At 39.0% G+C, this 106,154-nt stretch overlaps 11 protein-coding genes and 1 long non-coding RNA gene across 28 annotated transcripts; 4 read left to right on the forward strand and 8 right to left on the reverse strand.

Moving 5' to 3' along the window:
- Positions 1 to 5,421: 5,421 nt before the first annotated feature.
- LOC6651095 (RING finger protein unkempt) lies at positions 5,422 to 10,461 on the reverse strand. Of its 2 annotated transcripts, XM_015176778.3 has the most exons (8): positions 10,246 to 10,461; positions 9,956 to 10,165; positions 8,325 to 8,744; positions 8,057 to 8,259; positions 7,641 to 7,753; positions 7,233 to 7,341; positions 6,950 to 7,072; positions 5,422 to 6,856 (listed from the first exon to the last, which is right to left on the reverse strand). In XM_015176778.3, the coding sequence occupies exons 1-8, from the start codon at positions 10,305 to 10,307 to the stop codon at positions 6,060 to 6,062; spliced, it is 2,037 nt and encodes a 678-aa protein (XP_015032264.1). In that variant the 5' UTR covers positions 10,308 to 10,461; the 3' UTR covers positions 5,422 to 6,059. The 2 variants fall into 2 exon arrangements, with proteins under 2 accessions (XP_015032264.1, XP_002074020.1); XM_002073984.4 differs by lacking the exons at positions 7,233 to 7,341; positions 7,641 to 7,753 and having other exon boundaries at positions 10,246 to 10,460.
- Positions 10,462 to 10,698: 237 nt separating this feature from the next.
- Positions 10,699 to 11,783, reverse strand: LOC6651096 (leukocyte receptor cluster member 1 homolog). Its single transcript, XM_002073985.3, has 3 exons — positions 11,754 to 11,783; positions 11,601 to 11,700; positions 10,699 to 11,545 (listed from the first exon to the last, which is right to left on the reverse strand). The coding sequence occupies exons 1-3, from the start codon at positions 11,774 to 11,776 to the stop codon at positions 10,769 to 10,771; spliced, it is 900 nt and encodes a 299-aa protein (XP_002074021.1). The 5' UTR covers positions 11,777 to 11,783; the 3' UTR covers positions 10,699 to 10,768.
- Positions 11,784 to 12,297: 514 nt separating this feature from the next.
- LOC6651097 (baculoviral IAP repeat-containing protein 6) lies at positions 12,298 to 30,741 on the forward strand. 8 transcript variants are annotated; one of them, XM_023180659.2, is made up of 32 exons: positions 12,298 to 12,641; positions 13,399 to 13,709; positions 13,769 to 14,825; positions 14,891 to 16,493; positions 16,570 to 16,790; positions 16,854 to 17,075; positions 17,147 to 17,476; positions 17,588 to 18,002; positions 18,060 to 18,487; positions 18,549 to 18,781; positions 18,847 to 18,964; positions 19,025 to 19,912; positions 19,967 to 20,483; positions 20,546 to 20,817; positions 20,878 to 21,551; positions 21,626 to 21,743; positions 21,902 to 21,994; positions 22,178 to 22,965; positions 23,032 to 23,296; positions 23,359 to 23,579; positions 23,635 to 23,752; positions 23,813 to 24,043; positions 24,103 to 24,287; positions 24,349 to 24,884; positions 24,947 to 25,401; positions 25,460 to 26,842; positions 26,987 to 27,259; positions 27,318 to 27,947; positions 28,012 to 28,828; positions 28,889 to 29,360; positions 29,418 to 29,846; positions 29,916 to 30,741. In XM_023180659.2, exons 1-32 carry the CDS (start codon positions 12,407 to 12,409, stop codon positions 30,393 to 30,395), a joined length of 15,018 nt encoding a protein of 5,005 aa, XP_023036427.1. In that variant the 5' UTR covers positions 12,298 to 12,406; the 3' UTR covers positions 30,396 to 30,741. The 8 variants fall into 8 exon arrangements, with proteins under 8 accessions (XP_023036427.1, XP_023036424.1, XP_023036426.1 ...); XM_023180656.2 differs by having other exon boundaries at positions 19,025 to 20,483; XM_023180658.2 differs by having other exon boundaries at positions 19,025 to 20,483; positions 27,023 to 27,259.
- Positions 30,742 to 31,496: 755 nt separating this feature from the next.
- Positions 31,497 to 34,866, forward strand: LOC6651098 (solute carrier family 23 member 1). Its single transcript, XM_015176779.3, has 4 exons — positions 31,497 to 31,683; positions 32,917 to 33,563; positions 33,629 to 34,515; positions 34,573 to 34,866. The coding sequence occupies exons 1-4, from the start codon at positions 31,642 to 31,644 to the stop codon at positions 34,752 to 34,754; spliced, it is 1,758 nt and encodes a 585-aa protein (XP_015032265.2). The 5' UTR covers positions 31,497 to 31,641; the 3' UTR covers positions 34,755 to 34,866.
- Positions 34,867 to 35,299: 433 nt separating this feature from the next.
- Positions 35,300 to 63,189, reverse strand: LOC6651099 (serine/threonine-protein kinase par-1). Of its 6 annotated transcripts, XM_047012292.1 has the most exons (16): positions 63,028 to 63,189; positions 51,988 to 52,255; positions 51,728 to 51,927; positions 51,435 to 51,652; positions 50,763 to 51,372; positions 48,949 to 50,187; positions 47,320 to 48,054; positions 45,909 to 46,278; positions 45,567 to 45,830; positions 45,360 to 45,485; positions 45,123 to 45,249; positions 44,913 to 45,055; positions 44,673 to 44,729; positions 44,216 to 44,337; positions 36,118 to 40,240; positions 35,300 to 36,053 (listed from the first exon to the last, which is right to left on the reverse strand). In XM_047012292.1, exons 2-16 carry the CDS (start codon positions 52,215 to 52,217, stop codon positions 35,999 to 36,001), a joined length of 8,619 nt encoding a protein of 2,872 aa, XP_046868248.1. In that variant the 5' UTR covers positions 52,218 to 52,255; positions 63,028 to 63,189; the 3' UTR covers positions 35,300 to 35,998. The 6 variants fall into 6 exon arrangements, with proteins under 6 accessions (XP_046868248.1, XP_002074024.2, XP_023036091.1 ...); XM_023180323.2 differs by lacking the exons at positions 35,300 to 36,053; positions 36,118 to 40,240; positions 63,028 to 63,189 and adding exons at positions 40,711 to 41,522; positions 52,391 to 52,514; XM_002073988.4 differs by lacking the exons at positions 44,673 to 44,729; positions 47,320 to 48,054; positions 63,028 to 63,189 and adding an exon at positions 52,391 to 52,517.
- LOC6651100 (microtubule-associated protein RP/EB family member 1-like) lies at positions 58,158 to 59,655 on the reverse strand. 2 transcript variants are annotated; one of them, XM_047012303.1, is made up of 2 exons: positions 59,595 to 59,655; positions 58,158 to 59,497 (listed from the first exon to the last, which is right to left on the reverse strand). In XM_047012303.1, exon 2 carries the CDS (start codon positions 59,495 to 59,497, stop codon positions 58,667 to 58,669), a length of 831 nt encoding a protein of 276 aa, XP_046868259.1. In that variant the 5' UTR covers positions 59,595 to 59,655; the 3' UTR covers positions 58,158 to 58,666. The 2 variants fall into 2 exon arrangements, with proteins under 2 accessions (XP_046868259.1, XP_046868258.1); XM_047012302.1 differs by having other exon boundaries at positions 59,554 to 59,635.
- Positions 63,190 to 82,646: 19,457 nt separating the features above from the next.
- LOC6650024 (ruvB-like helicase 1) lies at positions 82,647 to 84,627 on the reverse strand. 2 transcript variants are annotated; one of them, XM_047012305.1, is made up of 4 exons: positions 84,499 to 84,627; positions 83,484 to 84,336; positions 83,220 to 83,418; positions 82,647 to 83,152 (listed from the first exon to the last, which is right to left on the reverse strand). In XM_047012305.1, exons 2-4 carry the CDS (start codon positions 84,298 to 84,300, stop codon positions 82,798 to 82,800), a joined length of 1,371 nt encoding a protein of 456 aa, XP_046868261.1. In that variant the 5' UTR covers positions 84,301 to 84,336; positions 84,499 to 84,627; the 3' UTR covers positions 82,647 to 82,797. The 2 variants fall into 2 exon arrangements, with proteins under 2 accessions (XP_046868261.1, XP_002074026.1); XM_002073990.4 differs by lacking the exon at positions 84,499 to 84,627 and adding an exon at positions 84,397 to 84,490.
- Positions 84,628 to 84,930: 303 nt separating this feature from the next.
- On the forward strand, positions 84,931 to 89,704 carry LOC6650025 (probable histone-lysine N-methyltransferase Mes-4). Its single transcript, XM_002073991.4, has 4 exons — positions 84,931 to 85,273; positions 85,362 to 89,032; positions 89,104 to 89,229; positions 89,296 to 89,704. Exons 1-4 carry the CDS (start codon positions 85,033 to 85,035, stop codon positions 89,518 to 89,520), a joined length of 4,263 nt encoding a protein of 1,420 aa, XP_002074027.3. The 5' UTR covers positions 84,931 to 85,032; the 3' UTR covers positions 89,521 to 89,704.
- Positions 89,705 to 89,712: 8 nt separating this feature from the next.
- Positions 89,713 to 97,076, reverse strand: LOC6650026 (glycerol-3-phosphate acyltransferase 1, mitochondrial). 2 transcript variants are annotated; one of them, XM_002073992.4, is made up of 8 exons: positions 96,197 to 97,076; positions 93,223 to 93,310; positions 92,587 to 92,751; positions 91,540 to 92,525; positions 91,169 to 91,473; positions 90,751 to 91,103; positions 90,371 to 90,683; positions 89,713 to 90,304 (listed from the first exon to the last, which is right to left on the reverse strand). In XM_002073992.4, the coding sequence occupies exons 1-8, from the start codon at positions 96,307 to 96,309 to the stop codon at positions 90,114 to 90,116; spliced, it is 2,514 nt and encodes an 837-aa protein (XP_002074028.1). In that variant the 5' UTR covers positions 96,310 to 97,076; the 3' UTR covers positions 89,713 to 90,113. The 2 variants fall into 2 exon arrangements, with proteins under 2 accessions (XP_002074028.1, XP_023035833.1); XM_023180065.2 differs by lacking the exons at positions 93,223 to 93,310; positions 96,197 to 97,076 and adding an exon at positions 92,820 to 92,974.
- A 341-nt stretch (positions 97,077 to 97,417) lies between these two features.
- On the reverse strand, positions 97,418 to 99,191 carry LOC6650027 (60S ribosomal protein L4). The gene is made up of 4 exons (XM_002073993.4): positions 99,097 to 99,191; positions 98,702 to 98,882; positions 98,251 to 98,621; positions 97,418 to 98,170 (listed from the first exon to the last, which is right to left on the reverse strand). The coding sequence occupies exons 1-4, from the start codon at positions 99,097 to 99,099 to the stop codon at positions 97,520 to 97,522; spliced, it is 1,206 nt and encodes a 401-aa protein (XP_002074029.2). The 5' UTR covers positions 99,100 to 99,191; the 3' UTR covers positions 97,418 to 97,519.
- Positions 99,192 to 100,070: 879 nt separating this feature from the next.
- On the reverse strand, positions 100,071 to 105,881 carry LOC6650028 (UNC93-like protein MFSD11). The gene is made up of 4 exons (XM_002073994.4): positions 105,466 to 105,881; positions 101,268 to 101,437; positions 100,746 to 101,203; positions 100,071 to 100,669 (listed from the first exon to the last, which is right to left on the reverse strand). Exons 1-4 carry the CDS (start codon positions 105,550 to 105,552, stop codon positions 100,071 to 100,073), a joined length of 1,314 nt encoding a protein of 437 aa, XP_002074030.1. The 5' UTR covers positions 105,553 to 105,881.
- Positions 101,121 to 101,573, forward strand: LOC124460757. Its single transcript, XR_006954762.1, has 2 exons — positions 101,121 to 101,188; positions 101,274 to 101,573. It is a non-coding gene; the product is annotated as an uncharacterized LOC124460757 (long non-coding RNA).
- Positions 105,882 to 106,154: the final 273 nt, after the last annotated feature.

Consider the following 106,154-nt stretch of genomic DNA (forward strand, 5'->3'; position numbering starts at 1 on the left):
CTCTTGTACATGTCCACTTGGCAAAATGTCTAAAAATAGTTGGGGCCAACATGAAAAATGGCAACACTTTTGGCGCTCATAAAAACTATTTATATGCTTTCGGACAGTATATGTACCTAACTCTTTACCATCCACACTAACAACTAACCACACACACACACACAGTTCCCAACGACACTAATATGCTCGGTCGTTTCCATTGCAGTGTGCCTGGGCAGGCGCAAGCGCGTGAGATCTCCACGCAAGATCGCAAGGCAGGCAAGCAGCAGGCAGACAATCAGACAGGGAGTCAGTAGAAGCAGCCACAGTCACAGCCCGGACCCAGGGTCCAGTTTGAAGCCGGGACCACACAAATACAGGCACGCGTTCGCTGACAGAATAAAAATTGTTGCGCTTGTGTTTAACGCGCGAACCCAGCGATATGGCAGCAGCAGCAACGGCAACAGCAACAGCAGCTCTGGCCATGTACCTTGTTTTAAAACTGGCTCCCTGGACCTTCTTACCCTCTCTCTCTGCCCGTCGCCCATCTCCCATTCTCAGAGTCTGCCTTGTCGGCTTGCTTAGGCTATCACTGAACGATTATCGTGCATTTTAAAATTCTTACGAGTTTCTGCCTTTTATATGGCCCTTTTTTCTCTTCTGTTGCTGGTGCTTCTTGTGCTGCTTGTGTTGCTGTTTCTGTTGCTCTTTGTGTCTTCCACAGACAGAGAGTGAGAGAGTGCGAGAGGGACCAAGATTGAAATCACGCATGGGAACCAAGAGCAAGCGCCTTGGCTTTTGTGTCTGCAAAAATTACACAAAAAAAAAAAAAAAAAAATCACACACAAGTAAAATAAAACAAAAATTGATGCATATTCAGGGCCGTATCGATAAAAATGTGGGGGTGGCCCATTTTTAAAGGTCATGGAGTGGTTGTTGTTATTACAATTGAATAGGAACTAATCACGAAGATGGACAATGAAAACTCTCGTTATTTCCAAAATAAAGCAAGATCTGAAATTTCAGTTTTATGTCAATAGGGGAATTGTAGGGAAAATCTTAGTTAGCATGTGATCAAAGGATTTGCTATCCATTATATTACTTTATATAGTTTCAGATCTCGCCTTCAGAATGGGTAAGAAAACATTACAATTATTTCAAACACATTTTGTTAGTTTTTTTTTTTTTTTATTAATATTTTTTTCATTCAAATAGTAATTTTTGTATTTATCAATTTGTTAATCGGATAGTTTTCAATTTGTTTGGTTTTTAAATAACATTTATGATTATTGCCAAATATGCAAGTACCTATGTATTGTTAGAACATATATTTTGAGGCAGATTTTTGCATCTTTGTTTCGCTTCTTCATCTTCTTACATTTTTTTGTGGTCGCTTTAAACAATTTGTTCCATTTGTCAATAATTTTCTTGATTTTGTTTGTCATAACTAGAATTCTACACAATTTTTTTTTTTGTTTTTTTTTTGATAATTTGATAACGCTAGTCATAAGTAAATATGTTTTTATATATATATAAAGATGTATATATATATGTATTTGTTGTATATGCATAACTAATTAAATAATTGATTTTCAATATTTCATAGTTAGGTTTTGTATTTGTTTCTTCATTTTATTCATGTTGTAGGTATTTTGTAGTTATTCTATTGTTCTTGTTGTGATTTGTTTGCTAACTTTTCATAACACAAGCCCATAAACACATATATTCTAAACAGTTGTAGTTTTTTTCTTTAACTTTTTATATACCTCCTATGTACTTTCCAATTTAGTTAATAACAACATATATCTCGAATTGTTAATTGATTATACGAAACACACACACACACACACACACACTGGCAGAGGCGGCTTCTGTTCTTTTATTGTTCAATGCGAATGTCAGGAAATTAAATATCGCACAACACTCGAAATTCTTTTATGTGCCCCAATGATAAGCGCATTAAGTGGCCCCTTTTCCAATGAAATGAAATGCTAAAGGAGGGATTTATGGCAGTTAACAGCAATTGCATATCAGCAAAAGGAACGCTTATTTATCAATGAAATTATTATTATGGTAAATAAAACCTGTAGTAATGCATTCTGGCAAAAAAAAAAATGAAAACTTGCAAAATTGTTAACAATTTTCTTAGTATATAGAAATCTCTTGTGATCTATTGAAGTAATATTTTATATAGAATGTTTTAACTGTTAAACAAAATTATCAAAAACAAATTTGTACATCTTGAGTGTGTGTGTGTGAGTAAGTTGAATTATGTTGTTAATTATGCATCAGTTTTTCTTTGATAAATATTCCAGTATACATATATCTTAATTTAACTTCATATCTAGGAATAGAGTTAACTCCTTTGTTTTTGTTTTGTTTCAGCGTATTGTTTGTTTAATTGCTAATAAATTTGTTTAAGTTATCTTGTTGTATTTCTCTGATTCCAAAGTTGGGCTAGATTTGCTTTATTGTGTGTGATTTGCATAAAAAATTGCATTTTGTATACGTAGTTAAATATATATTGCTAAACTATTTATGTATAGTTAGTTTTGTAGAGACAGTACTTATCAGTTGCAAATTGCTCTCTGTGTGTTCCATTTTCATTTCGGTGTTCAACGATTTCTTAATGTTTGTTAATTGGTTGGTTTTAGGTATTTTGTTTAGTTAGTGTTTAGATGGTTCCCGTTTGCATATTGAGTAAAAAACCTTTTCAGTTACAGTTTTTGCATTGTATAAATAATTTGTTAATGTGTTATTTAGCTATGAAAGAATTACTAGTAGCAAACATTGTTGTATTGTTCATATTATACTAGATCTAGAGAATTGCATTTGTTGTTTGTTTGTTTGTTCTCAATATTCATTTTGATAGAGTCCTATAATCTAACTACGAACATCATTTATATTTTAGACATTTATTTGTGGCATATAATTTTTATAATTAATTGTTTCATTTTATTAATTACTTAGTTTCAATTACTAACTGATCTATTTGTGTGTATTGTTTCACTTTTCATTCTTTGATTTGCCTTCTTTCTCATTTTTTTTTTGTCGTTTCTAAATGGAGCTGGAGCATTGTCATGATATATTTAGTTGCTTGCTTTTTTTTTTGTACACAAGGATAAATTGGTAACACATACATGTGCATTTAAACATATATATGTATATATTTGTTTCTTTCCATTTTCATTTATTGCTGGTTGCTGCTGTCGAGAGCTTTGCATAAACAATTTGTTTTTGTATTTAATTTTTTTTTCTTGGTTTTTTTTACATATTTCTGGATCACATATTCAAGTAGTTTCAAAATCACATAAAATCACTCTTACAGTAGCGTATACAAAATACATACATTTGTTTTCTTTTTTTCTTTTTTGTTTTTATTTTATTTTCGTGTATGGTTTCTATATATCTATATATATATTTCTCGTTTTGTTTATTTGATTTCTTGTCTAGATGGCATAATATGGTTTGATGATTTGAAGTTTGTTTTTGTTTTATTTGTTGACATGTCTAGAGAATTGCTTTTAGATTTAGGTGGTTAGCTCTATAGAGTTGATATAGGAGTTGTGTTTATATGTATGTATATTTATATATATATGTATGTATATAGATTAGCAAAAGTTTTCACTGGGCCCGATGGTGAGAGAGTCGAGTCGTCAGTAGGAGGTTTTTGAGGGGGGCGGAAGGTAAAGGGTAAAGGTAATTTTAGCACTCAACAGCTCCATTATAAAAACCATTTTCATTAACATTTCTGCATTTTCCCTTCTTTTTCTTCTTCTTGTTGTATCATAAACTCTATTAAAGCATTAAATATAAATATATATTTATATATATATATATATATATTTAATTTAACACACATTTATTTATTGTTAATAATTATTAATTTGTTGTTTTTAATATTGGTTTTGGCTACACACACATTTAAAAGCCTTTGCGCTGCTTCACTAAATAGCATTAAAATATAGTTATATATATTTTGTTATTTATTTGTTGTATATCTTCATAGTTGCTGTTGTTGTTGTTGTTCCATAAATGCCTATGCTGCTGCTACATTGCTAGAATTCATTCTCAAAACATTTCCAATACATAACTAATAATACATTTTACTTAGCTCTTTTCTTCGTAAAAAAAAAAAAAACAATTTCTTATAGACGGTTTTCTTGTTGTCGATCATTTCATTAAGTTGTTGTTAACAATAAATATCTATTTTTGTTTTTTTTTTTTTTTGTTGAATTCGCTGTCTTGAGTTACATTTATTGTTTATTCTCTCTTTACATACATATTTCAAATTTCCTTCTAAAACTCCAATTTTAATCCTTAAACATTAAATTTTGTTTGACGACTTTGACATTAATTTTCCTTTGTTATTTTGGAAGAATACAGCTTATTAAGAAAAGAGAATCAGCAGAGCAAAATAAGTACTTAAAGCACTAGCAAAATCACAAAAATAACCTAGTAGAGTATATATATAAAATATAGTTCCATACAGTATACAAAAAAATTTAATCCGAAACAAATTTAATTTTCGAATGCATTCATCATTACATCATTGTGTTAATTTGAAATTTTGGGTACGTGACACGTTAAACAAAATAATATGAATTAATTCGTTGTGCCCAAAAACCAACAAAATCAACTAAAGAATTACCAAAATTAAAATGGTTTATTTCTTTCTCTAAATTTACGAATTATAATTACAAAAATAAAATGGTTTATTTCTTTCTTTAAATTTACGAATTATTTTCGAAAAAAAGTTGGAATGGCCATGTTTTAATATCCTTGCACAAAAGTATTGATCCGTAAATAAAATAAAATTGCAATTTTTCAGATTAGAAAGCAAGACAGGATGAAATATTTTAGACGTAAGATTCATAAACTCTATATATGTAATCAAAGAGTTTACTTATGCAAGGCATCAAAAAACAGATAATTACTTGAGGGCTGCAAATAAAATACACATATTTAATTCACACAAAAGGATTAAAAAAAAATAAGTACAGCTTGTTATTAATTCAATCAACTGTCTTGTCTACACGTATGTAACTATGTATATAATGGTATCATCATCAGTATTTTGTGGCTTGTTTTATATAGTTTTCTTTGTTGTTGTTGCTTTGTCCACAGTTATTATATTTATATATAAAATACAGTTTTGAAAATCGGTTTATATAAAATCACTGGTGGTTTTGTTGTTGCGGTTTCTTAACTCTTTTGTTGTTGGTATTTGTTGTTAAATAGTTTTTGTGTTTTTTTTTTTTTATCAATTTGTTGTTTTCTATAAATTTGTTAATAGTCAATTACTAAAAGTTGCTAGAAAAATTATTTTATCATTTACATATAGATATATATAATTTTAATCATATATAAATCGGTTTCATTTCTTTCGTTTCTTTTTTTTTTTTTTTGTTTTTTGTTTTTCTTCTTTTCTATTGTAGTTTTCATGTTTTAAGTTTCTTAAATAATACTAGTAAAAAGTACAATATGACTGAAAATGTGGCATATGTTTCAATACAATAATATAGAGTGGTTAATACGATAAACAAAAATATAATAATTTTTCCAATTAAATGAAAAGTTTAAATATTTATATTGCAATTTGCTCATTCTTTAAATTAAAAACAAAAAAATTACAAACATACTAAACAAAAAATAAAGTACAAAAATAAAAATTAATTAAATTCTTTAAACATTTGAAATACAGTTTTGAAGACGAAACTCAAATAAACACACGTTTTCAATGATTCCTGTAGTTGATTTTAGGTTTCTTGATAAGAAAAACTAAAAATAAATTGCCAAAGAGCTAACTAGATAGAAAAAATTTAAATAATAGTTTTTGTGCCTAGTAATTGCTAATATCCATAATGATTAATTTGCATAAGATAGTTAAAATATAGATTATATGTTTTCATACATATACATATGCGTATGTATATGTGAGTCTAAATAATATAAGCTTGTGTTTGTTTTTTTGTATTCATTTTTTGCTTACTTTAAATTAATCTGTACTTTGTGTTGTGTTGTTCGCACATTGTCATTTTGTACGTCCGTTCTCCACCCTTCTGTCGATCAAACATATCCTAGGTGTGGGTAGTTATTACCGGTACTTGACAGTAGGGGCATTCGGTAACAGAGCCGGCGCATGTATTACAGATGGACAAGTGATTGCAGGGCTCCAATGTGACAGTTCGGTTATTCTCCTCGCAGTTCATGCATTTCTTGGCATTTTCCAAATATAATACTTTATCAACTTCCTCTAAATCGGTGCGCAGCTTTGACTGCAATTGCTTTAGTTTTTGTATAGACATGTCACGCAGTTCATCGGACAAATGGAGCTGAATTTGGGCTAGATCATAGCGCTCTTTCCATTCAATTGCTTCCTGTTTAGCTTTGTCACGGTGTAATTCGGTAATTTTTAATTTACAAACTAATTCCTCAAAGCGTCCAGATAGTTTTTGAATCTGGGCATTTTTGGTGAGCAGCTCGTTGGTCATGCGGCCCAAATCGCTATTATTCTGGGATTGCAACGATTGCAAACTGAATGCATTCTTAGCCGTATTCAGAGTATTCTCAAAGAGACTATTGCCTACTGAACTGCTATTAATATCATCTCGTATTGTATTCAATTCCGATATCCTAACCGATGGACTAATTGAGAGACCATCACCAAATCCTGGCGAAATTATGCGCGATGGAAAGAATAGATTACTATCTGCTGTATTTTGTGTGGCCGCCGAAAGTGAATTGCTGAGTTTATTGGATCCACCGCCGCCGCCATAGTTGAACGCATCCACATTGAATAGACTGGCATGATTTGTTGGACTATAGTTGAGCGAACTACTAGGAATGTTGACGGCAAAACCACCTGAGTTGAAATCTATGATATGTATTGGAAAAAGATATTCAAAATTAGTTATCAATTCTTGTAATTGAGTTAGAGAGTTGGAGATATTGGCGGCGGCTTACTTACCGTTAATTGAGTTACTTAGTGTCTGATTAGGAATGTTAATTGGCGCCGAGGAACGTGTTAATAAGCTAGTGTTGGCCAAGCTCGCGGATAGCGAGTTCTCGCGCGGATCCTCCAATGAGCAAGCTGCCGGGCAAAGAGAAATCGATTAATCAAGATTTTCAGCTCTGACCCAGGAGTAAGATGAGGCGAGGCGAGGCGTTTGCTTGTCCACAACCATATATGTATGTATATATATATATATATTTGTATAAATAAATTGTACATATTTCTTGTATATACTCACAACGACTATCCAGGGGTCGTGAGAAATTTAAAAACTTGCTGGAATTTGATGTATTTTCCAAAGCATCTACCAACATTTTATTGGTACTATTACCATCAATGTTTAACAACTACGTAAAAAAGAGAACGAAAACGAAAAAAAAGAAAGAAACGAGGAGTCAAAATGTGAGAGAGCACCAGGCGGCCAAACGTTCTTTTTTTTTAAGAATTCTTAATGTGGATGAGAGAACATTAGCTGGATGATGATTGTTAGCTTGATTAGCGCGGATGTTGGATGATTTTGGAAATAAGAGGACGAGACGTGGCGAGACTCACACACACTTAATATGGCACACACACACACATACACACGAACGATGGACATATGGGATTGTTTCGTTTTTAGTTGTTTTCTTTGGATAATACGTACTTTTTCGCCCATATGTAGTACATCCTTGGCTTTAAGATCAGGCAAAGCATTCGAAATAAGTTCACACAAGGAGAGTTCGTGATCCCGCATCTTCTCATCGGCCATTATACAAGCTTTTTTTTGTTTTTAAAGCAAATGGTTTCGGTTTTGTTATTTGAATTTGATAAAATTTTGCGATAATAGTTGATTGATGAGGCACAATAAGTGAAAAGTGATTAAAAGACAAACATAAAGGTTAAATAAAAGAAATCTTGAGATAACCCTACTCTAACTGAATCTTAAGATCTATTAAATACTTAATTTGGTTGTGGAAAACATCGCTCAAAGCTCAATAACAAAAAAAAAAGAAAATGCGAAGAAAAATGCAATCTAGCTGCTTTTATATAAGACTAGGTAACCCCTTTGGCGCAACTTACGTTCCACATGAGCAAAGGCGCAAAAAACGCTGCGTGGGCAATAGCCAGCCTGTTGTACATCATTGCATTTGGTGGATTTGTAGATTTCCGGATGGAATTGCTGTTCAGTGCGTGTATGACAATATTGGCAATGGTCTCCAGCCTCACAGTTGCCCGGTTCGCCCCATTCCTCGCCATGCTTCACATTGGGGCATGGTGTTGATCTGCAGTTTAAGAAACACACAGTTAATAACAATTATCTTTACATTTATCAGAACTAGTTACTTACCTGTATTTAAACTTTCTGGGCGAGCGGCGTTTATCCTTGCTGTTATGATACTGAGGACAAGCATAGCCCTGACGACACAGACGTGGCGGCCTCTTGCAAGGCTCCGTTTTATAGTTGGCTAGAACATAATTAGTATCCTGCCACTTAGGGTCCTCGTTCATGAGATTGCGCTCCTTGTCCAAGGCGTTAAGAGCATTGCTGTTATCCAATGTGATTTCGGCATTCTGCAAGGTCTCCAACTCCTTAATGTCATAGACGGGCGGACGTTGATCTTGTATGCCATGGGCGAAAGCGCAATGCAAACCGTTCTTCACACAATATCCACGACTGTCCGTGTCATGGACACACATGCATGTCTTGTAGTAGCGCAAATGATAGCGACGTTCTGTATCTCCAGCAGTGCGATGAAGGAAAGGGCATCTATGGAGAGTCGAGCGAATGAGGTGAATGGGAGTTTTGTGAAAAGGCGGGCAATATGTTTAGGAGAACATGGTGACGCATTTAGGCAGCCAGAGAAATCTAAAAATAGCGACGGAGCAGCTCCACTTAAACACTTAATCAGTGTTGTCGTTCTAAGGAAAAACCCAGCCAAATCAGCAATAAACTCAAGCTAATTACTTTACATTTTCTTCTTTGAGACAGTAATTTCAGTAAGATTCATAAAAAGAACAAGCTTGGAAACCATTTAGTTTAGTTTAGCAATCTCGTTACTAGTCTGAATTGGATATTCACTTGATTTTATCGTATTAGCCTTTTTCTGCGAATTTTAGCTTTTTTTTTTTGCAAAAGACATGCAGCACTTGTTTCCAAAGTAAAAAAGGGAGAGAAAGAATATGAGAGGGAGCAAACTTTCGTGTACACACATACATATGTATGTATGTGTATGCCTTATGAACAGGCCCCAACTATGGGTCATAAAGTGATCTTTATGTTGCCATTATACTTAATTTTTTTGTGCAGAAAATATAATTGCGTTTTATTCATTGTTTTGAGTTTTTTCCCTTCTATTTTTTGCCGCCTTTTTGTTTGATTCATTTGATTGTGAGAGAGCTTTATGTTTTGGAGAAAAAGCTCGCACCAATTATAACTGTACATTTGAAGCTGCCGGGGGAAAATCAAAATAAAGCGAAGAAAACACGCAAAAGCAAAACGCAATAAAAACAATGACGCACACACTTGTAGCAGCAGCAGCACCGAGTTGTGTGTGTGTGTGCGTGTAGATAGGAGCAACAACCACCACCAAGCCCAAGGCAGCAGCCGCCTCAGCGGATGCTGATTAGAATCTCCGTGCTCAATTGAGCTACAAGCACTTTCACTTTCACTTTGAAGGCGGTGTCGAGGTCATCTACGCCCACCCAAACACACACACACACAAACACAATTGAATTTCACTTTTAGCCAGACGACGCCATCCGCCCGCTCAACGCCCGCACCCAAGTTTTTGTTTGTAAACACACGAAGCCAAGAGATACACACACATTGCAAAGAAAACGAAGAGCAAAGAGGAAATGAAAAAAAAAATACTACGTCGTGGCGTTGTCTCCAGCCTTTTTTTCTTTTGCTGCCACAGCCTGGACAATGCCATTTAGGCGAGAAAGAAAGTGTCAAAGGATACGGACAGTAATACTTACTCATCGCCTTCGGGGCAAATGCCAGTGGTTTCATCATATTTGGTGCAATAATTATCCGCACTATAGTTGAAGGTGCCATCACGTTTTCGTACGGGCCGCCTACGACGCTGATTTTGAAAGTGCCAATTGAAGCAGACGAAGGGTCGGTGCTGGTTGCATTTGTGCTGCAGAAATGATTGGCACTGTTCCACGCGGAACTCCTTTAAATAGCTGGTTGTGCGAAAGATTGCAAATATTTATTTAGCACACATTCTACACAAATTGCACATAAGTTTAATTGCTTTATTTACGTATAATGATTGGGCTTCTCCTGCTGCGAAGACAACAGCAGCTTGCTGGTATCGCTGTTCATCCTTTTGGGTTATATTGCCGTTTGTGTTTTTTCCCACTCGAATTGATTATTTTATCTACTAAAAAGCCAATATAACAAATTAATTAAAAACAATTCTTTTTTGCGTTTTATTCGCCCGCTTCGCTTTGTCCCGAAAAAACAAAAACAACTTCTAGCGTTTTACTCACGCGGTTTAAAACGCGTGAGTAAACCGCTCGAACATGTGAGTAAAACGCGCGAACATGTTCGAGTTCGCGAGCGTTTTAAAACGCGATAGCTTTGCTCCGATAATTTCGATTACGATAGGTTTGCTCCGATAATTTCGACTACGATAAGTTTGCACTTTCTAGAGATTTTACCGCGAAAAAAATAGAAAAGATAATAAAAACAAAAACTCAAAAACCAATTTAAGTCAACCCTTCTTAACGTTATAAAGTCTGAAACTTTATAGTATCCTCTTCGAATATATATATTTTAAATGTTTAAACCATATTTTGTTTTGCGATTTCGGGATTGAATTGACTGTTGTATTTTTGGACAATCCTTGGCGTTACTGCTGGTGTACTAGCGGCAGTAGCTGATGATCCCGACACCGAGACAGAAGGAGCAAATAAAGCCTCCGCACGTAAACGCTCAGCAGCCTCACGTCGCAAACGTTCCTTACGAAGTCTTTCAAGCTTTTCCCGTTTGTGTTGCTTAGCAGTGTCCCTTAAATCTTTTCCACGTGATGATTTCTCTTTTCTGTGTTTCTTGCTTTTCTTTTTATCTTTTTTGGGTTTTTTTGATTTGGAAGGTTTAGCATCAGGCACTGGTGAAGGTGTACGCGCCTTAACTTTCTTTGCGGGAGGCGCAGTTTTCTTTTCCGGCGGTATCAGTGCATTTATTAATGTGAGGGGATCCAAGGATAGTTTTTGTTTAATCTGCCTCTCTGTATGCTTTGCATCGCCTTCATCGTCAGGACGTCGACGTTTGGGTGCTACCTCATACCAACTACGTACTTTCAGAGCTTCATTAGTGTCTTGGCCCAAGTAGGTGAGATAACCGATTTGTTTCTCATATTTTTCCTGTTCCTCCTTTTGCTCCTTTTCCAGGTCCTTATTTGTAGTCTTTATGTGTGTCTTATAGTCGGCAAAGAGATCCACTCCAAGAGCATCTCGATTTGAGCTGCTTATGGATTGGGCTGAAGTAGTGGCTGCATCAGTTTTTCGTTCCGGCAATCCTGACTGCCTTCGAAGGAAGTTTATACGTGCTTCACTTTCCTTTAAAAAAAAGGTTCGATTTAAACACAATTCAACTTTTTCACTTTTCACCTACGGCTAGATCCAATTTGTCCTGGCGTTTTCGCTCTTCTTCCGCTGCAGCTGCTTCATCGCGCCGCACACGTGCAATATTATCTTTGGTACGCACATGCCACCTTAAAGTAGAGCCCAATTAAATATAATTCGTTTCTCGGGCGGCAAAACTTACCTTTTTTTCGGTAAAATATTCATTTATAAGAAATTAATTGCAAACAAAAACATTTCACACCTTCACGTTATTCAACACTGAAATCTTCGTTTATTTTGATATTTTTTTTTGGTATTTTTTTGATGTTTTGGCGACTTTTAATCCGCTCAAAACTGAGTTTTATCGTTTTTAGCTGCTTTACATTTTAAAAGAATCAAAGGTAGATTGCTTCTAATGTCACCAATTGAACTACATATATCTCTGAGAAATCGAGTTACAAATTTGTGCCTTAATCAGTTGGCCGTTTTATTATTTCATTCACGTGTATATCTGAGATTTGTGTAATATTTATATAAATTCAATAGTTCTAGTTGCTTTGCAGTGGTAATACAAACATATTTCTATAACTGAATTTATTAAATTTCGAGACAAGATTTTCACAAATGGTCCTAGTCCTAGCAATATAAAAATTAGCGAAACTGTTAGAACTAGTTCTAGTACTTTCTACATGTTAGGGGAACATGTTCTCATTGTTCATTCCTTCACAACACTAATCATCTAAATTGTGAGACGAAAAAAAGCAGCAGAGAAAAAATATTAAAAAAAAAATACAAACAACCTGATTCTGAGGGTGCTCTTGGCGTGCCCACCATTATAGCATCAAGATCACAATCATGGCCACAGAGCAGCGTAGTCTGAAACAGGACGGTTATTTGGATGTGGGCACTAACTGCGATAGTGGAAGTGGCAGCGAGGCCGAGGCCCGTCCTTCCTTCGAGATGCGCAACATTGTCTACCATTCACAATTGAATGTGCTGCTCTTGTTTGGAATGGATAATGTCTTAAAAATTATGGATGTCAATTCTGGAGTAATACTGCAGACGCATCAATTGGGCTCAAATGGGAATGGTGAGCAATGCATGAGAAAAAAAAATAACTACACATACACACACTCGCAGCGCTGCAAATGTCAATATGTACAGTGGAGACTGGCTTCAGAAAATTGTGCAGAGACCATTAGACTAAATTAGATGAAATCGTAAATTATTTTCTTACACACCCAACAGATAGTGGTTATTTTATTCCAATTATTTTTATTTAATTTTCAATGCATTTGTCGTTGTCGTATGTGAAACTTCACTGTACTTGGAGTGCAATTGATTTGCACTTGTATGCGTCTCCCTAAATGTACATGCAAGCAAGCACATACATACATAAAAAGAAAATCCTTAAATTTTATATGAAAATTTTATTGTTTTCCCAGAATTTAGTTTCCCCTGTAAAGCTCTATTATTTTGCAAATGATTAATGCTCATAGATTGACTCGTTTTGTCTCTGTAGCTTGCCCTATCGCAACTTTTTTATTATTGTTATTGTTGTTGTTGTTGTTGGTACTCATGATTAGCCGCCACAAAAACATTAGCAGCAACAGTCAATTTTTTGGTGTAGCTCTATTACGCAGTTGCTGGTGTGGTCAACTGCTGTTAAGCGAGGGTTAGGAGGTAAAATTTTTCTTGCCTATTTGTAATTTCTATTCTCTTGCCACTGCGCATGATGCACTCTACAAGGTTCGGGAGGGCGGTCTGGTGGTCAGGCAGGCGTTTTAGAGGAGAGACTTCCTGTATATCACGATAAATCTAATATTTTGCATTTCATATATTTACAGTGGACCTTACAGTGCATGGACGGTATATGCCGCTGCAGGATAAAATTCTCTTCTGGGATGGCCACAATCTCGGAATGCGCGGTGATTATAATGGCGTCTTGCTATTGGATACCATACTGCAGGCACCAATTGGGCAAAACGATGATTACATTAAATTGGAAATCATTTTATCAGAAGCGATCATTTTTCAAAATTGTATAAACGAATTGGAGAGCGAAGGTCTCGAATGTCCCTGCGATATCAGCAACGAGCTGACACAGAAAATTAATCAGGCACAGCTAAATGCTAAGAAAGGCATCAAAGCCCAGCGTGTAAGACGAAATAACATTTAAAAAAACTTTCCAATTGTAAAATGATATCTATTTTTCAGTGGAACACCATTTGCTTGGAAGTGCCCTATTCAAGTCTTAAACTTGTGGCCAATAATGTAGTTATTCTGCTGAAACGTTTGGAGCGTCACATTCCAGTGCTGGCCATTGCTTCGGCAATTAATGAGCGACTTACGGACATGCTAATGGGCTCTAGAGTCCCAGAATTCGGTTGGAACTTTAGTAACTTCCAGCGAGTGTTAATGCATTCAGAGGCCGTGCGGCGTCAGACTTTTGAGAATTGGCCACATATGGACTACAAATGGGCCCTGCCTGATCAAATGGCCCAGGCTGGTTTCTATCATCAGCCCTCGTCAACCGGGGAAGACAGAGCCATGTGCTTCACCTGCAATGTATGCCTGGTTTGTTGGGAAAAGACTGATGAACCATGGAGTGAGCACGAACGCCATTCTCCACTCTGTCCGTTTGTGAAGGGTGAATATACACAGAATGTGCCACTATCCATCACCTATGCTACCAATCCCGCGCTTACTTCTCCTGGCCAAGGCTTTGACATAATTTCGAATAGTGATTATGCTAATGTACTCTGCACTTGCAGTTCTCAGACTGGCGAATTGAGCGTTTGGAGCATTGAGCGACATTTGAAACTTATGTGCAGCTTTCATGTGCCCACTCTGCTTAAGGATTGTTTCGAGGAAAGCTTCGATTGGGCACGCGTTACAGCCATTTGCGTGCTTCCTAATGAACGAGCTCGTACTAAAGTTAACTACGTCTACTCCTCGGCCAATTATGGAGGCGGAAACGGAGGTGGTGGAGCCGGGGGCTCTGTTAATGGCAGCAATCAGAGCAGCGGCAAGTTTTCTCAACAGCATATAACCTCCACATCAACTCTGCGTGCTGGTGTCGTCGGTTCAAAGATTGTATTGGGCGTGAGTGTACGTCAGAGCAGCGGCGAGTTGGCTCTACGCATGGTAGTGCTCAGTATAATCGATGTCGATAGACATAGCGAGACATCAGCCAGTTTAAGCAACGACAGCGGCAGTGTTTCCAGCAGCACCGAAAGCCAATTAAAGAAGACATCCTCCCAAATCGGCACCAGTAAGTGTTAGAATCTATCAGATGATTTGAATTACTCTTAACTACCAAATACTTGTGTGTTGTAGGTTCTAGTGATAGCAATGTGGTTGTGACCCAAGTGAATCTCGAATCAAAAGATGATGACAACAAGGCGATGACACCATATGAGAAATTCGCCGATGGCTTTGATAGCAATGGCTTTGTCTCTGCTCTAATGACCTATAATAAGAATAGCGGCATGGGACAGAATAATGGAGATAATGCCTCTGTTCTCTATGATTTTGATCTCTCCACTTTGTCACAGATTCTTGACCATAATCTAGAAGATCCAGCCAATGGCCTAATGGTATCCTCGAATACGGTTAATGTTAGCCAAAGTTTAATGGGCATAAGCAATGAGATGGATAAATTAATTATTGATGATTCCCAGCCGAACAACAACAATAATAATAATAATAATATTGATTCCAACTCTTTGGGCGGCAGCTCCTTGTCCAATCACAATAACAATAACAATGCTATGAACAATGGCGTCAATAGCGGGAACGATAAACCCAGCGAGGAGATCGAATGTGTTGTTGAAAGCTGGACCAGTGTGAAACGCATGAATCCACTAGATGGTGCCAATGGAACGCCCAAAGATGGTCAGGAGATTGTAGAAATTGCTGAAATTCTACCAACTAGTCCGAAATGCAATCAATTGCTTGTTAAATTGTTACGCACAAAGGCGCGTGACACGGAGGGCAGTAAAATCATAATGGCCACAGTGGCCAAAGAGGATGAAGACGCTGAAGATGAGCAGCAGCAGCAGGACAATGATCAATGCTCCATGGATATAGATGAAAGCAACGCCGAATGCAATGTGGCAGCCGCTCAGTTGCTTCTCTTTGACTATGATGATGCACAGATTTCCAATGATTACACATTAGCCATGACTTTCAGTCGCGCCAAATGCCCTAAACAGCTTTGCATTCTACCCCATTATGTAACCGGGAGCTCCACGTCAAGTATAACTTCGGAGCAAAAGGAAATGGGAGCTCTTTGTGTGGTGTGTGCTGATGGCAGTGTTGAGATCTATTCTCTCTCCGACTTCCAGTCAACCACAGTTATCGAGGAAGAGGGCGAGCACTTTGAAACCGTGGTATATTGCCGTAATCTAGACCGACTGTGCTGTTGCTCTCGACAAGGCGCCATGCTCTTTTACTCATTGAGTGAGGGGGACAATGATTCCGGCGATGAACTGCTCGAAATGGAGGATGACTGCAGTGCCACATTAACCCAAGGCATAACAGATATGAGTGTCACCGATGGTGGCCGCGCAGGAAGCGGTAGAATTGAACAAGCTGGTAAATCAGTAAACTCCGCTGAAGCCATTTCGATAGATGTGGGTTCCGACGTGGCTTCGACTTCTGGTCAAAGTGCAAATGTACAAACATCTCCTTCGATTATATCTTTGCTGGCCAATGTCACAAATTTATTGGCCTACAAAACCACCGATTTGTCTCTCGATGATTTGCGTGTATTCTATGCCCTAACCCAGTTCGATGACAAGCTAACTGTTTATTCGGCTGAAGTTCCCAGTTGTTGGAACGACCTGGGGCAAGTGCAGAAGCAACGTAAACAATCACAAAATATGCGTAACGGTGATGAGCGAGAGTTCACACGCACCTGGAGGCTGCATAATGATGCGTAAGTGCCTCTATATATATATATATGTGATTCTATTTCGATTATTTTGTGATTAATTTGTTTTGTATTTTGTTAGAACCACCTGGGACGAACATATCATCGAGCTTAATCTGGCTCAACCTGTCTCACTGGGTCATATTGATTTAAAATTCACTGTGTATAAACAGTGCCCAAATCCCGCGGCCATACAAGTAACACTTCTGAAGCAGAACACAAATGGCTTTGGTTATCGCATGAAAGGACCTCATGCCAGCTACAAGCCCAATGTTACTGATGATAATATTGATCTCTCTTATTGTATGTATAATTAATAACTATTTATGACTTTGACTGCTTTACAATTTCCATTTACTGTTTCAGTTGCCAATGAAAATCCTGTGCTTAGCGAGGAATATTTACTAGCCCACAATGCAGAAGTTCTTGCCGGGCCTATCGAACTGTCGTCGTGTATTGATTTGTGTGATCAGGGCGGGACTGCCACTCTTACATCGCCCAAACTCTTTAAAACACGAACACGTAATTTCTTGCTCCACATCAAGACCGTGTCGGATCCTTCAAAGGATGGGCAAAATAAAACCAGGGGTATGTATGACACAGCAGTAGTGTGTGTATTCCCCGTTCTTTCCATACCTGCCCTCATCCCAAATTTTTAGCAGCTTCGTCCTTTACAACGCAAGGCAAGTGTCTACATCAAGTAGAACGTTTTATAAATCGCGATCAATATGCCGAAGGGAATCAAATGGCTAATGCCATGAAAGTTTTAAAGACATCCATATTGAAAATATGTCCCTATGATTTATATCAAATGCTAAAATCAAGAAACAATTCATCCAAATTTTCCCTACCAACATCACCATCATCTTCATCATCGGTAGAGCCACAGCCAGCGCCATCATCATCATCATCTTCGGCGTCACCACCGCTGACGCCAACTACTGCAGCTTCTCGTCCGTCTGCAGTTCGTAGTGTTGGGCCTGTGGCAGGTAGGAAAGATACAAAAAACACATTGTGCCACCTCTCCTTGTAGTTTTTCCTAATATCCCAAAATTATGAAATTGTTAAACATTATTTTTGTTTCTCTGCCGCTATTGCAGGTTGTGATTGGTTGCATGAGATATCGATAAGCGTCCGGGCTGTCAAGTCACATAGTCGAATCAGCAATGGACGCATCCAGCGTATAGCTATGTTGGACAGCAATGTTCTCCTTGAGCAGCTTTTCCGTATTGTCAGCGACTCGGCCTCCACGCCATTGACAAAAAATATGGCTCTCGATGTGCTCATTTGGATTTGTTTCATTCGATTAAATCGATTCCGTTCACCAAAATCGGAGCGGCTTAAGGAACAGATTAATAAACAGACGGCCGCTAATATTCCTGATTTGCTAGCCCAGCAGTTTGAATGCATTTCCCTATCCGAGAAACATATTGAACAGCTCTTGCGTAATTGCATCATCTACAGTGAACGCAGCACGGCCCACAAGTGTGTCAAGTTGCTGATAATATTGACAGAGTGAGTACCATCTGTAAAACATTTAAAACATCCACTTATTTTCATTCGTTTGCTTAGGGGAGTGGCCAATCTTCCAGTTGAACTGCAAAAACATGCCACTCTGGATACCAGCATGAAGACAGCTATAGCAAACACTTTCCACGAGCTACCGCGAGCACAGTGCGGCAGTGTAGTGCGCTGGTACACCATGCTTACCTGTGCTACCTCGACGGCCGAGTCACACAATAGTATTTCCGAGTATGCCATAGGTTTACTCAAGGACATAGCCAATGAAATTGATAAGCGATGGGACCCTTATTGTGCCCTGCTCAGCACACGATTTGGTCTCTATGGCTTCCCATTCGAACCGGAGATCTTCGATTTCGATTTTCCCAATGCAAATCGACAAGGCTCAAGCACTCCAGTGGCTCTGACAAATGTAATACGAAGCAGTGCGACCATTTTGCCAGTTACTGGCTTGGATATTAAACGGCTTAGTTCAATAGGTACATAGGACATGTCTAGAAATGGAATTAGTCTTTAATTTTGTTTGATCTTTGTCTTCAGATGGCGTCGATTTCCGCACCTTTCCATATTTGATTCGCGGAAAGAGTATTAGCAATCAATTACGTGGTCTACTCGAAGTAGTGCAACTCCATTTTAATTGTGTCCAGACATCCGAAGCTACACGTATTGACAACATTGATAGCGTGGGTGGTACGAATTCAGGGGCAAATGTGGTCATCGTTGAAGATGTGATGATGATGCCCAAACTGGCGGCAGCCAGTAAGAAAGAATTGGTAAGGCAAATTGACTGACAACATGTAACCACTTGTAATTAATGGGAATCGCTTATTTAATTTAGCTCAATGATTTGGTTGACGACGTGGAGTCTTTGGTTGCGGAGATGACGGAGAACGATATGAAAATGGCATTTGACACACTAGGAATGGTCAATGGATTCAAGGACAAGGCTTGTAAGAGTGAGTATAATATCGTTTTTCTTTGAGTTTACGCTAATTTGTTTTTTTGTGATATTCAAGCTGAAGCTTTGCTTGCTGACCTGGAAAATGACATCAAACAGGAGGTGAAAAACGATAAGCCATCGATGAACATCTCCAAACTATTGCCACAGCTGACAATGTGGAATAGTTTTATGCAAAAGAAATTGGATATCTATGATGAATTTGAGAAACCAATGGATTCGTGGGATATATCGATGGCGTCACCGCTTAGTCTTAATGAAATGGTGGAGCCGGCAACTCAAGATGACCAACAGCCGGTTGCAGATCAAGGTCAGCAGTCGGCCCAGCCATCCCAGCCAGCCCAAAAACAAGTCAACGCTGCGGTGGGAGTGGCAGGTGGAGAGAGTTTGGTAGATGATGCCACAGAAAGCGAGAAGATAATGCAAAACTTAAGTGCCAATCCGTGTCAACCTATCACATGGCATAAGTTGCTCACGCCGCCACCTAAGCAAATGATTGTTATTGATCGTATGCATTCCGGTGCGCGTCGTTTCGTCGTTTTGGATTTTGGTCATCATATTCTTCTTACCGACCTAGTCATTCCCGCATGCGATGAGCTCACCTCGCTGAGTATTGATATATGGTGCTTTGATGAGGAGACAGATGGCACACGGCTTGTTCAGGTCAGCGACATACAGACAAAGACGCTGGTCTTGAGTGATATGCAACCACCGCCAATTTGTCGTTATTTGAAACTAACTATTATTGGACGCATTGGTATGTCGTCGACGAAATGCAAAGTGCCATTGGGACGGTTCTTTGGTCATCCCGTTGTACTTGAACATGATGGCTATGGAGATCGGTTAATGAGGTTTATAAAACAACCAACATCGTCCCTGCAGATGCAGCTCAAATCACTCAATGCACTCTATGAGGATGTTCATTGTCGCTACAGATTGGCCAGCTGTAAGTTAATGGAATTACTTACACCCATGCGTAATAGTGAACTATCAAATGTAGCGCATTTGCAAGCTTTTATTAATAAGCAACGTGACGAAGAAATTACCGGCTTGGACAACAATAATAAAGTTGTGTCTCTGTACGAGGAATGCATGCTCCTGCAGTATCAGATCAACGTCGTTAGAAATGTGGTGATGCGTTTAGAGCGCGCCTTGTCTCCCAAATATATATCGACTATGCCACCACCGAACTCCGGCCCGCTTACAGTTGAAACTCTGCGAGCCGCATCAAGGGATAAGTTACGTGTGCTGAGTCTTAGCCTGGTCGAGGTTCTTTTGCATTTCTCGATTGAGTATGGCATAAAGAATATTCTGCCAGTTCATCAACGCTTCAATGTGATCACTGCCAAAGCATTATTCAATTCCTTGGTGGTCTATGGCGATGCCCAATTGCAACTAGCCACCTGCTCGCTGCTGGTTCGCATGTGTTGCTTCCAACCCTGGTGGGGCGATTTTCTGGCTGACACTTTTTGCAGTCTGTTTTCTGCTCAGAATTGTAAAGCCTTTCCACAAGATCGGTAAGAATGCTGCTTTCATGTGTAGATTTATCTTTTACTTAATGGAATTTTTTTATTTTTAGCATCTTCTTCCTGCTCACCTATTTGGGTCGTCGAAGTATTGCCATGGGCGCCTGTCGCTCCATTGTCATTGATGCTGTACTGAAGACTCTTGTCAAGCTTTTAGCTCCAATTTCTCCGTACTACAAATTTCAGACAGAGCAGCCCAGCACATCGGCAAGTGCAGCTGAACGGAATGCGGCAATGGGCACAACTTCAGATCTGCAATTAATTACCTGGTTGCTGCTGTTCCTTTCAGTCTGTCTGGATGACAATACTGAACGCAAAGATAAATGTAAGTAGTCTCACCATTTTTCATTGCATTTTGATTGACTATGAAATTCCTTTTTTTCAGCCGCCGCACGCTGGGACTTTATGAGCTGTGAGAGTGACTTTACAAAGACGCGTCCAAATAATGCGACAAATAGCAAACAGTTGCGTTGTTTTAAGAAACGTATGATTCAAACCAACAAATACTCATCCCAGCCGTACACTGATTGGGGCAAAAAAATCTATATGATTCAAAACGAACATCCTGGCATATTCATGGAGTTGTCGACGAAAACTAAAGCTGGCGCCGCGGCGATTAGCAAGAGCACATCCACGGGTGGCAAAATTAATATGGTCAGCTATACAGGCGGAGGAGGATCTCTTGGGCAGTCATGCAGCACCGCAGGCAAATCGACAACCACTTCGTCATCATCGCCCAAACATCCAGAATTTGGCGGCGGTGGCGACGCAGATAGCAATAGTAATTTTGACAAGGGCCTAAAGACATTGCGGATGGCCAATATCAAGGTTGTAATACGTGGCCTCTTTGCTTTGCTTTTGGAAATGGACTTTGATTGCAATATGGATCAGTTCTTGCTAACCTGCAAAGTTATTGCCCGCCTTGTGGCCGCCTGCAGACCCTCGGTTCGCCTATGCAAAATTGTGACGAGCGCACAACTAGAACAACTTATACGTTTGGCTGTATGGAACGATCAGCAACAGCCTTGGTCTGTTCACGCTATCACATGTCTGCTCCAGGTAAGGATGTGTGCGAAAGGATGTTGATGTTGATTATAATTAATATTTCTCTCTCTCATTCTGTTTTTGAAAAGGATCTCTTGGACGCAGACAAGCAATATAGAGACAGCGATGTCACGCCCACCAACGATGGGCCTCGGACTATGGAGGCTGCAGTGCAGGAGACGCGTGAACTTTTTGGCGACTATTCATGTGAGTATTTTAAGAGTATGTGTATGTGTGTGTGAGTTGTGAGCAGGGCTCAGTTCAAAATTATAAGGATATTTAATTGGGATGTATTTTACTGTTTACGGACTCCTCGCTATGGTTTGAATTGAATTGCGAGTGTAACATATTTCTCATCTTTTTAGCCTCTTCCTCCAACTCTTCTTCCTCCTCATCTGCTTCCGTGGCACAGCAGTCTGTGCTCTGTATGCCGACAGCAAGTGAATTTTATCAGGAGGGTAAACGGAGACATAAATATTTTCAATGCACCCGATAAAGCGCCGTCTCTGGCATGGACGACACTAATATACACATTTTGTCGTCCCTGCTGGAGGGGTGTTACCCATTTCCTTAAATTACTTTCTTTTTTTATTGTCAACAGTAACTAATATATACATTTATTTTCCTTTGGAACTTTGCAGCTGTTAAATACAATTGTCTGCCATCGTTGATTGAATGTGATGACGCCGAATTCGATGAGATGCTCAATGACATTGACATGATTGAACGAACAAAACCTGTGACCAAAAAGGAGAGCAATGCTCTGTGCAAGAATACCTTCAATTTCTTTTGTAAATCAATCTCTGTGGCACTTGACACACGCCTGGATACTGGTCTTGAATTGCATGTTGAGACACAGTTGCGTAGACTTACCAATCGGACATCACTCGATCTCTATTCCTCGTTGCCGCAAGTTTTGACCAACGAGTTTGTTTCCTCACCACCGGAGGCAACAGCCTGGCCAGAGTATTTAACTCAATTGTGGTCAGGTTCGGAGTATACGGGCCGCAATACCTACGTTATGTTTAAGAACGTCTTTGATTCTATATTGGCCGATTTGCATTATGAGGATACTTGGGTGCATTTGGAACAGGTGCTACAAATGTGGCTAACATTGAATTGTGAGCTGGCAGAGAAGCCGTACACTTCGGGCATTACCCAAACCGATATACCAAAAATTCCATTTGGGGCCAATGCTGTCCAGGGCCTCTTGTTGGCCTTGGCCTGGCATAATGACATCAAGTTACGCACATGGTCGTTGGGCTTCCAATGCCTATTCCTAGCCTGCAATTCATTGCCAATTGGAGATGAAGTTGCAGATTGTACACGCATTAACGAGGTTATTGTAAACGATGAAAACTTTGAAAAGATGTTACTGCGCTTCTTCTCCGGCTACGGCATGAGCTCCTCCATTATTACCAACCGATGTGTAAGTTTGATGGCTCTTAACATTTGTTAGACCTATTTGTTAATTGTTATTTTATTTCCATTTTAGGCTGGTGCCACCATTTGTAAGCATCTGCATGAACTGCTGCTTTGGTTGCATAGCAAAAGCGAGAGCAGTGGCGGTCTTATTCCTTGCAAGCGTCGGTTAAAGGATATCCTGCTACATGTGGTGTTGCAGCTGGTACAACCAGGCGGCGCCATTAGTAATCAACAAGGACCGATTGATGCTCAAAACCAGCTAGTTCGCGATCTTCTTTGGATGCCAAATGATAAAGGAGATCTTAATATAGCACTTAAGATAACAGAGAGTGTTTGTAAGTTTGTTTATATTTTCAAGGCATTCCGGGTTCTTCACAAACTTTTTAATCATTTTCAGCTTTCCTGGTGTACAACAACATATCAAATGGCGAGAAATTGCAATGCCGTGGCAATGAAAACAACAATACGGGCAATAACTTTAGCAATTTGTTTGCCAATGTCCTGGGTTCTGAGAATCCTAACAAAGCCAATGCAACCATTTGTGACAATTCGTTGATTATAAATCTGCTGAACTTATGCTCGCACATGGTGCTGCCTGAGATGCCTCGGCAGCCAAGTGTAAGTACATTGAGAATGTAATGGAAATATTCGATAAGCTAATGTGTTTTTGCAGGAGGTAACGATACCCGAAGAGGAGGAGCTTTCCAATCAAAGTCAAACGGACGAAACGAAAGCCGAACAGCTCAATACCGAGGGTCATCGTAGTAAAGTGCCCTGCATTGCTGATTGGGGTAAACTTAAATTCCTTTACTAAAATTAGGTATACTAAAATATTTACTTTCTTTGTTTAGTGCTGCGACAATTTCCTACAATGAAGAGACTGTTTGGAGCTCTTTCACAGTGTTCGACTAATTCATTTAAGTTGATGACATCCAGCGGTTTCTTTTCTGTCATACCGAATATGTTACTAGACAATCCACAGACAATAGTGGATGCGGTTTTCAATTTGATGCGTACGCTAAGCGATAGGGCATCAAATCCGCGTCTAGTTGTTGCTCCAATTTGCCAATATCTTGAAGAGAGTAAGTTTAGTTAAGAGACTCGTGAAATATCATCTAATGGTTTTATTTTCTGCTCATAGCTACTATACAACGCAAGTCTACACTGCCACGACTGCAGTTATCGGAGCCATTCCTCTGGTATATCTCTAATGTCTTGGAAGTAGCGCCAGCTGTACAGATTTTCACTCAACTCGGTGGCATACAGATCATTTGTCATAATCTGGTGCGGCTCAATAAGACGATTATTAATATGCAACCGGGCTTGGTAAGAAACTATAGATAATTAAATGAGGTCATTTTGAATTCACTTTCGTTTCATTCGACAGATTTCACTGATCATGCAGCATATGACAAGAAATACGCGTCTTAAGCTCAATAGTCATGTGGCCAGCAACAATACATGCAAGAAGACCACAACCGGCACAGGCACATCCACTTCGACGGCAGCTCAACCGCCCCGTAGCGGAGCACAATATGATGGATTGATAAATTTTGCCCCATTTTCGCACATTGTATCAGAGAATGATGCAGCTCAAAGCGCAGAAGTTCTGATCTCCAATCCTAATGCGACTCATAGGCGTCCGCGGTCTCCGGCCTGGAGTTATATGTTCTATCCCAATGAGTCTCATGTGGATTTGACCATAACTCTGCCAACGGCGATATTGTTAAAGGAAGTTCAACTTATGCCACACACATCCAGTCTGGCCTCATGTCCTTCGGCTGTGGCTCTGGAATTGTCTAGAGACTATGGACTGGGTTCCATACCTGTAGGGCCACCGATGGCCACCACAGGATTGACATGTATTCGACTGAAACTGGCCAAAGCGGAAGTTGCCACCAGCATTGTGCTTAGGCTTTACAAGTGAGTCCCTCCAAAGAGAAATGTGTAAATTCGAAAAACTCCTCTGTTACATTTTTTTCCAGACCCAAGGACTGTGGCAATGTTGGGCTTGTACAGATAGCCGTACTTGGCCAGACAATTTTCAACAATCGTACTCAGAACGCCCGTTCGTGTGTCGATGGATTGGGTGCGTGTTCCACAACATTGTCAAGTGCATCGTTGGCAGCCATCGATGCCGATTCAATGCTTGAAGACGATTCGTTTGCCAAGACAAGCATTGGTTGGGTGCGCATACTGTCTCGATGTTTCCATGTGGCTGCATTGCAGCCAGATAGTAAATTGGCTGATTTGATTGCCTCATCCCCGGCTGCATATCCGGGCTTTTTGGAAGCCTGCTGTTCGCTACTCAATATTATGCCCATGATTCCAAGTTTGGCACAGCAACATCTGGAGACTATTTTACTCAAGCTAGGAGCCTACAATCACGAGCTGAGTTTGCAACTGTTACGGACTCTTCTGTGGCACACAACGCCGCAAGGTGAGTGAGATATTTGTCTTAAGAAGTATTGATGTTTATGAATTTATTTTTGTTGTAGTATTTAAACTGTCCAGCGATGCCGTTTGCGATTTGATCCACGAAGTAGTTACCAGCTCTACGGAGCATTTGTTGGACAAATTGCGTGTGCTTTTGGACTGGATAATGCAGCTACATGATAACTATAGTCAACAGGCAAGAAGTAATAATCCGCAGAGCGGATTCGTCAAAGTCATTGCAGCGATTCTTTGGCGTGTTCAACGTCAGCAGCAGTTGCCAGAGCTCCCGCTACTGATTTCCTCAAATCTTTTTGAAACCTGCTACGAATGGATAACTACTTTGGAGCACGATGAACCACTTAAAGCCAGTTTTGATTCATTGATTTGCGCCCTGTGCTATATTAAGCCGGAACTGTTTAATCAACTGCTAGTTAAGGTGGGAGTTAAATTGGAACCGCCGGCACGCCGCCAGACTGATGACAGCAAAGTGCAGAGTGGCAGTGCGTGGTTCCGCCGCGAAGGCAGTGAGAATCTTACCATTTTGTTGGAACGCCCAGCTTTGCTAAAGACGGTAGCCTTGGCCTGTCAGTCTCCAGTGGCTATTTACCAAATGCTCGATTCGGGTTTGCCGAAGTTACTTGCCCATGCCATTTATGAATATTGCACACATTTGCTGCCTAGCACAGAACCTGTAGCAACAGCCTCCTCGGAAGCTTCTGCCCCAGCATCACCCCCGTCTTCAGCTTCAACTAGCAGCAGTCAAGCGGCGGCAGCACCAGAGGAACCTAGCCCAGAAGATCCTTCTTCATCGATGACAGACTTTGACAAGGCTGAGGCGAATATCGCTCATAGTGCTCCATTGCTGACTTGTGCAAATGTGCCCAAAGTATTGGACTTTTTCTCCGAGTGCTGTGCTGAGGGACCGATGCGGGATTGGCTGGGCACCATGCAGGGTTCCGTGTTCTGGAAACCTCTGCTTCAGCTGCTCTGTAACACACATTCAACCCCGTTGAGCAAGACCATGCCCATGCAGCAATCCTTTATCCGTTTGGAACGTTCCACCATCAACTTTTTCACACGCGTCAGTGCCTGCCATCCAGCCAACCAGGAAGTCCTCACATCATTGCTTATAGGAGCCATAATATGTAAACCTGTACGCTCTCTATCCGGCCATCGGCCTACAATTTCGGGATTTACACGCCAATTGGTGCTACAATTACTGTTGGAGAACGAACATATCACCGTTGCCGTACGCAGCCAACAGCCCCTGCAGCGCAGGGATACCCTATCAGCCATAATGGGTGGCTCCAATGGCGGAGCAAGTACCTCCTTGCCAGTGGCCTCTGTGAATAATCATCCAGCAAAGCGGAGTAGTGCCCATCACATACTCTTCAATGTTACCACAAGCACAACATGCCAGGAGATCATGCAAAATTGTGTTAGCGGTAAGTTTAATCCTTATATTCCTCAGTCGCCGCCTGGGTAGGAAGTTTTTTTTGTTCTTTGACTTCATTTGATTATGATTTTGTTGTTTTTTCAAAATGTGTTCTTCTTTTTGGTTGTCCGGCCGCTCCCGTTTGCCTCATTAGTATATAGTAACTTAGTGTACCAACCTACACCTACAGATCAACGTGCTGGCGATGCTTCGGCAGCAAATTCCAGCAAATCCGGTGAAGCCGGCAAGCTGGAGAGCAAGAATAGCTTCATCAATTTAAATAATATAGAATCTGGCAGTATGGAATTCCTAACTGTCGGTGCAGCAGTGGCGGCCAAGGATAAGCGTATCAAGGATGCCAAAAATCAAGCTGCATCTATGAATAAGGATAAGGAAACCCAAACCTCCAGTGCAGCTATGAGCGGCAGTAAGTAGTTCTATGCTTAGAGAAATACCAGTCTATTAAATAAACCGTTATTTTATAGGCTATAAAGGTGCGTTCAATATGCAGGACTATGTGCTTCAATCGGCCAATGCAGTCAATGGTAATCAACTAATAATAGCCGAGTATCCGGATATTGTGCTGTCATTGGATGCCACCATCTCTCAGGTGTTGGCCACGTTGTTGGACGCGGGCCACTCACTGTCAGCACCGTGTCTTACACTTGATCTGATACCGGAAACACCAGAATCATCCGATGAAGTATCCGAGTCGAGAAAGGTGAAGGCATCATGCGTTGAGCCTTTGCCGTCGCCATTGCAACGCTTTTCCAGTAGCGGTGGACTCTCATTGTTGGCCCATTATTTACCCACCGTTTACCCTGAACATTCTGGCCGCAAGGCCACTTCTCTGATAAGTGAAAAGGAAAAGAGCCCGCCTTTATCCGATTGGGTTAAGCTGGAGCCAAATGAGGAGATTTATGAAGATCTAGAGGATACCATTTGTGAGCCAACTGCCAAACAGGCAACAGTCAGTTCAGTTCCACAGCATTCCTTGGCTGCATTCGGACTATTCTTGCGTCTTCCGGCCTATTCAGATGTACTGCTAAGAGATAAACTGCGAGCTCAATGCCTGTTACGATTAGTCCTTGGCGTTACAGGTGATGGAGACGGCAGTAAGTGTTAAATGCAACACCCAATTAAAAACTATATACTAATTTTTTTAATTTTCTCAATTAGACGACATCTATAGCTTATCATTGGCCCCATCTTTGCCTACTTTGCCATTTGAAGTCTTCCGACAACTATTGGACTGTGTGCCCTTATCTACTGATGACGGAATGTTATTGCGCCGCGTTGTCATTGAGGTTGGAGCCATGCATTTGGTTCTCAATTGTCTGGGCATATTCTCCCATCAATCGCACACCAGTCGCATTGGAGCGCCAATCGTTGAACCTTCGACTAGTAGTAGTGGTGGTAGCACTAATGGCACCGGTGCAGGTGCAGCCAAAGCAAACGGAGCAGAAGAAGCGACGCCCACTGGTGGTGTCACATCCGATGATAAGAGCCATATGTATTGGGCTAAGGGTACAGGCTTTGGCACTGGGTCTACGACACAATCGTGGAATGTGGAGCAGGCTCTGCTGCGACAGAAGAGTGAGGAAGAACATGTCACCGTGTTGCTGTTGGTGTTGGCTAGCTACATCAATCCGGGAGATTGCATACCCAGCGATATGAGTGGCGAAGTTAATCTCGCCTACCATGATGTGCGCGATGTAACGGGCGAATTGCCGTCCATATTCCAAACTTTGCTGCAGCAATCTTGTCTTATACCTGCTTTGAGTTCATATCTGCGTAATGATTCCGTGCTGGACATAACCCGACACATTCCACTATATCGTGCCATATTAAAGCTGCTGCGCGCTTTGTCATTGTCCAAGAGTTTAGTTTCGTTGCTTCAGCCGGTGCCGAGCGCCTGTGGTGAAGGTGCTCCACCCATAGCCGAGCTGCTAAAGAACATGAAGACCTGCGTGGACACCTATGCGAAACGACTTAAGTAAGTAAAAAGACGAACTTATTCCGAATATTGGTGTTCAAAAATGTCATCTTGTTTCAGAGTCAACAAAAAGTCCAACATAAAGGGTCAAAACCAACAACTTACCTTCAACATAGACGACGGCGATGATGAGGGCCTGGCTCTACTCATACCAGACATACAGGATACAACCATGTTGGTGCAAAAGACCATCGATGCAGATGCCCTAATCAATATGTTCAATAGCAACGAGGAGGGCATTGCCCAATTGGAACGGCCGTTGAGTAAATCTATTGAGCAGCGTTATTTGGAACTGATGAAAAAGCGGCAATTCGATACATATGATATGATTGTAGAGGCCGATAACAATAGCTTTAGATTTGTAGTCTCGTATCATTTTGAAAAAATGGTGCGACTTGCTGGCGATCGCTATCATCCGTCGCGGGTTAAGCGTTTGGCCCAGGAGACGGTTACCCTGTCGACCAGCCTGCCATTAAGCTTTAGTAGTTCAGTATTTGTGCGCTGTGATACGGATAGACTGGACATTATGAAGGTAATTCGCTAGAGTTATTCTTTTTTTTTATAGTTATACATTTTTTTTTTACTTTAGGTGCTTATCACTGGACCGGCTGATACGCCATATGCCAATGGATGCTTTGAGTTCGATGTCTTCTTTCCACCAGATTACCCCAACTTGCCAATGCTAATCAATCTGGAGACCACGGGCCGGCACTCGGTTCGTTTCAATCCTAACCTCTACAACGATGGCAAAGTATGTCTGTCTGTGCTTAACACTTGGCATGGCCGACCCGAGGAGAAGTGGAACGCGCAGACGTCTAGCTTCCTGCAGGTTCTTGTCTCCATACAGTCGCTCATTCTAGTGCCAGAACCTTACTTTAATGAACCGGGTTTCGAGCGTAGTCGTGGAACACCCAGTGGAACGAACTCTTCGCGAGAGTATAATAGCAATATCTACCAGGCATGTGTGCGTTGGGCTATGCTAGAGCAGATTCGCAATCCAAGTCCCTGCTTTAGAGATGTAAGTAACCTTTGGGATCTAATAAACAACCACTGGCCAATTCATTAATTAATCTTAACCTTTTTGCAGGTTATACATAAGCATTTTTGGCTGAAGCGTGAAGAGATTTGCAATCAAATCGAAGGCTGGATAAAGGAGTTGAGTAAACCGCAGTACACAGAACGTGCCAGTCGCACCATATCGTTCAACTCTATGGTTCTCCGTCGGCACTATCGGCATTTGCGTGAGGAACTGGCTAAATTGAAGCCACCGCGAGGCCTCGAAGACTTGGATGCACCTTTCAATCCAGTGGCTACGTTGCCGCCCATGGATGTCTCAACCACAGCGGCGACATCGACAACAATAAATGCCCAAGTTGGGACCGATGATGCTCTGGTGCCCGAGCTAAATTTATTAAATGACAATGATGATACACCACCGGATGGTTTTTTCAAGAATTTTGAGAAGGAGGAAGGAATGTTGGTTGGCGAAGAGGAAGTAGTCGAAATTCTCAGTGATACAGAGAATGAGAGCAGTGTTTGGCATGAAAAGGAGGAGGATATGTCATAAATTTAATTGTCTAATGTGAGATTTTACCCGCCTCCTCCTCCGTATATAGATTATTATTTGACGCGTTCAAATTTTGTAAACGGTCTTTGTAAAATTTTTAATTATTTTTCGGTATTGTAAGAGACTGTAACAGAAAAACTTGGTGTGCTTTACTTAATGAAACAAAATAATAATGTCAAAACATTTTTGATGTATAATGAAATCCCAACTATTCGCATACATTTTCGCACTGAATCATTACATAATTACTAAATACATAATATGTCCTCTCACACACACACACAGACACATGCAACTAAATCTATGTATGAAATATATCTATATATATATAGGTATATATATTGAACTTTTTATAACTGCTTGTATATGAATGGATCTTACAAGTTTATACAAAAAAGAGTTAAAAGAAGCAACAGCCCAACCATTTGTTTATAGCATATAGGAATGGACACGTGACTTTTATTCGAATTCGTATCACAACTATAAGATGAAAAACAAAAACAAAAAAAAAAAAACCACCAAAACTAAATTAATGTGTATTTAAATAAACAATGTATGAGTGTAGTGATTTAGTTAAATATTTACAGCAAACTGTGAAAAGTTAATTTTTCGATGGAAATAAAAAAGAAAAATCAACATTGTTTTCCCCCAAAATTCAGGGGCGCCGGTGCGGGTGTATGTATGTATGTGTGGCTGTCGTCTTCAAGAGATATTATGCTATGCTTTATCATAGTACGATATCTTTATAATGGCTATTTTGAAACTTTTATAGGGTCGCAATTTGATAACTATATTTAACTGTTTGTTATCTTCTAATTGTAGTCAAATGTAGAAGAAGAGAATATGCTTAGAATTTAGAGATGGAAAGTGAATGATGTGTGCTTAAAGCATTATTTATACTCTCTAACTTGATTGATCTCTCATTGCTCTTCTTTCTCAAACTCAAGTAGCTGCATATTTCTATTACTCTTTCAATTAAATCTGTCTATTGATTGCTCTTCAGTGAGGCAGCATTGCTCTCGCTTTTTACCCCCATCTAACTGTATTCGATTGAGAGAATTTCGACAGCTATGTGATAAATCTTTCTATAGCCCCAAAGCCATTGAGTCGACAGCCGTTGGGGCAAGTGGTTGCCCACTGAGTTCTTAAGGGATTTGTTTTCTTTTTGTTTTTCGTTTTATTTTTTTTCCCCGTCGTTAGTTAAGTTTTATGGCGTGCATTAAGTGGTTATAAAGCCGATCTGATCATGGAATTAAATAATGTAACCATTGAGGACTGTGATGGCTCCGTAAGTGAATGTGAATTGGCTAAGAATAAGTAAAGCATTTCGCTTAGTATACAGGTAACCCTCGTATAGCGCGGTTAAAAAATGCGGAAAATTTCCTTTAACACGGTGGTCCAATACAAATTTACAACACATTTATAAAATTGGTCGAAAATGTGATAAAATTGAAAAGCTACTGAAATGGAACTTTAAGAAAAAGCTTTTTATTACCTAATTAAATTGACAATTGTTCGGATCAGACTACTATATGATTTAGTGCTATTCGAAAGATCGGAACCCAATCCTGAATTTGTATGAAGTCTCCTACAATGGCAACCCATTGTCCGCGTTGTATGAGTGTTACCTGTATATATATATATATAAAAAGTATTTTGTTTATGTCGTTTATATAAGGGTCATATCCCAGTGGAATTTCTTTAATTGGTTTCTTTTTATTTTTTTTTTTTTGATATAGATAGCCATCATTTGTTTTATCTTGTACAACATTTTACTTTGTTGCCTTGTTTGCAATGATATTTACAGTTTAATAATTGTATACTAATTAACTTTAACAATATAGGACTAAACATTGCTAATTGTTACAATAGCCCATTGCAATTTGTCACATCTTTGTGCTAGTCAAGTCAATTGGGAATGCTTGCACTTAACTACATAGTGATTTATTAACTAAACCAACAGTTTAGCTATGAATTAATTTATACCTTAACGATGTATGGACCAATACTCACGCTCAATTAATCATGGATGCTGCCAACAAGTGCCAACAAGTTGTCAATGGAATTCCAATTACATTAATATTCAATTCAAAAAACACAAAAAAAAAATATATAAAAAGCTCCGCCCCATGGGAATAATTTAAACTACAAAGTTATGCAAATTAATGCTAGAAATAGATTGTAATTCTCTCACAAACCAATAAAATTAAGTTTATCGGGAGTTGTTGACAATTTGTATACTCTTAAAAAACCAATGACTCAATGAGAGTTCATAATATCTACTCCAAGGTCTTATTTAATGTTTTAAATTTGTTTAAACAAAATGTGCGATTGCACAAACCACGAAATAGAGTATACCTGCATATATAGGTATATATAGTTTTATCTGGAATCAAAATTTCCATTACAAATAGAGTTAATTATAATTTCTGTATTATTTAATTGCCTTGTTGCATTTGCTCATCAATATACAGAATATTTTAAATATTCATTTTTTTCATGTTTTTGTTTTTGTTTTTAGCCGAACGTAGCCAAGTTAGGCATCAGGGAGTCTCCAGTGGGCGATGTACCCACGATTATGTCTCCTCCATTAAAACCCGAGAAACAGAAGCCGCAATTGTTGTATGCCATCAATGATAATCCGCCTTGGTATCTGAGTATTTTGTTGGCCTTTCAACACTATTTAACAATGATTGGAGCAATTGTGTCTATTCCGTTCATCTTGACGCCCGCCCTATGCATGTCGGATGAAGATGCCAATCGTGGCATAATCATATCAACAATGATATTTGTCACTGGCATAGTGACCTATTTTCAAGCCACATGGGGTGTCCGTTTGCCCATTGTGCAGGGTGGAACTATTTCGTTTTTGGTGCCCACATTGGCCATTCTCGCCTTGCCACAGTGGAAATGTCCAGCCCAGTCGATAATTGATGAAATGAGTCCCGAGGAGAGAGAGGAATTGTGGCAAGTCCGTATGCGAGAGTTGTCTGGAGCTATTGCCGTGTCGGCCATGGTGCAGGTTATAATGGGTTACACTGGACTAGTGGGCAAGATACTGAAATATGTAACACCCTTGACTATAGTGCCAACGGTCTCACTAGTGGGATTAACTCTTTTCGAGCATGCAGCGGGAACTGCCTCCAAACACTGGGGCATTGCTGTGGGGTGAGTAGAGGAGGAGTTCGTCACATTTGTAAGTTATAAAAACGACATTGATTTTCTCTTTGTAGGACAACTGCCATGCTGACGCTTTTCTCGCAAATCATGTCCAATGTGTCTGTTCCCATATTCGCGTATCGCAAAGGACACGGCCTAGAGGTGCGGCAATTTCAGTTGTTTCGCCTATTTCCTGTTCTGTTGACCATCATGATTATGTGGGGTTTGTGCGGCATATTGACAGCCACCGATGTCTTTCCACCCTCGCATCCATCGCGAACGGATGTACGCCTCAATGTGTTGACAAGCGCCAAATGGTTCTATGTGCCGTATCCGGGACAGTTCGGTTGGCCTTCGGTCACTTTGTCGGGCGTTCTGGGCATGCTGGCCGGTGTATTGGCCTGTACAGTGGAATCTCTTAGCTATTATCCGACTGTTTCGCAAATGGCAGGCGCCCATTCGCCACCACTTCATGCCATCAACCGAGGCATCGGCACCGAGGGATTGGGCACTGTGCTGGCTGGTCTCTGGGGAGCTGGCAATGGCACAAATACATTTGGCGAGAATGTGGGTGCCATAGGTGTCACCAAGATTGGCTCGCGACGCGTCATCCAATGGGCTGCATTGATAATGGTCCTGCAAGGGGTAATTGGTAAATTTGGAGCCATTTTCATACTCATTCCCGATTCGGTGGTGGGAGGAATCTTTTGTGTGATGTTCGGCATGATTATTGCCTTTGGTCTTTCCACGCTGCAGTATGTGGACTTGCGTTCGGCCAGGAATCTCTACATTCTCGGCCTCTCCATATTCTTTCCCATGGTCTTGTGTCGCTGGATGCAAGAACATCCGGGCGCCATTCAGACGGGCAATGAAACGGTTGATTCCACATTGTCAGTGCTGTTGGGTACAACCATATTGGTGGGCGGCCTATTGGGATGTCTGCTGGACAACATTATTCCAGGTAAGAGGCACTCCGACAAGGTTTTCTTTCTTATAACCAATTATTACTTATCAACAGGAACGCCTGCGGAGCGTGGCCTCATCGAATGGGCAAATGAAATGCCACTTGGCGATGATAATATCAACGATGGCACCGCCACGGACTACGATTTTCCATATGGCATGAATGCCCTACGCAAATGGAAATGGACTTATTACATACCATTTTTGCCCACATATAAATTGCAAAAACAGAGCTGACCTGTTTACATTACATCAATATATATATAGAGTTGATTCCACACACAATCAATCGAATGTACAATATTTTTGGTTTTGTATTTATTTCATAAAACCATTTCTTTTATTATTATTTTTTTTTTTTGGTTTTCATTCTCACAATCTATGTAATTACAATTTGAACTCGGAGTTCTACCAACAACCGCTACGTCTTAAATTCGCTTATAGTTTTTTTTTTATTCTCGATTGTGTCGATTTGCTGTTGACGACTTTGTTTACTTTTAATTTACTACATTTTTGTTTTGTTTTTTTGTTTAGATTTCTCGTATATTTTCTATTATTTTGCAATAACATCAATATATAGTCCCTAGTGAACAAGAAAATGTTAGAGTTGTTAATCCTTTTTCCCCTTTTCCAATTATTAAACTCTTGATAAAATTAAAAATAAAACTCTCGAAAAAACCAGTCAGTTCTGTAAAAGCAAAACAAGAATTTACAACAAAAAAAAATGATGTTAAAATTATTGTTTTTAAAAAATTTTAACTCATTTTTTTTGTTTGTGCTTTTTGGGTTTTTTGTTTTGTTTTGTTTTTGTTTGGCGAGGCTTGTTTCTTTTCACATCTTCAGTTTCTACAACACTTTCATAGCTTATAGACCAAATCAACTAATCAACTTTATATATAATGCACTATATATATATATATAACTATACATATACATATGTATGTATAGATAGCTAATTGTAAGGCTAAACTCTAAAACCGCCGAAAGGAACCAAGGCACAATCATTTGAAAATCGTATGTATGTATATGGTAGCGTTATGGTCTTGATCAGATTCGTTACAATCCATTGCTGAAACAACTATAAATCTATATCTATATCATATATGTATGTATGTAAATATCGGTTCCACTACTGGACTACGACTATAATGAGCTCTAACTATAAACTTTTGACTATATAAAAAAAAACACAATTATCAAAAATTTCTCCCTATAACTAAGTTTTCAAGTGATTATAATTATTAAATCGAATCTATGGATCTGTCGAGCTCTTAAAACTTATTATGCTCATGATGATGATGGTTGGTGGATGGTTGGGCGGGCTGTAATAACTTCTTAATCCCACCACTGCTGGCCCTTGACGAGGATGCCGACGCCGATGACGATGCCGTTGTATTTGGAGGTGTGGTCAGGGTATGTTGAGATTTTTTCCGTTTGGAGTAGTAGCAGAAAATGCAGAAACCATTCTGCGGCGTGGAACATCAAATGTTTGTCGGACTTCTTGTGGCCGATGAGGTACGATAACGCGAACCAGATCTGTGTAATGGGTAAATTAAAGCAATCGAGTCCATGTGGAATGATTGAAGCTCTTAAAACTTACCGTGAAATGCTGGAGGTATAATCCCGGACTGGTGTTCGACCTTCACGCCTGTGATAACTGCTGCTGCCAGTGGCTGCGCTACTGCTACTAGTTGGTGGCTCCAACAGCGACATTGTGCGATGATCATAGGCGCGTATGGAACGGCGGCCCAGAGTGGCATAGCCATCTAGATGGCTAGTCGCATTACTGCTGCTGCCACTGGCCGTGGGTAGACTGCTGTTCAGAGTGTAGGAAGAACGACGCTTGGGATTGTAGGTGTTGTAGTAGCCACTGGCCACGGCTCCTGCTGTTCCATTGCTGGGACTGGAACTCGAGGAGCTCTTATAGCGCATCGGCACTGAGCTGTAGTCATGGGAATCGTAGCGCTTGCTTAGAAACGATGGCGATGTGTTTCGTATATCATTTAGGCTTTTGCGTGGTTTGCTTGTGGCTCCAGTCGATCCCGCCGAAGTGTAGTCCAAGGGCGATCGATAGACTGGCGGCTTAAGCTCTGTGCCCACAGGACTCAGTTTGAGGGGTCTAAAGAACTGTTGGGCAATGTCGGGTGAATGGGCACGCGTTTCCACTTCGGGGGCGTGCAATTTGTGATTGGAACGCGCTTTGACTGCCGCCTGTTGTTCTCTATAGTAGTCCCGGACTGCGGATGGGCCCACTATGCTGCTGGTGCGACGTGGCTTCTTCTGCTCGTTGAAGCGACTGTAGAAGCTGCGACGTTTGATGCGATCGATGACACTCTCGTTGGGATCAGAGCTTTCCGAACAGCGGGTGGGCGATGACAGGGAGGCCCTCGACAAACGCGACACTGTGGGCGAGGGTGTGGCATGCAACATGTAATTATCCTCGGAACAAATTGACCAGTTATCAAAATACAATTCCGGCTCTTCGGTTGGCGATAGAAACGTTGACGTTGAGGCACAATCGTCCTGATAGCTACGCGAATCCGATGAATAGTTGGCAATGTTCTCGAAAGACGGGGTCAATAGGGCATTATTGCGATTGATCTCATGGGCGGATGAGGTGCGATACCCAGAAGTTTGAGAGCTGCAATTGTTATTGTTGGTATTGGAAGAGTTGTTATTGGTGGCATTCTCCATGGACTGCTGACTGGAACTGTTGTTGGAGGAGGCGCTCTTAACAGCTCCCGGATAGGGAGGCAAATTGGAGTAGAGTCCCAAGCCCAGTCCACCGTTGCCGTTGAGCAATGCAGGATTGGTCCGTGAACCACGATAGCTACTGCCACCACTTGTTGTGGTCGTGGTGGTCCCTGCGCTAGTCCCAGCAATAGTTCCAATTGGAGCACTTGCCAGATCCAGCATCAGACCCTTGCGTTTGTCCTTGTTGTTGGTGGTGTTGCAGCTGGTGGCGGCAGCGGAGAATTTACCACCTTGGCTCTTATTTTGTATGCAATCCGGGCATGCAGTCTGACAGTTACAATTCTCCTCGGTGGTTGTGGTGGTGGTGGTAGTTGTGGCTTTGGGTTTCACAACATTCTGGTAGATGGGGGATGTTGGCAGAGATGCTTCTTGTTCTTCGTGGACTTGGCGTTCGATATTACTAGTGGAGCGGGTGGTGCGTACTCGCCTCTGTTCACTGCTCTCGCGATCGAAACGCCTCAAGAGGCCACCGAACATTTTATTAACAGCTCCTCCTTGCTTTCCATTGCCTGTTCCTCCAACTCCTCCGTTTTCGTCTTGTCCCACGAGCAATTCCTCTACACTGGCTGCCCTCTTGGGACTAGCACTGGCCCTGGCACTGTTGCTGGTCTGTGATCGGGGCACCGAACGTTCTCGCAATGAGCGCAGCATACTGTCGAAGCGGGATCTCTTGTCTACCGTCGTGCGTTTATCCTCATTGAGCTCAATGTTTAATTTCTCCGTCTCAAAAGATTTCTTCTTGCGCAGGATTGTGTTCTTCTCTGGGGAGCTACGCTCTTCTGGCGATCCCGATCCTTGTTTCAATGTGCAGGCCAGAGCCACATTTGTTGTGGCGCTGGGGGCTACTTTTCGGTCCTTGCTCATGGCCGAATCTCTCAGTTTTTCAAACTTCTGTCCAATGGCGTAGAACAATCCCTTGCCGGATACCTTTTTCTCAGGCGATTTATCCTTGGATTTAATCACAGGACTCGATTCTTTTGAACTGTCCACGGGTGTTGTAGTGGCTGTTGTCGTAGTAGTGGTGGTGGCGGTGGTTGGCGGTGTCACCGGTGTGGGAGGAACCAGCTTGGATTTCTTTGTCACTTTGATAATCTTTTTGATAGTCGTGGGTCGTGAGGGTTCGCTTGAGGATGAGCCCGAGTCTTTGGCATCGGGAATGGCATTCATTGTGCCTGTTGGTGTCGCCGACAGAGATTTCTCCTCCGATGTGGACTTGGAACTGCTAATGGGAGTGTTGACACTTGGTGTAGCCTCCGTAATAGTGGCTATAGCCACGCCGCTGCGTGTTACCTTCCGTATCTCCTTGGGTGTAGTTAGTTTAGTGGCTGGATAACTCTTCGGTCGCATTAGGCGACTCTCTCGCGGTGTTGCTGCCTCCAATGCTGGTTCATTGCTGGCACCACTAGCCGCTGTGGGCAGTTTGCTGGGCAATTTACTGGGAACAGCACTAACTACTTGATCAGTGTCGCTTTGCTTGGTCAAACTCAAGCCGACATCTTTCATGGGATAGGATTTGGGTCGCTTCAATTTGGTCTCTTTGGCCGCTGGTAGATGCTCGTTTGTAGCCAAGTCCGCATTGGTGTTAAGTGGTTTCAAGCCTTCATCTGATTTCTTTGTCACTTTCTTAACCTTACGTACTAAAGTGGATGTTGTGGTTGTTGTAGTTGTGGTTGTGCCTTTAGTTGTCACTTCACCATCCGTGTCCTTGGCCTTTACTCTCTTTACCTTCTTAATGGTTGATGTTTCTTCTGCCTGGCCAGCACATGTTTCCTGTTCTTGCTGTGTCCGCACGGCCGAAAGTAATTGAAGCTCCTGAAGTATCTTGTCGGCCAGCTCATGTTTATCCAGCTCTGTCTCCAGCTCACGTGGACGGGAGAGACTGCGTCGTTTGGAGACTTCGTGAACTTTCTGCTCCGTAGCTTTCTCCGAGACGCCTTCGGTGAACAGTTCCATGCTCTTATTGCGAGCATGTCGCATCGTTGATTTGGCCATTTGGGTTTCCGTCTGCTCGGGATCGACATTGGGCAGACTGTGTTTGCGGCGCCGCATATCAGATTGTTCATCGCGTTCCGCCGACTTTTCTCGTATATCGCGAAGCATGCTCTGGGTTTCACGTTCACGATCGCGCGGCTCGTCAAAGAAGTCGGGCCGCAGAAAACGTGAGATTCGGCGTTGCGAGGTGCGTCTACGCAGGGAGCTGCTGCCATCGGGCAAACTGCCAATGTTTGGCAATTGCGGCGGCGGCGAGAGGCAACCACTTGGTGGACGCCCCAAAGCAGCGCTATAACGTTTTTCCGGCGTCTCCTTCAATGTCGAACCATTGGAATTGCTACCATTCATCGACTTGTTCAAATACGGCGAATAGTATTTGTATTTTTCGCTAATGTCACTGGTGTAGTTGGTGCTGCTGCAGAGAGATGTTTTGCCATAGTCATCACGACAAACGCTGCTACTTCGACTCTTGCTGGCGGTGGCGATGGCGGTCGTGGCCGTAGTGGTGGTAGTGCTGGTCTCCAGTTGACTCTGAGCCTGACTCTGACTCTGAGCTTGACTTGTGCGGCTAAGACTGCGTCTATAGATGGCCGTACTGGCCGCTGTGGTCTTGGGTGCATCTGTTAAAGGCTTTTGATTTGGTTCCTCCTCCGCTGGTGTATAAGTTCCGCCACGTCCACTACTCTGACTACGCTTGTACACTTTGCCAACAGGACTCTCACCTGGTGTACCATTCTGAACACTCAATGTGCGTGATAATTTGCGAGCCTGTGTTGGTGGCAACTTGGCCAATAGCTGTTCCTGAAAGCATTTCGGAAGACCCGGTGTTATGCTCGACAATGTTTCCAAATCCTTTTTACTCAGACGCAAACGTGACAGATCCAAATCAGCCAAATCGAGTGGTTCCTCCGTGGCATTTGAAGTTTTCTCCACATTTGCCGGAGCTGAGCTAGGTTTGCCATGATGCTGATGATGACCTGGGAACAAGAAGAAGTTGGCAAAAATTTTGCTTATTAAAGCTGCAACATTTAATTAACATATTTGAGAGACTTTTGGGTTTATAATTAATAGACTTACCTGAATTTGTTTGGACTTTAAATTGAATATTAATTTTAAACTACTTACATACTCATTTCCATTAACTCCATCAAGTCAAATAATAACTCTGTGAGATCTGTAAACAAATCTTCATTTGTTTTGGCAACCAAAAGAATTTGTTCTTTGTTTTTTTGTTTATTTTGAAGTTGGATAAATTAAACAAAACTTGCACATTAAACAAGATATTAAATATGGAACATCAACAAAATAATTGGTTATTAGCTCACATGCATGATGAGTAGAGGGGGAGGTAAAGGGAGGCATAAGCTGCTTTTGCAATGAACAAAATTTCGAAAATTTTCATTTAATTTCATAGTTTTTTATTTCATTTATGTATCAAAAATAGTTTCATTTTTTAATATTTATTAAGCTTAATATTGCTTGGTTTCTTGATATTTTAGTGTGTGTTTTGTGGTTTTTGTTTTTGTGTGAATGGAATGACTTGAAATTGTTTTGCTTAAATGAGTAAATAATTTATAAAAAAGATAATCACAATAGATAACAATATGAAAATTGCCAAAGCAATAAATATGTATGTAGTTTTGTCTAGCCTTTCCGTTCTTTTTTTTCCTTCTTCTTGGAAATCGAATTTAATTATATACTTTAATATATAAAAATATTGATTCTGCCGGGCAATAAAGTAATAAAAGAAAAACCATTATGAAAATTCATCAATTTGGAAAATAAATATGGTTAATTGTTTTGGATATTTGTGATGGGTCAAAGGATTTGGTTTTGCAACCACAGCCAGCAAAACAGCCACAGGATATTTTCATCATTTCTTATTACATCAATGGGCATGTAATGTACATCATCATCATTATCATCATCATCATCATAATTGTCATTTGTTTTATGGCTTTTGCAGATTTTTGGTGGTTGTGGTTATTGTGGCTGTTTTTGTTGTTGTGGTATTGGTGGTGGTGCCTGGCTTTGGCTTGGTTGTTTGCTGCGTTTGCTGGTGGTTAACTCGGCTGATTAGTGTCAACTGCGGTGAGTTTGCTGCTGCTGCTGCTGCTGCTGTCGTTGTTGTTGTTGTTTTTGTTGTAGCTGTTGCAAATAAGGCAGGATGCGTTTTGTTGGCAGTTTGGAACGGACTCTTGTTAATGGTTATAACATGCTTAGTGGGCGTGGTAGTGGTTAATGTAGTAGTTAAACCAACTGTAAACGAAATAAGTACAAAAAAAATGTGTGTGTCAAAATGATCGCCAATTATAAGATCGAATAACAAACAAACTAAACAAAAAAATTATTATTCCATATACATAATTAATTGTTTAATGCAAAAATACAAATTAAACGACATTTAGGTACATAATGTATATAGCTAATTAAATATGATATGATATTTTTTTTTTGTATAGTATGTATATGATGTATGATGAGAAAGAAGAAGAAAAACGAAAAAGTCAGAACAAATGACAGCAATTAGTAGCTGGAAATCGTTTTTGTTTTTTTTTTTTATACATATTATTATTATTATTATTATTATCGTATTCAAAGTTTTGGACATTTTTTTGTTTTATTTCTTAGTTGTTGTTGTTGTTGGTTTTTTTTCCTCCCCCGCATTTTACAATTATTATTACAGAAATGGCTATAAAACAAATAATACAGCAGTAATTTATTTTTTTTTTTTATATACAATTTTGTAGTTGAAAATAAAAGCCCAGAACTCAGAAATTTGCTTTTTAATTGAAATATTTAGATTTAATTTAGACTTTATTTGTTTAGGGCCAAGTTAGTTGCATTGAACAGCCGTGGACACAAAAGTTGTCAACTACATTGAAAAAAAAAGCTTCGAGTGTTGGTGGGCGTTGTGGGCGTGGTTGTATATGTATGTGTGAGTTTGTGTGTGTAGGCGGGGGGGAGGGGCGGAGGGTATATTGAGTGTGTAGCTTGTTTTGTTGGCTGGCTGGCTGGCTTAGTGGTGTTAATTTCAAAGGTACAACACAAAATTTGATATGGTTTTAAATTAACTAAAAGAAATTAACTATTTAACTCAAAGAACTGGGTTTTTTTTTTTGGTTTGGTTAGCGTAAATTGAATTTTTGGCAGTGGTTTTATTTATTTTTTTGTAGGGGGTGGGGGTGGTGGTGGTGTAAGTTGGTTTTTTGTAAACTAAAACAAATTTAAGGTAGGCGGGGCCATTGGCAAAACTGTACAACAATCAAAATTGAAAATATATTTATATATATTCATTGCACTTTATACAATTCTTTTGGTTGCAAAAACAAATTGATTATCAAAAGTTAATTAAAATAAAGAGAAAAAAAATATATATATAAAGAATGGAAATGAAAGAAAATAAACCAAAAGGACAAACATAATCAATTTCTATTGATTGTGTGGTGTTTTTTTTTTATTTTCGTTTTTTTCAGGTCTTCACTCGCTTTCTTCGAAAGATATTAAAAAAGATAAGTGATTTGGTTTTTATTATCAATTGTGTTTATTGTTAAAAAAAAACGTGTGAATTGACTTAAAGACGCTTGATTTAATTTGTTGTTAAAATTAAGTACATTTGCTTAATGTCATTAACATTTGTTTGCTTCAGTAATAACACATATATAATTTTGGGATATACATATATATCTAACTGATAAATCGCCTGACACATCTCTCATATACATACATACAATATATATATATATATTGAGCACATTTCTTGTATGTTTAAAAATTCAGAACTTTGAATACGATTTCCACTGGCACTCGAATTATATTCTTTTCTCTTTTTCTTTTCTCTTTCTCTCTTTCTCTTGTTCATCATTACAAAAAGTGCATAACAAATTTAATGCTAAATTAAATAAAAGTATTTTTATTTGTATTTTTTTAATAAAATGAAAACAGAAATATGGCAAATTATAATAATAATAAAAGAATTAAAAAAAAAAATAAAACAATAGAGTGGAAAATATTGTAACAATTAAAGAAGAAGCACATTTAACTCGAACTTGTTTTTTTTTGTTTTGTTTTTTTTGGATATTGTCTAATTGAGTTTACATGTGGCCAAAAAGAAGAATCAGGTATCAAATAAATTATTTAATTATATAGTAGCTACATAAAAATTGTAAAAGCTGCAGCGGCATTAAATAGTTAATAACAAAAGTCAGATAGGCAGATAGATAGATAATTTTGATAAGATAGAGATAAAAAGATAATAATTATGTGTGTTTATAATGATAGATATTTTTAAATAGAAATTGCACTGAGTATTTTTTTTGTTGTTGTTTTGGATAGAGTTCAATTCAATTGAGAATAAATTATGCTATGCATTAACAAATTGGTGGTGCGAGACACACACACACACACACAGAAATAACGGAATCGGTATCAATCAAATCATTGTCATACATACATATATATACTATGTAGGTTTTGTTTTTGAGTAAAGTGGTAAAAAGTATTAAGTACAGTTGGACACCTTTTAATTAATAATGCTTTCAATTCATTTAGATTTAGATTTTTGGATGGGATATAGGGGCGGGGCGGGGCATATATAGGGATTTATATTCATTCAGTTTGCACAATATTGTTTTTAGACTATTATTATAAGTATATGTATATATATAGTAAATTAAGACAAATCGATCAGTAGATCATATTTTTAATTATTGTTTTTCGTTTTCTTGTTTTTGTTTTTGTTTTTTTAGCAAACATCAATAACTACTAGAAATTAAGTAAGTGTATTGTTTATGTGGTGTTTTCTGTTGACGTCGTGTCTTCGATTTATATTTTGCTCACACTTCTAATGGTCATGTTTCGTCTGTCTGTCTGTCTGTTTGTTTGTCTGTTTCTCTGTGTGATCTGTCACTATTATTGATCTAAATATTTACTCTTTAATCTAAGATATTCACCTCTTGGCAACGTGGCACCTGTGCGAGAGAACATTGACTCCATGTCGCTACCCAAATCCCGGGACATGCTGTGACGCCAGGGGGCACCCAGGCCGCTGCTGTTGCTGCCACTGTTCAGGCGGCTATAAAAAAGAAACGTGAAAAACCCATTATCAATCAAATGTTTGCAGTGACTGAGTAGCTCAACAACAGAAGAGTTGATGGGTATGACAACGTTCAAACCAAAGGACTTGCACACATTACATTAGCTTGAACTTACAAGCAACCGATGCCAGGGTCCAAACATTTACCCATTCGTGTTGTAATGTTCAGCAAGACCTTTAGCCAACGTTCTCGAACCCTACAAGAAGCAAGGTTACAAATAGATTTCTTTTTTCTTTTCCAGTGTTTAATGAGTAAAGTGATGAATTATATTCCAATAAATGATTAAATTGTTGGTTGTTGTGAATTTACTTACACTTTCTTTTTCTCAATTGTTTCGCTATAGCTATAACTAACTTGAGATTTAAGCGCGCTAAGCATTAATTATGTTAATTTATCGTGTTAGATTTTAGGCAGCATGGAATTAAAATGAATAACAAATTGCAGTTAATGATTAATGAGTCGAATAACATGATTGGCAATGAGAGATTATGATTATTATTAGCCCAATGTGCAAATGGCAAACAAAAATTGGCTATTTCGCTACTCCTCTCACCTGCCAAATGGACTGCCCTGACTCCAGAAGGGGCTATGACTTTGTGCCTGCCGCGAAATGTCCGTGAGTAGGCGACTAGAATGACTGGGAAAACCAACTGACAGGTCACTGTTGACATTCAGGCTATTCGTTAAGGCTCGCACCTGAAAATTAAACAAGATGATGAGCATAATCAAAGTGACTTAAAGTGCATATCGTATAAATCCTTACTCTCTGCAATAATGTCGAGAACAGATTCTCCGCTGTGAGTATCTCAAAGCCATCATCGTCATCATCCTCTTCGCCAGAGCTTTGTGAATCGTTGTCTTGACTAGTTTTCTTGACAGGTCTTGAGCTTCTGCGGGTGGCGCCAAAAAAAAAAAAAAGAGTAAAAATAAAGAAAATTTAAGCATTTTTTTCGTTCTTTCTGCATATTACGTATACGCAGAGTGGGAGGAGGAGGCTAACCTTAGTCTGTGCGGGGTGAAACGTCCTGCCTCATCATCGTTGCCACCGCCGTCACGTGTAATAGAAGTTGTGCGCATCTTTTGGAATGGCGAGCCCTCATCGAAGCCAGCCTCGCTGAGCAGTGAACTGAATAGAATAAAATAGAATAGAATGGAATAGAATGAAAGAATTTTCAACATTTGAAATAAATTGCACAAGTTTTCTTACTTAATGCGACGCGAGGGACGCAGGCGACTGAATGTTGACCGACTAGAGGCGGTCGTATGACTCGATTCTGATGGTTCAATGCTTCGTTCTCTTGGCGTTATAAAACCGCCGCCCTCAACGGCAATTGGTATGATAAATTCCCTGGGACTCTTCTTGATGGGCTGCGAGGCGCCAGTAACAGTTGATTGTGACATGTTTGTAGCCGTAGTGGTAGTTGCATCCGATTCAGATTCAACCGTAGATTGACGTGACAGTGAACCGGAACTGAAATATTAAATTACAAAAAAATCCAACTTATGCCCAAGGCTGCACCGGACGAAAAAAAAGAGAGTAAATACTCACCGCGTGGTTGTATTGGAGCTAGTGCGTCCGTAGGCATGCTGCGTGGGTGGTTTCTGTATGGTTATAATATGCTCTTTTGGCTCCAAACTGGTGGCCCTTGTGTGCACAGACGTTTTGATGGGACTATATGGTATGGGGCCTTCACGTGGCGGAGCACTACGTAAATCGGCTACAGGATGCTGCATTTCAGTACTGAAACGCATAGCTGGTTGTGGTTGCTCTGGTATACGTGGCTTAATATCCAATTGTACTTCTGTTTTCCCAGCATTGATTTTGCGACGTGGCAGCGTGGCCGATTTGAGCGTAATTGAGGCAGTTGATGTCTTGACAGCACCTCCCGGAGCACCAGTTCCATCGCCACCGGGCGAAGCTGTTAAAGCATAAAAAGAATCTTCAATTAGATAACTAAACTTTAAATCAAATATTTTGTCATTTAAGGGCAAATGTGAACACAATTAAGCCATAAAGCATACAATAAAACCATTTGGAAAATATAGTATCATAAATTCTCAGGCCAAACAAACAATTACAAACAAACAGGTGAGTGAAAGAGAGAGAAAGGTTAAGTCTAGCATAAATTCTATGGGTGGTTCGGTTAATAAGCCAGCAACAAAGGCAATGAAACAGCGGCAACTACATCTATGGATCCCGAATAAGTATATATATTAACTACTTAAACAACGAGCACGCACAACAAGAACAACAACGACAACATCGACAACGACAACAACAGCAACATCACCAACAATAAAAACGAAGCAGCATCTACATGATTCTTTTTTAAGGGAAATTTTGTGATTGTTTAGGGAAAAGCAGAGCTGGTTCTTTGGAAAATTCATCAGAAAGCATGACTTTTTGACACTAATATAAACTTCCTACAGAGATCTAGGACAATAAATTGGCTTAAATAGAAAATGAGGACTAGGACTATCAATATCCTAGTTAACAAAGGAAACACAAATGTAACTTCTACTGATTCTAGTCTGCTTTCAGCAAATTTTACAAGCATTACAATAAACAATGGACTAATCATTTCCCCTCTTCCCCCTTGGTTAATTTTATTTTATTCTGCTTCAAGGTATAAATATATATTTAAATAAGAACTTTCAAGTCATTATCACAAATGTCTATATAGTGCCATTAAATAGCCGGAGCATATTTTGCTGATGACCAAAATATTGATAGGAATGCAACATGAACGGGGTAACAGTGGAAAACATATTTGTTTTGGCATAGGCTGGCAGCTGGCAGTTGGCAACACGCACACACACACACGCGCACAGTAGTGGCAAATGGCAATTATCCTTTAACGTGTTTGCTCTGTATTGCTGCCGCTGCCACTGCCACTGCCGCTGCTGATGCTGATGTTGATGTTGATGGAGCTGCTGCTGCTGCCGCCGCCAAGACTTACATTTCAGCCACATGGACGCAGCAGGAGGCATGGCAGAAGAAGTAGTAGTAGTACTGGCATATTTATTGAATGTGTCTTGAGCTTGATTATGATATGGTCTGGTGCGCGAATTGAAATTGGCATTAGGCATCGCAATATGGTTGTTGTTGTGGTTGTTATTCTTTATATTGTTCTTGCTGCTGTTGTTGTTGTTGCTGCTGTTGTAGGCGTTGGCATGGGCATGGGCATGGGCTTGACCGTGGGCATATTGCGGTGATGGCGGCGGCGTAAACATAATGGGACCATGACTCTGGCGTTGCTGCTGTTGCTGCTGTTGGTGGTCCTGATCTTGACACTTTTGTTGATATTGCTGCTGAATCAATTTAAAGGGGCTGTTATTTGGATGGTTGGCCGGCTGGAATATGCTGGATGTGCTATAGGCTGCCTGTGGCTGCCAAGTGGCTGGTCGCTTAGCTCCCGTCACGCCGAGATTGAGCAGACGCTGTTGTATGGTCTGTTTGGCATTTTCCATGGCGCTCGGACTGAACAGGGCTGGCGGAGCTGTTTGTGGCCCAGACACTAATAATGGAGGCGATAAGGGTGATGCATTCGTTTCGTTTACATAGCCAATGAAACTATTGCCGGCTCCTCCTCCTGCTCCTAACCCAAACGGCCCGGCCGTACCCGCGCCTACACAGCTGCCGTTGCTACCGTTGCTGTTGCCGATGCCATAAAATGGTGTTGGCCTGCGTATCACTAAAATTAAGATGATGAGTCAATGATGAGTATGATGAGCAGGTATGTGTGTATGTATGTAGGTATGCATGTGGGTGGGATGATACCAAAAACAGAGAGAAAGACTAAGACAAAGAGAAAGAGAGAGAGAGACACAGAGACAGACAAATGGAAAGAGTAAGGATAACGCTCAAAATGATTATGTGATGTTTGTTTAATGAAATGTAGGATCATGATAAAGGACTCTAAGAGAGCAATTATTATGTGTATCTATTATTTTTTGGATTATTCTTTCTTTGGCCAAGCGAATTGCAGGGACATTTATATTTATGTGTGTGTGTTCTGATTTCATTTCTATTTGAGGATTGTATTGGTTGAGGGGCTGGGGAGGAGTATACATGTTTCGATTTGAGGGTGGTAGATAGGTAGGTATATATAGCCAGATTATATTTTGAAAAGCCAAATATAATCCATGCAGCACTCGGCTTGCAATAACGTTTACATACACATTGAAACTGGTAACGAGTAAAGATAAGAAACAAGACGATAGAACAGTTGAAAGAGCTAAGCACAAGAATCGAATGGGAATAGATATGGAAAGCTAAAAAAAAAATACCTTCTAATAACTCTTAATTGTTAGAAATTACTTAAATTACTTTAAAGTTCTGTTTACATCCCTCCCAAAATAACCTTAGAGAGACAGAGAGAGAACTTCTCACAGTCTCAGTCTTTTAGATACTTTAATGTGCCCAATTTTCCTCACAATCCCCACTCGACTTGTGCTTAGCCCCGTGGATAATAATGTATATAGTCGAAATGCTAGTAGTAAACTTAAAAGCGTCGCATTTTTGTTTTTAGCTTAAACTATTTAAAAAGAGAAGAAAAATCGACATGCCTTATAGCTATACCACTTACCCGGCTGAATGGCATTTCCAATGATGGCACGAGCATTCTTTAACTTACGCTCCCGATCTTCAATGACAGGCGACTCCTGATCGCTGACACCGATTGTCTCGGTTTGAGCGCACAGCTGATCCAGCTCCTTGTTGGATTCATTTTGTGCCTGCCGGAGCAGAGCAATTGAGTTTTCCATAGAGCGACGCGCCTCATCCAAAGATATAGAGGCTACAGAGTTTTTCGAATCGCTGCCCTCTAGGGATTGATCTGGTTGTTGTTGTTGTTGTGGTGTAAGTGGTAATGGTGCTGTCACTGTCACTGGTGACGCTGGTGGTGTGGCCAGTGCTTCAGCCTCTTGAGCTGCAGCTGCTGCAGCCGCCACCTGCTCTTGAGCACGCAATTCACCCGGTGTGGGTCCCACCGATGTCGGGGGATTGGTGGCCTTTCGTTCGAACTCCTTCTTGAAACTGCCAACACTTACACCGGGAATGCTCAGCTTTTTGGGCTTCTCGGGAGCAGCGGCATTGGTAGGTGCTGGTGGTGGTGGCTGGAACTTTTCAGCCGTTTCCAGAATACGCGACTTTCGCCGTTCGGCATTGAATTTATTGAGCGTGGACTCATCCTGTAGACTGCATTTGCGCACAAATGGAGGCACTGGAGCAGCATTTGACGATGTTGTTGTTGTTGTTGTTGTCGTCGTTGGTGTTGGCGTTGCTTTTGCATTGTTGGCACTCTCATTGATGGCATTGACCAAATCGGCGGTTTTATGTTTGTTAACAAACTTTTTAATCACTTTAGTTGCATCCTTTTCCTCAGGAGTCTCAACAACAGCATCTAGCTTGCCACGTGTAGTTTGCCGTTGCACTGGTGGTGGAGGAGCAGCAGCGGTAGCAGAAGCAGCGGTTGCACCGGGAACAGCCGGTACATCACTTATAAGTTGTTCACATAGATCTCCAACCGCTTGCATATCCTTTTGTGAGAAATTTCTTGCTCGCTCTTCATTGGCACTCTCTGTTTCCATAGGCGTAGGCGTGGCCGTGGGCGTCGTTTCAGTCAGTGGTGCTGCTGCTGGTGCTTGTGGTGGTTGTGATCTTTCGGTGATCACAAACGAACTGTTGGCCGGTTTCTCCTTCTTTTTGGCAGCCGCAGCATTCTCAGTGGATACAGTGGGCTGAAGTTTACGCTTGGTCTGCACAGGACTCTGGGCGGGTGTAATGGTTCGTGTGGGTGACGGCATTAAAGCAGCCTCTCCGCCAGCTAAATCAAGCATAAGAGACAGAGACAGAGAGAGAGAGAGAGAGAAAGGGTAGCGTGGTTTAATGAGTTTTGTTAAATGACTTTTGGCTTTCAGTATTAGGGTCAGTATACTTGAGTGTAGAGTTCGATATTTTTGGTTATTTCATTTTGGAGGCAGGTGGTGAGACCGCAAATGAGCAGCAGTTAGTGGGATGGTTGGATGGTCGGACACATATGTAGGCCAAGTTAGTCTCATAGCTCAAATATATTTACATACCCAAAGACTGGCAATGGCTTTTCTACAATATCAATAATTCTACTCTTTCACTATAGAAAAGAAATACACTTAAACAACCTTTTAGAATACTTTCTTTTTTATATTTAATTTGCACAAGAAAATATAGAAATTTGTTGTAATTTTCCTATCGACAATTTCCAATGCCAGTCCCTGAACAAGAAAAAATAAAAAAATAAAACGAAATATGGGAAAAGAAACGAAAAATCTTCTTTTTTTCTGCTTCTGTTTTTTTTTTCTTTTTGGTTTTGGAGGTTCACTCAAGCAACTGCAATGATAGTATTCTCATTCCTGAACTCACCAGCCACCATATCCAGAATGCGACGTTCTGCCTCGGTATTCGGTTGGGCCTTCTCACGTATAGAGCCCACGGAGTGGGAACGTGGCACCCGTTCATTAGCAGCAGCCGCCGCCGCCGCCTTGGCTGCAGCTATACCCTCAGCCGATGGCACAACCAATTGATCTGCCGTTATGGCAGCTGGGGTCAGTGAGAGTAGAACATCCAGACGCACGGGTGTCTGGTTGGCCAAATCTTCAGCTAAATCCAAACATGATACATTATCGTTCTCATTGACCCACCAATGTGAACAGATCTGCTCAATGGTGGCCCTTTTCCGAGGACACACTGTCAGCATATCCCGTATAAGGGTCGAGGCACGGGATGGCTTGCGTGGTTCATAGTAATCGCCCTGACTGATTTGCTTGACAAGTCTTTTGAAATTGGAACCATCGAAGGGCATGGAACCATAGACCAGAGTGTAGAGCAGAACACCCAATGACCAGCAGTCGACTTCAGGTCCCTGATAGGGTGTGCCCTCGACAATTTCAGGCGAAGCATACAGTGGAGAGCCACAGAAAGTGCCCAACAGTCGCTGGTCGTCGAATACATTAGATAGACCAAAGTCAGCAATCTATAGATGAGATCCGAAAAGAGATTAAAGAGTGATTTAAAAGCTGTATTCCCTTTACTTACCTTGGCATTGCCCTGCTCATCGAGCAGTATATTTTCCAGCTTCAAATCTCGATGGCAGATCTTATGTTTGTGACAATAATAGACAGCTGTGGCCACTTGACGAAAGATACGCCTAGCCTCCTCTTCACTAAGCACTTTCCTCTCGGACAAATAGTCATAGAGCTCACCGCCAGCGGCGAATTCCATAACCAGCACCATTTTCTCACGATTCTCGAATACTAAAAGGGGCGGTGGGAGAAGGGATTTAGATTTTCAGGTGTTTACGGAGGGAGGAGCTCCTTTTTATTGCCTACCTTCATAGATGTGTATAATATTTGGATGTTGAACGGAGCTCATTATCTGCACTTCCCTGCGTATGCGCACCAGATCCGCTTCCGCTTCTATTTTGCATTTCTTAATGGTCTTGATGGCCACCTCTTGGCCCGTTTCCTTATTAATACCTAACTGCACTTTGCCATAAGTGCCCTGACCTAATTTCTTAATAATATCAAATCTATCCAAGTGGAAAGATATGTTAGACGAATAATTAATTGGCGTACAAAATTATTTTTACCTTTGTCGCAGCTTTTTGCGATGATTGTTCATTTTTACATCACCAGTATTGCATATGCCACTCATAATATTGTCTATTTGATCCTGTGGGATTCCCGAGGGATGGGATAACGTGTTGCCAGATGCATCTAGGCCAGCTGTTGTAACTGATTGACCAGCGTTGTTGCCGCCAGTCGCCGCCGCTGCCGCAGCCCCCCCATTTGGGGGTGCATCTGTTTGACTTATCACCATGGCGCCGCGGCTGTGTCTGTGTTTACCGATTCAAATTACTGCAAAGAATCCAAAAAGTGAAAAAGTGAGATTGTCAGTTGGTCTGGTTGGTTGCTTTTTGGCCAATTTCGTTATTTGCATGTACACTCATCTATCAAATGAGCAATCAATCAATTATCCACACACAAACATACACAGGATATATGTATACTCTTAACCCGCACGAACACTTGACCTGCTGCTGAATTATGCCCCCCACCCGAACTCCAAAGCGGAGAGAAAACAACAAGGCAAGTAATTCGACATTGAATTAATGAACTAACTAACATACCTTAAAATTGTGTCATTTGGATCCTTGACAATCGTATATACAGTTGCTTGGATTCATATTATTAGGTAGATCTACGCAAACATATATATAACAAATTCAATTGATAATCAAATCAAGGCAGACTTTCTAGAGAGTGGGTAATAGAAAGAAAATATATAGTTGAGATAAATAGATTCAAATCTCAAATTCTTTTTGTTCAATCTCAGCCTTTTAACGAGCGTTCGTTTCTAAGAATAATCTGATGATCCAGGGCAGATTTATCAAAGAGTAGTAGAACGTGATAAAAAACTAACTAAACTAACTAAAAACATCTAACTGTCTACTATTTACAGGACTCATTTGGATTTGAATCTTTTTTTTAGATACACATTTTGGAAAATCTATAGAAAAAAAGCATAGAAACATTTGAGTCAAATAATTCAAGATTTTGTCTAAAGCTTAAACTCTCTTGCCCTAAGCTTAGTCCTGCACATAACCTTGTTTTTGGTAAAATGTTTTCAAAAGACTAGAATAGAGACTAACTAATGCATGAAATAGTCATTCTACCTTTCATTTACATTTCATTCACTATTCACAAAAAGTTTTTAAAGGTCATAGAAATTCTTAGGGTAAACTAGTAAAGGCAGTTACTGCAAATATTAATTCAATTATTGCCATTTTCATGTTGCACTTTAAAGATTTACCAATTTTAAATAGAACTTAGCTTAGCTTGACTTCGTTTTCGATTAAATCTACAGAGAAATAAACCTTTATGTGTGAGGACCCAAAAGGCAGCGACATCATGATTCAATTTGTGTTTTGCAGTTGGTCTCTAACTTTTATGCTCTTGACATCCTTGAATTTGCACCCACATCTCAAAGACCCAAAGTAGAGAGAACGATAGAGAGAAAGAAGGAGGAAGAGAAAGAGGGAGAGAGTGAGATGGACCAGCTTAAAGTGGTCACTTGTGCTGCCACTGTGCCACACATCGAACCATTGTGTTGCTGTTGCTGTTGTTGCTACTGTTCACAGAATGAGGCGCTATTAGGAAACTAATCTATCAGCATTGTGCATGAGAGGAGCTATGAGTTCCAAACGTTTTCCCAGTGACAGTTATGAGCACACCAACACATCAGATAGAGGGAGGTGCGGGGAAGAAGACCTGGGTAACGGCCCTGTTCAGTCTCTCCTTTTGCTGGCAATGTTCCAATTATAATTGTGCACTTGATGGATAGTAAATTAAAGTGTAACCACAACAGACAAACTAAAAGTAACTCAAAAACATGTACTTGAAGTAGGTTGGATGGAGGATGAGGAGGGGAGGGTGCCCAGCCATGTGCTTGGCACGAGCCACATTAGTTGTGCTTGTGTGTGTGTATCCACTTACTTGAGTTGCAACTGTATCTTTAAGATACAATTACAAAGATGCATAACAAAATGCACACTGAACAACGCGTGCGCAACTCAATAAAAATGGGGAAATTAATCTTTACACGCAATTATATTACACACCCCCCACCTCTGAAATCAGGGGTCTGTGTGTGTGTTGGTGTGTGCGTGTGTTCGTATCTGCTATCTGTTTCTGTATCTTGGGCATCTGGTTGGAAACCAAAAAAATCAGTGCAATGAACGAAACAGTTCTTAAAGTGCGCTGAACTTGCCGGCAATTTCTCTTGTTTTCCCCCCTCCCTACTATTCTTCTTTCTCCCTGATTTAAAGATATATATCGCAGAGAGATACAATAACATTGCCCGGTCCGTCCAGTCCACTCACTCGTCCATTTCAGTACGGTTCTGTTCGGTTCTTTTATTTTTTGGCACTCAGACAGCACATGTCATTGAGCAGCTAGCTAGTAGTGTGACGTTCCCCTTAGTTCTTCTGCCATTTACCATTTACCAATTTCCCTCTCCTGACGCCCCAAGCAAAGTTGTTGAAATATCTGCGCTTGCTTTTCCGTCAGTTTGGAATTTTTCTCGCATGGTTGTCTTTTACGTAAAGGGAAAAACATTTTCCTTATTTATTTTATTTCATTCTCCTCGTCTAAAGATAGACCAGGCCCCATGTAAATATGCAAATGAAATGTTGCCATTTTCTGGGTCAAGTCAGAGTGCGATAATTTTGAACAAGTTCCTTAAATATGTGAGAGACGACGACGACGACGACGAAGACGACAACGTCGGTTGACATTGCTCTTTTTCTTTGGGGTCATTCAGTTCCAATTGCATTTGAAATAAACAAAATAATGAAAAATCGTTACAATTCCAGTAAGCAAATCTTTCATATAAATGGCTATAATCGCATAAATTAATCAATAACCATAAACTGATGATAAAAAATTATCGTTGTCGTTCGTTTGTTTATATATACATATGTATATATATTTGTAGTTGGTTGGTTGGTGGTGCGGTCGACTGGTCTGGCAGAAAATAAAATGAATTCAATTCCATGACATAATTGAATTTGCAGCAAAATGAAATAAATAAATGCCAGCAAAGGGCAACCGGCAAGGCAATGGCAAATTATTCATATTATTTATCGGAAATACATATCAATCTGTCCATAGATACATACATACATATGTATATCAATTATTTCATATTATTGTATCATACATCAACATAAATATTAATCAAGATTCATTTAAGAAATATTAATAAAATGTTTTCAAATGTCAATGAAAGAAATGTTGTTTGAGTTAATAGCTTGAAGACAAATATCAAGAATATTCTATCTAGAAATCAAAGTGATGATATGTCTAAACATTGTATTTTTCGACCAACACTGCAAAGATTATTTTCTGATACTCATTATTACTATCCCAACCGAGATTTTGTTGTTATTTATCGGAATAATTTAGACAAATTACTCTAAGAACTAAGAATGGCCATGTACCAACACCTAAAGATATGAGAAAGGGCTATCAAGCTGTATTACATTCTTCCAGCCTTGTAAGTTTTCCTGGTTTTAGTCCAAATTCAGCCACAGGTTATACTTCTTTGCAACCCTAGATACCATACATTCCCGGAGCTGAAAAGCTTAGGTTTCCCAGAAATTCAAATTTTTCATTTTGTAGAATTTGCAGACACGAAGAAATAGGCAGCAAGGATGCATAATGTTAAGAGCCTACTACTAGGCTTATAAAACCAGTGCTAGAAAGCATACATATCTTTATACAGATCTCAGAATAAAAGCACTAAAAAACGTGATCATAACGAACTCATAACAACGGAATACAGCTAGAAATGCATCTGAACAAATTAGCCAATCATTTATCTAAGATCATGCCAACCAAGGAACCATTTAAAGCGGCTTTAACTTCAACAAATTAAGAATCGTTAAATCAATTCGAATAGTTTAACAACCTTTAGTATATTAATTCAGTTAATGTTTAATATATCTACATACATATGTATGTACATATGTGCATTTGCTTTTAAGATGAATTATGAAAAATATTGACAAATAGAGGATATTATGTGGGATATAAATATATCGAAATAAACTTGACAAAATTCTACTCATACCATACAGAAAATTGCAAAAATCCCATAATACTATATACAGAAAATATGTACGAACATGGTACAAACATGTGTCTTCTGAAGTAATTAAAGCAATTTAATGTGTCAATAAGTCAAGAAGAAAATACTGTTTGCCTTGTTTTGCGCTTTGGCTTTGGCTTTGGTTCAACAACCGGCAAAAAAAAAAGGCAAACCAAAATCAACATGAACATTAATTGTGTTAAATAAATCGGGCAATTTATGGTTGTTATTCATTTTTAGCTGTCTGTCTGTCTCTCTCGTTGTTTGTGCGTGTGTGTGTTGCCTGGCGCGACATTTTTCGAAAAAAAAGAAAAGAAGAAATGAAAATATTTATGCAATTTATCAAATTCGCCAGACGGTCAACTGAATTGCTGAGGATAAGACCTTGCTCGAAATATATGACAGGTTCAAGTCAAGGGTGTCAAATGGTCTCCAGTGCAAAAGGCCAAAGCCGGAAAGTGAACGGAAAAAATAAATTAAAGACAAACACAACAAACCAGAAATAAAAAAAAAATAAAGAAAACGGAAAAATAAAGAGTAAATAATTAAAAAATGTTGAAGAGGAGAGCAAAAAAATAATGAAAACCTCTTAATAGACGAAAGAGAAGACGGAAAATACACAACAATTTTTGTTTGTTAATGCCAGTGGGCAAAAAAAAAAAAACACAAAAATTTGAAATAAAAAAAATGTATATGTATGTATGTATGTAGAAGTAAACCAGCAAAAGGAACAAGACATGTCAAGCATTTCCTTTTGCTTTAACAAAAAAGTTGGCGTACCAGCCAACCCAAAAACTTGCCCAAAAGCGACGTGCAATGAGCTGCCGCCATATGCTGAAAAAGTTTTTCTAGTGCTGAATATAAACCAACAACAACAAGAACAACAACAGTAGCAGAAACAATAACAACAAGAGAGAAAAGCGACGTCACCTCCCCCCACATCTCCTCCATCCATCTGTTGGTGGGTGGGTGTTTGTGTGTGTGTTTTTGCGGTGTTTGGTGTGTGGGTAACAAGAATTTTACGCTCTGCTCTTTATGCCGGTGCAAAAAAGTAGCAGAACTTTTCAGAACATCATCCAGTATACCCTTACCCTCAATATGGGTATAATTCAATTTTGTCTGCTTTTAAAAACTTGAAAATCAAGCATTTTTTTAAATCGATCAATCAACTTTGATATATGTATGTATGTATATACTCTACAAGTGGCATTCAATATAAAAACTTTTGATTTAAACCCAGTACAACCCACTTAAATATTCTTTGTCTACCTGCAAATGGAGATGGATGGATGGATGGATGGATGACATGAATAAGAATTCACATTAAAAGCAAATTGATGCCATTAAATAGCCATTCGTTCACCTCACCTCTCAGGTGAGAGCTAACTAATGCAAAGTGTTGCAAGTATCCAATTTGGTTCACATGAACAAAGGGTTTAGTGAAATCTTTTTAGGACACCTTACCAAATTTTTTAAAACATCATTTTAAATGTACTTTTTTTAGAGCAGACTCGAGTTTGTTTTTGGAGCTGGTTGTCTATAGAGCGCTATTTCAAAAACTAAACAGTTTTTTTCTCTCATCCTCAGACTTTGATAACCACTCTAGAATGGTAAGGCGTTAACACTACTTCAACACTAAAACCAATTGGGAATTACTCTAAATGAAACGAAAAAAAGACAACTCCAAAATTAATTTTTCGTTTCATTTGAAATATTTTATACAATCGAATTTTCTGCATCTGGTCTATTTAAATAAATTTATATCCATTTTTATTATATTTATCTTTTGTTAATAAATGTCAAATAAAAGGATTATTCTCTCATTATGTTGTTATTAATGTACAGCGATTTTTTTTGTATTGCACTAAGCACTTTAAAGTCTTAAAATTTTATATTATAGGTATCCACTTTTTGGGAAATTTATAATATTTCTAGGTAATTTAATTTATCAATCCAAAAACATCTGAAAGAGAAATTGTTATAACTTATTTAAGTTCTTGATCAATATTAAATCACCAATTTGTCCCGCTTTTATCCTTTATTTATTCTCTGCATTGTTTTAGTTGAGGTAAAACAGCATCCAAGGATTTCAAATAAAAACTTTTCAAATAGTGTGAAGAATTTTAAAGAAGTATAAATTATTTCATGATTTTACAAGAAAATCTAATTTTGAAATTTTTGAAACCAAATTCTTGTGATTAACTTAATAAGCCGAGACAAAATACAAATTAAATTTAGGAAGATATTCTTGTGTGAATGTGTAAAAAATTTGAAGGAACCAGTTTTTTTTCAGTTCTAAATCGATTCTAGATCGATTGGTTGATTCAGTTAAGTTCGTCCTTCCTTCTATTCCATACATTGGGGTTTTTGATTGGCCGAAAATTAAATTTTGGGAGATATTCGTGTCAATGTGTAAAAAATTTGCAGGAACCAGTTTTTTTCAGTTTTAAATCGATTCTAGATCGATTGCTTGATTCAGTTAAGTTCGTCCTTCCTTCTATATTCCATTCCTTGGTTTTTGCTTGTCCGAAAATATTGTTTTTTTTTTCAATTAACGTCTATTAATATACACAAAACTAAGAGTAAACGATGAGATAACTAAATGTTTAGCTATTCTCCTATTCCTGCTGCTTGGATGGAGGCTCGAAGCCTTCTTCGACCGCATAGAGTAGACTCATAATCTTCTCAATGAAGGGTTGCACAGCAACATCGTGTGTCTCCTGGCATAAAATTTCAATATTACGCAACTTTTCAAAGTAAAAGTCGCGCTCCCTCTCACGACACTCCAAATCGTCTTCATGCTGCAAGTCCAGTTCGGACTCAGATGGAGTTAGCTCCATGGGCTCCGGGATATCCTCGACTACCGTATTTTTGTTCTTGACCACTTGTCGTACCGGTGATACCTCGTTTGTGCGTGGTACCACTTTGGAAACGGTCGTGTCCTTTACCTTTGGGGCATTTGGTGTGGCCAATTTTGGATTACTCTCCGCTCGCATTGGTGCCGGAGATTTCCCTGCATTGGAAACCATGGGAGCCTCTTCACGAACTGCAGCAGCTGGCGTCACCGAATTGGCATCGTAGAATTTCTTAAACCACTGAAGGAACTCCAAATTATCCTGGAAACGACCCTTGACCAATTTATCAATTGGTATAACCTTATCCACACATAACTTCTTGAAACTGGCCTGTAGTAGTTTAAAATTCTGTATATACTCATGCTCCTGATTTGGTTGGTATTTGATACGCTTCACCGGAATACAATTCGGAAATAGCATATCCATAAACTGGCAATAGGCTGCTCCTGTACACAAGTCGTCAATTTTCGAAAAATCGGATTGCAGCGATTCATTGACCCAGGCCAACATCTCATGGCGCGATGGATTGTCCGCCCTTCCATTTGTAGAGTAGACATTGACCACCATTTTGCTATTTGTATTACTTTTCTTCATCTATTGAAAAATGTAATAGTTTCGCGTTATGTATAATTTAATTTTATTTCACCTACTTTTTTTTCTCTCGATTATCACAAATCACACAAATACTCACAGACAGTAGACACGAGTCGTTTGTATGACTATAATAAACTGAAGGGTTTTCCTACTTTGAGATTCGTTTGTCGATGTTCAGAGTTTTTCATGGCCATCTTGTTGATTGTAAATTCGAATTTTTTTTTATCCTAACCCAGATTTACACTCGTGATGAAAATAATATGTACACCCTTTAAAATTTAACTTTATTGACTTTAGATTAACACAACTTTTTGTCTATTACCTTAATCACCAAAGTTTAAATGCTGCTTTGTTTATTGAACGTTTATTTATAAAAATAACTTTGTTTGGAAAATTGCAGAATTTCGTAATTAATTAAAATAAATAGTACACTTGAAGTAACTAAGTTATATTTAATTTTCTGGTTTTCAAATCATTCAAAATCCTTTTTTGTTTTATTATTTGACTAATATCTACCTTTTATTTTACCATTACTTTTCCCATCCGGTTGGGCATACTCTTAATCAAAGCTAAGTATATATATGTATATACTGTCTAGCTAAGCTATTGGATTGGTATAAGGTTTTCATTAACTACAAAATTGATATACAAAAAAAATCGAGACCAAATCGGATCATTTTAGCTTTAATGGAAACAATAGATCAAAAATATAGTCTGTCTGATTGGGAGAAATATCCTATAGCACAGAAAAATATTCAGGCCTGTACTTGTTTCTGACTTGTTTTGTCGGAATTAGGTTTAAGACCTGTTTTTGCTTCACAGCCAAATTATTAGGTTTAAAGTTGGTTAATCTTGTGTCAGTAACATAAAAAGTAATTTTCTATAAATTTTCTATAAATTCATGAAAACTACGGCCTTTTCAATATTTTTCCATTAATCTGTTATATGTTGAGAACAATTCTTTGTAGGCAATTCAAAAATGTTTTTCCTGTTCTCGATTTCTAAAAGATTTTAATCAAAATCGGTTTCTGAAAGATTTTAATCCAAATGTTTATGCTCATTATGATTACTAATAAACGACAAATAAATTCAATTTAAATAATATCTTGAAAATTGTGTAAAAATTGTGTAAAAATTGCATTTATCTGCTAGGACTAGAATGAAATTAGTTTAAAAACCATTTACAAATGAAATTGGAGTTATGCTTGTCATGATTTGCACTTAAATACAAATATCTAAATAAAAATAAAACTTGGCAACCCTGTAAGATTATATAGTAGGCGAAGCAAATGTGTTTCAAACTTAGCTGCAGCACCAAAAACAATTGACATTTCACTCGAATTGAGAATATCAAGTTCGAAAACGGTCAGGAAATCGATTTGGAAACCACAACAGGCTTTTTTCAGATGATCAAATTTGGTAAGTTAATAATCGTTTTTTTCAAGTTACGGGGGCGGATGTGGGCGTGGCAATAATTCTACTGTTGCATACATTTTAGCGACTTTAATATATCATTCTATGGGTGCATGGTATAATAAGTATTTGAAACACGTTGCCTGTTCTAGGAAACTTATAGAAAGACATGAGTATTTAAAATGCTTCTTTGATATTTTCTTGAATACGAAACTTTATTTTGTAGTTGCATTATCTTTAATCAGTAAGTTGAGTAAAATGTCGAATTGAACTAACTTCTCTTACTTTATTTACATTTTTCTTTGGTTTCAGAAAAGTAATGGACTTTTGGAGAGTATTTAAGTGCTTACTACCAGCCGTGTCAGATTTAGACGAAGCGAAAATCGTTTCACGGTAACTTAAAACTATGAACAGGGCGAAAAGGGGTAATTCGACAGTGACGGAAGCAGAATTTGTAATAAATCCAGTCTTCCATACAACAACCTCCTCCTCCTTCTCCTCCTCAAAAAAAATGAAACTTGACTTCAAAGAGAATATTTTGGTAGGTGTCCTGAGAACTTTTGTGTTTCCTCAAAGTCCGCGCAATTTGAAAGATTTTGTTATACTATATTGTTATTATGAACTTGCCCAAATGTCAACAGCTATTAGTTTATTTTGGGTTAATTTAGTTGTTTATTAAGTGCTCTCTGCCTCAGATGTTGTCGATTTTTGGTCTGATTTGCATTCTGCTTTCGCCATGGTCATCATGTCGTCGCCTTTTGTTTGACACTTGAGTTGTGACATTGTTGCCATTGTCACACAATATTCTTGTCGTTGGCTGTATATACATATATATGTACATATGTACATAGCTGTCTACTTTCATGGATATTGTTTGGCAGTTAGTTGTAGTCAAATAAATGATTTTGCCTAATTGCCATTTTGAATACATAAGAAACGAGAGAGCGCGAGAGAGAGAGAGAGAGAAAGCGAATGAATGGGTAATGAAGACTGAGATATTTTCAAGTTTATTTACATACCGACAATAAGGCAATAAAGGCTCAAAGGCACCAAATCAATTAAAGGCTATATACATATGTATATTTATGAGGCCAATACAGATGGCCAATTATCTCAATAAACTTAAAATCCTTACCAAGCTAACCTTAATCGGATGCCATGACAATAATATGAAGTAGAAAATCAAATTTCTAGTTAATTGAATTTGCATCCATTTCAAAAACATGAAACTACAAAATTTTACACATAATTAAGCAAATATTCAATGGAACACACAATTTCACCGCAGGCAGTAAGAAGAAGAGTAAAATCCAATTACATATGAATTTATGGTTAAGCTGGCAATCGGTTTAATATTTTTACAGGATTATGACAAGTAAATTGCGTATACGTAAGCCGGAAATGAAATTCGTTCTCAGTTCGTCCTACCGCCTCTCCCACCCTTTGTCTGGGTAAATATCTCAAGTTGCCTTGTTAATTCTATGTAATTAAAGTCCTTTAGATCGGTTTGAATTTAGTCAGCAAAATGCGGAAATGATTATGGAATAAAGAAGAAAAATAAAATCCATTTTCTTTAATTTTCAACATCTCGATTCTCTTTTTCTCATTCTCTCTCTCTCTCTCTCTATTTCGCTGGTCCCGCTCTTGTGTGTGTGTGTGTGGCAAAGCAAGAAAATTTGTTAAAAATAACTTTTAGCTAAACACGCAAGAGGAATTTTTATTTGAGCAAAATTGAGCAGAAGAAAGCTGAAGAAAATGTAGAAGACGATGGCAAAGCAGAAGGAAAAGTAAAAGCAAAGACAAAAACATAGCCCAAACTAAATAGGCAAACACATACATACATAAAAACTCACACACACACGCACAAGAAGCCGAGTCAGAAGAAGGAAGCTAAATAAAATGCCGCAGAAGCTGCAGACACAGAAATGTATCTACAAGATACATATGGTGGATATATAGAAGAAAGCAGCGAAAGAGTATTCCTTTTCATTTCTGAAATTCTTGCGGGATAATATATACATATACACACACACACACACACACACACTATTCCATATACACGTGTGCTTATGGGTTTTTCTTATATTTTTCATTAAATTTTAGATGTTGTTGCTCACTTTTATGGCCCGTGTTGATGTAGTTGCTGTTGTTGTTTTTGTTGTTGTTGGCGTTACTGCAATTTTCATTAACAGCATCCACACACTTACACACACACACACTAACACCCACCCATACCCACGGCGAAGATTTTTCGTTTTTAGGTGAAATTGAATAATTCTTCACATTTCCCTCTCAGATATAGTATATATAATTTCCTTATATATTTGGGCTTTATTCAAATGCACACACACACACGCACGAACACACAGATATAACGTTATATATGTATATGTGTATATATCTGTATTTTATATAGTATATATATTTATAGATAAACGTACATATAAATATATATAGTATAATATATAATAATTTCGCGCACTGGCCTTTTAGCCGCCTTGCTCGCGTTGCTCTATGCGCTCGACTGACAGCCACAAAATTTTTCTCGACATTTTCCCCGCAATATAACCAGCAGCAGCAACAGCAATGAAAATGAAGAAAATCCGCTGAATATCATCATCATCGTTTTGGGTTGGCGCTGTCTCTGCCGCTCCCCTGACTTCTCTCTATTGCGGCATTGTTATCCTAAAAATAAAAGCATTTTCCTCTCTCTCACACACACACACACACACACACACATAAGACACGGAACGCACGATCCTAGGAGTATCTCTCGATTTCGATCTCAGTCCCATCCCAATATCCGTGTAAATGTATCTCTCCCTCGCGTTAGCTCTCTCATTTGCCTTCTTTTAATACCATGTACCCATAGGGTGAAATGGTACATTAAAGTCGCCCAAATTCTTAGAAGTAAGCTTTTCCGACCTCATAAAGTATATATATTCTTGGTCAGCATTAATAGCTGAGTCGATCTGGCCATGTCCGTCCTTCCGATCATCCATTCGTCCGTATGAACACGTAGATTTCGTAGACTATAAGAGCTAGAGCCACCAAATTTGGTATTTAGACTTGTATACCTACGTAGCTACGGTAATCAAGTTTATTTCAAACTTCCGCCACGCCTACTTCTGCCTCCGCAATTTAAATAAAACTGATTCTTTCTAAAACTAACAAAGTTAAAATCTCCAAATTTAGTACGTAGATTGGTTTAGAATGCACGCAGATTATGACTAAATTGCCTTTCGCCAATTAAAAAGACATACAAAGAAAATCTGAAATATTTTTTTACCTTTAGCATGGTATACCGAAGTCGACGAGACGACTTACTTACTTCATTTTTATTTGTCTTGTGTTCACGTGCGTGTGTGTTCCCCCAAGAAACTAGGAGCAGGGCGCGTGCCATGGGCATTCTAAGTAGTAAGTAGTATGTGTGAAACGATCGCAATCACGATCGTGCATATAGATTCTTTGTTGTTGTTTTATTTTTTTTGGGGTGTACATATATTTGGCTATACATATGCGTGTATGTATGAACTATATACATACAATGTAAACATTTAGAGAAAAAGTCTACTCTGGTGGGATGTGTGATGCAGCCATTGATTTATTTAGATATCATTTGTTTTCACTCTATGTCGATTTCTATATGTATACAAACGTGTAAAGGTCAGTTGAGTGCGATAAACAAGTGCAATACAAAATAAATGAACAAATTCGAATTCTAAGTAACAAAGAAACAAAGAATAATTACAAATATAAATGACACGATCCGTAGGATATCGAGAAAAAAATTCACATTAATCATGAACTGCTTATATATATTCCTCTGCATCACTACTGCGAAAGTTAAACGACTTTGTGATCTAATTTGCCAGAACTATGTCTTTTATTATGTAAATTTCTTACGCAAATAAGTTTTTCTGATTAAAACTCTTTTTTTTGCCGATCTAGGACAGGAATATGACTGCGAAATGGTAAATTTTTTGCGCCTTTATGTATGCTATTGTATTATTCCAGACCAAACAACTGTACAAAGACATCTCAAGCTCACAGACATTTCGCAAGGGTATAAATAAGGGAAAAAAGGGAGCGTTCTTTGTTAAGTTCAACAATCAGTAATCAAAACTCAGAGAGACATGGAGAATGTAACTTGGCACACTACATTCTTAGGGTCAACACACACACAATGACAAATACTTATACTTATTGTTGGTCTTTCCATCAGCCCGGGATTGGTTAGTTGGCTGCTTGGCTCCATCGCTTCGTTTCATTTGCAAGTCCAACAACATTAATCAACAGAGTCAAGCTGGTAAATACATACACGTACACGGACGAAGAATTAAGCAAGGGAGTCTTCCAACTATCTATCTATACATAGATGTCTGTTTACCAGGCCTATTCCTACGTGCAGTTTACATTTGCATATGCAAAAGCGTGCAAAATATTTCAAAGCTAATCATCGTTGAGCAAACATCAAGGAGCTGACTCCTGTCTCTGATCATAATGATGTTCCAGATGATGATAATAATGATGATGACAATGATGAGCAGTAGTGAAATGCATTATATAACCTTTTTTCAAGTGCCTGTTCAAACACTAAATATTGCATTATGCCAAGTTTATCACCTTTTAGTTGAGGCCAGAGCAAATATTTGCCAGACCGACAGACAGGCAGACAGTGTGGCAAGGTAGAGCAGCAGGAGGCACCATCAAGTAGTGTGTGCCCCTTGACTATTTATCAAAATGCTGGCATTGACTAGGCTAACCCAGTTGAAGCCCATTTCCGTTGAGACAAGTTGGATAGATGGCGCGGCAGGGCCGGATGTACCGAAGAAATGGAGCAATGCCAGAAGAAGAAGAAGGTGTAACTGAAACGGAGGGAGGTAGAGAGGGACTGAGTCTAGGAGATGGTCTCTGTAAGTCACCTTAATGGCATAAATTGAGCTTATATAATTTCCTTGCACGCCATTTTCTTGTCGGCATGGCTGACTTTATAATCAAAAATCAGACATATAGAAGCTCGTATGTACCTCGTATGTACTAGTCTGCATATATGTATATACGTACATATAGACCATCAAAAACGATCAACCTACTTAAGATGCCAGACTTGATGCACACACACACACACATGCAACAGCAAAAAGTCACTCAAAACGAAGGGAAAGTGAGAAAGCAAGGGTAAACCATGGCAAAAAAATATATAGGAAGGAGGTCCGTCTCTCTACGATGGGCGAAACGCGACTATATATACACACACACACAGTGTGTAGAGCCAAAAATAAATGCGACATTGCTGGAATTTTGCAGTTACCGGAAATGCCATGTTTTCCTTATACCCTATTGCTATTGCTCTCTTGTTGGTTCAATAATATGGGTGTGCGTGTGTGCGTGTGTGTGTTGTGGGGGTGCTCATAAATCGTTGAAACTTTCGCTTGAATCCACCGAAACGCATAACTTAATAGTTTGCCATAAAAGTGAGCCTCGGCCTTTTTCTATGCCACACGCGTTTATTAAAAGCTTAAGTTTGAGCGAATTTGAAAAGTTTTACCTTGCTTACATACCTCTCCCTCCCTTCCCCTAGCCTAACACACACACACACACGCTAGCCGGCACACGTTGCTCTTTTTGCACACCTTGCCTCCTGCCCTACTCCTCCGCCCATAACTACATCATTCCATTCATTTTATTGCAAGCGGCAAATTTGCTTACACGTGAATGGGAAGCAACTACAAAATGGCCTCACATTGCAACTGCCTCGCAGGTGCCTCTATGTGTTTGTATGTGTGTCGACCATTTACACGTCGCACGTGACGTAATTGACTTTGCATGATGAAGCGCGTTAAATATGTTGTCACCCAACATTTTCAATTTAATTTTTTCTTCTTCCAGAAGCCTTGCTAATTACAGTATGACCCAGTCGGTACTAATGAAAGTGTGACAAATTCTTGGACTAAGTTAATCATGGACACACAAATAGAGGCACATGCCTTTAGTTGTAATTACATTATTTCCTTATAGCTTGGATAGTTAGAATTAGATACCTTTTAGTAATGGAATTAAGAAAATAAACTAAAATGTTGTTGCTGCTGCAGTATCCCTTCAGCAAGGACACATAACTTCATTACTTTAATCTGCGAACGATCTGTATATACTTGACATTCAAACACTTTGGTTTCTGTCCTAACTAAAGTCTTTAATTACCTATCTAAAGTATTCAATTACCTCGAATTCGAATGAGTTTCTAGCTTGATGGCTTAGTAAATAGACATTGAATCTACATATATTGCAATGAGAATGTTAACAATACATCTTAACATCTTAATTAGTACACACTTAGACTAAAACTCATTCAGAGATCTTTTAATTGATCATTAACCGTTGTTGGGACTGAAAAACTCGTAATTATGCTCATCGACAAAGTATATTTAATCTGAAGATGTCCGCACTTCATTCTACCCTTTAGCAACTCATTAAAAAAAAGCAACAAAAACAAAAACATCTGGCTTTCAGTCATTTACTTAATTAAGTTGTCGTTGTGTTGCGCTTCATTTTGTAGCCCGCGCCTGTTTTATGTATTATTTCTCTTGTGGCCAAGTTAGTGTCGGCTGGGTTGGCGACCAACTTTTGCCCACCATTCAAGCGGACCACAAATGCCAGGCGCGGGGATTTCGGTGGTAAAGGGAAAAGAGGGGCATTGGCATAATTTACGGTTGTAATTGTCGTATGTTGTTGGTTTTACTTTTCTCTCTTTTTTTTTGCTGGTTGAGTGAGTTGTTGTTGTTGCTATTGCAACTTTCTTGTTGGCCTAGGTTGGGCTGGGCTGGTCTGGTCGTCGGTTGTCGTCTCGTCTGGGTTGAGTTTGGGTGCTCTGTGTGACACATGTTGAAAGTCACGCGCTTCACTTGACGTAAATTGCTTGCGGCAACCACTTAATCAGCAACATTTGTACTCCTTCTGGCCACCAAGAAGAAAGTGCTTATACTTTTTTGTGCAGTTAGAATGAAAATAAAAAGAGGACACCACACGGCGTATACGTAATCTTTCTCTAAGGGTTTTTGTACTCCGAATTTGAAACCAAAGAATGAACACTTTTTTGTGTGAATTCACAACGTGTTAGTTTTGAATTGTCGTTTTAAAGCAAAACCCATTTTGATTTACATTTAACTATGATGCACAAAAATATATATGTATATAGAGTAGGTATAATAAAATTTTGTTGTTTTTTTGGGTGCAAAAATGTTCTTGTGGTATTTATTTCAATATAAACAAAAACATAAAACATTGCTTTCCAGTAGTCAGACACAGACTTGGCGCCGTGTCCGGTCAACATTAATAAAAACCCACAAAAAAAAGAAAAAAAAAACAAGGAAATAGACTTTTTATATACAGAGCAATCATGACATAGTTTTTACGATGCAATCTGAAATATATGTGTATATATATTTCACTTATTGCCATCGAGCTTTTTCCTTAGACCGCCCCGAAAAGAAAAAAAAAAAGAAGGAAAATCAAAATGAGAGAAGGAAATGGTGGAAATGGTAGAGAAATGGAAAATGTTATATACAATGTTGCACAGGCGTTTTCAGCAGTTGTAGAGTTATTTCTTGTTAATTGGAAAAGTTTTCTTTTTTTGAAAACTGCAAATTGAATTTGCATGCATCATTGAGAAAATTCCTCATTAATTTTAAATTTTCATTTGTTTTTTGCCAATTAGTTTGAAAGAATCTTGATGCACGCATTTTTCGTTGAAAAGAGAAAGAGAGAGAGAAAGTGCAAAAGGTAAAGAAGAAAGAGAGAGAGAGACACACAGACAGACTGCTTTTCTGCGTTTTGCCTTTCGAGCTGTCTGTCTTAATTGAAGGTCGTCGAAAATGGTGGCATACTTAATTTTTTTTTTGTTTTTTTTTGTAATTTATTTTTATTTCATTTCATTTAGCAAATTGTAAGCAAATTGCCTTATATATTTATTTTGCTTTAAGCACATTTAAATGCGTGGCACTTGGGGTCTCTAACGATGTGGATTTGGATGGATACATGCCACTAAGACGCATGTAATTAAAATGCATTTTTAAGTTGTTTTGCGCTGTTCGTTCTTGTTTCTGTTTCTCTTTCTCTTTCTCTTTCTCTCTCCCTATCACTCTCGCTCTCTGGTTGTTGAAAAGGCCATACCTTGACGTTTCCATGCCCTGGCCAAAAGGTGCTTTTGGGGAGGGCGTGTAGAGCAAAGGAGCGTGTACACTGTACACACACAGTTTGTGCAACTGTTGTTGCCATTCAGTTCAGTTCAGTTCAGTTTTTGTTTTTACGCCAAAGTGCCTTTTCAACAAAAAATATATATGTATGAATAAAAATATGAAAATATTCTGAGAAATGTTGAAAAACTTATTCCTTTTTTTTTTTTGGTTTAATCTACAAGGGAGAGAAGCAGCGTTGAGTTGCAATAACTTTGTGTAGCTAAGGGAAAGGCATTGTGCACCAAAAAATAGGGAGTAGCTCATATATTCGATATTTTACGAGAACGACTAAAAGAATTTTTAGAACACATACACATATATGTACATATTTACATGGGCACTTTAAACACTTTATTGTTTTATTTTTGTATTGGATTTTTTCAGTGTTTCTTTGATTTACAAAGCAAGCAAGCATATAATAAATGCTAATTAACGAGAAATAATGCAAAATAAACTAGACAAATGAGTGGCAGTGAAACTTTTCGCCACTCAAATATATGTATAAAGAAGACATGGACGTAGGCCACCCCCAGCTGCTGTTTATAAAAACAGGAAACAAATAAGTTTTTAAATAGGTTTTATAAAACAGTTTAGATTACGACCTTTTTGAAATTTAAGCGAAGCCTCAACATTTAAGCCGGCTCGAAGATTAAACTATGCTAGAAAAAAACTCTAGAATTGCAATGGCTTACCATTTCTTACCATGCTTAAATCAGCTGAGAATTTCAACTAAATCAAGCGAAAAAGTTAGGCAAAGCTTACAATGTCAGAGTCCATCTTTTTGTGGTGCCTCTGAAATAATCTTCTTCTAAAGATTGTCTTTGAGTCGATTTAAGTGAAAGATTTGATTTATTAGGTCTAATGATAAACTTGAAAAAGTTTTCCTTTGGAAAATCTTGATTTTCATAATTTTTGGGGCTTTAGATTTATGTATATGATTACTTGCTAAGAGATTTTGATTATTTGTATGTATTTTATGCTACTCAAATCTATTAAATGCTTATTGATCAATCAATTACATGTTGGTAATTTCCACATATGTATATCTATTTGAATTATTAAGCATCATTATTAGCAGGAACTTATTAAGCGTAATGAATATATTTAGTATGTTGATGTCTTTTCTGTGGCATTGTGGGTGGAAGGTGGCATGTGGCAAGTGGCAAGTGGCAAATGGCACGCATATTAAGCGTTGCATAAATTTAATATGCATTTCAATATTAATTGCTTTATTACCGCTAGAAGGGAGTTAAATAACTGCTGCGGTTTGCTTTTTTTTGGGTAAATGATATACATATCAGGGCAGACATTGCGCTATATAAGTTTGTTTTTTAATAACATTAGAGAATTTAATATATACACAATTTGCAGATGATACGATCTACAAATGGAATTAAGAAAGGAATGATTTAAGTATCCTGCAATTTGACAAGTTTAATTGCAAGACTTAAAACATCATAAGCTAACATCTCAAAGCAGGGAAAATACTGTTTTCAACTTGCCTGACAAATAACCAAATTGTTTGTTTCATGATTGCCCTCCTCTCTCGGCCAAATCAAAGCCAAAGGCTTCATATTCATATCGTTCAATCTATCATTTCACGAATGGAAAAAATTGCATGTCAATTTGTCTACCGGCAAAAAAAAAAACAAACAAATAGGAAAAACATCATGCACTATTTTCTCTTCGATGCCAATGGCCTAAAAAAATTTCAAATACCAATCCAATGTTTAGAACAATGGCAACAATATGACCATGTCCATCCAGACAACTAACGCATTGCCTTCTCCTCTTCATTTGTTGTAGATGGAAATGGGTTTTGGTTTGTTTTTAACAAAATATTTATGTATTATAGCTAACATAAAAAGATGTTAATTACCAAGAATGCGAAGGCCAGATGGTATCCTATTGTTGAAATCAAAGCGAAATGAAACAAAACGATACGAAACGAAACGATACGAAAAGACAATATCATAAAACAATTCCCAACAACCATAACAACCGACAGAAAAGAAAAACAAACCCGAAACAACAACAACGAAATCTATGACAATTTAGTTTAACAGAAACAGCAAGAAATGAAATTAAGGAACTCAAACTATTCAAAATATTGCTATTACGAATATAGGAATACACTCTCTGGACATTTTCTGGGATTCTGATTAAATCATATGATCTATTTACAATACAATCCATTTACAACTTGGTAAATATAACTCATTATGTTGAATGAAAATCGTTATTTGGCTACTATACCAAATACCAAATATACCTTTAGTAAGAGTATAAAAGAAAAAAAAATCTGAATTAATGGATTTTAGTTATGGCAGTAGAGTAAAGAGTGTAGGAGGAGAAGGAGGAGGAGGAGGAGGTCGGTCATGACAGCAAATTTTCATATTTTTGGCGCAACGCAGGAAACGGAAAACAGAGTGCAGAGGAGAGCACCAACACACACACACACACACAGATAAAGAGACGGAAAACAGAGAACAGAAAACAGAACAAAAGCCAAAAAGCCAAGAAGGAGGCAATGGCCAAGGCGGAAAAGTTGTATTAGTTAGCTGGTCGGTTGGTCGGTTGGTTAGCAGGTTTTTTGGGTATTTCTTCCTGGGGCCTGGGGGTTCTGCGTTCTGGTCGAATTGTGCGAACTTTTGTCACTCGTTGACGCTGCTGCCTGGTTCGACAGTTTTTCCAGCTGTCAAACATTTAAAATAATTTCATGTTATTTTTAAATAAAAGAAATATCTCTAGCAAAACTCAGAAGCAAGAATCTCCATAGCAGCAGCAGCAGCAGCAGCAGCTGTGACCAGAGTGTCGCCCCATTGACGTTATAATCAAAAATCAAATGACGATGTTGTCTCCTCTTGGCAAAAGCCAAAATACGTTCAAAGTGTGGGAGAGCTGAGGAGATTCGGAGTAAGTGTCGGGCCAACAGAACAGAAAATACAGCCATCAATGTAGGTCAGTCCGAAAATAAATTGAAAAAGCAAAAAAAAAAAATTTAGTCAATAGAATAAACAAGGAAAATAGTCATAGAAGAACAAATCTACACTCATAAATTCTTAAGTTTTCCATTCGAAGTGAAAAACTCTTTGCAATATGGACCAAATAACATTGTATTTGAAATGTTTACTCATCAAAAAAACTAAATGATATATTTTCATAATGTAGATAATTGGCTCATCGCTTAATTGGCCTTTAGATTTTAAGACCGTTGTGGAAATAGAGGGCGTGTTAGCCACGTTACCAACGTTTGTCACTAATTGTAAGTAAAAATGCATGAGAAAATACCTAGGGAAAGCCAAGTGCCTTGAGAAAAGTAAAAAGTTTTATTACTGCTGTACATACAGATATATATATGTATGTATGTATATCTAGACTTTATAGTGGGCGTGACTGACAGCAATGCAGCAGCAAATGGATTAAGAAGTCGTTGCCGTTACTACAGCAACAGTAAAAGGAAAGGCAAAACTAACAATAAGACGACAAATGCGTTTGCTTTGAATGGAGATGGTATGGGAGATGCAATAGTTTGGATTTGCTTTGGATTGAATTGGATTGCGTGTCTCTGTCTCTCTCTTCCTCTCTCTCTGTCTCTATAAACAAGTGTTGATAAGTCCTAGGACCAGACGAAGCCGAAACGCAACCCAATTTACTGTTGAAAAGCAGCTTGCTTAAATGGGATTACATGAAAATTTTGTGGGTTTTGGGAGTTGAATGCTTTCAAAATGACTCAATGATACCCGTAGTAGTAGTAGTAGTAGTAGTGGTCGTAGTTGATTTTGTTGCAACTTCTCTCCTTGTGGCTGGTTGCACTGATTGCAATTTGTTTGCTTGTTTGTTGTCGGTTGGTTTCGGGTGTAAATTCTAAAGCTAAGCTAATTATATTCCATCTAGCGGTAACCCACGGCGTATACGTAATTTAATAAAGCCCTTTTGGACATGCCAAGAATTGTATTTAAATTGCATTTCCATATCCATCCATTGACATATGTAGATGTTCAAGTGATGGTGGTGTGTCTGTGATAATTGATCTTGAATGGAATTGCAAGTGCCATCTCAATTGTAGCCGAAAAAACCCAGCATTTTATTTTATCATCAACCCGGTGTGTCAACCATCACTCAATCATCAGTCACCCAAAAGCCACAGCGAATGCAGAAAAAGCAGACACAACAGAAAACACGCAAAGTGCAAAAGGAAATGCCTTGTTTGTTATTTTTCTTTTTGGGTAAGGAACATTTAATCAGCAGTAAACCGACTGCCACGCCCATCAAACAGGAGAAAAACATGTCGAGGATTGCATGCGGCATGTCTTAACCTTTTACTATGTACATACATACAAACTTATATCCTTGACCCGAATTAGATGTTCATTCCTCTTTCGTTTTGAGGCGGTTGTCCTGGAAATGTTTCTTGCAGGTGGAATTAGTTCCGTACCGCCTTTTCGATTTAGTAGCATAAATATATTTTACTCACAATTTGTGACCAAAACTATGCGACAGCTAGCACTAACATTGCCAGCATTTACAAGATAGCCTTGACCGATATTTAACTACCAAACACCAACATACACAACAACAACAACAACAGAAAAAAAACCCGCCCCAGCAAATGACGAAAAAGTGGCACAAAATGTATGAAACTAAACCAAATACGACTCATGTATCGAAAACGGTATACTCTAAGGAGATGGCAATAAATTAGTTTCAATATTAGAGAGTTGGGTGGGACTCGGAAGGGACATAATTGAAAATTGGTAGTACCTACAAATTGAAGACCAAAAAAAGGTTAAATTTCTGATACATAATGAGATTTTCTTATTCATTTCCATTGCAGGGGGTTCGGAATTCTTTTTCATTTAATTACATTTTCTATGACAACGGTATCGTTTTAATGTTCTAACAAAGTTTCATGTCTAAATTGTCTGAAATTATTGGTCAACTTTGCGCTTTTGTTGTAGCAGCACCAGGCATCTATGTACATATGTAAGTCTTTGTCTAAAAGATCCATTTATGTCAAAAATACTGAGATACGATTAATAATTTAGTTACGGATTGTCTTGGTGAAGTCTTATTTTCTAAAATCTACTCAAAGTGTGGGTAATTGCAATTATAAAAACGTTTACTATAGACTGCACTTTGGAGCTATTAACACTTTTTGGCCATTCTCTTTGAGCCAAATTTTAGCTTAGAAATTTTGTCCTACTGGATGTCTGGGCCAATAAAAATCGAACAGAAAAAGAAATTATTAACTAGATGGTTGGCAAAATGCATTGAACTAATGTTTAAACTAATTAATTTAAGCTTAAGTCTTCAAAAAAATATAGTTCAAAGAAATCAGTATGGAAAAAAAGTATGCAACATTTTGTGGTTCTTTAAAAATCGGGATAAAACTATACAAAATCTGAGTTCTACTTTAGACCTACCAATGTTCTTGCCAAATTTCAGATCTCTAATATTCGAGATTTAGTTTATGCCGTAAGAGAAATGATTATAGGTTGGACGACCTTATTCATTTGCTCAGCTGTTTTGCTGTAGACAAGTACAAAATTGATCTAAAAATGAAAATACTTTTGCATACAGTAGTTTCTCTCTCTCTCTTTCGCGCAAAAAATCCTTAGTCATATTTTATGCACATTCGCACACACACACACATAGACACACTCGCATAAACCTTTTTAACAAATGGCATCAAATTGATTTTGCCACGCTAAGCATTTTAGGATTTTTGAGCCAAGAGGCAAAGGCAAGAGGCATCTTTTCCGCCAAAACCCAAACCGTCCCAACCCATTTTCCATAGCCACAAAACTTGCATGTTTGTGTCTGTGTGTGTGTGCATGTGAGTTTTGCATATTTACTGCATATACCCTGCCCCTGCCCCTGCTCTGCCCATGACCGTTGTATTATTTTATTTATATTTATGCAAGCGTTGTTTTTTCTCTCTTCTCCGTCCTGCCACCATGTAACCCATATATGTATACTAAGTACATACCTATATATATATAGGATATACCCTACATATGTATTCATATATGTGGCACATATATTTCGCATCTTTTTTTGATGAGCGCGCACGGCAAAAGTGGCTGCATTTTTTCTGCCCAGATTTAAAATGATTGCATGTGATGGAGGAGTTGAGGATGAGGTTGAAGAATGTAGGAGAAACCAGACGCCAACCACATACATATACATATGTAGAGTAAATTTTTTGTTTGGAGCATGACGTTGTTAATTTCATTGCTCGTTTTTTGGTTACCTGACTTACTATTTACCGGCATTATGATGTCACTACATCATAAACTGACTTTTAATCAAATTTTCACTGATTTTGTTGTTTTTTTTTTGTAGTTATTTTTTAGTCTGCAAACACTAAGTGATGTTTGAAAATTCGCTTTTCCTTTTTTAGTTTTAGTGTTGAACTGAATGATTCTAGAGTGGTTAGTAAAATTTTGCTGATGAAACAACTTCATAGATCTCAGAATAGCTGTAAAATTAAAAGACCTTTGACAAGATTTCTTATTTATTTTAAAGGGATTGTCCATACATATGTCCTTTACATAAAACTATTTCAAAAATTCACAATAAATACTTAACTCTAAATTCTTAAGACACATCAACTTCAGACCAAATGAATGCAGAGCAATTTTCTTCATTTTTTTCCTTTGCGACTTTCGGAAAAGTACAAAGAGAGAGAAAAAAGAGGGGGGGACTTAATAATGCGCATAAAAATGCATTCCTAGTGCATAGGTTCAGGACTAGGAAAAAAAATACACACAATTTCTGTGCAACTTCTTGAACTTTATGCTCAGGATAACAGAATAGCAACAAAGACATAAGGGCAACAAAAGGATGTCGATGGCTTCACTGCACACACACACACAACTCATTTTATCTCCTATGCGTCTCTTTGCTTGACTGACAGGAAGATGGCGCGCTGAAGTAAAAATGCATTTAGAAAAGAAATGAAAAAGAAGAAGATGAAGAAAAAAACAAACAAGAAAAGTTTTATTTGAGGAGGGCTACTTTGGGGTCTAAGGAACTCCCACAACACACCTTAAGGAGCTAACAAAGTGTATACAGTGTCTGCCTCTGGATGGAAAATTCTCTAAAGACCTGCTGAAACCAGCAATTGTGTTTGTTTTTTAGTCGGTTTTATGTGTGTGTGTGTGTGTGTGTTTGCGCGGGACTAGAGATGAAGGATAGTGGATTAAAGAAGGCGATGCTACGCCCCTCTTGGCTATGTTTAAATAAAATATTTTTCCTCACTTTATCTATTACTTAAAAATTCAATTTATTTTGACGAACCGCACGGTTGTAGGCAACCCTATGGAGTGAGAGAAGAAAAACGATGATGACTTTTGGGCAAACAAAATTCACTTAAAGCAAATCAAATTAAAATCAATTAAAATTAACAAGCAAAAACCAGGCATTCTAGCGCCCACCCACCCACCAACCAACCCACCTCTTACCATCGGCCATCAGAAGGCAAAAGCAAATTACGCGACGTCAGCGTCGACGTTGACGTTGCGACGTCAACATGCCAAAAGCATGAATCATGCAGAACGGGTAAAGCGCGGTACTAAGTAAATTGAGTCGCTTGTCGTTTGATAAGGGCAGACGTTTGGGCAACTGCAACGGTCTTGCTCTAACAAATAATGAACTTGCCAGTAAATAGAGAGGGAAAGAGATTGAGAGCGAGAGAGTGATATGTGCTGAGAGAAAGAGCAAAGCACATTTCTCACACAGGTAGCGGCGGCACTCAATTGGGGTTATTGTGTGCAAATATTTAGCACTTTTTCTTTAGCACCTTATCGGCCGATATATGTGTGTACACATACATACAAACAAACAAAAGACTTTTATCATAAGAATGTCATGTGTGTAGAGATCAATTTTTATTTACTGCACAAAGTGCACGAAAATTTCAGATTACATATTTTTGCTAATTTCAGGAAACATAATTGGTAGATGGATGGATTTTGATCAAACCTGAAAACAAAGGAAAAATGGCAAATCTAGCTAGATATAACCTAAAAACCTGCCCTTTTTGAGAAAGTGGGCCAAAATTAGCTCCGAAATGACCAAAAAACTCGTAGCAAACCGGCTAAGAGATGTTTTAACACAAATGGGTCGAATAAGCTTTGACATAGAATTGTTCTTTTTTGTAGTTTTTAAAATTGAAATTAAATTTAATAAATGAGGATTGTGTCCTTAAGTTTAAACATTAACCATCATAACTTACATACATACATAGCCCCCAAAATAAATTATAAAAGGGATCGTTTAGTACTGTTACAATACGCCACTGTCCTCCTGTGAGTAAATGCATGTAATTACAGGAGACACACTAATGTATGTATGTAGATATGCATTTACCGCAAGTCACAATTCGATGCCGTTTTCCTATTCAACCGTTTCATTGAGCTTCTCAATAGGCTTTTGTGTGTATGAGTGTACATACATATGTATGTACATATGTGCTCATGAGTTTTGAGTCACCGCAATACTTTTTAAATGAATTCACTCATCATCAAACACCAAGACAAAAGTCGCCCACACATAAAACTTACACACACGTAAACGCGTACATATGTATGTTGTATGCACAGTGGTTTATAGCTTAATTCCATTGAACATTGGTAAAATAAAAATTGGTAGATGTTTTATGGTATAATATGGCTTTTCACAGGTACAAATAATTTCTGAACCACTGTAAGTATGTTCATCTTTACAAGCTGCATGAATGAAGGTGTAATGAATGCAGACTGAAAATGAAAAATTAATTAAAAACCTGGCGCCAACGTTGTCGTAACTCATCCATAACCGTTTTTTCTTTTTGTCTAGACCCAAAAGCGAATTTTGCAACCAAAACAATACAAAACACTTTTCGAAAATACCAGAATTATAAATTTTAGCTTTTTATTTTACTTTTCGCCAGAACACTTTCGAAATGCCTTAGTTGGAAACAACACCGCCGCCGCCACCGCCGCTGACGCCACCGTAAAATATTTTCAAAAGAAACGGCAAGCAAAGGCTCAAGCCAAACGTCACAAAGCAAGTTAAGCTTTCCTCACTTCCCCCCCATCCCGCCTGACCAAACTCCCCACAGCCCACAGCACGCTTAGCTGAGCATATGACGCGCTTTTGAAGCTCGACTTGAAAAACATTAGCGTAGGAGGTGAAAAGAGAGAGACACCGCAAGAGAGTGACTGACTGACTGAGCTGTTCACGTCATCGTTTGACGACGACGACGAAGAAACCCAAACCAAAACCACTTCGTCGTTCGCATATATGTGAGTGTGTGTTGGTGTTGCTTTTGCTGTTGGCGTCGACAATGTCTTTGCTCTCGGGGGCTGCTGCTGCTGCTTTACAAATTTTTGTGTGGTTGCTGTGTGTGGTTGTGTGCTGCTGCTGTTGCTTTTGTGTGGGTGGCGCTTACAAGACTGTTTGTTGCACATTCACAATAGACACACACAGGCCGCACAGTGGCAGTGACAGAGGCAGAGGCAGCGCAGCTGTTGCTTTGTATATGTGGCTTTGGCAACGATGTTTCATAGAAATGCTTCGTTCCGTTCTTGGTTCATCCTCGTCACCGTCCCCTCTATATAGTGACAATGGAGGAGCAGCCTCTCTACCCTTCCTTCCGATTTCTATAAAATTGAAATGTAAGAATGTCGTCGCGCTTACCGTTAGCACTGCGACAACCTTGCAAAGGGCAAACAATTGCCACAAAACCAAAAAATTGTTCTTCTTTAAGCTGGAACACCGATTCCAAAACACTCTTTTCACAAATTTTAAAGGTTTTTAGCATCTGTAGAAATCTTAGAATGTTACTTCTTATTTTGTGAGAATTCCCCCATTTCTGTCACGTGTTGCAGGCACTTTGCCGCTTTAAAATTTAAATATACCTTTTGGCTACAGTGTATAATTATGTATAATAGTAATAACGTCGCACAGCAACAACAGTGGACACTAAAATAACTATCGAGAGTCGTCATCGTGGTCGCCGCCGTCGTCGTCGTTGTTGTCGTTGGGCTATGACAGTAAGTAGCTTAAAGTCGTAATAAATAATAGTAATAAGGCAACAACTACAAACATGCGCAGTTGACTCTATGAAACTAATTGCAGGCAAAATGAGCAACATAAATTTACGTCTTATGGCCAAAAACTGAATATAATGTGCATCTGTACGTACACAAATATGTCATACATACATACACACATATGTACATATATATGTTGTTATTTATCGTATATTTACATATGTATATGTTTACACTTGTGGCAAAATTATTAGGTGTAAGCCCCAGTAGTTGGAAAACGTCTCGATCAAAACTATGAAAAAAGGTTTTATAATCGGAAAACTGATTCTGAAAGATTCTTCGTACTAAAATAAAACAATAAAAACCGCAAATAAACAAGAAAAAAAGTTAACAACTCAACTTAAAACCCAACATTTTCTATAATTCTGCTTTTAAAATTTAAATGTATTTATTGTGTATATACTAAAACGGATATGATAATAGGCGGATCTTGGAGGGGGATATGAGGAAAATTTGCTCCCAAAAGTATGCAATAAGCCGAAAAAGAATTCGATTTTAAAACATAAAAAAGTTTTAAGAAATTATGCGGATGGAAAAAATTCTAAAATGAAGCATGGCATGTACACAATTTTTATGTAACAAGGCGTACGAAAAGTTATAAACTTTTCGCAAGTATTGAACACTTCCAGCCTATTGCATACTGAAAGTAGTGCTTTTCTCCCATTTAACAGTCCTAGATCTGCCCATGCGAATTTTAGACTTAATATAGTCTTTAAAGAATTGTAGCGTAAACCATAAGTAGGAGTGGAGAAGGTCCAACAGAATCTCACATAATTAATTGTCATTTAATTAATACATGTCCCCCAATACTAGAAATGTTTGAGGCAGATATGCTTAAAAAATAAAAGCACTAAATAGTTAGTTTAATGAAAAATATTGCCTATTGCAAATATATTTCATAAAATAGTTCAAATTGTTCGGTTATAATATTTTAATCATTTCCAAAGCCTTAGGCTCACACCTACATACATATTATTTTGGCCACATGCTTACACATACATACATACATACATGTATGGTATGTACATTATTTTTAAATGCCATCGACACACAGTCTCTCAATCTGTGAGTGTGTTAGGAAATTTTAGTTTAGTTCCATACGGTTTTTTATATTCAGATTTGTAATTATGAATTATTATTCATTTCGATTTTATTAAATTTGTTTAATTTTGAAGACAAAGACGAGGCCAATTTTTATCGATTGTGTTTTTCAGTTGGTCGAACTTCCGGCTAAAATCAAATTCAGTTACTCATTTTCGAGGGTATTTAAAATCAGCAGAGAGGGTCATAAAAAAATTGGCCAACGATCAGCAGAGAGTGAGAGCGAGAGCAAGAGAAAGAGACCGTCAGCGAGTGGGCGACGCTTACGTCGCCGCCGGCGTCCCATAAAAATGTGTTGTTTATGCTTTTTGGCCAACTGCGGCTGGGCTAAGCGAGTAATTTTCGCGTTTAAAACATTTTTACATAAACAGCTTTTCGTTTTTAGTTTTGGGATGATGGGGAAGCGCAGCTGCAGTGTTATTGTGATTGAGAAGCATGTGAGGGAGGGAGGTACCTACACACACACACAAACATAAATAAGCTTCTTTTTTTTGCAGGAATTTCTACACGATTTGATTTATGGCGAGAAACAAAGCCAGCAGCTGAGCGTATATGTATATGTGTGTGTGTTAGATAGAGACATTAATCAGACAAAAAAAGCTATTCGCGCAACTGGTTTACGCACAAAAAAAAAAGAAAAAGAAACTGAGACCAAAAAATCAAATCAAAATGTATGCTTGCAATTAATTTTAATAATCTTAATCATCTCTCCTCACTCATGTCAGTCATTCATAAATAAAACAAACAAAACTGGCTTAGAATTACGAATGAGTTAGAAGAAGCACCGAACAAAAAGAAGACAAAACGAGATACTTTAGAAACCGTAATTTTGCATCTACGACTTGTAGATACCCATTGCCAAGAAAAAGAATACTAGACATTTCTGGTCTCTTCGTATCTCTCTCTCACATATCTTATCTATTTTTTACTTATCAGTACTAGTTTAAGTAATGTTTAATTTATCTATAATGTGTATGCCTAAAATTCTATTAAAAATAGTATTTCGATCATTACAAATATGTTGGTGATCTTTATATACCCATTTGACCTATGTTTGGATACGGGGTAGATAAAAACCCAGAAGCCGTCTGTCTCACTTTCGCTTTCACAGAGAGACACAACAGAAATTATGTAATGACGAGGAGTGCGTGCTACTTAAATAATAATAACAGTTAATGCCAAAAAAAGAAAATAAGAAACAAAACTGTAACAACCGCCCACGTACACACACCAACATGTACATATATGGAGTCAGAGACACCGCTAATTTTCCCATCTGCTTGGGAGGTGCGGCCCCCACACTCATATACACACACACACACACCCAAACGCAGACAAACACACATATACATACATACATATGTGTACGCACTTACCTTCAATGTGTTTGTTGTTGTTGCTGCCGCCGCCGCTTTACTTCGTTTGTTTTGCTCCCGTGCTCTCTCGCTCTCTTTGTTTGTCTGTCTGTCCTACTCGCTGTCTCTTCTTTGTCTCTCCTGCTGTTCGTTCACCCACAGACGGCTTCCAAATGTTTCCATTTTACATTTATCCTGCCATCAGCAAGACCAACATTCATTACCAAGGTCTAAAACCATCTACACATTGACAAAAATACACTTATTTAAATAATTAAAACAGCCAATTGACTATTTTTAATGACTATGTGACACTTAAATATGATTACGTCGCGGGGGCTTGCAGCGGCTCACTGTCTGAGCGTGAAATTGTTGAATTAAATTAAATTAATCACTCTAAACACAAGGCATTGCAGTTGCCGGCGTTGACACCCACCTCATACACACACACTCACACTGCCACACGATTGCACTTTTTAGTAGGCGGGGAGCTTTAACGGGCCAGGTAAACTTCGAAAAAATCGACAACCGACCGACCGCACGTCTGCTTACCTCCAACGCAAAATCAACACTAAAAACAACAACAACAACGTCACCCAGTAAACATTTAGAATTCACTGCAATAATACCCAATAGACACTTTTATCATTTAAGTCTTGCAATATAAGAAATGCAATAAACAATTATTTGAAATGATTCAATTAGATAATTTTCTTTAGTACAAACACATGTTCGTAATCTCAGACTCCAGGATCATATCACTTCAATTTTTTGGCCTAGAAAGTTAAAGTGTTTTATTGTTTAGAAACTCCAATTCACAGAGCCCATTCACGCTGTTTCGGAAGTGTCTTCAACCTGGCCAGGGAACAACTGCCTCCAATTTCATGACATTCCCAAGTTCTGGAAGACTCCAATAGCACTTATTCTCGTAAAAATGATGTACACGGGAAAAAGTTATTTATTGGAAAAAAACAAAATCAAATTTTGGTAATAGTGAAGCAAATTTTTCTTAAGAAAAACCTTTTCGAAAAATGTATGCAATGTAGTCGTAAACCCAGATGTTTTAATATAGAATTAAAGCGTCTCCTTTCTTACATCATAAACTTATTGTTCTTCTCAGACAAATGTTTTGACGAACGCTTGGCATCCAAGAAGAGCGAATGGACATCCTCGATGTCATCCTTTGTTATTTGATTGCGTCCGTTCACCTTACACATCTGATGAGCTGGCGTTAAGAGCTGAACGGCATAGCGCAAAGTGGAATTTGTTCCTATCTCACTAAGACGCGCAAATGCCGAATCCTCTAGCTGCAATCCCTCAGTTTGGGCACGCAATTTAATAATCTGCTCCATGTCCGAGGTGGAATAAAGCAAGGTACGTATTATAAGCAAACGGTCAAGTAAATCCAAAGGAATGCCATGCGGTGAGATTATATCAGTAGTGCCACTAAAATTAGGAAGATTAATCGGTTAATTTCCGTTTACTAGCGACGTCATTTACTAGAAACTCTTACCGGATAACGCAGCGACCACGGTTGGTGGCAAAGATTACAATTGGCGCAATAGGCGACTCTAGAGACTTGTGCAAATATGTGAATGTCTCCAAGTCCAACATGTGAATCTCATCGATAAAGAGAACTCCTGGCACCAATTCCGCTATGCCCTGATCAATATATTTATTGACTACTTTGTTGATTTCCATGCGAAGTTTGTCTAAAAAAAGATGGAAATTTGATAAGTCTTAACTAAAAAGAGTATTTTCATTACTTTAGACATACCTGTTATTTCGGTCTTCTTGGGCTTCATTAGTTGGCCCATCATGGAAAGCACATCTTGGCCACCCTGTGGTCTAGCATTGGCCACATCTAGATCATGTAGAGTGACGTCCTGGATAACCTCCTTCTTCTTATGGACATCGCCTTTGGGTAGCGGTACATATTCCTCCGTCTCCAAATCAAATTCAGTAGCAAAGACATCGCTGCGTCCCTGACGTTTTACTGCTCCACTATTTGCCTCAATATAAATAACATCGCCGACCTCAACCTTCTCCTTTTGTAGAGCGTCAAATATGCTCGGATCCAGTTTCAATTGTTTTGTTCCTTTGGCGGTCTTAAGGCCAATGACTACATTGCTAATGGTCTTGCCATAACCTCCCATGGGATTTTCGGTCTCCACTGGAGTCAGCTCAGTTACTTCGCCTTCGTACACTTCCTTGGTCTCTCTGATCCGTAGGCCAATCGAGCGACGGAAGTTCTCCATAAGCACTTCTGTCTTCTTTATTTCGTTACTGAAAACTTCCGAGCCCACCATTGGACAGAAGGGTACCTTATTGCCTAGCTCCTGAGCTATAGCCAGAGCAATTGCCGTCTTGCCAGTGCCAGGTGGACCAGCAAGTAAAAGAGCACGTCCAGCCATTTTCTTTGATTTGATTAAGTCGACTACTATGCCAGCCGCCTCGCGTGCTGCCTTTTGACCAACCAATCCAGCGGCGCTTTGAATAGCCCCGCCAGTATCATCCAGACCCAAGCCTTTCACATGGCTGTGTGCGGCAATGCGTTGAGTGCGCACAGTGCTTTTTACCTCCTCGATTTTCATTTTTCACTGGGCCTTACAATAATCCGTTCGTTTGTTCTGATATAAATCGAAACGATATATTGATTATAAATAACAAGTTTACACATTTAAAGTTACCTTGGTAATCTCAGGTACCGGTGCTTGTGCATTTACCGGTAACTCTTGCCTTTATAAAACGTGATCTAACTACACGAGTTAATTAAAATTTTTCTCACTTACTTGGACTTTATTTCCAAATGAATCTAAAGCAAGAACCAAATGATCGCAGTTTACAATTTTAGTTTTTTAAAAATTACAGACAACTTTTAGTTGTCTTGCCAACAACAAAAACTCACGCGGATTGCTGTTAATTAACACTGCTAGTTGCCGAGTTTCGACTATGTACAACACTGGTGTTGAAAAATACTGGTAAAGTAGTTATAAAAACACAAAAATAATTTTCAATTATTACTAAAACTATTGGCTTAACTTCACTTAACTTAAAATTAAAAATAATTTTATTTAAATTGTATTTATAATGAATTTGTTGGTTTCATATCGTTTTAATCATTAATTAAAAGTGTTTGATGCTGATTGTGCTGTTATGTGACTGTGATTTGTGACTTTTAAGATGACCGTGATGAACAGTGATTATCGCTCATCCCTAAATTTGGCGGAGTTTTTTTTTTTTATTGATGCAGTTTGATCGCTTGGGATTTGTCTGTGCTCGCATTGCCGTTATTTGGAGTTTAAGTACAGCAATTATAGAGCATTATGAAGCTGAGTGCAACGAATGGACACTCGGAAATCGACGTTGACGGTGTCCAAGCGTATAGACAAACAGAGACTATGGATACTGACAATGTGGCTGCTACGGACTCAAGCTTGGGCAAGCGGGAACCTGTCCCAACAGTAGTAGATAGTGGCCAACCAACGGATACCGATGGAGAACATAGTCAGGCATCGACGCCAACGGCGGCTTTGGTGGAAAAACAGCGTTCCGGTGTAACCATTAGTGAGTAGCCATCATCAGCTTCGGTTTATTTTGACAGCATCATAAATAAGCGTGTGTGTGTGTGTGTTTGTGTGCATTTTTTTTTCAGGAAAACGAGACTTGATTAACTTACAGTCGTCACTGAGTCCAAAATACATTGGATATGCTAATGGAAATTCGCCCATCCTTTTCTCTGACACGGATGACTCGCAACGCTCAACGCGTCGTCGAACATTAAATAATAGCAGCACTAACAGGGAGACCAAAGAGAATGAGGTGGCAGTTGCCACACCGAAACCACTCGTTGAGGCGCAACTTCTGGAGCGTAGTGCTAACAAGAACTATTTAAGCCCCATTGACAAGCTGCTTATTAAGAACGGAGCTAATTCACCCAACAGCACAGGATTTGAAGCAGATGCTGAGGATGTGGCCATTGCACCAGCTCGTAAAACAATTAAACGTAAACTGAAGCGTAACCCCAAAGCAAAGATAGCATCAGTAGCAGCAACAGACACTCCAATTGCTGTGAAGGAAGACGAAAAGAAAGACGAATTGGTGGTTGATTTGAAAGCCGAGATGGAAAAAGAGAAGGATTCACCGAAAAATAATGTAGAGGAAAACATTCAAATCAAGCAGGAGCCAGAGGCTATATCCTTGCCTGATGTTGACCATCAGGAAGAAACGAAAACAAACGAGTCTTTAGAGAAACAAAAGGACTCTGACGCAAGCAATTGTCAGGAAGTACCATTGACTAGCAGCAGGTCTTCGCCAGACCAGCCATCCGTTACGCTGGAAGCAACTAATGGCTTCTTGAAATCACCATCATCGGTTAGCATAGATAGCGCCAAGGGTTTGTCTATAATTATTGATCCCGCGTGGCCCACTTATCAAGTTGGTGATCTTTACTGGGGTAAAGTGTTCTCCTTCTGCTTCTGGCCATGCATGGTGTGTCCAGATCCACTTGGTCAGCTTGTTAGCAAAGCACCGGCGTTACCGCAGCGTCCCACAACCGAAAACGCATCGTTGCGTATTCAGGTACATGTTCGTTTCTTCGCAGACAATGGACGCCGCAATTGGATCAAACCGGAGAACCTTTTGCCATTTGCAGGTCTAAAGGCATTCGAAGAATTGCGCGAGGAGGTTCGAATCAAGCAGGGAGCGAAAAGCGGAAAGTACCGACAGATGGTGCCCAAGCGTAACAAAATGGCAGTGTGGCAACAAGCCATCGAGGAGGCACAAATGATTGCCGAGCTGCCCTATGCCGAGCGGTTGGAAAAATTCTGCCAGATGTACGAAAACGCCATCGCATTGAATAGACAAAAGCGTTCCAGTTCTATGCTACAGGATACTTCCGATATGGGTAGCAGTCTGTACGACTCAACGGACAATTTGCATGCCAGGGCTCCGCCTCTTCAGCCTCTGATAGCCCTAAAGCGTGAGCGTTCCGAATCGCCACTTAGCCCCGCCTTTTCGCCGGTCAAGCATTTGAATGAGAAGCGTTCCAAGCGACGAAAACTGAGTAGTGAAGCTGAAACTGAGACAGGACCGGCCTCCAGCGCCGTCTCTAGCACAAATAAGACAATCACTACCACCAGTTCAGGCATTTACGGCAACTCGGAATTCGGACAATTGTACAATGCCATTAAGGAGTATGTGATGGGTTATCAGCAGGATGAGAAAGTGGAGAAGGTATTGTTATCTGTAGTGAATAATATTTGGTCCTTGAAACAGATTCAACTACGTGAATTGGAACGAGTGGTGGCCAATGACGAGATAAGACAGCAACAGCACCAACAGCAGCTTGGTTCAACTCTTCCTAACAATGCCCGAAGTGGTTCCGGCGATAATTCATCTGCCACTACCAAGAGATTGTCTAGCCGACTGAAAAGCATGATGCTACAAAGAAGCATTACACCAGTTGTTGTTCCGGACACGGTTGAACCCGTGGCTGAGACCCGTGCCTCAGAGACTCCAAAGCCAAGGAAGCCAGTCAATCGACCTATTGAGGAGGTTGTGGAGGATATTCTTCACTTGGATCGGAAATATCTCTTTCGTGGTCTTAATAAGGAGCCAGTTTGCAAATATTGCCATGAACCTGGCTCTGAACTTCAGCGTTGCTCCCGAGGCTGTAACACTTGGCTACATGCCAGTTGTCTGGAACGTGAATTAAACGGAGTGGCTAATGCCACATATAAAACGGGTAGAGGAAGAAAGCCCACAGTAACTGCTACCCCTCTCGAACCGATAACATCCTCGACACCCAATTCGGAAGCAGAAACTGGTCATGTTGAAAGTGAACGAGAGCCCGTGGAACTGGTGTGCCAAGAGTGCATCACGGGTCAATCGGATGCTTGTTGTATTTGTCATAAATTGCAGCCTCCCAGCATATCACCACCTGCTTCTCCCCTTAAGGAAACGGGTGAGCAATCCCAATCTCAGTCGCTGGTTGTCTGTAGCCAGCCAATGTGTTCAACAAAATTCCACATTAGTTGTTGCAAATACTGGCCTCAAGCGAATGCTAGCAAATCATCAGCGCGGTGTCCAATGCACGTGTGTCACACGTGCGTGTCGGATGATCCCAGCAATCGCTATCAGCAACTGGGCAGCTCCAAGCTCTGCAAATGTGTCAAGTGTCCAGCCACTTATCACCAGGATTCACATTGCATTCCTGCGGGCTCGCGCCTGCTAACCAGCACCCATCTCATCTGCCCGAGGCATAATATCGCCAAAGCCGATGCTCATGTGAATGTTCTTTGGTGCTACATTTGCGTTAAGGGCGGCGAGTTGGTCTGCTGCGAAACATGTCCCATTGCTGTCCATGCCCACTGTCGTAATATACCCATAAAGACCAACGAGAGTTACATCTGCGAGGAGTGCGAAAGCGGACGACTACCCCTCTACGGTGAGATTGTGTGGGCCAAATTTAACAATTTCCGATGGTGGCCATCGATTATTCTGCCGCCAACGGAGATTCCCAGCAATATTCAGAAGAAATCTCATGGACCCAATGATTTTGTAGTACGGTTTTTCGGTACTCATGACCATGGATGGATATCGCGTCGTCGCGTTTATCTCTATATCGAGGGGGACACTGCCGAATCATACAAAAGCAAGTCACAGTTGGTCAAAAACTATGCTACAGGAGTGGAAGAGGCATCGCGCTTTCTCAAGATCATCAAAGCCCGGCGGCAGGAGCAAAATATTGGACGTCTAAGTAGCAATAAGCTAATGCCGCCACCCTATGTTAAAATTAAAGCAAATAAACCGGTGACGCCTGTTCGGTTGGTTAGCAATCTGGAGGATCTAAGTGTCTGCGATTGTCAGCCGGGACTAGAACATCCATGTGGACCAGAATCGGGCTGTCTAAATCGTATGCTATTCAACGAATGCAATCCGGAATACTGTAGAGCCGGTGATCGATGCGAAAACCAAATGTTTGAGATGCGCAAATCTCCGCGTCTGGATGTTGTCTACATGAATGATCGGGGCTTTGGCCTGGTTTGCCGTGAAGCCATTGCCGAGGGCGACTTTGTCATCGAGTATGTGGGAGAGGTGATCAATCATGCCGAGTTCCAGAAGCGCATGCTCCAGAAGCAACGGGATCGTGACGAGAATTATTACTTTTTGGGAGTAGAGAAGGATTTCATCATTGATGCTGGTCCCAAGGGTAATCTGGCCCGGTTCATGAATCATTCCTGCGAACCAAATTGCGAGACTCAAAAGTGGAGTGTAAATTGTATACATCGTGTGGGTTTGTTTGCCATCAAGGACATTCCAGCGGTAAGCCAGATGCTAATCTTGTTTAGATTCATGAAGATTTATTTTTTTTGCTTTTGCTCACTTGAAAACAGAATACGGAACTGACATTCAATTATCTGTGGGATGATCTTATGAACAATGGCAAAAAGGCATGCTATTGTGGTGCAGAACGTTGTTCAGGTCAAATTGGTGGCAAACTGAAAGATCAGGGCTTGAAGGTAAACACATCTGAATCTCGTGCCATTCTCTCACTTTATCTTTTTACTAATCGCATTTTCTTGCAGGAAACGACGAGTGCACAGCTAAATGGAAAGAGCAAGGGCAATGGCAAAGTGAAGCCCATTCAGCATCGAAAGAGCATCTCCAGTGCCCTGCGCATTCACATTGTAGACAGTGGGGCCAGCAAAAAGAGCAAGAAGATCAAGACTCTGACTGCGACTGCTTCGCCTTCAAATGTCACTTCAAAAATCAAGCAAATCAGTTCCGTCGATTCACCCGTGGAACAGTAATGGGGAATCCGAGCTTACATTATAGATACATATTTTTAGGGGTTTTTTTTTCTTTGTAAATTGCATTTGCACTTGCACCTGCTTTTCATCACTGCTTACCGTATTTATTGTATATCCTTAATATTTTTTGAGAATGATTACCAAAAGTTGAATTGTTTTCTATTTTTTTGCATTTGACAAACGTTATAAAGGTGTTTTATAAAAGAAAATTATTTAATATCAAATTCAGTTCATTAATGTATTTTTACACAAAATAATGGATTTTGTTTTGTTTGGCTGCCGCTGCTGCTGCTTTCATAGCTGTGGAGCGAGCGAGCGAGCGTTGAGTAGCAAAAATATATATATATATAGATCGATATATACACATATATATAGGTATATGTTATTTGTATGAGGAGAGTTTTTGACTTTTGTTCATCTTTCATTGCTTTGGCATATCTTAAATGTGTGTGTGTGTATGGATGTTGTTTTTTTTTATGAATTTATATAACTATACTTAATTTTTAGGTCTGTGTAGGTGTTTACGTTCTAGGAGTATAAACATTACATTTAAGTGTAGAAGAAAGAAAAAGGCAAATATATATGTATATATATTAAACTTGATTGAACTTTGGCACCACTGCTTCAATCTTCTTAATTATTGTATTTAATGACTCCTGCGACATTTCGTATAAGGTGTTAAGTGAGATCAGGCGCATACCACGCTGGTTGCACACCTCAATCACAGACCACTTCTCCAATAGTTTAAGACAATTACGCACGGAATCCGTTGAGATGCTTTCAGCTAATAAAAATAAAACAAAATTTTAAATAAAATTAACTCTCGTTGAATGATTGTTGTAACACCTACCATAGGGACAGCTGCCTTGCTCGACTCTTTTAGTTAAATCGTTTATCACAAAACTAATAAACTCCGACTCCAACATTGAATTCCGATTGAGTATCTGAAGCGCCTGCGCCACAGCCAAATATGTATTGCTGAATGGTGCCAATATCTCGCAGATATAACGCTGCTGTGGCAATGTTTCGCTGGCGTATAACAAATCGATGGTTTCCGTCTCTTCCAACGCTCCGTCATAATAGTCATTTTCCTCGCCATCCAGATAGTAGGAAAGATCTCGTGCCATGCCACGAGTTCTTATATCAATCATTTCAGTCTGAGCCTAAAAATCCAATATTTATTCATAAATATCACAAGATGTTGGTGCTAGAATTAGTTGGCAACATTACCTCAAGCTTGTTTATGCATCCACTCATTATCAGATCATCTAAATGTTTATGCAGCAAATTCTCCAAGACTTGTGTGGGTTTGTTTAGAATAAACTCATAGCGATAAACTTGACAGTTTTGCAGGGCAGTCTCAATTAACTTTTTACTACTAACACCAAATGTCGCTTTCGCGGCTGCTGGCTCCGTGGATGGTGGGGGCAGCAGGGCATGGTAAGTGCTCATTAGAATGGAGCTAAGTGCAAAGTGTGGAGTTAGCATGTTCGAGTAGTAAGCCAGTTCAATGAAACTCTCCACTGACTGCACAGCACGTATGAACATGCGTCCATTATCATCGCGTGATCGAGAAACGAGACCTGCGCATGGTGAATAGGAAATAATTATAATACAGATAACGTCAATATGAGTCTTATTGGCTTACCTGGGCCCAGTAAATCGCAGGCATAAGCCAATACGTGAAAAGATTCACCGGAAAAGCCGATGTCTTTGCAGCCAGACAATGAGTTTCTCAGGTCATCGAGGGCAGCGGCCAAAGTCTGCTCAACGGCACCCTGGCGATAACGTGTGAGCAGCAGGAAGGCCAAAGCATTTGTGGACATCACAGAGGTGGCTGCTGCACAGTCGAACACCACTTGACGTGAGATGCTGTCGATTAAATTGCGATGCTCCTCGCAAACGACGTCAGTGCCATATAGCGAGGACGTAGATTGATTGTGCTGCAGGGTTCTAACGAAGAGCAAAGGGGAAATTAATCAATGAGTTTCTATGGGTTGCTTTTTCTTCGGAATTTACCTAGCAGCTGGCTTGTACACCTTTGAGGAACCATCTTCGAGGGCAATTTTATTGTATGAATTAACAAGCTCCCGTATCGAGTAGGGCTCATTGAAGTCAATACGCATCAGTCCATAGTTTGAATTCAATGCCTTCCAAATGCCAGAAATGGCCTTGGTAAAAGATTCTGGTATCTTCTTTTCGCCCTTTTGTTCACGCACGAAATTTCCATCGACGAGGCGTTCATAGTTGACCGAGACTGGGACTAGAAGGGCATCTGGTATACTGCCATCCATAAATGCATTCACAATGACCGAAAGTATGCCACCCTTGGGCATGCAGGGTTTACCAGTACGGGTCCTTCCGCCTTCGATAAAGAACTCTACATTGTGACCCTGCTTTAGGGCATGAGTCAGATATAGATGAAGAGCAGCACGATATAGGACATCCTTCTTGCCCTCCACCGGATCAATTTTGCGTTTAATAAAGAACGCACCCAGTCCCCGGAGCAGTGACCCAAAGACAGGAATTTGTAAATTATTTCCTGCGGCTACTAGGGGACTGCGTATATCATTGTTGGTTAATATAAATGTGACCATAATATAATCCAAATGACTGCGATGCAGAGGCACGAATATCAATGGGGTTCCGGGTGATTTCTCTGCGGCAGTTCTCAGCATTTGAATCTGTTTCGTATCCGTAACTACCCCAGATAGAAAGCAGGGCAATAGTTTGTATAGCAACCACGAAGTGAAGGCTAGTAAAGCGTTATTTAGCGTGGATCCCATATCCTTTAGTATGCTGATGGCACGCTTTTCCTGTTTGTTCAAAATATTCTGATACGATATACCAGCTCGAGCGTCCTCTTCCTCATCCTGATCGCCGCTAATGCTGCGACTGAGCAGACGATGTCCGTTTTTGGCATAGCGTTGTTCCCGTAATGTCTGCTCCGCCGCCTGCTTGATGGCATGTTTAAGGACCACATCATTGTGAACATTTCCTGTCACCTGCAAAAAATGAATTCCTAAGTGTCAAAGTGCTACATGCCAAGTCATGTCCGTTTTTTACCTGCGGGTACTCGAATTTTTCGCTACGCACAACCTGAGCGACATATGGAAAAATAACGCCCCAATCAAAGAGACTCTTATAAGGACGACGTCCCGAATGTGGTGTCAGTTCCAACATATTCTGTGTGCCTGTGCCATGCTTGACGCCAGTTTTTAGTTTCGATTCCTGCGAAAATAATGCACATAAAATGAAATTATGGCATATAGTGATGCAACTACAAAATCAAATGTCACCTCAAACCAACCGCGAGCCTGAAACGCCTTCGATTCCATTGAATATATATCTATGAGATTCGTTTGCACTTAATTTTAATTAAATTTATCACAGCATTCGTTTCGCTTAAAATTCGAAAACGTCGCTTAAATACATGCGGCTTTTTGGCTCTGATTTTGACTTATGACGAGATTAAGATTTAGCGATGGCAACTCTGGCAGCTTTGACCGATTACGATTGCAATTATCGATAGAAGTGCAATTGCAGTTACAGTTTTGTTTGTTTTTTGAATTTTTTGGTGAATGGAAAACTTAAAATTGGCTTATCACTAAAATGTGCACGCGCGTCACATAAGGGACTAAGACTAAGGTTAATGTTTTTTTTTCCTTTGCTGATAATCAGGCAAATGCAATAGAAACTTACATTGGATGAACGCAGCGTGACCAGAAGTTCACTGCGAATCGTGCTCAGATTTAAATTAGGAAACAAATTGGCGATAATGATGGGAGCCCTGCGAACAAAAGAATTAAAATGTTGAAATAAGTGATGGGGTTACTCACTCCATCCCATCCATGAAGGTGTCACATACAATACATACACATAACATATAAATATATTTCTATATACTACATATAAATATGCGCAATTTATGACACCTCTTCGATCGATCTACAAATTGTTTTGTTGGTCTACAGTCCAACTTGTTTTGTGTATGGGTAGTTCAATAGCCCCAACGGTTGCTCATAAGTTAGCTGATAAGTTTATTTTTTATTTTTTTTTAGTTGCTTAGAAAACAAAGCGCCAAAACGCACTTTGAACGGGCTTAGTTTAATATCAGCATCCATCAAAAATCAGCTGACATGAGACCTTTAGCTTCTTCCTAGTCGATGCCAATAACTCGTCTTTTCCAATGACTTCAGCTATGCTGATGTTTATTATCCATTTACAAAAAGAATTAAAAAATATTTTACAGAAATAACTATTCATCACACAATTCTCTATATAAAATCTAAAAAGCTGAAAAATTCCTAATGTAATCATAACTATAAATTCCAAAAATTCATTACTTTGAATTAAGTCCAGAATATTTGAAACCAAACCTTAATTGAATTCCCCAAATTTGTATTCTTTTTGTTGATATTACAAAATGGAGTACATGGATCGGTAGATAAATGAAAAAAGAATGGATCTTTTAAAAATCTATAAACTATTTTTTATATAAAATGTGAAAATATGTATAGTTTTTAATGAAATTTAAGTATATACGAATTGGATTCGATTCGTAACCGATGCGACTTTAGTTTCTAGTGTATAATTTCTTTTTAGATATTCACATAGAATAATCAACTAAAGTTCATGCATATTGTAGACTTTTGAAAACAAATAATAGGTACATATGTACGTATGTGGAAGTAAACATTTAGTATTGTGTCTCACAATTGTTTTATAAATACATGTGGAAAATTTTTGGCCTGGGATAAGTCGAGACCCAAGTGTTTTATACTCGATTGTATAGTTTAATTTCTGGAGGGAATTTTTTTTTTTTTTTGTTTTGGTGTTCGATCTGGCGTGATGTTCTTTTTGGTTCATATACATATATAATATATATATATATATATGGGTATAACATATTTATGACAATTCTATTTCGAGTCGGTATTATCGGGTATTATTTTATGACTCAAATGAAATGTATTATGAAATGATCTTTGGTCGCCAGGCGAATCGATTAATGCCAAATATCTTCGATTCTGATTAACAATGTCCGATTACCTTTTCAAGCTCCGATGGGTTAATGAGGTGTTAATTTAACACTTACTATCTGCATATACATGTACGAGAGCTTTTTAATTACGATAATTGTTGCCAAGAAAAATACTCGAGCCAAATCGAAATGAAAACAAAGTATTCTTTCGTTTTTTTTTTTGTCGTTGTTGCTGTTGTTGTTCTTATTGTTCTTGTTTTGTTATCAAGTGCAAGTAAAGGCATATAAAGAAACAAATAGATAGAATAGAATTCTAATTTGCGTCATATATATATATAAGTGTATATAAAGATCTGTAATGTTACAGAGATCGACCTTAAAGGCAGGTTAATACATTGCACGTGGATGCGAGATGTGTCCAACTAGGTAGATTGATTTCACTATTCTAATAGCTATAAGAAGAGGCAATGTATAGACACTTTTTTTGTGATTGTTGAATTAGATTGAAATATTGCCGTTTGGTAGGCAGGAACCAATAGTTCGTCTATAATAAAGTTCTCCAGTTAAAGTTCTCTATTAATTTCTCATATATCCTATAGTTTAGCGTTTTATAAGGAAAATATATAATATTGCTCGTTAATATTTTACACAGTATTAAATTACATTTTGCTCTGCAATATTTACAATATCTGAACAAAATTCGCAAAACTTTTGATAACATAGAAAACCATAATTTAATTATAATAACACTTTTTAGAAATTTTTAAAATTATAATTGTTAAAAAAAATGTTATAAGTTTTAGCAATGATCTCAAAATATCACATTTGTTGACTTCAGTAGCTTCCAAAAATTTAACTTTGCTCTAAATTATTAAAATGAATTATTGAAAACAAAAATTAAAAAGAAATGGCATCTTAAATTGAATGAATTTGTTTAACATTTTACAAGTAAAGGCTTCCTTTCCTGCGCATACCTGGCAAGGCCCCTAACAAAAGGATACTTTAATTACTTCGATTTACATATGTAAATAAATCCAGAGTTATTCACAAATATCTTAAGAAATTTGGAAAATTGTTTTAATGTTTCTGAACCTCAAATTGATGTTGATAGAATTTTTATATTCAAGGTTTTTCTCGATGGCATTAGATTTTGTTAATTAGTGTAAATTGTAATGAGAAAGTTTTCTACTGACCCGCACAACAAATAATTTAAACAAACGCTTAAATGGCAAACAAATTATAATAAATACTGATTTGATATCTTTGATAAGGTCTTTCGATAAAGCATTTAATTGATACAAAAAGTAAATTTTGAAGCATAACATTTTGGCAGATACGAATTTGGCCAAGATAGAAGGAGGGCATAGTTTTATGCAGAATTTGCAAGGGGCCATGGCCTAATGGTGACTCACATTAGCAGCAGCAACAACAACAACAACAATTATAAGGTAGCCAATGAACCACCTGTGCGTTTTTGAAACAACAACAATAATAGCAAAACAGAAAAGAACTCATTTAGTATGCATTGAATGATTTAAATTTTTGTACGTGTCTAAATATATCGCGCGCACCTCACACACTCGGACCCACACACACACATACGCACACACACACATACATTAATTTGGTGAACTTGTCCATGCTAACTGGGGGTCATAAGGGGTTTTATGCGGCTTCCACATGCATACGTACCTAGTTTTGGCAAACACATAGTAAACAATGAGAGCGACTGATGCAATCTCGATGCCTCCAAGCAAAGAAATCTCAGCCACGCACTGGGCAAAGTTCAAGACAGTCGATAGCATGATGGTTGTTTGGGTGGTTTGCTAGTTGGTTGGGGTTAGCCTTGCTCTGGCTTCCCTCAAACACTCACACACAGATGGATTAATGTTGATGATGATCAGTCGTCTGCCAAGTGATCGGAAGTGCGTGTATATACACGGCCCTGATCTGGACTGGCCCAACAGTCACCCCAAAAATCCAAGATGAGATTGTGTGTTAATGTTGATGCTGCCCACAACCGATTCGTTTGTTCGTTCTCTCTGTTAGTATCTCTCTCTCTCTGGCTCCGTTGTGATGTCTGATATCACGTCTTTGTGCTCCGGCTCCGTGCTCTTTGATGGTTTTTGGTGTCGGCGGCTATTATTGCGTTTTACTCAATAATACAACCAGACGACATTGCCCGCCGTACCACCGTGTCGCGACCCGCAAAATTTATAAATGCGAGAGTACACCATATGAGCAACAACAACAACAATAAAAAAAAGTCGTATGATTCTGCGCGATTTAGTTGATGCTCGACTTTTTTATGATTCCAAAGATAGATAAGGTTAGGTTTTGCTTTTAGCATCTACAACCACTTAATGCTTTTTATTATTTTTATATTTTTTGCTTGTTTTGTTTATTAGAATGTGCCATAACATTAATCTTAAATCACTTTAATTGAATCAAATAAACATCCTTTGTGCGGATGGATTCATGTGTACACAATAATTTCTTTCCAAGCTTCAACATCCGCGCGGTTCAAGCGCAAACAGCGAAATAAACGTAGCCGCTGCCGCGCTTAATTAAATGCCAATTAACGTGTGACAATAAATACATATGTACATGTATGCTCATACATACATCATCATCCACATACACAGCGAAACAACGAAGATCGCGGCACGAAGAATAACAGTCCAAACGATTCTCGGAGCATCCGATAGGCAGGCAGGCAGTCGCCAGCAGCTGTTGTTATCAGTAGCCTTTTTCTCTTTCTCTCTTTCCCGATTTGATAACATGCAATCGAGCAGCCAGAGAGAGTGAGAGCGAGAGAATAGTAAAAGAAATGTGTGGGTGAAAGACAACCATCGAGAGAAAGAGAATTGGCCAATTTCTCTACATAAAGTGAAGACAATGGACGCAAAGAGATACACTTTCGCACTGTATTATGAATAAAATTCATACAACTTTTGTTATTTTATTAATATAAAAGTATTTCTTCTGTGTGTGTCTGTTGATTACTTCTCCGTTTTACTTCTTGGGCGCGGGCTTCTTGGTGGCAACCTTCTTCTTGCGAGCAGCCAGGAGCTTGGCGCGATTTGCCGCCGCCTTGGTAGCGACATTGGCAAAGTGGGATTTGGCCAACTCTACGTTTTGTTTCTTGGCCTTGGCCAGAACCTTAGCAACGGTGCGCTTCTCAGCAGCCAAAGCGGCACGACGCTTCAACACCTCGGCGTAGGGATTCAGTTTGACCAGTTGACGGACGTTGGTCAATGGGTTGAGGCGACGCACGCTACGGAATACGCGCTTGCGTGGATCACGCAGAACCTTGCGGATCTCCTCAGATTTGAGCAGACGCGACAAATCCGTGTTGGCCATCTTGGGCTGTGGCAGATTGTAGCCCTTCTTCAAGGTAGCTGGCTTCTTCCAGGTGCCGAACAGATCATTCAGGCGCGAGAAAGCAGACTCAGTCCAGATGACGAAGCGACCAACATGACCACCAGGAGCCAGCTTCAACAGATTCAGCTTGTCCACGTTGATGGTCTCAATGCCGGGGATGTTACGGAATGCCTTACGCAGACCCTCGTCCTTGTGGTAGACCACCAGGGGGCCACGACGGGCAATACGGCGACGGTCGCGCATGGTACCACGGCCAGCACGGAAGCGCTGCGACTTGTACACCTATCAATGGAGATGGAAAGTGTTAATGATAACAGCACACGTAAAAACTTTGCTCCAATAAATGTTTAGAAGATGCTTACCTTTTGGATGTCAGCCCAGATCTTGAGGCGACGCAAGAAAACAACGGCCTGCTTGGTCTTCTGCAGCTTCTGTACTTCATCAGAGACGACCAGTGGGAACTCGGAGACACCGTCAATGATGTGACCCTTAGATTGGACAAGGGCGGGCACGCCTGAAGCGGCGATAGCCGAAACCAGAGCGTAGCGACGCTGGTTTACATTCACCTTACGGTGCCAGCGGCGGTAAGTCTTGGTGGGGGCGAACATGCGTCCACCACGGCACATGTTTCCGAAAGCACCCTGACCGGAGCGGTGAGTACCACCACCACGGACACGGGGAATACGGGCAACAGCACGACCAGTACCCCAGGATTCAGCAGAGGTTTGGTGGCCTGGTAAAAATAAATAAGAAAGAATGTTAATTTAAAACTCGACAAAAGATTTATAATTCACTGCTTGGTTGTCCACTTACCAGCAAGCTCGCTCACGGCATAGGGCTGACGGTTGTTGCGGCGCAACAGCTGGTGCACCTCGTTGACCACATCCGGACGGATGGGTGCTTTGAAAACTGCTGGCAGGCAGATGTTCTTCTCCTTGACAGCCTCATTCTTTTCCGTATATACGGAGACCAAAGGCCTGGCGTTGCCTAAGCTCTGCAAAACAAAAATAAGCAACACCGGTTAAAACGTGTCCAAACAAAATTGTCTCAAGCGTCCCCCACCCTGTTAGCCACCGCACACTATAAACACGTGGAGGTTATATTGAAATTATTTCCAACACTTTCAATGTTTTTCACACTTTTACACAGTATCCTCGTCGTTTTGCAGTCGGTGGTGGAACAGGTGTGGTTAGTGTTCATTTTCTTACCATTTTTGTTGATTTTCAAGCCCAATAAATGGTGTTTTATATTCTGCAAACGCAGATACCGTCCTCTTTTTATTAAGAAGAACGAAGAAAGAAAGAGCTGCCGGAAGTGGCTGAAAAGTGCTGCCCATAAATTTGCAGAGAACAGTGTTGCATTTGGGACAACATGTCCAACTGTCAAACGTCAGGGTTGATTAATCTGTAAGCGCTCTGTTAAGTTATCGTTAGAATTATCGATATACACGCAAACACACATATTTATATTTTAGACTTTTAAATTATTCTCTGTTTTATTATTAGGATTATTATAACTATTACCCCATTTTTTAAGACCGAATAGATTAAGTAAACTTGTAACAAAAAAACTCCTTACATTTGCTCATACAGATTTTTCGCGCCTAAATAAACACAGTTGAAACTACGCGCCATTAAAACCAACAACCTGGTAACGCCATAATCCGTGATAATATAGATTATTTCCGATAACATATCGATACTCTTTCATCGATGAGAATTTTAACTAGGTGCGTAATCTGAAATTGACCAAAAATTTTTTGGTTGATTATTAAAAAGAAGTAAAGTAGTAAAAAATATATAAATTTCCTGTCTCGTGTATTTTTTAAAGTTTCATAATGTCATCACACAAAAAAATGGGGATTTCGCGGACTCTTTTTTACAGTTGCACAATTGTCACTTAAACTAATAAACTCTCGTTTATCATAAACATTTATATAAAAAACATACATCAATATGTAAATAACTAGAATTACATTTACGTTTTACAAATTTAACATACACATAATCAAATTTCGCAACAACAATAATTGATTATTGTCTAGGAAGACGATGCGGTGCACCGCGCACACACACACACAAACAATCGAGGACTTGCAACAAACATGGCTAAGACCTACCTGGAATCTGAATTTGATCAGCTAATACTAAAATTACAATGCAGCATTAAATTAGAGCATAATCTACTTTTCTAGGGCCTCCTCCTGTTCACGATGCTGTCGCTTAAATGCCCATTCAACAAACACAAACGATATGGTGCCAATAGTTCCGGTCACCACAAGTATACCCAATTGGATATAGAGTCCAAAATGCGCCGAATAGAAGAAGCTAATTGCCGCCGCCACCGACTGGGTAAATTTAAACAGCGCAAAAGCGCCCACTGCATTATTGACATACTCGCCACCGAGCATCGAATATATTTGTGTATTAAAACAAGCATCTCCAAGTCCTAGTAGAAATGCACAGACCAGAGCAATGCTGGCCCTGGGTGGATCTAGGTACGATATATCGGTGGTATCTTTAAATGGAGCACTATTCGGCAAATTGATAAAGGTCAGAAAATAGGCCACCATATGCATTATATAGCCGGCAATAACAATCGGATCCCGGCCAAAACGTGTCGTCTTGTTTCCTAATATGCCAAAGAGTCCGCCGCCGAAGACCTCACCAGCGCCAATGCAAATGCCCACAAGACCGACAATCTCTTTGGGGGTTTCAGCTATTTCCTTTGTGAAACCAATGGCCGAGCCAAACACACCGCTAAAGAAGGATAGTTCCAGTCCTGCCAAACAAAAGAGAGATAGAGAGAGAGAGGGGATTTTTAATGAAAATACCTCCATGGATTATTACCAACTTACCTGTATAAAAGAAGGCCAAACTGAGGAGTAACATTTTTCGAGTGCAAAATAATTGACCGGCCGATTTAAGGGCATACAGGGCTTGTCCACAACCCGTATGCTTCTGTTCCAGCTCATTATCGTGCTCCGCATTATCGGCCATAAAACGCAAAGCCGCAAGGAATACAATTCCCAAAACAGCGATGATGGTTAGCACACCAATCACCAGATTACGCGTCTCCTTGTCAATGTGTGACTTATCTTGGAATTGGTAATACACAAAGAGGTTGCCAATGAACATGCTGCACTGCAGCAAAGCCCAAAACACGCCCGAATTCCGTGAAATTGTGCCGGAGCTACTGCAACGTGCCAGATACGTGCCCTGACCCGTCCATGTAATCGATGCTCCCAGTCCCAATACCGCACTGCCGACATACAGCAAAACTGTCGATGGGAATATAAACGTAATCATAAACGCACTAGAAAACAAAATTAGAAATTAGATATCTGCTGATCTTTCTTATTAATTAAGGATTCACTCACGTATAGGTTAAGGCTCCCACTACCATGGCCGCACGAGGTCCGGTAAATGAGATAAAGGACGGCGCCAACCAATTGGACAGGGAGAAAAATAAATATATAATGGCCAGGCTTGTGTAGCCTTCTCCTTTAAATGTGTCATCTTCTTGAGCAATGCTATCCAAAATGGTTTTCTAAAAAAGGAAAATGAGAAGACAAAAGTATTTAGTTAAAACTTAAATCATTAGGCAGACTTTTTATCGAAAATTTCTTTGTACTTTCTGTATCTTATATAGAATAATATCACAATTACATAGGTTAAGTTCTTTCGATATTTGTTTTCGTTAAAAAGGTTAAAGCACTAAGAAAAACTAATCTGGGATGGACCTAAGCTTGAAATTGAAATTTTCAGAAGCGTTTTTCTTGAAATTACTTTTTTTCAACTGTTGAACATGATATCTCAAAAACATCAAAATAAATTGTTCTGAAACTTTTAGGAAATGGCTATGACCCAAACGATATTTGAGAAAGCAAAATTAGAAAGAAGATAGAATTAGATTAGAATTCTAAAACAGGACCAAAAGAAAGGTGTTATTCATAAAATTCCGTTCAAAGTCGTGTGGAATGACAACATGAACAACTCTCCCGGTCTGTATAACAAAAAGTTTTCAATATTTCCCAAATTAAATTCAAGAATAAATAAATATATACAAAGCTTTAAATATTAATAGCTTCTGAAAAAGCATTAAAAAACGGCTAAAAAAAAATTGCAGTCACACGGGTGAACCCCCTTAAGGCCTATAAAATCTAGTTTGAATTTCCTGTTATCAGAGAAGTGTTTTTAAGGAAGAATAACTTGAAGGACATTAAATTATTATTACTCACGGAAATCAATTAACAAAAGAATTTCGTACACTGTGATGTGTTTTTATACATTTTTTCAATATATTAACACTTGTTTACTCTTTTTTTCTATTAAAGTCATGGGGTAGTCTTTTTGCTCTAATGGAACTATAAAATTGGCAATCTGATTATACTTTGTTTATAGCCTTTCCGAAATCAAGATCGAACTATAACACGATCGTATAGATTTCGAGCATTTGAATTGTGTTTTAATTGCCTTGATAGCTGAAGTACCCACAAAGTATATAAATTTCAGAACAGGTGTAGATTAGTTAGTTTTCTTTATAATATTATTTATCCCATTAGCATGCCAGAAACGTGCGGGATTCGGAATATATATAGTATGTCAATGAACCGGTAACAAATCAAAATATTATTGGTTTTTTGTTGTTTTTTTGTTTGTTTTGTAGATGTATCGAACGTGTCGCCATTACAGGTAAGTACAATGTCAGAGCTCTACGGAATACAGGTATTTCTTGTCCGGTTATCTTCGCTTGACTTTGCACTGCACAGTCGAATTAATATTACCATATGTACACACATTTAGTTGTGTGTATGAAGAATTCTGGGAACGCCTTTGGAAACCAGTTTGGCATAACGAAAAATTTCAAGTGCAATGACAATTCTTGCATTCTGGCTGCAATGTTGATTTATATATGTATATATTTCGATTCATGCAAATCTGAATGGAAATTTACACAAACGTAAAAACATGTTTGCAAAATTTTCCACATTTTCATCGCATAATCAAACTTAAAACATAGAACTTAGAATGTTATCGCAAGAGTCTGACTCTTGACATGATTTCAATTTCAATTTTGCATCAATTAAGTGTCGACTTGTGGGTCCTTGTGCTCATTTGAGGCTGGATTGTATTAGACTTTCATTATCAGTAAATTGATTAAGACTGAATGACGACCGACAAGTGGTTTTTGAGAAAATAAAACAGATAACAAGTGAGAGAGAAAGTGATAAGATAGAAGGGGGCTAAAAGTAGGACAGGAAGGGGGACTCTTCCACAATGCCTCGCTGTGGTCAGGGACTTCCCCTCCTAAGCAAAACATATATAAATTTCAATTTCCGTTTAGTCCAGGAAGAACATTACAGTTCTACGCATTTTAACCTTGAAACAGGTCAACTGGAAGTGAAAGTTAGTTAGTTGTAGGCTTTAATTAACTCTGTCACCAGTTACGTGGTTAATATGGACACAACCACCACAATAAATGCACTGAGAGAAATGCACTTTCATACGTTCATTAGTCATACACAAAACCAGTTGAATTGTGGGTGGGGTTAAGAATTTTAAACCGGTTAATGCCCTTAACGATTCTCGAGAGGAGGAGGAGTGATAACAAAAGACCAGTGGATGGAAAGCCATAAAATTATAAATTAAACACTGATTAAATGACACTTGAGTTTTGAAGTAATGAGGCAACAAGCTTGTTATCATAATATCAGTCTGTGTTCACTTATGCTCAATGAAAGGTTGGAAAGTTTTAGCCGATTTGGGTCAAGTTTTGTACAAAGAAGAAAGTTGTATATGCCAGAAAAGGAAATGCCATAAACTGATCCTAATGTAAGAAACATTATATACATATAGATGGAGTAAAATGTATATATATTTATAGTTATATTGATTACGTAAAGTAAAACTGGTGCAACTGCATTGTGTACATGCTGCAGTAAAAGCAATATTATGAAAAATGCTGAAAGGAAACTAGTTTTAGTTTTACTTTTAGTTGTTTGGAAAATTAAAGTTGCCGCTAGGTTTTGGTGGGCTCGTCGGAAGCACGCCCACTTTTTGTTTTACCTTTTTTTTTTGTATCTCTCTCTCGTTTTTATTGTTGTGTAAGTGACAACGTTGTCTAACGGTGGCAATCTGTTGAGGATTGTAATGGGAGGCGTGACTAGAGGGGAGGTGGGCAGTTTTATGGCTGACGTGGCCTTGAGAGAGGGAATGAGAGAGACGGCGAACTTGCAATTGCAATGACATTGAAAGTGTTAAAAAGACGTTGCCAGTAAATTTGTATTGCACAAGACCAAGATTAGACCAATAAATACTGTGTTCTTTGGCCAAAAAACGTTGTTTTGGCCAAGCCCCCCTTCACACACACACACACACATACATAAAGTAATACCTGCTTGCCACAATGACTCTATTTTAAATTGAATCTATGGAATTGGTGTACCACAAAAGCAGAAACTCTAAGTACACCCAGGCCAAATCAATTGTGAGACTTTTGCCTTGTTAATTCGATCCAGTCGACTGTTTTGGAATTCCATTTTTTTCTTTATTGTGTGTCTTGCCCAACCAAAACAACCTAGAGGGCATGCGCGAAGACCAAAAAAAAAACACATAACTAAAACCGAAAGACTTGAAAAAAAAAGCGAGAGTAAGATAATTCATAGTGGTGTTCGATATAGTTCATTGAACCATAACAAAACACAAATGTTGAATGGTTTTATAAATGAATTTTTAATGCAAATCAAGACAATAGCTGCGACGCATTTCCAGTATCCAGTTTCAAGAGAACTTGAGCAAATTAGTAGAATAAAGAAACAAGAAACACTTGGCAAATAAATACGAAAAAAATAAAAAAGAGAAACCAGAAATGTTATATATATTTTAGCGACAGGTATGCAGCAAGGTGTCTTATATATAGTATAGACGGCAGTAAATTGATTGGCCTTGATCTGATGGCTTATACAATCCCATATTATCGATAATAAGCCGTTATAAGGCATTAACTGAATGTGAATGGATGCAATGCTATGTGTAATTAAATCTTAATTCCGCCATCAGCTGATAACAAAGAATCGACATTAGTTGGGTCTGGGCATGTCAACTGGTTATCAAATGAAACAATTTATGTGGCTTATCAATTGAGCTATCATTGAGTTTATTATGGGGTCAATTATTCTAATTGTGACTTCTAATTTGCATTAATTAAGGCATTGTAGCTTCTGCCATAAAGAAGTTTATAAACGACAGTTAGTGGATAAGGTCAAAGGTTTTCCCCCACAAATGGAGTGTGAATTTTTACATAAGATGGTTGATGTCTGATAAAAGTATCTCCCCCCCCCCCCCCCCATAAATCAGAGTAATTTACTCTGATTTTGTACGCTCGCGACCCTGTCAAGGAAGGCTGGAAAGGCAAACGCCAAAGGACCAAGGCTAACACACAGTCTATTGGCAAGGACAAGGACAACAAATGCCAATGACAAGGGTATCAACAACGCCCACGCATACACACAAACGTCATAGAAATAGATGTGTATTTATGTATGTATGTATGGAATGTGTATCTATGTAACTTACCTCTATATTACACATTGTCTGGAATGCCGTAAAGACAAACATAAAGCCAAAGCCCAAAATCAAAATCATTAAAAATTTCATATCCATTGTGTTGTTGTCTTTGCCGTTTACACATAAAGTTAATAATTTTATTGATGTTTGTTATCGTTATTCATGTAAATGTAAATTCAAAACAATGGACGTGGCGGGGGCGTCAATGTTCTTATCAATTTATAAACAATTAAAAGCGGGACTTTTCTACACAAATCACATTCACACAAAAGAAACTGCCATCAACATTTGTTTAAACTTTAAACAATAACTGAATAGTAAATAGTAAACTAAGATAGCAATAAAAATACGCAAAAAATCGTAACCAAAACACAGAGAGCACGAAGAGAGTGTTGTTTACTCGACAGAGAGAATATTCAGTTTGGTCGGGCCACTTTAAAAACAAAAACAACAGAAAAAACAAACACCCCCTATTAGCGAGAATTCGCCTCACTTTATACACCGTGAGAAACGGGTGCTACTTAAAGCAAGGCATAAAGTTTACCAACTTCTGCGGGCTCATCCTGACGACTTACAGCCAGGAATCCTTTATGCAAACGCGTGTTCCAATGCTTGGAATGAAATATTGGTAGTGAATTTCAAAGAACGTGTTTTCTACGGTCTTATATAATAATAATAATGTAAATACATTTGGACCT

The sequence above is a fragment of the Drosophila willistoni genome, chromosome 3R, assembly GCF_018902025.1.
Source record: "Drosophila willistoni isolate 14030-0811.24 chromosome 3R, UCI_dwil_1.1, whole genome shotgun sequence".
NCBI lineage: Eukaryota > Metazoa > Arthropoda > Insecta > Diptera > Drosophilidae > Drosophila > Drosophila willistoni.

Excerpts from the sequence above, each read along its gene's own strand:
- LOC6650024 (XM_047012305.1), bottom strand. The coding sequence starts at position 84,300 with ATGAAAATCGAGGAGGTAAAAAGCACTGTGCGCACTCAACGCATTGCC. Across the intron at positions 83,419-83,483 it reads CAAGAAGACCGAAATAACAG|ACAAACTTCGCATGGAAATC; the intron begins GTATGTCTAAAG and ends ATCTTTTTTTAG. Across the intron at positions 83,153-83,219 it reads CGTGGTCGCTGCGTTATCCG|TGGCACTACTGATATAATCT; the intron begins GTAAGAGTTTCT and ends TCCTAATTTTAG.
- LOC6650028 (XM_002073994.4), bottom strand. The coding sequence starts at position 105,552 with ATGGATATGAAATTTTTAATGATTTTGATTTTGGGCTTTGGCTTTATG. Across the intron at positions 101,438-105,465 it reads AGACAATGTGTAATATAGAG|AAAACCATTTTGGATAGCAT; the intron begins GTAAGTTACATA and ends TTCCTTTTTTAG. Across the intron at positions 101,204-101,267 it reads GTGGGAGCCTTAACCTATAC|TGCGTTTATGATTACGTTTA; the intron begins GTGAGTGAATCC and ends TTTGTTTTCTAG.
- LOC6651099 (XM_047012292.1), bottom strand. The coding sequence starts at position 52,217 with ATGGTGATAAGTCAAACAGATGCACCCCCAAATGGGGGGGCTGCGGCA. Across the intron at positions 46,279-47,319 it reads TGCGTCCATGTGGCTGAAAT|CTTCGCCCGGTGGCGATGGA; the intron begins GTAAGTCTTGGC and ends ATGCTTTAACAG. Across the intron at positions 44,338-44,672 it reads ACAATTGAGAAAAAGAAAGT|CCGCCTGAACAGTGGCAGCA; the intron begins GTAAGTAAATTC and ends TCTTTTTTATAG.
- LOC6651100 (XM_047012303.1), bottom strand. The coding sequence starts at position 59,497 with ATGAAGAAAAGTAATACAAATAGCAAAATGGTGGTCAATGTCTACTCT.
- LOC6650025 (XM_002073991.4), top strand. The coding sequence starts at position 85,033 with ATGAAGCTGAGTGCAACGAATGGACACTCGGAAATCGACGTTGACGGT. Across the intron at positions 89,033-89,103 it reads CCATCAAGGACATTCCAGCG|AATACGGAACTGACATTCAA; the intron begins GTAAGCCAGATG and ends ACTTGAAAACAG. Across the intron at positions 89,230-89,295 it reads TGAAAGATCAGGGCTTGAAG|GAAACGACGAGTGCACAGCT; the intron begins GTAAACACATCT and ends ATTTTCTTGCAG.
- LOC6651098 (XM_015176779.3), top strand. The coding sequence starts at position 31,642 with ATGGAATTAAATAATGTAACCATTGAGGACTGTGATGGCTCC. Across the intron at positions 31,684-32,916 it reads TTGAGGACTGTGATGGCTCC|CCGAACGTAGCCAAGTTAGG; the intron begins GTAAGTGAATGT and ends TTTTGTTTTTAG. Across the intron at positions 34,516-34,572 it reads GCTGGACAACATTATTCCAG|GAACGCCTGCGGAGCGTGGC; the intron begins GTAAGAGGCACT and ends ACTTATCAACAG.
- LOC6650026 (XM_002073992.4), bottom strand. The coding sequence starts at position 96,309 with ATGCTATCGACTGTCTTGAACTTTGCCCAGTGCGTGGCTGAGATTTCT. Across the intron at positions 92,526-92,586 it reads AAAAATTCGAGTACCCGCAG|GTGACAGGAAATGTTCACAA; the intron begins GTAAAAAACGGA and ends CATTTTTTGCAG. Across the intron at positions 91,474-91,539 it reads GTGTACAAGCCAGCTGCTAG|AACCCTGCAGCACAATCAAT; the intron begins GTAAATTCCGAA and ends GCTCTTCGTTAG.
- LOC6651096 (XM_002073985.3), bottom strand. The coding sequence starts at position 11,776 with ATGAATATTTTACCGAAAAAAAG. Across the intron at positions 11,701-11,753 it reads AATATTTTACCGAAAAAAAG|GTGGCATGTGCGTACCAAAG; the intron begins GTAAGTTTTGCC and ends CTCTACTTTAAG. Across the intron at positions 11,546-11,600 it reads AGGACAAATTGGATCTAGCC|GAAAGTGAAGCACGTATAAA; the intron begins GTAGGTGAAAAG and ends TTTTTTTTAAAG.
- LOC6651097 (XM_023180656.2), top strand. The coding sequence starts at position 12,407 with ATGGCCACAGAGCAGCGTAGTCTGAAACAGGACGGTTATTTGGATGTG. Across the intron at positions 27,260-27,317 it reads CAGTGCAGCTATGAGCGGCA|GCTATAAAGGTGCGTTCAAT; the intron begins GTAAGTAGTTCT and ends GTTATTTTATAG. Across the intron at positions 28,829-28,888 it reads ACCTATGCGAAACGACTTAA|AGTCAACAAAAAGTCCAACA; the intron begins GTAAGTAAAAAG and ends ATCTTGTTTCAG.
- LOC6650027 (XM_002073993.4), bottom strand. Across the intron at positions 98,622-98,701 it reads TGCCGTGAGCGAGCTTGCTG|GCCACCAAACCTCTGCTGAA; the intron begins GTAAGTGGACAA and ends TATTTTTACCAG. Across the intron at positions 98,171-98,250 it reads TCTGGGCTGACATCCAAAAG|GTGTACAAGTCGCAGCGCTT; the intron begins GTAAGCATCTTC and ends CTCCATTGATAG.
- LOC6651095 (XM_015176778.3), bottom strand. The coding sequence starts at position 10,307 with ATGAACAGCGATACCAGCAAGCTGCTGTTGTCTTCGCAGCAGGAGAAG. Across the intron at positions 10,166-10,245 it reads GAGAAGCCCAATCATTATAC|CTATTTAAAGGAGTTCCGCG; the intron begins GTAAATAAAGCA and ends TCGCACAACCAG. Across the intron at positions 7,073-7,232 it reads ACGACCCCTGGATAGTCGTT|CTTGCTCATTGGAGGATCCG; the intron begins GTGAGTATATAC and ends TTTGCCCGGCAG.